This window comes from Tachypleus tridentatus, chromosome 6 (assembly GCF_004210375.1).
Source record: "Tachypleus tridentatus isolate NWPU-2018 chromosome 6, ASM421037v1, whole genome shotgun sequence".
In the NCBI taxonomy this organism is placed as follows: domain Eukaryota; kingdom Metazoa; phylum Arthropoda; class Merostomata; order Xiphosura; family Limulidae; genus Tachypleus; species Tachypleus tridentatus.
Genome location: NC_134830.1, coordinates 64,248,817 through 64,375,255, shown reverse-complemented (window position 1 = coordinate 64,375,255; position 126,439 = coordinate 64,248,817). Strand labels below are relative to the sequence as shown.

General features: G+C 32.2%; 3 protein-coding genes and 2 long non-coding RNA genes across 5 annotated transcripts; all 5 read left to right on the top strand.

The window, feature by feature from the left end:
• The first annotated feature begins 24,355 nt into the window (after nucleotides 1-24,355).
• LOC143251628 (acid-sensing ion channel 4-A-like) lies at nucleotides 24,356-50,576 on the top strand. Its single transcript, XM_076502894.1, has 8 exons — nucleotides 24,356-24,507; nucleotides 25,404-25,525; nucleotides 31,220-31,377; nucleotides 38,682-38,789; nucleotides 42,212-42,332; nucleotides 43,884-43,950; nucleotides 49,621-49,693; nucleotides 50,412-50,576. Exons 1-8 carry the CDS (start codon nucleotides 24,356-24,358, stop codon nucleotides 50,574-50,576), a joined length of 966 nt encoding a protein of 321 aa, XP_076359009.1.
• Nucleotides 50,577-60,654: 10,078 nt separating this feature from the next.
• LOC143251627 (acid-sensing ion channel 1A-like) lies at nucleotides 60,655-71,248 on the top strand. The gene is made up of 5 exons (XM_076502893.1): nucleotides 60,655-61,063; nucleotides 65,558-65,793; nucleotides 67,589-67,698; nucleotides 70,357-70,517; nucleotides 71,114-71,248. Exons 1-5 carry the CDS (start codon nucleotides 60,734-60,736, stop codon nucleotides 71,246-71,248), a joined length of 972 nt encoding a protein of 323 aa, XP_076359008.1. The 5' UTR covers nucleotides 60,655-60,733.
• A 558-nt stretch (nucleotides 71,249-71,806) lies between these two features.
• Nucleotides 71,807-76,647, top strand: LOC143254563 (uncharacterized). Its single transcript, XR_013030255.1, has 3 exons — nucleotides 71,807-71,927; nucleotides 73,483-73,549; nucleotides 76,579-76,647. It is a non-coding gene; the product is annotated as an uncharacterized LOC143254563 (long non-coding RNA).
• A 744-nt stretch (nucleotides 76,648-77,391) lies between these two features.
• Nucleotides 77,392-79,403, top strand: LOC143254561 (uncharacterized). The gene is made up of 3 exons (XR_013030254.1): nucleotides 77,392-77,630; nucleotides 78,723-78,795; nucleotides 79,010-79,403. It is a non-coding gene; the product is annotated as an uncharacterized LOC143254561 (long non-coding RNA).
• A 26,686-nt stretch (nucleotides 79,404-106,089) lies between these two features.
• Nucleotides 106,090-125,967, top strand: LOC143254560 (acid-sensing ion channel 1A-like). The gene is made up of 11 exons (XM_076509720.1): nucleotides 106,090-106,484; nucleotides 109,202-109,437; nucleotides 111,965-112,074; nucleotides 114,782-114,942; nucleotides 115,316-115,420; nucleotides 115,998-116,118; nucleotides 117,934-118,000; nucleotides 119,004-119,070; nucleotides 121,573-121,616; nucleotides 124,915-124,987; nucleotides 125,189-125,967. Exons 1-11 carry the CDS (start codon nucleotides 106,155-106,157, stop codon nucleotides 125,345-125,347), a joined length of 1,473 nt encoding a protein of 490 aa, XP_076365835.1. The 5' UTR covers nucleotides 106,090-106,154; the 3' UTR covers nucleotides 125,348-125,967.
• Nucleotides 125,968-126,439: the final 472 nt, after the last annotated feature.

The window sequence follows — 126,439 nt, the reverse complement described above, 5'->3', positions numbered from 1 at the left end:
TTTAATATATAGGCTATAAAATAGTAATAAGATATTTTTCATTATGATAGTGTGGATCAGGGCAACAAGTGATTCTTGAATCATTACTTGACAAAAAGAAAACAACTCTCTTATAGTTTAGTTGTTAAGAACGTAAATTTAGGGAAAGAATCTACAGTTTGTGAGTCATGCTAGCTCATAATAGAAAAAGTTTGAAATCATTGTTGTAAGAACATTCTAAGAGAACAGAATATTTATAATTATTGTCATATCTTACTGAAGACAAACTTATTGTATTATGGAATGCCACATTGTCACTGTGCTCCTGGAACACATATATTATTGATGTACAGTAAATGAGTAGTCCTGTAATTGTATGTTACTCTCTAGTCTTTGTAAATGATAATAATTTATGAAAACTGGCATATTAAAAAAAATTTCAAGTGGCGAATAATATAGGTAATGTTTTTAGGATATTATATTAGTCAATTATATTTGTAATAAATTTGTCAGGTTTTATTTGCATCAATTGTGAAACGATCTTTAAACTTTTGCCACTTGAATCTATAAATTTATTTATTAAACATGTAAATTGACATTCTATTACAAATGAATTGCTCTAATAGTTATTTTGATTTGGTATCGTAAACGTCCCAATTCGCCATCACCTTAGATGAATGTATAGCATTTTCACTAAGTTTTGCTAAATTATATATTTCTTGGAACTCTTGAGTGAAACTAAAGGAGAATAGTTTATAATATATTAACCATACTACACCTGCTAATCCACTGTCATGAGGTTTTTTGTCCCAAACCAAAACTAATGAGCAACCATGTGTAAAGACATGCATAACATGCTTCTTTTTTTTGAGAAACAGCTTTTGTCCTCCAACATACACTCTCTATGAAATATTTTATTTATTTACTAATGTTTCTTGTAGTAATGTTTATCCGCTTGTGAAGATCTGACGTTCACAGTGTTATATTGTTTTCCAAAATAACTCCTTGTGTTTCCTCACCTTCCATCAACGAGGGCAGAATCATTTTCAGCTTTGCTGCTTAAGTTTTGAATTATAAAACTAGGGTTTCAAAGTTTAATTACAATATTCAAATTATTTTATTTGACTATGATAAATTTTATAAATTACACAGGCGAATGAAATTTATTTATTTCAAGCCTGATCGATTGTATAGAAGAATGTTTGTAAGCTTCATTAACAATGCAATAAGTGCACACCAACTGTAAGCTTCCGTCAGAGTATTAATATACTTTGATATTATCTAGGTGTACTTGTAAAAGAAACGAATTTAATATACTGTTTTAGTGATTATAAGATTTGCCACAAAAAGTGTAAGATATACCAGATTAGTGTCTACTCTTTATTTTGATATGAAATGAAATATTCATAATAAATTTTAAGCAGTACCCTAATTATTCTAATAAAATCACTAATGACAACTTTTCGTCACTTCTTGCATAATATATTTATTTTGAGTAACTTATAAACTTTTTATAATTTTATGTTAATATTTTTAATATATTAGCTACAATACATTGTATCTTTAAAGAATTTACCATTATATGTGTGTTTTAGAACTATCATATGTGTCCACCGTGAGGAATTGAGCTATGAATTTTAACGTTTAAAGTTAAAACGATATGTTTATTGACGTACACTTTAATAAAACACAATTTCGTCTCATTGTTTAATATTTTTAGTGCTTAAAAATACAGGGATTTAATTTGTTATGAATAAACAGTGACAGAAATTTTACAATACCTTCTATATTTACAGGATATTGCATTTGCAACTCAGTAAAAAAAATTCAATACGAAATGATCTATTTTGATACAAACGTTGTAATAACTCAATAAACAATTCAAAGGGTAATTTTTCAGAATTTATTTGAGCTTAATTCTGCTTTTCAGGTAGTTTGGTTTGTTTTGTTTTGAATTTCGCGCAAAGTTACTCGAGGGCTATCTGCGCTAGCCGTCCCTAATTTAGCAGTGTAAGACTAGATGGAAGGCAGCTAGTCATCACCACTCACCGCCAGCTTTTGGGCTACTTTTTTACCAACGAATAGTGGGATTAAGCGTCACATTATAGCGTCCTCAAGGCTGAAAGGGTGAGCATGTTTGATGTGACGGGGATGCGAACCTGCGACCCTCGGATTTCGGGTCGAGTTCCCTAACCACCTGGCCATGCCGGGCTTCCTTTTAGGAAGTCAAAGATAATTTTTTTTTTTAAATATAGACAAAAAACATAGCCTGATAGATTCATAGAAATTCTTGAGAAATATTTATTAATGTTGAGCCACACGAAAATTTTGTTTGTGTGTAGGTAAGCACGAAACAACATAAAAGGTTATCTGTGCCTAAAACTGATTTCAAAACATATTTTTATAGTTATAATACGGACGCCAAACACACTACTGAGTTACTGCGGGGCGGTAGCTCATGCACACGCACCATGAGGGTAGGGTAGTACAGTAAAGCCTCTCTAAGGCAGAATCGCACGGGACCGAGTAAAATTGCCGTCTAAAACAAGTTTTCCGGCTTAGACAGTGTGTTTTCTTATAGCAAAGCCACATCGGGCTATCTGCTGAACCTAACGAGGGGAATCAAACCCTGATTTTAGCGTTGTAAGACCATAGACTTACCGCTGTACTAGCTGTGAGCGCTTAGACAGTGAACATACATTTCCTTAATTATATATAATGTTTGAGCGGAACGTTATACTTGCTTTACTCAAGGGAAGTAAGACGTTTATGAATAAAGTTATTATACTGGTTATGCTATATTTATTAAAATAAGAAAAAAAAATAGACATCCAAAATATGCATAAGTACCCAAAATCTTAATCAAATTTCTTTGAAGAAAGTGTCCAATTTCAATTGTTTCATTTTTTCAATGGGCTTACTCATGCAGTTAAAATAGAATGCAAATTCTACGGCCTTTTCATGAAGTTCGTTTTTATCCCTTCGTTTTTGCATACAATTTGATAGCGTTAATATAACTTAACACATGCGATAAAGTACGAATTTCTATTTCCTCACTATCTGTTCCATTTTGTTCATCTTCTGAATCTCTCACACTGTTACCATCTTGCGATTCTATTATAGATTTTAAATCAATTTCATCAGTTTCTGTTAAAACATTCTTGTCAACGTTCACAAAACTTTTTGTGTTCACAGAATCATCTGCATCAGTCTTCTCAAATAGAGTTTGAATTTCACTAAAATCATCATAACAAATAACTTCTCCACAATCTCTGCCATTATCAAGAATAAATCCACAGTTTTGAAAGCACTTTATTATACATTTGATTGAATGACTTTAAAACGAGAACTAAAGAAGAATCATTAAAAAAAACTTTGTTGTTTTTTCTTCCTGTACAACATTATAACCGATAACCGTTCATTTATTCTTCTTTTAACAGAACCAAGGACTAAATAGTCGTCCTTATTTGTTTGGTTTATGTTGTTACTGGATACTAGGTGATCTCCGAAACAAAGGTATATTACCCAAGTAAAACATTCTTAGAATCAATCTTACTGTTATTCATATAATTGTTTGTATGGTGTAGAGAATAAAATCTTTTCTCGCTGACAAAATAAAGGTATATCACCCAAGTTAAAGCAGTCTTAGAATCGACCATAATATCATCCATACACTTGTTTGTATGGCACAGAGAACAAAATATTTTCTCGCTGACTGGTCAACAGAGATCACCAGAATACCCATTATTTTTTTATTGCATTACTATTATGTTTTCTTCAAAATGCTTTCAGTTGGTGGTTTAAAGTACTCAATATATACTTAATTATGAGACATTTAATAAATTAATATTTTAGAGCAACAAAAACCCATAAGCCTTATGTTTACATGTTATCTTTAATAGCTATTATCAGCAATTGTTCATACTAAAATAAAACGCCTTGTTAACATACCTTCTACTAGATGACAGCATAAAACATCTCTTCGTTTTTACTTTTGAGTATTTATGACATCTATCAGAATGTTATGGATAGCGTGCTACTTACAACATGAAAATTATACCCCATTATTATTATCAATATCTATATAAATATAATAGCACTGTCTCTTCTGTTGTATGTTCATACAACTATTTGGCAGGGTGTGAATGGATCTTCACCATAACTGACGTTCAGGTTCATTAGGTCCATACAGTGTTACATACAAATTTTCAGCTTTGTGTTTTGTGATTTTTATGACTTTTTTGTGGGTTTTTTACCCCCACCTCATCACCTATATATGAAGCTTCATCAAATCTCGTATGGAGGTCCATTGAGTTCACGGGGAGATAATACAAACTTCCAGTTTTGTATTTTGTGTTTTGCGGTTTTTATGGGCGTTTGCTTTGCGTTTTCGCATTTTTTTACCACTACCTTACCTCCTGTAGACGGATTTTCATCAAATTTGCTATGAAGGTTTGGTCCATGCGGAGGTACATGCAAATATGCGATTTCACATTTTTGTGTTTTGGAGTTTCTATGAGCGTTTTTGTATTTCTTACAATTACATATGAGGAAAGCAACTTTTTATGTCCTAAGATAACCAATCTGTCATTTATCATGAATTTATATCACTTCGGTCAAGGAAACGGGTACTCCAGTTAGTTACCAATATGATTAGATTTGTAGTTATACATGAATATATACATATCTGAGAGGTGTTTAACGTTTATGTGGCTTCTATGGCCATGAAATAGGATAACATGGACATGTCTTAAATACATCTTAAAGTTTATTTTACTCTAGCAATAATATTTTCCCTGATAACTACACACAGAGAAAACTACGTCTCGAAAACATTCCGGTATTCATATATACAAACATTGTTGAAATACGCAAACTACGATTTGCTATAAAGTAACAATATAAGTATATCATAGTTGATGAAGAAATTCTGTTTTGATAATCTATTGTCATGCAAGTATTTGAAATAGATTTTAATCTGAACACTTAAGGCATACAAGCACAACAACTCGATTACGAGTTGATGATACGTACATGTTCAGAACTGTATTATGGAAACGAGATGTGAAATCATTGTTCTTCGAAAAGTTCAGTCTCTATGAAGTAGTAATCTTTAAACTTCGAATGCCTATTTTTATTCAATAAGGTCATGTTTTGTCTTAGTTTCAATGCGCAATACAGAAAACAACTTCATTACGATAAAGCGAGGATACACTTGGAGAACCGAGTTTTACTGTTCTACTTAAGTAATTAATACCACACGAACTTTAATATTTCTACAGTTACTCTTCTTAATTAAATACTTTCAATAAAAAAATGTTAGTAAAGCGACTCACAAGCGATTCGATGATACTGCCACATTTTGCCCTTAGAAACCCATGTTACTTAAAATAAAATAGGACATATTTTATTTATTTATTTTCAAACACAAAGTTACATCGTGGATTACATGTGAATTTTAAAACCTCAGATATCAAAACTTAGATTTTAGCATTATACTTTTGAACTAAAGAAAGAAAATGGAGTTGTATTACTCAAAAGGAGATTTCATGATTGGTTAAAGCATCTACTCAATAAGTATTCATGAATTCAAATCCCATTTCGCTTTCAGTTTTCCACTTTGTGAAACAAGTTGCAAAATGTTAATTTTAGAAACTGTTTTGTAGAGGACCACATTGATTACAAAAATATATCAAAGCCTCAAAATGGATAATTAAACAAGTAGGAGCGTTTAAAAGCAGTAATTTACAGTTGAGATCGCGTGCCTTAGAGGAGCCTACATTTCTCTTGGGAAACAATATTACCTTGAAAATTCATTCCCCCAGCAATAAGTTCACAGACTTACAACGCTAAGATCTAGAGTTGTATTTCATATGGCGGAGAGAACACAGAAGGCTATGTGTAGAGCACAGATAACCCATTGTCTAGCTTTGTGCTTAACAATAAGCAGAGAAATAAACGACTAAAAATTCAGAAACAAATAATTAACAAATTGGTAAACTGAATTGGATAAAGTCACATGTTTAATTGTAAAACATAAAAATACAATTTAGAAATATGAACACAACTAATTGTCAAAAACAATATACGATTATATACGTATTAACCACCTTTAAAATTGCTAAAAAATTTAAATTAATCATTTCTATGGTTTAGTATGTTATTAAAACAGTATGTAGTTATATGCTGTACAATATAAATAAAAACTTGTGCGATAAATGACTGAAATACGTTATAATGATTTCACTAAATTCTTTTAGGTGTATCTTTTTCCGTCATGTCTTAAAGTGAGGTTGATAGGAGGTCTGCTGAGAAGCTTGAATGTCTCACATGATTTACAGAAATCCCAAATATACCGACAAAGCACCTCTATTGTACCCAGTTCCTTCTATAACTAATCCAGGTGGAGGGTCATTACTCGAAAGCTGATCTATTAAGGACACACGCCCGTGGTACTTGAACTATGTTTGACTTTACTAACTTGTGAGTGGAAGTATGAACACTGCTTTAAACATGGTGCTCTTGTGATTCACAGAAAGACCAGGAACATATATTTGATGCTAGATTTAGTTCAGCTACCTTAAAAACATATTCCTAGATTTCCATCCTGCCCGAATGATCTTTCTAGAGCATTTTAGTCCTTTGGTACCTATTTTGTAGGATACTATAGCTATTACAAGAGGGTACAAACCACAACACATGAGCATCCGCCCGGATACCTGAGCGTTTTGTACCCATTTTGGTCACGCTGGCTTGTGAGAGAGGATACGAACATATTTTGAAATATGATACTCACGATATCCTAAGTTGGACCAAGAACATAAAATCCAATGGCAAATTCAGTTCCAATTACCACGAAATGTGCTTCCAAACTTCATATTGTCTGAGTGACTTTTCTGACGCGTTTTTCCTCCTTTCCCCATTAGATAAGAAAAGAGTACCCTCCCGCCATCTCGAGTCCGTATGTCAAATTGTATCTCCTAAACTGTGAGATAAATTCTTGAACAAATAAACGAATAAATTCACACACGAATAGAATTAAATAAACATTTGTATTTTTGACATTCGTACGAACTGAAAATATCTCTGTACTTATAAATTTTATTTCCGTACACTACTTAACATCAAGGTTATTTCTCCCAATCTTTTTAACCTTAAAAACCTAGAAGTTAACTTGGTTTTCAAGTTATAAAATTGCATGTTTTATTATTAATTTCACTCAAGGACGTTGTTACACATGTTTTTATCAATGTGCTAATTTCTCAGGTGTGTTATCGATTTAGTGCAAAAACAAGATACAGAACACTGACTATCAGATACACACACATATGTATAATGTAGAACTCATTTAACTCATCAATTGTAATGAAACTTTTAATGAGATGTGTGTAAGCAGATGATAAGTGAAAAGGCAAATGTTGATCTTAATGATAAATAATTACATTACTATGTAATGTTCCTTCAGAACGTTAGTTTAAGCAGGAAAAATTATATAAATATCATCAAAGAACAATGAAGGAAATGGTAAGAAACTTGAAAATTAAAAATATTGGAGGTGTGTTTAGGGGAAACTATTATATTATCCACTCTTCGTGAATGAACGTATTGCAGAGTTCCAACACTTTGTTTCAGTGATGTTTGTCCTCTGAAGCTTTGGAACTAGCGGGCAGCATTGATGTGATTTGCTTGTTTATTTGCACAATGGGCTATTTGTGTTCTACCCGCTGCAGATATCAAGCACCGAATTTAATATCGTAATTTGCAAGCTTATGACCAAGCCACCAGATGGCATGCATTAATTTCATGGTAAAATGTTTCAGATAGATTTCCTCGACCAAGAATATTAAAATATTATGTAACAAACATAATTTAGCAAAATTTCCATTTATAGTTTAGAATCATTAACCTCATAATAGAGTTTGGTTTGTTTATTTTATAAACCATTATCTTTATAAAATTGCAAATATCAGGTATCTTTGCTCTTTTTAATTAAAAACTTTTTTAAAACCACAGTTACTACATTTGTTGGGTCTCCTTGCTGGGATAGCGGTAAGTCTTCCCACTTATAACACTAAAACCAGGAGTACGATTTCTCTCGGTGGACACAACAGAAAGCCCGATATGGCTTTGCTATAAGAAAACACAGACAAATTTTTCTTGGATGAAAATGCGTTAAAATGTAGTTGATATTTTAAAAGTAAGTTATGGTTTTAGTTCATTACATGAATACTGGCTGCTTATAAGTCACTATAATAATTATTAATTAAACAGATTAGACGTTTCATTAATTTTGAGCTTCTCACTGTGCAGAGTCACACTACGAAGTTCTGACTGGAGTAACTTAGACGTTTTATGTAATGCAATAAACGACCATAACATCTATAATAAAGCTATATTTATCACACTCAGCGATTTATTTCTACAGATTGTGTAGGAATGATTTACTACACATACTGTTAGACTTTAACAAAAATACACAGTAGCATCATTACCTAACGTAGGTTTGTAGGTTAAAACTATAAGGAACACGACTTGACCATTGGTGCTTTAAGCGTGACAATTAGTTTGAATCATGATGTCTCTCACCTTGCTCTTTCAATCAGTGAAAACCTCTTAATTATTTGTGAATAAAGCGTGGCAATTAGTCTGAATCGTGATACATTTTGGTTGTTTAACCCAGTGAAAATCATTAGACTATTTGTGTTATAACCGTGGTAAGTCTGAATCTTGATGTCCCTCATCTCGTTATTTAACCCAGTGAAAACCAACTGGCTATTGGTGTTATAAGCGTAGCATTTAATTTGAATCGTGATATCTCTTAACTGGCTGTTTAACTTAGTGAAAACCAATTGGTGTATATTGGTATATTGGTGTTATAAGCATGATAATTAGTCTAAATCGTGATGTCCCTCATCTGGCTGTCTCAAGTGTCACATTAGCTGCCATTCACGTTAAAAATGTCGACAACAATACTCAAAGAAAAAATAAAAATAAAACGTAGAGAAAAATTAATTTGAATACGAATGAATTAAATAAAACGCTGTATATTAATTAGATTATTAACGTCACACATAAAGCTCACATCTGCCATCTTCTTATGAAATTAGCTGTATAAATCATGCCCCTCGGTCTTCGGATTTACTATGCTAAAACCAGGGATTGGATTCTCTTCTGTGAACACAACAGATAGCATGATGTGGTTTTGCTATATGAAACACACACACACACACAGTATAAACCGTTTCAGCAGTCACAGACATAACTATCCATTAGAAGAGCGATAAAAGCCATCTCAACTTCAAATTATTTAAAGATATTTTTATTCAAGTATCTAAGCCATTGTATCAAAAGTGTTAACATACGGTTGAGTCCAAAGCTAATTCATTCTTTCACCATTAAAAACAAGGAAGAAAATTCTACGAGAAAAAGTTAGTTTCCGGAGAGCTAAGCTAGTGAAACGAAGAGTCTTGTTTACTACCTGAAGTTTTTATCATGTTCTAACCATTCCTTTTAGTTCTACAGAAAGGTGTGTACAAATTAATTATTATTATCGGTTCGTAGAAGCAATTCAACATCGCGTGGTACTACACCTTTTTTTATTGAATGTCGCTTCAGGTGTACACGCAGGACTTGTAAAAAATCAGACACACCATTTAACTTCTTTACTAATTGTTCATTTTCTGATATTAGCGCAGAGCTACATAACGGTAGTCTTCGTTAGCCAATTCTGAGCTGAATGACAAGAGGTAAGGCGACTGGTTAATAACGTACACCGCCAACTCTTGGAATACTCTAATTGAATAGAGGGATTTGACCGTCATTCGTAAAAAGTACCCAGCCCTCAGTGCGAGGAGTGTAATTTTGGAGCATCGGGTTTACATTCAAACACACTAACCAATAGGCCACCCTGACCTTCATTTACTGTATGCCACTTTTAAAATCATTTTCCAACGTCATATTCGCATTATTTTATTTTGTAAAAAAAAGACAGACGCGTATGAAAGGAAGTGTAATATTGAAATTAGCAGTGGTTTCTAAGGTAATAGGTTGGAATGCTGTTAAACATAAAGTACATAATGGGTAGTCTGTTCTCTGCTCATTACACGTATAGAAACGCCATTTTTAGCACTGTGACACTTCATACTTACCGCTGGTCCACTGAGGATGGTTTTCTTGGGTAAATCATAAAGAAATAGTTGCGTGGTGCTAAATAAACCTACTATTTGCCTGACTAAAACGTAGCATGGGAATAACGCATAATGAAAGTTTATGAAAGGTGTTTTTTCTGATATATGTCGGTAGTAATATAAAGATTGAAAATACGTAAGATGAGCATTATTTATGTTCACTGAGCTTGGTTATTGAAATAACACTTTATTTTTTTGTTTTGGTATTTTTTGAAATCAAAAAACAGTAAGTAATACGTGAATTACAAATATATCACGTAAGTGTGTTTGACCTTCAAAATAAGTATACACTATATGTGAAAAGAAATCTCTCAAATGATTGATGGGATTTGAAATTAAAATACAATTGTAAAATTAATGTTTCACCAGTTATGAATAGAAATAGTGTTTCTTGTTTTCTGTATGCACACTTTATGTAATGAAGGAGGAAACTAGATAAATCTAATCGGTACTCTAAGTGGCAACCCCCACTGATCTATAGTTTGCCAGTAATGGAGATGCGAAGTCAATGCTTTCTGAAAAGAATATAACTTCTTGACACATCCCAAATAAATTCTAATTGATGAAATCATATTCGAGCTCGGCATGGCCGGGTGGTTAGGGCTCTTGAACCGTAATCTGAGAGTCGCGGGTTCGAATCCCCGTCTCACCAAACATGCTCGCCTTTTTAGCTGTGATGGTGTTACTGTGTGACGGTCAATCCCACTATTCGTTGGTAAAAGAGTAGTCCAAGAGTGTGTGGTGGGTAGCGATGACTAGTTGCCTTCCCTCTAGTCTTATACTGCTGAATTAGGGACAGCTAGCGCAGATAGCCTTCATGTAGCTTTGCGCGAAATTCAAAACAAACAAACCATATTTGGCATGTTCAAATGCAAGAGCCTACTTAGAGAACAAACAAACTTATTTCAAGTTATAATAGGATTTGGTATTGTCCTGTTGTGAGATGGGAATATCAAGAAAAAATAAACTGAAACGCATATTTATTACTGGGAAAAGGTCATGTCTTGACATCAAACTCCTAATTCCACTTATTCCTAACGAGTACTTTTGATAAGACTAAATTATTTTTCTAGGATATTTAAAATACAACCTATGTAGCGTAAAAATAGATTATAGAAATATTAGGTGATATGAATAGACGCAAACAGTCGTTATCACTCACAGAGCTTCTGCATAGAGCTTAGACCTTGATAGTGTTATGGAAAAAGAATGGACAGATTATTTAAATATAACTGATAATTACAGTATTTCATTTTTATTTCCTCGACTCGAATTAAAGCCCTAAATTTCTAGATAAACATATAAACGGTTTGTTAATTGAGCTACATGGTTACAAGGGTTACCATTATTTTAAGCTTTATACTCAACTAAAATTAGAATTACAAACATTCACCTAGAAACTGACGGTTTAAGGGTTTCTTTTATCATTATAGGCTACTTTATATCGTTACTTATTATTGGACTAATGTTACATGTTCCTGCTGTGTTAATTATCTCATTCCAATCGATTATGTTTAACCGTAGGTAATAGTATTTTAGTGTGTTACAAACATAATTTCCGTAACCATGGAAACGATGTAACAATACCTTCAGTTCTGTTTTTGTGAAAGTGAAGGAAGAGGTAATAGACTGAAAAGACACTTTTTTTTCTTATATGAGTATGTATATGTAAATACCTCAGACTACAAAGCAAAATATAGGTACCAAAACTGTGCTATCTTAGTTCTATTGCATTCGGAAAATTTCAAGTGTATCTGCATTAAACTTTTACTTCAATATACGACGATAGTTACATTAGAAAAAATGGTGAACAAATTATAGTAATTTGCAAATATTTAAGTATCGATCACTTCATAACGCATACAACAGTTTTATTGTTGATATAATACACTGAATAATAAGGAACCTGTTGTTCATCCAAAGCTAACCTTAGACACCAATTTTTTGTAAAAGTAAAAAAATATAAAACCGCATTTTATTGTCTAAAAATCATCTATTCCATTCTTAAACTTCTACAAAGTACTGGCATCCACTACGTTCGATGGCATATCATTTCGTAAGTTAATCATAATGTTAGAAAAATGAAACTGTTTCAGTTGGAACTTCCAAATCTTAAGTTTGTGCTCTCACTTATTATTATTTACAGAACATGGCACAAATAAATCAGAATCTTTTATCCAACTGGTTCTCTGAATGAACTTGTAAGTTTCAGTAATGTCACCTACAACCCTTCTTTTCTCAATAAAAGATAAATTAAGCTATCTTAGGCTATTCAATATGGCGAACTTTCCGTTCCCGGAATAAACAACCTAAAATTCTATTAGTTTTGCTGTTTACTAGTTACAGATCTCAGCTTCAATTGCTTGCTTGACTTATCTACAGTTATGACAAATTCTTGTCTTCAGTTTGTTTGTTGTTAAGTATAAATCAACATAATGGGCTATCTATGTTGTATCCTCCACGGGCATTGAAACCCAAATTTTATCCTTATAATCCCTCAGTCTTACTACTTGGTCACTAGGAAGCCCGTTTATCCAGTTAAGCTATTAAGCTAATTCTCATTTATATTACACGTATGATCCAATACATTGCAATGCACTTACTGTAATTAAAAGTTATTTGACAAATATTTGTTTTACTTTATAATGTATTCAAGTCATTTTGTTATATCTAAACCTCTTCCAGTACAGTTAGAAGTACCGAAGAATTTTAATGTCATAAGAAAGCTGCATTATTATACTAGTTATGCCTATATTCATACCATTAATATCAAGAAATAAAGGCCCAAACATTGTACTCTGAAGTCTTTTACCAGTAAAAATGATCTAGTTTGACAGAAGTCCATTAATAACGTTTTTTGCCTGTACCCTTCTAATCCCATTTTATTTTAACATGTAATTTCAAATTACTAATGATAAATCTTGTCTTACAGTGTCAAAATTGTTTTTCTGAAAATTAGGAACTAAAATTTTGTTTATTTTTACTCATTATACACCAAAAAACCAAATATAATTCCAAAATGACCTCTCTTCACCAAATGTAAAACGGTTGGTATAGGTATTAGTACTTTTATTGATCAACAGAGAATAACGTTTCGACCTTCCTAGGTCATCTTCAGGTTAACAAACCTTATAACATTATAACGTCCCCACGGCTGAAAGGGCGAGCATGTTTGACGCGACGGGGATGCAAACCCGCAACCAACATATTACGAGTAGCACGCCTTAACACACTTAACACAACACAAAACTTTGCTTCCCATTCATTTGTATAGTTTGAATTAAAATGTATGTCATAATGACATGATTTTCTTATAGCATATACCCATTATTTACATGCTTATTGTTTTAAGTTAATTTAACTAATTGGATGTAAATTTATCATCAGGTCAGTAATACATTTCTAATACTATCAGAAAAATATATATTAAATTTAATAAAGCTCTTTTTTATATGTATTTTTATATTTATTACTGTATTCATATCACCATGAATAATAGCGGTAAATTTCTTTTGTTTTGCCTGGATCTTTTGTGTTACGTGATTATCCTCGTGTTTTACAACATGAATAATACTCTGAATTGGAAAAAAGAGAAAATTGTAACTAAGAGGCATAAGATTTGGCAAAGAATGATTTGTTTGTTGTTTTTCTAATTTCGCGCAAAGTTACAAGAGGGCTATTTATGCTAGCCGTCTCTAATTTAGCAGTGTAAGACTAGAAAGAAGGCAGCTAGTCACCACCATCCATCGCCAATTCTTAAGCTACTCTTTTACAAACGATTAGTAGGATTGACCATCACAATAAAACGCTTCAGTGGAGACACAAGTGTAGAGGACGACGTTTCAAAAGGCGGAAAACAACAGGCAGTTGCCGTCCATTATCCATAGTTTTATATTTTTACATTGTTATGATACACGTTCAGATCGGGAATTTTGAATTTCCGACATAAAAATATCCGTTGTACAAAAAGACATTGGAATATTTGAAGCAGAAGAGCCATCTGTAAATAAGCAAGCAACAAATCATACCTTAGCCATAAGTAAAGCGTGATGGCTGGTAACACATGTTAATACAAGAACACAAAGGCCAGTGGTAAAGCCTTTCTCGCAACACAACCAAGAAGAATCTCTTTCTGGAAAAGTGAAACAAGTTGTCTCTATGAAGTATCTGTTCAGTTATCTCACACCTTAAACAGTTGGAGAATTAAATAGGTATTCATGCTATTCCATTTAAAAACATATTGGCTATGTCGCCAGGTTCAGTACCTATGGGTTTTTGTGCCAAGTGACTATTGAAATGAGTGCTGAAATATTTTCGTCCTTATATATTTGATGTAGTATTGAAAGCATGAAGGGAGCAGCGATATGCCTTGACATGACAGCCTTTGTAATTTAAACTACCCTAAAATAAGTAGAGTATAATCTAATGTGGTGACATGGCCCGTAACAATATGATGAAGCTCAAAAACCGTTTTTTAACTTAATGTAATTAACAATGTACTGATACACAACTTTGTCTTCGTCACAAAAATAAACCAGTATTTTCAAGTTCCCATCTGGCATATATTTTCCATTTATTACTTTATCGATAAAAGTAGGTTGGGAGTTTACAGTCATGAGACAAGGTCTGTTTTATTAAAGATAATCGATACAACTCTTTATCCCAATATTTATACGGTCTGGCATAGCCTGATGTTTAGGGGCGTCCGAATCGAAATCTGCGGGCTACGGTTCGAATCCTGTAAGTTGTCGGAGAGTTATAAAATAACCATTAATCCACATTTTCGTCGTAAATAGTATCCTGAGTTATCGAGGGGAGGAGTGTTGACTAGCTGTTTTCCCTCTAGTTTTTCACTTCAAATACCGCTAGAAACCAGGTTTTGATACCCGTGGTGGGCAAAGCACAAATCGCCTATTCTGTAGCTTTATGCTTAATTCCAAAAACAAACTCATTTTAAAATTAGTGACGGCTAGCGCAGATAACCCCAGAGGAGCTTTACACGAAATTCAATAAAAAATAAAAACTTATACTGAAGTCATTATATACGCTTCAACAGCAAGACATTATCATCCATAATAACGAATGCATAAATAAATAATAACAATACCCTAGGGAAGTCATACTTACAATAAAGAAATCTCTCGAAAGATACACGAAACATTCGACGAAAAATAAAAGCTTATAAACAGGTGCTAAATTGTTTACGAAATAATTTTAATATATTTCTGTGTTAATAAATGGTAGCTTGCATTTCTAATTAAAAAAAATATTTGTACAGAATTATTAAGGTTTGGTTCTGTTAAGCATATAGCTACACAATGGGCTATTTGTGATCTGCTCACTATAGGTATTGAAATCGGGTTTTTTAAGAATTGTGAAGAATAAAAAAGTTTATAAACACTTTTTGGGAAAATGTGTGTTATATTTATCATAGAAACTTAGTTGTTACAAAGTGTTGTATTTATTTACTTCATTTAGCTGAGACTCAGGCGTGTTATTACAAAAATGCGTTCCACATATTGAGGTCTTAGGTTACTTTAAGATTACAGTGAAATCCCACTAATTGACTACATAAGAGTAGCGCAAAATTTGGAGGGCGCTTTTGACTAGCTGACTTTCTTCTACGTTATTAGTTAAAAAGCAGGAATGGCTGTTCTCCGTCAGCTCAGTGCGAACATTTCGAGTAAACCGATTTACTCAACTCCCCTTAAAACTATGACCTTGATGTTTCTTCTTGATTTGTTTTATAACTTTGCAAAATTTGTGGCAAATAGTTATCTTGTCACACTTATTGTGATTTCAATTAAAATTAATTATATTACACAAATAACATTTTTATTGTAAAGTCCTTCTCAGTAAAAATCAAAATAACACAAACGGGTTTTTTTTGTTTTTGGCTACCACATAGGAGTAAACTTAAGTGACTCAGCGAGATTGAACGTCACATTTTTACGCCCCCACGGATGAAAGGGTGGGCATGTCTGGCGTGAAGGGGACTCGAACCCGCGATCTTCAGATTACGAGTAGAGCGCATTAATCACCTAAGCATGCCGAGCCGCAGTTTAAAGAGAATCACACTCAAATGTTATGTAGTTCAGTGTTTTCAAATTGCAGCGTCATACTTATGTGTTGCAATTAATATTTTTGATTACAACTAAATGAATTTGAATAGCAATTTTAGTGTTACGACCTAGTGTAATTATAGTCTCACACTGCTAAATTAGGGACGGCTAGCGCAAATAGCCCTCGAGTAGCTTTGCGCGAAACTCAAAACAAATAAGCTTTCCCAGCATGTCAAGAACAGGATATGGACAATATATCACCGGACAGTATCTCACCAGGTGTTGGAAAAAAAGGACAAAGTTTCATTCAAGTATTTTTTATATAGTCTATCTTTTTATTTATCTTGAAAACTTGGTTGATTACAATCTTAGGTTTGTTTGTTTCAAAGTGAGAACTTGATATGTCAGGAAAATTATTGTAAAAGAGTCCTTGTTTTCAAGTGAGAACCTAATTAGGTAGATAATTTGGTAATTATAGCTTTTATTTTTCAAGATGAGAAATAACACATTGTCGCAAAACATTCGGCATTTTGTTGTATACAGTTAGCGTCTCATTAGAAAGAAGTGGTTCTATTTTAATAAAACAATTCAGATTCTTTTATATGAATCTGGTTATAACAAATCAATGCGGACTACATAATAACTTGGGAAATAGGGATGGGGGAAGTATTTAGTTCATTTAGTTGAAAACACAAAAATTCTTTTGATAGTTATAGCAAATCAATGCGGACTACATACTAACTTGGGAAGTATTTAGTTCATTTAGTTGAAAACACAAAAATTCTTTTGATAGTTATAGCAAATCAATACGGACTACATATTAACTTGGGAAGTATTTAGTTCATTTAGTTGAAAACACAAAAATTCTTTTGATAGTTATAGCAAATCAATGCGGACTACATACTAACTTGGGAAGTATTTAGTTCATTTAGTTGAAAACACAAAAATTCTTTTGATATTTATAGCAAATCAATGCGGACTACATATTAACTTGGGAAGTATTTAGTTCATTTAGTTGAAAACACAAAAATTCTTTTGATATTTACTGTCAGGGATTAATATTGTAAATGTTGATAAAGAACATTATCTGACCTTTATTACTTCAAAGGCTGTCAATACAGCTTATACTACCGACAACTGTTTTATTAAACATATTAGGTTATAATATAGACTATTAAAACTTGAGTAACATTGGAATTTAAGCCAGAAAAGGGGAGTGACATAAACTGTTTATATTTTTTTTCAATTTCGTGCAAAGCTACACAATTGCTATCTGCGCTAGCCATTCCTAACTTAGCAGTGTAAGACTAGAGGGAAGGCAACTAGTTATCACCACCCACCGCTAATTCTTGAGCTACTCTTTTACCAATGAATAGTGGGATTGACCATCACGTTATAACGCCCCCACGCCTGAAAGAGCGAGCATGTTTGGTGTGACAGGGATTAGAACCCGCAACCTTCGGATTACGAGTCGAGTACCTTAATCACACGACCATGTCGAGCCAGCATTTATTGACACTTAGCAAAAGAGACATCATATAAAATGTTAAATATTAGGATATACAGGCTTACACAATAACATTTTTATGGCATATCTTAAACATGCCATCTTCGAAAGCAGATACGATTTGAATACCCATCTTCTCTCCAGTCCCCATATCTTTTAGAGGAAGGCCGCAGATTGATCTTGATGTAGTGCTTTGGATATCATAGCTAACTACGAATTAAAACATTTCCGAACTTTAAGTTGATCTTTTCGCGTGACTGTTGGCAGGTTGAGTCCTGATGACTGATCAGTCATTCAAAATTAAGGAGAGCAGCTCGAAGCTTTAATAGCTTTGTCATAAACACGAAATTACAACGAAGTATTTATTAGCTTATCAAGAATGATTTAAGGAAATCAGAATCCTAACTAATGGTTTTCACATCTCATTGCAACTTCACAAAATCTATTATTTTGGATGCATAATCGCAATATGCAAATATCTCTCTAAAATAGGTGATGCATAGGGGTTAAGTCTAATTATTGTTCTTTTTTAACTAGAGACATATACACTGAGTTATCTATACTATTTGTTTATTTAGAATTAAGTACAAAGTTACACCATGGATAATCTATGCTCTTTACACAGTGGGTTTGGTTTGTTTTGAATTTCGCGCAAAGCTACTCAAGGGCTATCTGCGCTGGCTGTCCCTAACCCACCGCTGTCTCATCACCACCAACCGCCAACTCTTGGGTTACTTTTTTACCAGCGAATAGTGGGATTGACCGTCATATTATAACGCACCCACGCCTGAAAGGTCGAGCATATTTGGTGTGACGAGCATTCGAACCACGACCCTCAGATTACGAGGCGAGTGCCTTAACCACCTGGCCATGCCGGGTACTTCACCATGGGTATCGAAATCCATGCTGTAGCGGTCTCTAGTCCGCAGATGTACCGCTGTACCAATAAACACTTGAGTAGCACAAATTACAGATTGTTATTATAGTTTTATTGCATCCTTAAGTTTCGAATTCAGGTGGTCAAACTTATTTATAAGAAAAAAATCACAACAAAAAGAAGTTGAGATTTTAAAATTTAAATGCCAAAAAATGGACAGGAATAAACGGTTAAAAATCACGGTTGAAAAAGTAAAAATGCTGAACAAAATAGAGAAATCATCTATTAGTATTGGTATTAACTGTGGCTTGTGAGGGAGAAAAATATTTAAAATACAATACCAGAACTATTTGTTGTATTATATACACTAGCACGTGTATTCAGGGCTTTATCTTTGTACACTTGAAATATTGTAGATAATATTGTAGTTAGATTATCATTTGGTATTCAAATAAAATAGAATATGTCATGGTGAATTGTACTGTTGTCAATTAGATAGTGTTTGAGAAAAAATTAACTTTCGGGTCTAAAGAATGCTTGAATTACCTTAGAACTAAAAAAAAAGATCCTTAAAATATCTTAATATTAGACCATGTTAAAATACGACTTAGATGTTGTTGTTCGAATAAAACATCGGTTTTCATCATGTATATAAATATATATTGCAGAAAACTGAATTTTTCCGCAACTAATTAACTTGTCTGTTTTAACGCAATGGTTCAACAGTGGGGTATCTGCACCATATCCACAACAGAGATCGAATCGTGATTTTTTAGTGTAATAGTGTCAGAAAATTGACTCTGAGTCACATTAAAATACATTTTTTTATCATTTACAGAGGTTTTGTACATAAATATAAACACACACTTACGCAATGAATGTATAAATAATAGCCTTAAACACAAAGATGGTTTGTTTTTTTTTAATTTCGCGCAAAGCTACTCAAGAGCTATCTGCGCTTAGTCGTTCCTAATTTAGCAGTGTAAGACATGAGAGAAGGCAGTTAGTCATCACCACACACCGCCAACCCTTGGGCAACTCTTTTACCAACGAATTGGGATTGAGTGTCACATTATAACGCTCCCACAGCTGAAAAGGCGAGCATGTTTGTTGCGACGGTAGTGCGAACCTGCGATCCTCAGATTACGAGTCACACGCCTTAACCCACCTGGCCATGCCGGGCCCCGTGAGATGGATCTTACATTACATAATGAAGACATTAGAACATCAATATGAGGAAAACAGTATCTACTAATAGTCAATAGCTCTCCGCTAGTACAGCGGCATGTCTTCGGATTTATAATGCAAAATCAGCGGTTCGATTCTCCTCGGTGGGCTCAGCAGATAGCCCAACGTGGCTTTGCTATAAGAAAACACACACACTAATAGTCAGTATCAGGTTGTTTGAATTTATACATATCTATATATATATATTATTTAACCTTTAATCTAAGCAGCCTTGACAACGAAACGAATTGGACACAATTTAGATAAGCGAATAAAAGTTGGACACAGAATGCGAAAAAATTGCAATTAATAGGGATTTCTAAGGGATAAAAGAACTAAATCCAAAAATAAATGATGACAATTTATGGATTGAGTTTCTTTTGAAAATCAAATTAATAAGAATTAGAATGTCAGTATTCGATACAGCAAAAACCGGAGTTATACCTACGTAAGATGTGAAATTAAGTTAAAACCATTTTAGTGAGAGTTTTTCTAAACATTTCATAAGCTCAAATTTCCTTTTAGAAAAAGGGGGACGTATTGAGCATCTGTAAAATAATCAAGAGTATACAAAAATACAAACACCTTGTGCTACTAGTTAAGGATGTGTAACTGACAACATTTTTCATGTTTTTATTAAAGAGTATGTGATATGAAGTATACTGGCTCGATCTCTCTTTGTTAAAACACAATAACTGACTAATAATAGTGTATGAAACTAACAGAATGTGTAACGTCACGGAAAATTTACATTAATGATTTTAGTCTTTAAAGTATCGGAAAAGTGTGTGACATATTACGTATTTATCCATCCAGAAAATTATACTGTGCAACTAGTTTAAACAAAATGCAAGACAAAAGAATGAATGTATTATTTATAATAATATATGAGACCTTTCGTTGTGACAAGAAGATGGCATAAAACCGAAACTATTCAGGAAGCAAGCAGAAGATACGAAGTTATATACGACTCGTGCAAAAGTTATGTGATCCCAATATTGTCGAAGAAGTTGCTTAGGAGTAAAGTTATCATTTAGCATGTATGTGAAAAAAGAACACATCGCCGAATCCAGAATACCAGGGTTTAATTTAATACGTCAGTCAAAAACAACTGCGAGGAAAATATCTTGGGCGGTAATCGTTTTAGTTCTAGTCAGTTTGACTTTAAAAGATCTATATGAAATAATAAGAGACTACCTATCTTATCCTGTCATTGTGACCATTAGTTTATCTTCGACTTTTGAAACAGAATTTCCTTCTGTGACTCTTTGTAATGCAAATCCCATGAGAAAAAATTTTATTTGCTCCCCGGGATCGCATGAATTTCCTGAGTATCTAGCAAAGCTCATATGTTCAAAGGACTCGGAGGTATGTAAGTTGTAGCATTCATAAAATAGTTCTTATATTTTGTCGAATTTCAGAAAATTTAACGATCTATTCTTAGGAACAGCTAAGATAATTGAAAAATAAAAGCCATATGTAATATGGATTTAAACACATTGATTTTATACGGCTTCAAAATAAAATACTTTATTGTATAGTTTGTTTTTCTTTATTAATCACGTTCGATATAAAAAAAATGTTTCCCACCAAATAATAGCTATAACAAATTAGCTTCATTATGCATAAAAATCATACTTACATTTAATTAATGTAAGCAGAGTAATTAATTAATTTTATCCTAAAAATAACCTTCTCCTCTGTAGCATAAAAATATGTCTGCAGACTCATACCGTTAGAAACTGGGTTCCGATACGTGTAATGGGCAAAGCACACATAGCTCATTATGTAGCTTTCTGCTTAATTCTAAACAACCAACCAATCCTAAAAATAGCATAATATATAATTAATAAATTTTACGTATCTTTGAAGTAATGCAGAAACATATTGAAATATAACAGGATAATACTTGTTCTGATGAAAACTTTTATTTTCTTCATATAAACAGTTAAAATAAAAGTATTCATAAGGTTAAGATATCAACAGCGAAATAATATATGTGATGCACTATTAAGTATCCATGATATAAATGTAATAGAAAGTTTGTTTCAGCGCAACGTTATAGAATGAAATATTCGCTGTCTATCCAACAAGAGGAATCGAGATTCGGATTTTGGTGTTGTAATTCTAAGTCAGTAAACTTACCTTTGACCCAAAGGGTTCAAGAGTAGGAAATAAAATGATGAAATCAAAGCATTTTCTTATGTATGCTGTAATGATACAGTACTTAAATATGTTAAATAAATATATGCATTACATATCACTGGCAGTGAACGGTAAATCTGAATTTTAAACCGAATTGGATCATTATTCGCTTCAGTCGACCGTTCTTTTAATGTAAAATGAAAAGTGTACTGAAATTTTAAACGGGTATACTTGAGTCTATCACAGTATAATTTATATATCATAAAGAAATCATTCGTGGACCTAAAACTTTGCTATGCTTTTAATATCACAATAAACTGAAACACAATTTTGAGACACAAAAACATTATAATAGTTGTCTTACAAGTAAATAAAAAGTGAGATTTTTTTACCAAAATCGTTTTTAATTTAATAAAAACTGTTTAGGTAAAAATAATAAATAATACTTATATATTTATATATAACTGTTAAATTAAGGCAGGAATTGTCAGTAACAGAATGACATAATACAACATAGCACAACGCCGGAGCACAAGTATCATGATGTGGAAATATAAAATATACCCTGTTTTTGGAATTGTGTGTTTGTTTGAATTTCGAGCAAAGGTACAAGAGGGTTATCTGCGTTAGCTGTCGATAAATTAGCAGTGTAAGATTAGAGGGAAAGCACTAGTCATCACCATCAACCGCCAACTCTTGGGCTACTTTTTTACCAGTGAATAGTGGAAATGATTGTGGAAGAAGGACCCTCACATCAATGAAAATACATTATCCACTAGATTCATTTTCCCTCTTGACAGCGTCAGAAAAAGAGAAAAGTGAAGATAAAAGTAGTTAGGTGTTACAACCAACAACGTCCTGTATCTTTATCGTTATCACCTTCAGCTGTCTGCAGCCTATTGTGGAAATATAGCTGGATGCTCAAGAAATAAACAGGAACAAAATTACTACTGTATATGAAAAGTAAACATTTATCTCATGATATATATTTCAACTCTTGTTGTGGTATTATAGGTTTCCATTTAGTTAAACAGTTGTAAAAGAACTAATTACTGTAGCTTTTAAAAATGTACTAGTATAGGCGTACTCCTATTCTGCACCCTAACGTCGTACTGTCAACTAATAGAAACTTTATGTTTTATATATAACCTATACCACATACATATATAATTTTAACTAATTATCTGTTTTTTCTTAACAGAGAACCATAAAATTATAAATCTTTATTGTAGAGAGTATTATTATTTAATTTTCAGTCATAATGTTTTTGATATTTTTATGATAAGTGGCTCAGCGGTAAATTTGAAAACTATAAGCACTAAAGATTAAGTTTCAACTTGTACGCAGGAACAATATGCAACTTTATCCTTAACAACAAACAATGCTGATACTTGCATGAAACGTATTTCTACCTACTGAAAAATAACTTGAAATGCTCAATTATAGTTTACTGATTCAAATCGTTAAATGTTATTATTTTTGTGCTAATAAAGTGGCACTAAAAATGAAATTAAAGGACAGTTTATGAGATTCTGCAAAATCTAAATAGATGCGAATTTAAAATATTTCCAATTTATTTTGAAGGAACTTTAATAAAGCCAATATTGCTTTAATTTTAAGATCTAACTAGAGTGTTTTAAACCAAAAAAATTGTAGCATTTTCAATATGTAAATCTACAAGATAAATATCATAGATATAATTAAGGATATTAGGATTGTTTGTAATACTTAAGGCATGTGGCCCGGCATGGCCAAGCGTGTTAAGGCGTGCGACTCGTAATCTCAGGGTCGCGGGTTCGCATCCCCTTCGCGCCAAACATGCTCGCCCTTTCAGTCGTGGGGGCGTTATAATGTGACGGTCAATCCCACTATTCGTTGGTAAAAGAGTAGCCCAAGAGTTGGCTGTGGGTGGTGATGACTAGCTACCTTCCCTCTAGTCTTACACTGCTAAATTAGGGACTGCTAGCACAGACAGCCTTCGAGTAGCTTTGTGCGAAATTCAAAAATAAACAAAACAAACTTAAGGCATGAATATATGTGCATGTTCAATTAAATGGATAATAATTGTAAGGGTTTTCCAGGAATTTATTTACATGAAAATAATGACAAATATTGGTGATACAGGTGGAATTATCTACACCACTTGGATACTTACTACTGTTTTATAAACTTTATTTCTGGAGAAATTTGAGTTTCTATAAATATTAATAATCCAAAATAAGTTGTTTAGCATTAGATTTAATAATATTATTAGAAAAAATGTTTTTATTAAACAGGTCGTACTGGATTCAAGTTTATTCCGTAATTACATGTATGATCTGTTCTATAGCGTCCAAACACTTTGAACGCGACCAACGAAAATGTAAATGGTATGGCCCATAATGTTATCTTAAGAGATAACGTTTCAGTATGGCTAGCTGGTCTTCAAAGACGTGACAAATTTACTGCATTTAGAATTGGTCATCAACTAGAGGATTTTTTGGTTCAGTGCATATTTGAAGGAAAAAGTTGTTCCTCTATAAAGTAAGTTAACTTTCCGTATTATTTTACGACGCAATTTAGTTAAAGCTAATAGAAATAGTATCCGATAATGTTTAAGCCATTTTATAATATACATATAAGTGTTTTTAAAACGATAAAGAAAAGTTTTAATAGTGAAACAAGAGGGAATTTTCAATAGCCGAGGCACAAAAAATTATTTTAGTTTTAGATGTGATTAGAGTAAATTAATCTATGAGACCTCCCCCTTTTTTTACTAGTTATGTTTTGGTACGCCAGCAATATCGATCGTGAGGCGCTCGTATACCCGAATCGATTATATTACTCACCAGGATCACTACCAGATTACCTTTAAGTTGAAATTCCTTTAGGCAGGATTAGAGTAAATTAATGTATGGGATTTTGGGCATGGTAAGATTAATCATTTGAAAGAGTTTGACCCCCGAGTCCAAAACTGTTATCAGATCTCAAATCGATCAAGAGATGACACAGATATGAGATAAACATTTGTACTTGAAAAACTCAGAGCTGTTCTATGAGCCACGACCATAAGCGGAATGTATTTACAAAAGGAATGTCCTATAGAATTAAGCCTAACTTATTACCGAGGACAGTGCTTTTAGTCATCAATGAAAAATTATGTATATTGACTACCGCTCATGTCCTAAAGTTTGATGCACTAAATAAAATAGTAGTAATAGTTTTTCATATTTGGAACAACAGTTAAGGTATATAAGAAATACGTTTTCAACCCGAGGTACAATTTATTCACAGGTCGAAACTAATTGTATTGATAAGCCTATCATATAACAATAAAATAAAACTTGTTTTACTTTAAAGATACAATAAATATCTAAGAACAAGAAATTATATACGTTGATTAATCGAAATGTTTACTGAATATTTATCTTGTTATTCAGGTACTTTGCAAGGAAAGGAAATGCCCTTTACGGCAACTGTTATGTTTTTAATTCTCGTGCTTTTCCAACCAATTATTCAAAAGAAATAAAAAGAATAACTCGCCACAGTGGTCCACGTCATGGTAAAGTATATATATATATATATATGTATATGTGTGTACGTTTGTGTTTTTTTTTGTTTCTCTCTTTTCTTTCATACAAATAAATAAACAAATATAATAGCACTGTCTGTTGTATGTTCATGTAACTATGTACCTATATAAATATAATAGAACTGTGTCTTGACGCCTGGCATGGCCAGGTGGTTTAAGACGTTGGACTCGTAATTTGAGGGTCGCAGGTTCGAATTCCCGTGGCACCAAACATGGTCGCCCTTTCAGCCGTGGGGGCGTTATGATGTAAAGGTTAATCCAACTATTCGTTGGTAAAATTGGTAGCCCAAGAGTTGACGGTGGGTGGTGATGACTAGTTGCCTTCTCTCTAGTCTTATACTGCTAAATTATGGAAGGCTAGCGCAGATAGCCCTCGTATAGCTTTGCGCGAAATTCATGAAACAAACAAACAAAACACCGGGTCTTGTATTGCCAAGTAATACCAAGTTTGGTAAGGAGATTCAACAGGTCCATGCAGACGCGCAAGCAAATGTTCAGTTTTGTATTTTGCGGTTTTTATGGGGTTTTTTTTCCTATTTTGTCCCCTTCAGAGGGATCTTCACCAAATTTGATATGGATGTTTATTGTATTCCTGAGAAATACATGAAAATTACTGTTTTACATTTTATATTTTGCAGTTTTTATGGACGTTTGTTTACAGTTACATATAAGGAAAACAACTTTTCATGTTCTAAGAAACTGTATCAGTGATCAGGAATTTGCACAACTTCTTGTAGGAAAGGGCTACTCCAGTTAGTATATGATGTATACATTAGTCTGCAAAAATAAAGATAAATGTAAAGATAGATGTTTATACAAATATATTCATAACATGTTATGACATCTTGACATTCATTGCCACTGCTTAGTTGTTTTATTTTATAAGCTGTTTAACATACATACATAAATCCTACAATAATTCTAAGTTTTGAGTTCTAATGTTCACAACATCTGAAACATCCATGGCTAAAACATGTTAATACTTTTCGGTAGCTATAGTAACACCAGTTACTGACTAATCAGCCTCTATCTCAGAAGTAGAAATATCGATTAAGGGCCAATGGTGCATTGAATATAAAGAAAGGTTTATAGTAATAGTGAGAAAAGTTTAAGATTGACATCTTTGAATCTGTATGTCAATTTTTTGCTTTACGTAAAGTAATCAAAACATTCATGTATAGACATAACATATTCCCCTCTCTTAAGCAATCTGTGAAATGGAATGGCTTGGAGTTCACAGTTTTTAGACACTAAAATGTATGTAAATACAAATATGACAGTTGAAGCAACTTTCATACACAGGTTAAATGATGACTTTAGTAGTATTTAAAATGTCTGTTTTAAAAACATTTAATCAGCACATGTTTTTACAAACTTACTAGAATTAAAACAAATTATTTGTATAAACTCACATCTTTATAACAATTTAAACTTAATGCTAGTTTGGCAGTAACGGTCTAGCGTGTGTGGAAGTAGGTTTTGAACATTGACAATAAAATACCTCTATATTTTGCGATTGCACATGCTTCGTTTATTAACATCACCGACTCCTCAATGTATTTGTTTTTCTTTTCAACTAAATATAGTGACACCCGAATTTAATGTTTTACTCAAAAGGATCTAGAATATAATTGGATGTGTTGAGTTAGCTGTTGTTTAGCAATGGTTCATAGAATGACTCTGGGTTGTTTTATTTTTATCCAAGTATAAACTTTTAGCTCATAGTTCCATCATCTCTTGACCGATTTCACGCCCAATTATAGTTCTGGACTTAGTAGGTCAAATTCTTGCGTTGATGTATTTGACTACACCCTAGGCATCACAGATTAATTTATTCTAATTGGATTTAAAAATAAATTCAATTTAAAGGTAAGCTGATAGAGATCTTGATTAGTAATAAAATTGAATTGGGCATACCCACGCCCCACTTTTGGTGTTACTGGTACACAAAAATATAGGTAATAAAAAAGAAAAGTCTCATAGATTAATAATTTGACTTTAATACAGCCTAAAAGTGTTGCGGCTATTGAGGGTTCCCTCTTGTTTACTTTGGCGGAAGCTTCATTAGATCGTACACATTGTTAGCTATCAAGTCTTGGCGGAAGCTTCATGAGATCGTACACATTGTTAGCTCTCAACTCTTGGCGGAAGCTTCATTAGCTCGTACACATTGTTAGATAACAAGATTTGTAATAAAGTTCGTTTAATAATTTTCTATCATTATCTGTACGTGTTTAGTTCTAAAAAAATCTTATGTGAAATATTACGTATTGATCCTTTCACTTTGAGATCTCTATCTAATCCGTTTAGAAGATTACTAGCTTTGCACGTACAAGATGGACATGGAACTTCATTAATTAAACAGTTTAACGCTCTAGTTTCCTAAACCACAATATTGTCCGGAAATGGGCTGAGACAAACAGAGATACGTTATTTTGTCATCACTTGTGGATTTTAGTATTAGCCTTATGATGACCTTAATCAATCAATATTGTACCTTTTAATACACTTATGATTAGACTCTTAACATAAAAGTTCTTGCATTTATGTTTTCCCAGCATTAGTAATTTAAGAAAACAATGCTTTGACTACTACAACAGTAATAACATTACAACTTAAGAGACGTGGTCATACTAATAACTCGTACCAGTCTCACCTTATACTTGGAATGAACCGGATGACACACTGTTTGCCAGTCTAATTTATTAGGTCTGATAAAGCTTTTCTGTTCATTTTATTTCTAGTTGTTCTATAAATTAGTATATTATTATGAAATATTCTTAAAAGAAAGACGATATAAGTGCACAAAGCCACGTGTACTTTTGTAGGTCATTCTGAATTAGTCATGAAGTATTACATGGCTGCAATAATTTCTACCGACATTATCAGTTCTTTAACAGATAATATCTGAGTTTCTTCATGTTTTTTCTTAATTAGGATGGAAGTAGCCACGGAATCAGACAGTTCTAAATATATAGGGCAAACATGCACAGTTAACCGCTCTTGCTACACCCATGAATAAAAACTTAAAACGTGTGTAGACTTAGTAAACTTGCAATCGTAAATTATGTTTAAAAATATCGTTTTTATATTTATAGTACACTGTACCACATAAAAACTTTGTAAGTGGGTTAACTGACTGTTCCTTCTGTTAGGAATAAATATTTATTAACAAGACAGTAATATTGGTAGGAGAAGAGAATCATTGTCATTTTCAGGCTGTTGCATATGAAATGTCGGATTTTTAAAGAAAAATGTGAATCAAAAACAGGTTTTTGTTATTTAATTTATTTAATAAAAATAAGCTCCTTTAGGTGTGATACACTACTGACAACGAGTTGTAAGTTTATAAATTAAATTTCCTAGATGCAATGAAGTTTTCGAAGGCATTTTCAATGGACCTTTGGTTTACAAACATTTTTTACTTTTAAAATGTCCAAATATTTTAAAAAAGTGATAATATATAGAATAAATATCAGGTAAATACGATGGATGAAGTAAAGTTTCACACTGAAGTTCGTTTAGTTTTTGGACAGTAACGTGGGAGATATGAGGTCGAGCATTTTCATGAAGCAGTATGGATGGGTTCACTGGATTGGCTACTGCTGGATGTTCTCGTGACAACGTTTGATGCATAATTTAAATTCACAACAATATTTCTTTGGCATAATTGTTTCTCATGGGTTTAATAATGAATAATGGGTCACACTTATCATAAGTTTCTTAGGGTGAAGAACTGGTTTTTGTGCTTTTTCATAGTCAATCCATTGTCCGAATCATCATTGAGTTTCATACAGAATCAATTTTTCATTACAGGTGACAATTCTATGAAGAAACGGGTTGTGTTTGTTGCGATTAAGGAGTGAGAAACAAATTTCCACTCGTCTTGTTTGAGGGTTTTCAGTCAATTCGTGAATTTATCTAGCTTTTTCACCTTATCAATTGTTACAAGATGCTGCAAAACTGTTGAATAATAAATATTAAGTTTCCTTGTAATTTCTCTTACGGTTTGGCGAGTATCTAATTCAATTAAGGCCTTCAATTCTTCCTCATTAATGTCTGTCTGAGGAAGGCCTCAAGGCTCATTTTCAAAGCTTGTGTCACCAGAGCGATATCTCCTAAACCAATATTGTGGTGTGCGCTCCTTATCTGTCGTCACCAAATACGTGATTGACATTACGATCTGCTGTACCCACACTGTGACCAAGCTTGAACTCGTATAAGAAAATTACACGAATATCAGTTTTATTCATGGTAACAAAAATTAATATAAATATGATTTAGTTTCTGAAATAAGGAAAGTAAAGTGAACTTGAAATTAAACATACATTATAATATATTATTATGTCAAATTTACGATAATGCTTTTCTTTCGGCCACTAAAATTCGAATTTCAAATTTCCACATGAAAATTCCAATATTTTATATGCAACAGCCTGATATAAAGATCAGAACAAATTAATGTAAAATCAATAGTTAAACAATGCTTTGTTACTGCTTTTCTTACGGGGTTCAACACCTGAACTAAACAAATAACTAATATGACAAAAACAAATAATCTCGACATTCAAGTAATAAATCAAATATCAAAACGATTAGCATTTCTTTTAATGGCACATGACACCAAAAACAGTTGAAAGCTGTGTATAAGTAATAAGTAATTATATAGAAGCACGAGAAATACGTTACAAGTAAAAAATGTCACACAAAACTAAGCTATAACCATGGCAGTATAATGTTTTGTGAGCAAACTGAAATCTATTTCCGCTTAAACTGTGTCCAAAATCGATATTTTGCTGCGCTCCATTTATTATATTAAAAATAGCTTTAAAATTCAAATAAATAAATCAAGTGCCAACTGCAGGTGATATATAAACCGCTTTGGAATGTCGTGCATCAGTTTATTTTGTTTTTAATTCCGCGCAAAGCTACTCGAGGGCTATCTACGCTAGCCGTCCCTAATTTAGCAGTGTTAGACTAGAGGGAAGGCAGCTAGTCATCTCCACCCACCGCCAACTTTTGGACTACTCTTTTACCAACGAATAGTGGGATTGACCGTCACATTATAACGCCCCCACGACTAAACGGGCGAGCATGTTTGATGCCACGGGAATTCGAACCCGCGACCCTTGGATTACGAGTCAAACGCCTTAACACGCTTAGCCATGCCAGGCCGAGGTGAATCAGAACTATATTTTAACATTGTTTGATGTTTGTAGGTAGTGTAATCCCTTTGAAATTAATCATTTTTTTTTCGAAGGATATGTAAGTTGTTTTTTTGACGCAAAATATTTACATGATAAAAAGGTATTTAGATAAGAAATTTAGAATTTTCTAAACAAGGGTATCTCTTATACCGTATGGAACTAGAAGACACGATCATCCATGAAGTATAACGACATTGTGAGAAAATCGCATTCAACCGTGTGTGTATTTGTGTGTGTATGATCTCTTTTATTGTTTGCAGATGATCATGGAATGACATAGAATGAATTTCAACAAACAGTCCAATATTTTCTATACCACAATGAAACTAAGTGTCTTAATTTTCAAGCATAGTTTTTTTTCTTCCTTAAGTTTGAAATTGACTTTCCGTAATTTCTTTTAAGCTACCTTTGTACTCAAGTTAATACGTCATTTAATATTCGTCATTCTTTATTTTAGGCTTGGAATTAATTCTATACGTTGAACCAAACGAATACATGCCCATAATTAAAGAGCAAGGAGCTTATGTGATGGTCCATTCTCCTGATGCAGAAGGAAGTCACATGAATTCCATGTACGTTAGATCAGGAGAATCTACGTACATAGGACTTAAAACGGTAAAAATTATCAATTTTCTACGTCTATGTGAAAATAATCTTTAGTTACCCGTTATTACTACTGAAGTAAATACATTTTTACCTGCTGACGTAAGCCGTAACACCAAGATTTTAAAACTATAGTTTCCGACGTGATCGCTGGAAAGCTAAGAATACATTCATTTGAAATCACACCACTGTTTAATAATTAGTTGTAATTTAGAATTTTCGCACAAAGCTACACAAAAGCTGTCTGCACATAACGCGTGTGTGTGTGTTTTCTTATAGCAAAGCCACATCGGGCTATCTGCTGAGTCTTACGAGGGGAAATCGAACCCCTGATTTTAGTGTTGTAAATCCGTAAACTAACTGCAGTACCAGTGGGGGCTGCACATAGCAGTTTCCAATTTTGAACTACAAAAAATCAGCTGATTAAAATATTATTGGTACCTCGTACTAACCATTCTTATATATTCGAGTAGTGGATTTGACTATCACTCTAAAAGTGTATCCACGGTGCCATAAAACGGAATGTATTTTGGTGAGAATGAGAGAAGAATCATGTACCTCAGAATTAATAGATCGGGTATTTTAACTACCAGTCACGATCGGCCCCATTTAATAATTAAGAATGAGATTTAGGCAATCCAGAATAAGTACTAGACAAAAACAATTTTAATATTATTAATTTAAACTATATTCTGGAAACGAATTTACAGTTACATTAATTCATTCCAGTATGGTACATTTAGCTGTTTGAATTACTAATATGAAATCCTAAAATAATATACTGATGTAATATAAAGATGTTTATGAGCTAAATAATGAGTCAAATTAAAATACCATGAAGGGCATAACATGTATAAATTGATTGGTTTGATTTCAATTTCGCGCAGAGCTATTCAGGACTACCTTCACTGGACGTCCTTAACTTAACAGAGGTAGACTAGAAGGAAGGCAGCTAGCTAACATCACCTATCATAACTCTTGGGATACTCTTTTAATAACGAATAGTGAGATTGGTCGTCATATTTCAACACCTTTACTTCTGAAAGAACGAGTATGTTCGGCGACAGAGATTCGAATCTGAGACATGTGCATTACGAGTTGAGCACTTAGAATTTGATCTTAGTTACATGTTTTTAAAAATCGAAAGTTCACAGTTAATCAATAAAAATCGTGAAATCCTGCTGTTGGATATCAAACGAACTAATTTCACGCATGAATAAAAATACTAATGAGTCGTTACTTTGTTAAAATTATTTTTCTTTCTTTGTATTTTATTGAGCACAAAGATACAAAACAACTTTCTTTACTGTGCTCACTACATGTATGAAAACTAGAGTTTTAGTGTTATAAGTTTCAGGATTACTGCTGAGCCGCTGGACGACGGAAACAATTTACAAGTTTTATGCAAGAACGTAAAAGCTCAGAATCGACATATATATATATATATATATCAACCATAAAAAAATCTGTGTGTCTGTCTGTTTGTTATTTAATTACTTTTGGGTCGCTTTGCCGATCTCAACCAAACATTGTGAGACGATAGTTTGAAACAAGGGACATATTAATGACTAGTCATTAATTATCCTACCTGCGATTAGTGCTGTTATTGAGCACTTACAATCTTTGATGCACCTTAACTACAACTATAGATTGCTCCACCAAAACGAAAAAACAACATTTATCTTTCAATTTTATATAACATAACGTACACAAAGTGTACTTTGTGTCTCAGAGAAGGCACTAGTAAAGAAAAAAATCGCCGCTACGATTGGAATAATACATAAACTCAGCTGATTTCTTCTTCAATAGCCATCATAAGACTGATTGACAAGCCGTTTCTTGAGTTTTACTCACTTCCTGTTTTAACTCGTTATTTTTCAACTTCGGCCCGTAAATCACTTCTGTGGCCAATGATTCTCAATTAATTAATCACATGAAGTACTGTAAAAGCGTGTTGAAAGCGGATAACAAAAGATACATCTACTACCATTAATTCGGCCGTTACTTCTTCCTACAAAAGTACACGATATATCTGTTCGTTTATTATGAATTTCGCGCAAAGCTACACAAGAGCTATCGCGCTAGCTGTCCCTAATTTATTAGTGTAAGACTAGAGGGAAGGTAGCAAGTCATCACTTCCTACCGCCAGCACTTGTGCTACCATTTTTCAAAATGATAATGGGATTGATCAGAACATTACACGCTCCCACGGCTCAAAGGGCGAGCATGTTTGTCGTGATTGAGATTAGAACCCGCGACCTTCAGATTACACACACATTATATACCATGTTTTACGCATGCACACAATGACTTCATAAAACCTATATGAAACTTCTGGTTGGGTTATAATAAATACTATAGGAATATGTTTTGCAATAAATAAATGCGTGAAAGTTAGGATTTTTATGTTATTCATTATAGCCAATTTTTTAAGTTCATAATTCAAACAAAGGACAGATGTCTTGGTTTATTTCTTATAATTGTGAGTTTTTGAAAGAAAAACAGATGATTTAAAGAGACTCTCTACATCAAAAGCTTAAACAGATGAACATTGATTGAATTAAAATATAAGAAATTTAAAAGAGAGTTATTGTTATGGGAAGACTTGTATCTGATGATTCTGGAATGGGTAGATTATTAAATTATGTTTTTCTTCAGTTTTCACTGATGAAGACTTAAGCAGTATTCCTCATCATGAGCAATTGTTGGATGAAAAGAAAGTTGAACAAGAAAATTGTACATCCACTTACCGCAATTTCTTTTCTTTTTTTTGTAAATCAACAGATTGGAAATTAGCTAATGACACTTATATCTTCAATATGCTCAGTAATTATAGGCCTATTATTCTTACATCTGATGTGGTAAAAGTTTTGGAAAGTTTAATAAAAGATGCTTGGCAAAGTCATTTGGGAAATAAATTTGGGACTTTATCAAATAGTCCACATGGTTTAATTGAGGGAAAATCGTGTCTTACCAAACTTTTGACATGCTTTGAAAATGTTACTGCTTATGTACGTGGGAGTAAGAATGTTGATTTAGTGTGTCCTGATTTCTAGAAAGCATTTGACGAAGTGCCACATGAAACAAGCTTATCTCTATTGGTGTGGAGAATAAGTAAACTACAAGAAAAGAAGAGTAGCTTGATGGAAGAAAGCAGAAGGTTGTTATAAATGGGTTTAGTCAAAATGAAGTAATGTTGCAAGAAGTACCTTATGTCTCAGTCTTAGGACCGTTGTTTTTTATTTATATTAATGACATAGGTGAAGGAATGGTCAATAAATTACTTACATTTGTTGATGATATCAAGGTCTTGGGTGATGCTGGCTGTGAAGAGGATGTTACTACTTTACAAAAAGATTTAGATCATTTAGTGAATTGGGAAAAAATATAGCTGATGGGTTTTAATTATGATAAATACAATGCATTGCATGTAGGTTATGACAATTTAAAGTATAAGTGTAACTTAGATGGAAAATAACCTTAACAGTCATGAAGGAAAGAGACCTTAGTGAAATAGCCGATCATTCTTTAGAGCCATCCAGGCAGTATGCTGTTGCTAGTAGTAGGGCAAATAGGATTTAAGGTTATATCTACAGAAATATTAAATACAAATCTAAACAGCTTAGTAAAGAATTCAGAGAATGGTTACTAAAATGGTGTTTGGGATGGAGTGGTTGTCGCATGAAGAGAGATTAAGATCCTCAAAAGTCATTTCTTTTGAGAAAAGAAGAGTTAACGGGAATCTGTCTGAAGCGCTTAAGATTGTAAAACGAATTGATAATGTTGGTGCATTAACACTTTTCATACTTAACAGCGAGAAGTATAGAACTAGGGAACACAAATATAGATTTTTGGCAATGTAGAAGCCGTCTTCAGCTAAGCCAATGTTATTTCTCTGATAGGGTGGATGTTCTATGAAATGGATTACTAGCGAATGTCGTGGAGGCAATAAATTTGAATAAGATTATGAGAAAACTTCATAGATAAGTGAATAATAACGGCTGACTTAATTTTTTTTTAATATTGTTAGTTTGACTTAGAGGATAGGGCAGCCGAAATGGAACAACAAATTTTTGTTGTCCCTAAACATTATATTATGTTTCTATTGTAATCAGTAAAATGTTTGGTATAAAATGTCATAAAGGTCGAAAATTTATCCTCTAGCTATAATTAAAATGTTCTCTTGTATTCGATATACTAAATAACACTAGTTACTTTTACTTGAGAAATATGGATTTACAGAAAATAATATAATTAGTTCCAAGAGTCATCATGGCTCCCAAAAATGGTCATATTCCATTTCTTAATGTTTCTGTAGTTACAGGTGAATTTACTACTTACCTGGTTTTTCTCAACTGCTTCATTTCATTTTTCTATAAGTGTCGTTCATTAGTCAGTTGCACGAGCTTACATACTTTTCCAATGCCCATGAGAGATGTAATGTTCCCGGTGGTAGAATAGAGTCAGATAAAATCTTTAACTCTGTAACCCTAGGGTGGAGGAAACTAACGCTTCCTATGAGTCCAAGGATTCGACAATTATATGAAGACACGCACGTACGCAGACATTTGTAAAGTAAGATAATTACGTAGAAAAAGTATCCAATTCAATAAGTTTCAAAGTTAAAGGTCTGGAGAAACAAAAACACTTCAAGGTTTCAACCAAAGTACGTTTTACTCCAACGCAACGAGATGATATTAGCCAAAAAATGGAAGTTATATTTATGTTTTCTATTACATCATAATATATAGTTCATATTGTGGTTCTGTACAATGATGAAACTAGCTGTTTACAGAAAGTTTTGTAATTCCAAACACCTATCCAAGTATTTTTGACGGTAGAATTCAGTGTTAAAGAACTTTCCCAAAGTTGTCATAATTCAGATTCGCCATATTAGTTTTGCAGTTTTTTAGTCTTGAAATAAAAAATGGTACTTTAATGACATTCAGTCGAATAATTTAGAGTAATTAACAACTGAAAAGTTTAGTGCTAGTTTTTTTTTTAAATACTTATCATATTTGAATGAATCCTATTTTATAACCGCCTAAATCTATTCTAATAAATCGGAAACTTAGTCTTATATGAATAAATAACTTCTATGACTTATATATTGTTTTCAGTTCGTGATACACAACTGTTTTCAATCGTTCCGTAAATAGCTTTGTTGACCACAATAATATTTATATAAAGATTTTAAAGCTTTACCTTCCAATAGACCTGCCCGAAATTCTGCTTCTACTAAAGTTGCAAAGCTTTAACATTTTTGTACAAATATTGTTGTGGCCAACAAAGTTATTTATGGGGCAATTAAAAAATATAAGTCATTTACTCATATAAGATTAAGCTTCTGATTTGTGAAAAAAATTTTTTCTAAAATTCTGCTTCTACTATACCTTGTATTCTTATATTCATTTAATTTTCGTGTTATTTATTTATCTTTCGGGTCACAAATAACTCTGAGCAACAAACGATTCTCTGTTACTAGAAACTGGAACTGATTTTAACTGACTCTAAGAACCATATTGATAACTACTTATCGCCTCTAGTTTTCGAGATATCATGCGTTTATTCCAAATATCCTTATATATCATGGAAATAACAAAAAGAATCGATGGCATAGTATTCCCCTTGTTGTAAAAGTACAGCGTTTAGATTATCTCTAGATGAGTTGATAAAAAAGCTTCATTCTTGAGAATAATGTTCATTAGAACATCTGTACAGAAACACAAAGTATTTTGTATGCTGTAATGAGAAGTGAGACTTTTATGGAATATTCGGTAAATTGAAAGTCTTGTTACTGTAGCTAAAAAATTATTTACTATAAACAAGAGGTAAGAAATTATCCATACTGTTTTAATAAACAACTATTCTTGTATGACAAGATGAAGTGGTTTATGATGAGGTCTCACGGGAATAGAACTACTAGATGAAGAGGATGAAGATAATTCGTTGTCTTTTTTATATGATAACTTATATTTCCTATGAGATACTGGATTTTATTGCAGATAAACATTTGGATATTTTATGTGTTGTTTAGCTTTGTCTGAGTATCCCAAAACATGAATCTTACAAAAAACAACAGTCAGTTATATGATATTTGGGCTCACTCCATATCATGGGAATTGCAAAGGGCATACTTGATCTCTTATGTTTTCAGCCACTGTGTCAAGTCAAATGTGCAAGTTGTACAACATACATGTGGAGCCAAACGTTTATCTTGGTCCCTAATTTTACACCCCAAAACACTGGTAGTACGCTACCTTTACCTTATGTTTTATGTTTTTTTTTTTCATGAGACTGTAATATATTTTTACAAATGCAGCAGCAATTGTTTGGGTGATCTTTGCACTTTAAAAAAATTACAGAATTTGATTATATCGCATATATGACAGGATGAAAATTAGGTATTCTTTTGACTGTGCGCAGAGAAAGGCGAAATTGCCAACTTAGTCGGTGAGAGGCATCAGTGAGAATGCATCTGAATCTGCCTTTTCATGATCAGTCGAGGGATTTCTCGAATATTTAATGCAAACTGAACATGTAAGGGTTTTGTGATTTCCGAGCGGAGCAGGTGAGCTGGAAATGAAGCAAAAATGGTGCAATTTGTTAGAATTATATCGAGAACAAGTAAAACACATGTGCAACATATTTGAAATTTTACACCGATACAGTACAGTTGATGTTCAAAGCTTTCAAAAATGTACGCGTTTTACACATTAAACTTTGCAAGTAAACTTAATTGCACAGCACCACTCTGTTGCACTGAATTTTGAGTTGATTGTATGATATTTCACACAGTGTTGATAATTACCCAGAATCACTTGAGTTATCTCTAGTAGAAAATTTTGTTGTTATCCAATATAATTTAGTTCATATCTTATGTAAATGTGAATCCAAATGAAAACCACTAAAAATTTGATTAAAACTATCTGCTGGTACTCATTGAAACAAGTAAAAACTTAAATTGCATACTCTCAGATTTTTGATTTTTTATTCATCAAAAACGAAAAAAATGATTCCCTTCATCAACCATTTCCGTTATTTCAATTATTTATTTGTTTTTTAACCCTTAAACGGACGGCGGCCATCATTCCCGCTGTTTAAGGTTAATCATTTTTATGATTTTAAGTGTTGGAAGTAATATGATAATTATTGTATTTTTCTTTACTTCTTGTCGCTGGTCAGTTGTCATTCAAATGTCTTTCATTTTTATTACTTACAACTAAAGATCTGTGAATGACCACAAGACAGCAATAAAATGCTTCAAGTATTTTTTTTTATATTTCAAATTATAACTAAAACTAATATTTCCTTAGACCCATATAGATCGAAAACCTTATCCTTACCCAGACAAATGTCGTAATAATTGGCCAGAATGGTTTGAAGACATGAACTCAAAGAGTACTGTTTCTTATACACGTGAGGTAAGGTTAATTCCATTTTAATGTACATTGTTGCAGTGTTCATATTTTTAAGATATATTTTTGAGCTTGAGTTATCTCTACTGGTAAGAAAGTTTGGAAATTTTATTATTTCTTTAGTTTGTTGTTAGCAAAAATAGAAGTCTAACTTTGAGAGTAATGTAGTTTCCATACAGTTTATCTTGCCTATCAATGCTTTGCCACAGCTTAGCAAGTTAGAAGAAACTTATGTAGTTATGAGAACGTTCTGTTATAGAAAAACAAAATAAGGCAAACATGGTAAATTTTAAGATATCAAATATGGTTTAATGTGCCAATAAGTTTGGATAGCACTGATTTTATACTCTTAATTACTGAATAAATGCTAGAAAACTATGAATAGACAAAGCTTTGTAATTTGATTAATATTTAATTTGCAGGCAAAGAGTATTCACAGAGCCTGAGCTAGAGTTCCAGACTATATAAAGGAATAATTTCTGAAGTATCATTTAGTTAGTTTGCAAATAAAAAATTCGGCGTTTAAGAAAAATATTGCCTTTTGGCTTTACACATGAAAAATGACACAAGTTAGTACAAGATGTTCAGTTAATAACATTGCATCAATAGTAAGCAACAATTTGAATAAGAAAGATTTATTTTCATTACTTCCAGGATGAGCATAGTAATAAAGATAGGTTTATGTATCGAAAGATCTAATATTCAAGACGTTAAGTCGCTGAATAAAATTAGTCATAATCATTATTTTAGCTTAAGAATTGAACAAAGTTTTTCTGATCTTTGACTTGGTAGTTTAACCACAGTGTGTTTAAGATATAATTGAGATTGATGTGTTTAATTCAATTATATCCAATCATTTTTAATTTTAAATCTAACTATATGTAAACTGCCCTTCTAGGGAGAGAGTGAAGACTAAAAATTCGTGCCTTTAATTTCCACACTAAAAGGCCCGGCATGACCAGGTAGTTAAGGCACTCGACTCGAAATCTGAGGGTCGGGGGTTCAAATCTCCGTCACACCAAACATGCTTGTCCCTTCAGCCGTGGAGGCGTCATAATGTGATGGTCAATACAACTATTCGTTGGTGAAAGAGTAGCCCAAGAGTTGGCGGTGGGTGGAGATGACTAGCTGCCTTCCCTCTAGTCTTACAATGCTAAATTAGGGACGGCTAGCGCAGATAGCCCTCGTGTAGTTTTGCGCGAAATTCAAAACAAACAAACACACCAAAACTACACTAAAAAATCAACTGTAGATTATTATTCTGGTAATACGTAATCTGCAAGAAATTTATCTTGGTTTATGTTTGTCGTATTTTTATTTCGCGATACTCGTAATCTACTTGGAAACATGGGCTCTATTTGCAAGTCAGAACTTCTCCGGAAAATTATTACAATAATACTAATAATACAGGACCAAGTGGTAATTGTATAACTAATTTTTGTAAATCAACGTTTTGTCTATGATTTTTATAAATTTTCATCTGTTATCAATCAGACGAGCAATATTCCCAGTTACGCGATATGGAAAAACTTCGAGTTGTGAAACGTTTTTGCAAATATTACCTGTAACAAATTTTTAGATTACATATTTCTATATTAGGCTTCGCTGCTATTGTTTCAAGTGAATGTTAGTGTCTTTTTTTTTGGCTATAGAAATATTTCAAAGACATAACACGCTCACACGGGAAGCTTTGATTGTTTTAAAACTTTCGAAAATTTTCACTCTCTCCTTTTTTCATGTATAAGTGTTTAAGTATTTCAATTTTTTAATTTTTAAAGTATGAATTTACTTTATGTGTTTGATGAAAGCATATATTTATTCTCTTATTACAAGTTACAACTCTTAGAGTAAGGAAGGTGTATTTTATTCAACCATAAATAAATAATCTGCCAATTCAATGGGATTGATATCTACATTCATAAGTAACTATTACCAATTGTAGAATTTAAGTACATTGTTAAATTGCTAAATTTGATTCAAATACTTAAACATTTTTTTACCATTAAACTTGAATACTTGAGAATGATCGTATCACTGATCGAAATATTGTATCTGTCCAAAAAGTACACTTTTTTACTGTATGAGCTGTAACTAGTAATAAAATAATACTTAATCAATAAGTAAACTAAAAGTAAAATTCTTATTGTAATAACTCTATTCGTAAAAACGCACACTTAGCAACAACAACAATGGTGTGATGGGAATTTAGATTAGAGTATATTTCATTCGTCGGAAATGAAACTTAATCAGGAGTGGTCAGAAACTTCACTTTCTCTTCATCCGCATATTTTGTTTATCAAATGTCAGGTTTCATAGGGCTACGATTGTTTACAGTAGGTGTCGGTAACTTTTGGTGATACATTCAACAATAAATTGCAGCAAACAATTTACTTGTTTTAAAATAGAATATCTAAAAGTAAAACATATGTGCAAACAAAATTTGTTACCCTATTGGTTATCACAGTTGTACCTATGTATCTTAAAATAATTTTCTTTTTTGTTTAAAGTCAACACAGTCTGGTTCAATTACTTTAAAACAAACTGATAAGATGAATTCTTCTTCTATATCTTTGTAATCACAATACAAACTGTGAAACATTCACTTAAAAATCGCCCGTTACAGCTAAACTGATAATCACGCAGTCTAACTTCATTTTTCTCACTGTTATTTTTACTAATTTACTTATTTATCTATGTATCTGCACACACTTATAAAACAAAACTATTTTTTATAACTAAAGAGTTATATAAAGATAACGATAAAACCTAGAGGTTTCGAGTAAGATTACGTCTACAATATTACAAAAGCCTTGTATAACATTCACAACATAGAGAGATAGGTATCGAAACTTGTAATAACTATTGCTTTTAAAATAATTAGCTGTTAACACTCTAGTTACGAAAACTAAATAATTATTAAATAAATTAAATAATTACTCTTAAGATGAACAGTTTTGATTATCCAACACCAAGCACCTTTAAATAAAGTTTTATCTTCTCACTTACATTTCCTTGGCCGCTTTTTTTAGGTATTGATAAAGGGACTTCGAATGGCTTATAACAGTTCTGACCATATTAGTGATGCCGAAAAAACCCACTTGTAGAAAAAAATATATATGTAAAAATGACTGTTTTGAGTTGTTCGCTCCTTTACGTAAACATTTTTTCTCAACAAAAACCAGCCGTTTTTACATATATATGATTCTGATCATATCTTCAGAATATAATTACTCTTGCAATGTAAAGTTAAGGGGATGGTAAAGGGTTGAAGCAACATTATTTATTATTTTACTTTAAAGAAGCAGACCTAATGAACCATAATGATCGTTTAATCTTTAAGAGAAATTTATACAAATATGTCATCATAATTGATTCTTAAACTGGAATCAAAATGACTCGTGAATCCTAATGATGGCTTCCTCTTACAGGGATGTTTGCAAAGGTGTAGTCAGAAAAAAATTGTAGAAAATTGTGGTTGTGAACTAGCTTGGATGCCCTCATGTAATCCTGGAAGAAATTATACCATTTGTGATTTTTATGGCAACGATGGTAAGATATCAAGGTTATAAGGAATGCCCAGTAACAATTTGATCGTTCATAAGATATAATCTTTACCAGAATATAATTATAATTTTCCGTGATTATATCTTGGAAAACTTTAACAGGTTTGTTTTTACTTACAAAGCTACACGAATAGTTATCTGTACTCTGCCCACCACGGGGATCAAAATCTAGATTTTAGAGTTTTATGTCCTCAGACATACCGCTGTGTCATAAAGGGCGCAACTTTACCAGGAACAAGACACAAGATTAGTTTAAATATGCTAAACTCAAGTTAGGTCTATCTTGGCTTCCTTCGTCCAGTTTTAGGTCCTTTTGAGATTTTATTTGTAATAACAGCATAGTGTTCAAACCAGAAAAGAGAGAGAGATTGTTTCTGCGTTGTTCATCAGTGAAATGCTTAAGGAAGATAAAGATGAGAATATTTCTGGGTATTTCATAATTCAGAATAAATCAGGTATTAGTAGAAATACATTTGACTTTGTCTAGCCTATAAAGAATGTTGTATTCGGAAACTTTATAATTTTCGTGTTAATTTGTTCCACGTTTTAGAACGTAGTCCTATTTGTAATTGGCTGCTCTTCTGTTTATTAGTACACTATGATTTATTGTTGTTTGAGCTCCATGGGTCTTTCACGAGACATTCAGATTACGTACTCAAAATGTGCTCTGGTTGAAAATTTCAGCCTCGTTTTTACCTCTTCGTTAAATTGTCTCTTTTATTAATGAATAGTTGTGTTCAGCTAATACTTCAATAATTCAGACATTTATTGACATGAAATTATCTCTTTTCAATTTATGAAATGTGGTGCAACACATATAAGTTTGAGAGTCGTAACACATTTAAACACTTTTTTCATGCCATCATTTAATAATTTTAATGTCTGTTTCTGCTTAAATGAAGCACAAAATATTGCTTACGGTTATTATTTCACTTACTATACCGTTTTTGAGAGTACAATAATATATAGTTAAGAAGACCGCGAAAAATATATTTATAACACTGAATTAAACATTTGCCAGAAATGTATAATACATACGTTAACAAACAGAGCAATTTGTGTGCAATACCAAAAGTGACGTCTTGACTCCTTTACTTACTTGTTTCGAACGTTTTAACTCTATTTTTAATGATACTGCTTAATTTTTGTTTCATTGTATTTGGAAAAAAATATCGGTTTTTGAAATTTTTATCCTGTGATCTGATCATAACGAGCATTTTGAACATATTGCACGTGAGGTCATATTACTCTTATGTTTAAACAATAGCTGTTTCTTGTTTAATATTTGCTATATTTTCTAGGGATTTTCTTACCATATTGTTTTTCTTCCGAAAAATATATGTGGAAAAGGTAACTGTTTATAATATGTCTACAATTTTTATTCTGCGTTTAAATTTTCTCAGTAAACGACAGTAATGAAAGATTATTTACGTTATTAAAAAAAACAAAAATATCGAATTTGTAAGTACTGTATTTTTGTTCGAAGTTCTTTTTATTGAATTCTGTGTCTATTGTACTTTGAACTTTTATCTTCTAGAAGTGAATAATTGCATACATCGTACAAAATTTGAAGGTATTGACTGCAGTTGTACACCCCGTTGTCAGTAAGTTCTACCTCATCCTATAATTCTCATCTGTCCTGAAAATCCCGTTTTAACCTTTTTTTGTTTTCTAAATGCTAGTCGTCTCTAACAACAGAATAAATATGTTTACGAAAACATATAGTTAACTTTACGACTTTAAATAAAAAGATGTTTTACAATGCCATTTTAATATACCGTTCTTTCACTCGAATGATCAGAGCAAATTAGGTAACATAAAACGATCACATTCTTGAATTTGAAAACTTCTCTTAGTTCGTTATACAGGCAGAAGGCAATATTATGACACATTTAAGCTAAATATATTATAACATATTGTAGTGGATCAATAATATAAATATTGAACATAAACAAGACATTAAAGATTATATAGCAGTCGGTTTAACATAGCTCAAACGAAAGAATTAATGCCACATTATTACTTTAGAGTTTTTTAAACCAGTTTTGACATCAAAGGCTTTGAGTGACAAGACACCTCTAGCTTTAAAGCCTATGGTAATATACACCATTTATATATAATATGCTTAAATGATATAGATATGCTAGTATAGATATGAGATTGTAGAACTATCCAACTAATTTTACAATACCTTCTATGATCACTCTGTTTTTACAACGTTTAGCAATAACTTAGAAACATGGTTTGAGCACTGAATTCTGGTGTATCATTGAGATCTAATGGCATAACATTCGTGATGAAAAATTCATTACGGTTCTCAAATCAAAGTTGTATAAAAATAGCTTTTAAAATCTATGTTTTGTTTCCCACAAACCACTGTACAGGAGACCCTTTGCTCAAAACTAGAATTTATCAACTGGTCTAGATGATAAAAGCGATTTCGGTGCCCAAACCATTATTTTGACTCCATTCAACTAGAAACTTAGAAACTAACATTCATGGATATTAAGCCTTCAGTGAAACAAGAACATATTTTTATCATGTAGTTTTCTATAGACGTGTATTTTATTTCCCTTGTTTTACACGTCTTATTATATATTTTCTTATCGCAGTGAATCAGTGCTTGAAATGAGTTCTTCTGCAACTAACTGGCCAATAACTAACAAATATTTTCAGGTAAACAATTTTCATACGCTTGTGTACAGAACATTGTAGAAATTTTTAAGTCAAACTTAAAAACACAATAATGTTATACGTTAATTTTTCATAACCTACGTAATGAAAACTCCAAACTATTTCAAAACGTGTATACAAATTAATAAATTCCGTATTCATAAGGAATAATAAACGGTTTACAGTTGGAAGGTATTATATGGAACAAAACCTTTAGTACGTTATATTAAAATGGTTTTGAATATGCCAATCACCAACTTACATGACAACCACAGATTATAGCTTTCTTTACGATCAGACTACTGAAGTAAGCCCAGGGAAACCGTCGTATCTGAGCTGTTGTCGAATTATAGAGCCTTGCAGGGAGGCAGAGTTGTTTCTCAACATGACGGCCTTATGGCAGTGGGTTTTGCAATGGAAAATATCCACTAAGGGGCTATTTTATAGGCTCACGGTTGTTAGATAAAGAATAACCGGACGAGACGACATGAATTGCAACGTTGTGATGTAATTTCATATATGTTTCAATATAATGAATTAAACATTCTGTACAATAAACAGCAAAATTTTGAGCTAAAGCCCTCTTGCATTAAACAATATTTCTTTCCTTGTAATTGTATTTCATTGATCTACTTTGGGAAATCATCAATTAAGTTTGAATTTATTGATTAATAGATTATAGTATTCATTAGATAAATATACACGTTTTACTGTATCAGATTGTTTCTAAATATTAATCAGACTATGATGTTGATCACATTTATTTATAACTGGATTTTTCAGGTAACTGGAGAAGTGGAAGGAGCAAAAAACAGATTTAATGATTCTACGTAAGTAGACTTTCCGTGTTTAGAATACCCCTCGCTAGTACAGCGGTAAGTTTACGGAGTTACAACGCTAAAATCAGGGGTTCGATCCCCTTCGGTGGGCTCAGCAGATAGCCCAATGTGACTTTGGTATAAGAAAACACACACACCCTGTTCAAAAAATAAATTATTCTATCGGTTGTTTCTTTATCAACTGCATTTACTAAGTAATATTTCATGTTTTTAATGAAAACCCTGACACCCCTTAGAAAAATATTACTATCTTGTACGAAACAAAAATACCCTAGTTTTAGTGTCTACAAAATAAAACCATCAATGACTGAGAAATCTGTCCACTGTCCTAAGTTTTAATGAGGTTTTAAATATTTTATATTTTGTAACAAAATTATAAGACCAGTAAATATGAAGTAAAGGTAACAAAGAACTTTCTTGACTACTGGTTTAACTTCTATTTGTACGAAACGAGAAAATATACAGTAGTTGTGATTGTTTTTTGCCATAATGTGCTAAAACTTGCATATTTTACACTTGTCACGTGACTCTTCCTTTTTTGGGAATAATTTTGCTGCCTATACGTTTTAGACATTATACTGGGCTGATGATGCTCCATTACTTTAACTACAACCAATTATAGTGTGAACTATGAAAGTGTGACTGCAATTTTATTATTTCGGATACAGATATTATTTCTATAAAGTCGATCCCAGCATCGCAAAGTGGTTAAGGCGCTCGACTCGTAAACATTGGAATAACAGATTTTCTCTTTCTTTATTAATATTATGTAACAAAATTTTTGCTTTCTCTTGTTCCTGGACAGAAAGTGTTATTTTCCAATTGCTTATGCCTAAAGTAAATGGAAAAGACCTATTTTTCTCTTCAAACTTTGGCGGTGGGTGGTGATGACTAGCTGCCTTCCCTCTAGTCTTACACTGCTAAATTAGGGACGGCTAGCACAGATAGCCCTTGAATAGCTTTGTGCGAAATTCCAAAACAAACAAACAAACAAACAAACTCTTCAAACTTACCCATCTTCCAAAACGTTTCAGGTAGATTCAGTGCTGAGTAGCTGATAGAGAATTTTTCTCTAACTTACAAGAATTTTTAAGAACTTTCTTGAATGATGTAAGACGTACGACAATTTTTAAGAACCTTTTAGAATTTTCTAGAACGTTTCATTGTAGACATAGACCTATCTGATTTTATCAGAGATGGCATCATGAGGCTGCAAGCATTTTTTCAGACGCATTTTGCTATGTATGTGACCAATTTATCAAGACAAGAGCGAAAAAGTACTCTGTGACAGCATCTGCCTTGAAGTGTGATGAATATGCCTGGAAGGTTATCGGAGACTTTAAAATGGTGACATTCCTGATGGGTATCCAAGGAGGTTTGACCAAGTTTCCCTGTTATCTTTGCCTTTGGGACAGCAGGAACTGCAGTGCACTACAACAGGAATCACTGGTCACAACGGACCGAGTTTTCTGTTGAGAGGCACATTGTCAAGTGTGAGCCACTGGTGCACCTCCAGAAGGTGTTGTTCTCACCATTGCAAATAAAACTGGATCTTAAGAAACAGTTTGTCACAGCTCTGCAGCCTTCAAGTACCTTCGAGACTTCTTCCCTAAGCTATCTGAAGCAAAGGTCAAAGCTGGTGTCTTCGTTGGACCACAAATAAAGAAGATCTTGGAGTGCACAGAATTCCCCAAGAAGCTCAGTAGGAACGAAAAAAGCTTGGGACAGTTTTATCACAATCGTTCGAGGCTTCTTGGGCAATTACAAGGTCGAAATTTAAGTGGAACTGGTTGAGGCTCTGGTAAAGAACTAAGGCAAAATGGGCTGCAAGATGTCTCTAAAAGTCCATATCCTTGACGCTTATCTTGATAAATTCAAATAGAACATGGGAGCATACTCAGAGGAGCAAGGCGAGCGCTTCCAACAAGATATATTGGACTTTGAAGGCCGCTACCAAGGATAACTTTGTATAACTTTAGTATAAATACATGAATATTTTGATTCATATGTGCTTTTATTCAGACCTTATGAAAATGTGCAAATTTGCCCGTTTTTACTTAGAAAATATGTTAATATCTAAATTTCATTATCCAGGTGACAAGAGCAAAGTTTGAACGGAATTATGGCCATTTTCTGTACTTTTACAAAATAAGAAATTAAGAAATAACACATAATATCCAGGAACAAAATTTGTGTTACATAATGTATTTTTTTTACTAGTTTCGTGACTTCGAAAGCCATTCTTCAGGATATAATGTAACAAAAACATAAAAATGTTCTTTTTCAAATAATCATAAATTATCTAACTTGAGTACATATACTTTCAAAATGTACAAACACATAATATAGCCTATGTATAAATTAATCACATTACAAATGTTCACAAATAAATAAAATTAATCAATATATTTTTAAAAGATTAAAATGGTATTCTAATTATATTGTTTTTCATATTATTATGATAAAAATAAATTTATTTATCACATAATTTCATACTTGTAATTATTTTTTTCTTTTCTTAAGTCTCAGTAACTGTTTTCATAATTTTTACTTTCTTTAAACAACCAATTACTTCTGCCCTCTTGCTACTACGTATTTAAAGTAACTCTATGATTTAAAGTATGGTTATTACAAATAAATATGAATACTGTCAAGCTGTTAATAATAAAAAGCAGAAAATACATAATACAATGCAAGAAAATAAAGAAAAACTGTATGGAATCCTAGAGGTGTGAATACGTTCGTATTCAACAAAAAATACAAGGACAAAGAAATGAAAGATTTAGACAAAGAATTTTCAATAGGATGGAAGATATAAGGTGTGGAGAAAAAAGAGCGAGATTATATGAAAGACATGAATTTTAGAAAATATGGCAGAGTTCGAAAAACGTTTAGATAAACAGGATCAGAAGTTTTGAAAATAGTTAATTGTTAATTGAACAGTGACTCCGTTATAATTGGTTCTTTATTAAATATATTTTACTATGTACAAATACTTATTTTTTCTCTACTAAAGGTTTACAAGATCTATACGATCGTTTTTGTTTAAAAAAATTCGAACTCTATTTAATCAAAAAACCTTTTGGATTATCATTTTTTGCATTGAAGTTTGGTTTAAATAAATCGGCAATTTTGGAGTTATTTCAATCACAATGTTAGGAAACGCGTAGATTAAAAAAACAATGAACGACAAAAATATGAAACCCTAATACTTGAATTCTTTCCTCATTAGGGGAAACTGAATGATTCGGCGATAAGTCTGAGACCTTATAACACTCAAAACTGAGCTTAAATAGTCAGTAGATAGAGCAATTTGAGTTTGTTTTTGAATTTTGCGCAAAGCTCGACGAGGGTTATCTGCTCTAGCCGTCCCTTATTTAGCAGTGTAAGACTAGAGGGAAGACAACTAGCCATCGCCATCCATCACCAACTCTTGGGCTACTATTTTATTAATAAATGATGATATTGACCTTCATATTATAACGTCCTTACGGCTGGAGGGGCAAGCATGCTTGTTATAACGGAGATTAGAACATTCGACCCTCAGATTACGAGTGAATCGTCCTAGACACCTAGCCATTCCGGGCCTCCACTGTGAGCAATGGTTTAGTCTTTACCATTTCACTTAATATGGAGTTATTTAAATATGTTTGTATAGAGATATGACACAACTTTGAGAATAATGTACTAGAAGTTATAATGTTCTTTAAGTATTCTTATTATTTCTTTATTTACTTTATAATTTTTTTCTGTTTTCTGTAGTGGACTACTTCGAATTGTAGTTTATTATAATACATTTAATTATGAAGAAATAAGGCAGGAACCAAAGTACACGGTAAGTAATCCTTCATCATTGACACCAAACGTGAATTAAGTCAATGGGAGCTGTATTAATAGTCGTTTCTAACATTTTTCTAAAGATATATTTGATATAAAATAAACAGGTAAATGATTGAACCAATATTTTACCAGCTCAGAAAGGTCACGGTATTTTCAATAATCTGTTACTTCGAAATCATATAGTTTATTTAACCTTTGCATTTATCTGCCTTTGAATAATATATCTGTATTTGATTACGTTATTACACATAAAGCAATTTTAAACAAGTGAAATATATAATTAAAGTTTTAATGAATATTCTTTAAATATGCTAATCCGAAAGAATACATAAATACCTAAAAATCGAAATGCAGAAATAATCGTTAACTATTCTGATTTCAAAAATACTTCTTATATTATACATTTTAATAGTTAAAGATTAAACCTTATTTCATGTTTTTAACAGTAGCACGAAATATAAAAATATCATGGTTTTGTTTTTGTCTTACTTCAAAGTTAATTATAGCGTAATTATAGGTCATGTGCATTGGCTACTATTGTACAGTCATTTTACTACGTTGCATCAGTTAACCTATAGTATTTTTGATTCTATTAGATAGTTGTTAATGAAAATCGTGATTGAAACATAACATCTAGAAACTGAAAACAAGAAAATAGTGGTAAAAACTGCGGGCATTTATCAAAATGTTAATTGTTTTATTTTACTTTACAGTTCTCACGTTTGGTAAGTAACATTGGAGGAACCTTGGGACTGTACACAGGATTGTCCTTTCTGGCTGGAATGGAGATCCTGGGACAGATTTTGAAAATCTTTAAAAATTCTCTTCATAAAATAAGAAAGAAGAATATAACTCCAGTTGATCAGTTAGAAGTATGAAAAAGATGACAGGAGATGCGGTCCTACACAGTGTGTAAACGTTTTAATAATGCAAGATTGAAGTTTAAGGCATCACACTAGAGCATGTGAAATCATCCCAGCTGTATAGAAAAAGAGGATAATTTTTTTCTTTGGGAAGTTTGAAGTCCAGTGGGAGAAAAGCAATTTCTTTTTAAATGAATTTCTGGTTTCATACTTAAGCATTTTTCATAAGTAAATTATCCAAGGAAAATATTTTTGCACAAACGTTTAGGCTTAGTATATATATTGTTTATCTATGTCTAAATACCGATTAAGGTCCCGAAACTTTTAAACTGAATGTCATTATCATTTTAGGTTTCATAAAGTTCTGGTTAGTAGCATTTATTAGCATAGAACAAGCCAGAACTAAAAGATCTAGATACTGTCCTTCTGTGCTAGATAAAATACAGGTAGTGCTAACCGAAATAAGTCCATATTGTAATATAACTTAAGGACCTAATGAGTGAGAATTGGTAAAATTAACTCGTATGGCAGAAACCTCCAGTTAATACACTACAAGCTAAAAAACCGTAAGATTTTTGAAACAATAACATGAACTTGATGGCTTTACCGAAATCGAAAATAGCAGTGTATTATTTGGTGAGGATTTCTGTAAATCAAGTAAGTCCAGCCGCATGGGATTTTAGGGGAAATTGATTTATGATCGTAGACGCGTTTCATAAGTTAAGAGTTTTTCAAACGATATCAAATTTTAACCAATTAACCACAACGTTTAAAATACATTATTACTGTTACTGGAATGTTCAAATACACGTTTGTTTATGAACTTTGTTACAACGTATATACACTACTTATTACTTCACTGCTTTCAAATTCAATCGTTCTTTGCTTTCATACCTCATTTTATTAATTTTGCAAAATTACAAATATTCAGTGTTAATACTTTAAAATGAAACATCTTTTTCTAAAAACCCGAAATTGCAACACATGAAAAATATGAGAAGCTTCTTAAGACACACTTGTGAAAAACAAATAACCGAAACGGGTGTAAAGTATTAACATGCATTTTATTCGTATTTGATGAAATGAGACAAAGACAGGAACATAGAGGATAAAGTTAAACTAAGGAATCATATTCTTGTTCGTGGTTATTAGTTGCGAATGCTGATGTAGCCAGGAGTTTAAGTGACGTTAGAGAACAGAGGTTTTCCACTAAGCAAATGATTAGACAAAAACTATATTTTAAAATATCTAATGCAACATACGTATTAAAACACTAATTGGGTATACTCTTTAGCTGCAATGGAAATATAGGTGTTTATAAGTTATAATTGTTGGTTTTGCTTAAAATCAGTATTTTTACAGTTTCATAGTTTTCGAGAGTATTTTTCAAAATGTGCCGAAGTAACATTTTATTTCTTTGGAATTCATCAAAGAGCACTTCAAATTAAAAATGTCTTTTCCCTCCTGGAGACAGAAAACTGTATTTCTTCACAATGATAAAGTGTATTTGGACTTGCTCTTTCATTTTGCGTTTGTTCATATAACAATGACCATATTTATTTCACTATAAGTTAGAATACGCGATTGGAGATGAATTGGAAACAAAAGTGAGTAAAAACATCTACTTAGAAGTATTTTTGTTTGCTACAAGTCAGAGTTACTCTATCACAGGTAAATTTCCAGCTATCCACTACTACCCATTGTACAGTCGGGTAGATTGAAGCAACTGTTTAACTTAAGGACCAAATAACATATCTAGGACAAGCCTCGACCTTTATTAATCAAGGTTTATTAACTTTTTACTCCTGAAAATAAGCAGGAGTTAATACAAAGTCTTATTAAACAATGTTTTACAGTTATTCAATATTGATTGTCTTTCTCTTTTATTGCTGGAGTAAATGTTTAGTTACCAAGCTTTAACTGATTATTATTATGTCACAACTATGTGATCAGCTAATGTATAACTGAAAAAGAACGTTGTTTTATTTGTATTAAGAAAAGAACTCGACGAATATTAAGGTTGCCTTGTATATAAAACGATATATTAAAGTACTTTAAAATATTGATAGAATTATTTGTTTCAGAAGTGTTTCAAAATTTACTCAACTTATATGACTGTAAAGATGTTCTATTTTATCTGCTCTTTTCAGTTATGTTTTCCATACATATTATTTCTACCTATTGTTAGTAAGTTACCTAATTTATTTTTAAGCCACTCTATTTTGTCAGTTCATTATTCTTTGCTGTGTCACTTTCACTCTAGTCGTAACGGAAAGTTATGATGGATTAAAGTTACTTTAACTATATTTGAAGCACAATTTAGTAATGAAATAAAAATGCTGCTTAAAAATAGGTACATGTCTAAATGTACTTCATTCTTCTTGTTTTGCAACTAAAAAGATCTAGCTACATGATGTTTGTTACACATTTACAGTTAGCTTGATTTAAACTGATAAACTCCGTAACTTCTGTCTAGTAGGGTTATTTCCATTTGAGTGGAAGATGTTTTAAGTTTAAGCAGTGAAACACTAAATATAGAATGTTAGTGAATTTTACTGCAAGTTAATAAAACATACACATTTTGATTCCAACTGAGTTTGCACGAGAACCGATTTGCAAATTTATTCACATCGTGTTACTTGTAATGTAGCCTGTTTTATGGAAAAATTAAAACATTCTGGCTACTTCTCATTATGTTTGTGTGTAAAGATTTATTGTTGGAACGTAGAACATTGAACGTAGATTGTTTATTTGAGTAAACAGAAAAAATACATTTATAGATTTTTTAATGTGTACACCCAAAATATAAATCAATGTAATATACAATACATATTCAAACTATACAAGTTACTTTGTTAGACTCTCTTATATTTTCTGTTCACTTAGACGTTTAGTGACAAACAGAAACAGAACTTTTCTTACTTTGGTTTAATATTTTCCTAATCAAAGTTTTTCTTTATATAAAAGTAGAACTAGTTTACTATCAGCTCCTTTAATGTTGATATTAGAGTTGTGAATGAGCGAACTTTCTTTTCTACAATACGTTTTTTGTTCATTCTTGACCCTTGCTATGATCCTAAACAAATTAGACTGGACAACAACTTCACATTATCATAGAATACGTTCAAGTAAACTAGACTTCAGATATAATCTTGTATTAACATGTTTATTCGCATTATCAACCTTTTTAAGTGGAACCGCTATGTCCATGCTGACAGCAAGAACCAGAAATTTATAAACTGTAAATGTTTATAATGCCGAAATTCTAAAACGAATATTATGCAAGCAAGAATTACGTTAGAAAACACATACCACCAGTATTTGTAGATACACCCTTCTAATAATACTGTTTTGTTTGTAAGAAAGTAGCTCCATTACGGAATTTTATCGATGAAACAACTCGACCCTTTAATACATGTATGCTTGAACTTTCAAAACCTGTAAATACCCCACCCCCACTGTAAATAAAAAGTGATTACCCCACCCCAGTAGCTCGTAGATAATTCTGAATGATTATAACGCTAAAAAAATCAGGTTTCGATACCCATTATTAGTAGAGAACAGACAGCCATTGTGTAGCTTTGTGGTAAACAAAAAACAAACAAATTAATTGACAACGGTTATCAAATAACTTGAATGATACAAATCAGCCATGCAGTGTAATAATATAACATGTTTTGTAATTAAAGACAATGACACATTCCTAAAAGACAAACGAAGATGGTAGAATAGCATAATTGTGTTACAGTATGATTCGTTTATATTTTAAATAATTTTAGTCGTAACAACTATTACAACTATTAGAGATACCTGGTGACGTATAAGACTGGTGATATTGTTATTACATCTTTCTTCACCAGTTCTACTACACGTTTTCATTAAGAAGAGTGTAATAATATTTCAACCGACAATTTTCGTGTTGACACTGCTATGATGGAAAGTTTCACCCAATACTATAGCCGTTAAAAACGACTTTGTTACATTATACAAAAGTTCAATCGATACGCTATTTATATCTCTCATTTTGACAGGTATTGTATCTTATGGTTTATAACGACTTATATGGTGAAGTGTTATTTGTTAGGTTAAAACTCTTATTTCCTTACAATAATTAAAGAAATCTCCTTAGGCTTAAGATATGGCCAAACCTTTGGATAAATAATCAATCTTTCTTCTCTGACTTACAGATTTCGTTTAATTCCTCTAATAGTAACCATTTACTTTATTTAACTAACGATTTATCTACTGTTGATCATATATATCTATATTTAGTCCATGTTCTTCAAAAACCAACATAGACTACTTAGACGAACCTCGCATGGTGGTAACTTTTACAGAAATCATAGGTCGAAGCTGTAAATAATTTCAAGATAAATAAATCATCAGTAAACGAAAATTGTGAATAAAAGCTTCACGATAAATCACTAATTCAAAAATGTGGATAGAAGCTTAAAGAAAAATCAGCAGTTCGAAATGGTGGTTATATTTTCGACATGAAACATCTTTCGAAATCGTACATAAGTGTTTTAAGAACAATCATATCTGAAATCGCTCTAACAGATTCAAGACAGTCTAACTCTCAAAGTCGTGAGTAACAGTTTTTAAGATAAATCATCAATTCCAAATCACAGATTACAGCTTCAAGACAAATCATCTCTTGAAATTGTGAATAACCCCACCAAGATAAATCATCGGTTTAAAACTGTTGATATAATAACTTCAAAATAAATTACTAAATTAGAATTATGAATAACATTTCCGAAACGAATCCCATGTACACAATAATGGATTTAGACTTCACGAAAAAATACATATTACTGTATCACATTCAAGTCAGTATTATTAAGTTCAATGAATAATTACAAATTAAAATTGTATGATTGGGTGAAATGTCGTAGAGATATAGGAGAATAACTCAGAATAATAGGAGAATAATACAGAAGTAACACTGTATTAGTTTTACCCAATGCTCAAATTACAAGATATTTGACGTTCAACTAGTTTATTCTTAACTACATCATTAAATGCGAAACGAAAGGCTCAGGAAATATTTTCTTATTTCTTATATCAATTATTCAGCTTTCTCTCTTGTAAAGAAAAAAAAGACGTACCCAAACAATAACTACCTTGATATATATATCCAGTTTTGGAAACAAAATAGAAAAATATAGACGATTTTATACTTGGAATTAGTAAAATATGTTTTCGATCTCGTCATTTTTTCAAAGGAAACATTATTTTTTTAATGTTTCAATTCTAAATAGAATTCTGTTAAACTGCCTAAATGTTAAAGTAGATATATCTTTTCTGAATTTTAAAATACAATTGTCAAAACCACAGATTTATTATTAAGTCTCTAAATAGAGCAGAATTTTGATTTCATTTCTAGATTGTTTTGTATTCAAATACTTGTATATATATTTTTAATTGTAATCTAAACATTAATAATGTTATAATAAGATGGAATACTTTAAACTACTAGCTACTTTAAGTTTACTTAAATTGACAAGTAAATTGAGATTAATTGCGCGTTCTTAAAGAATCTCACTGGTCTTATAGTTAAAAGGTTTTTTAATATTTAATGTTACGTATTGTAATTTATTTCTGATGAATCTTCGAGTTATTATGTTACATGTGCTAATGTATTACTATTACAGATAACCGAGAATTGAAATTTGAATCGAGTGGTTAATTAACTATTACTATTTATCACATTTTTATTATTTGCCAACAAGACTGATACACGCAATTTCTTTTTTAAAACAAATATGTTTCAATATACACTCAAAAAACAATACAATTTATAATAACGGTTATTACTAATAACTAGTACAAATAATAATTTATATACAAGAGAATTATAAAATTACAAACTATACTGAGTTTTATACTCGGTCTACTACTGAATATTTAATCGATGGAGCAGGTCCACAACGACCAAATTAATTTAGAGTTGATATTCTCACGCCTCGCCTTAGCTAACGCTGTATTTCTGTTGGATAGCCTCACACCTTGTAAAAGCTGACTCCTTCCAGCAACTATATTTAATGCCCTCGTATAAACAGGGCAATTCACTGAAGTTCAACGATTTGTAATGTATAAAATCTATAACGTTCATGGTCAAACTCTGTAGTTTTCGTATTAATAAGTGTTAATCACAATCATAACTTTCTAGGCCTATAGTATACTAACTGTTTGTTTTTGAATTTCGTACAAAGCTACACGAGGGCTATCTCCGCGAGCCGTCCTTAATTTAGCAGTGTAAGACTAGAGGGAAGGCAGCTAATCATCACCACTCACCGCCAACTCTTGGGCTACTCTTTTACCAACGAATAATGGGATTGGCCGTCACATTATAACGCCTCCATGACTGAAAGGGGAAGCATGTTTGGTGCGATTGGGATTCGAACCCTCGACCTTCAGATGACGAGTCAAACGCCTTAACCCACTTGACCATGCCGGGCCCATACTGATTGTAGCGGTCCAATAATAGCAATGCTCTATTGGCGCGTCAGTTTTATAAACGAATTACGCGAGTTTCTCAACTTTTCAACAATATTCTAGCACGTTTTCTTAAAACATATATTGTTTATTCTCACTTTAAAGAATTTTCTACAAACTCCAAAAATAGCCGGGACTTGCGCAATACAAAGCCAACAATATACGTCAGAGGCAAAAAAGAAAACTACACTGAAACAAACGTAGGTATTATAATATACGTATAACGATAAATCTGTTACATGTGCTACAGAATAGAAGTAAATACATTATTTTTACTAAACTAGTTGTGGAAAATAAATAATAATCCAATTTTACAACACTTAAGCTATTTTAATGGAACAGCAGCTACTGTTTTTCTTCTATTGTCTCTTACTTTTATCGCCCTCCCCAAAGTAGCATAGTAATATAACTGAGAATTTGCAACGCCACAAACAGTGTTTCAATACTGTTACGAATTTACTGACATTGGTTTATTTTAATACCAAAGTTTGGTTTAGTTAAATATATAATTAGAAATGCACATAACTTATATTGTTAAGTATGTGTACTGCTATAGTCCAGTTTATTTGCCCACCTCTAATACAGCAGTAAGTCTACAGACTTACAATGATATAATCAGGGGTTCGCTTCCCCTCGGTGGGCTCAGCAGATAGCCCGATGTGGCTTTGCTAAAAGACAACACACACACCCAATCTATTCTACAAATTTATAGAAAATTCCTGAGCGTAAGAACCAACAATATACGATATGTGTATTTAAAAGACAACCAACGATATAAGGAGAGACAGTTTTTATTTCGTTGAGTTGGTACAATTAGTATACTATAAACATAGGAAGCTATAACTGTAACAAACGCTTATTAACTAGAAAACTACCGATATTGACAAGGAACGTCTTTAGATTTCGAACATTAAATATAGTTTAACTTCAAAGAATTAACTTCGCACACTCGTTCTTCTACAGGGCATTACATAATTTCAACGGTGAAAATGCCCGTCAAGTGAACTCTACCGATATCAACTGAGAATTAGTTTGCTCATCGTAAGCCATCGATAAAATATTCAGTTCCAGATAATACGTAACAATACCAATTTGGGCAAAGCACAAATAGTCATTTTTTAGTTTTGTGCTTAACTTCAAACAAACTTAGCTTTACCACTCTATACAGCGATACAGTTTTGACTTATCTGACTAGTTTTCAATGTTATAGTAAAACAACAAACTCTAAAATATGATGTTCAATACCTGTGTTGCAAAAAACATAGAAAGGTCGTATTAGAATAAAATAAATAATTCCTTTAGTAATATTGACAATTCAATTACCATTAGTAATTCAAATTTCATGAAGAATCTTTATTTTATTTACTCATATAATTTTCTGATAATTTAGAAGATACTGCTCATTATTTAGAGTCATAAATTATTTTGAAAAAAAAATTGGATTGAAGTATATGATAAAAAAGTGTCCGGCATGGCCGAGCGCGTTAGGCGTGCGACTCGTAATCCGAGGGTCGCGGGTTCGCATCCCAGTCGCGCTAAACAGCTCGCCCTCCCAGCCGTGAGGGCGTTATAATGTTCGGTCAATCCCACTATTCGTTGGTACAAGAGTAGCTCAAGAGTTGGCGGTGGGTGGTGACGACTAGCAGGCTTTCCTCTAGTCTTACACTGCAAAATTAGGGACGGCTCAGGTTTCTCCTCCTTGTTGGGGGTTGCGCAGTAGGCTAACAATCTACTCATTTAAAAAACCAGCCTGTTAATGAATCCGCAAGCGATTGCGGCCCTATGTTCCTTCATGGAATCGAGTGGCATAATAATAATAAAAATAATAATATGATAAAAAACGCGAAATTTCGAACTACTTGTCTCTCCTAATTTAACATTATGAGTCATTATACTTTCGTTTAAGAGTAGGCAATTTCACAGATGAAAGGTCATGCTTCAATAAATAAAAATAGTCGTTGTATTGGAATTTTTTTCCTTTAGTTAATAAATTGATTAACACGTTCTGCTTAATAAATACAGTAGTTAAATCCAAATGTTTTGTTTACACATTTCTCTAAATTTCATTTTGTCATAACATTTTAAATAGCATACCTTTTCCACAGGGCATTTTGAATCATATATATACACCGCTGGTCAAAATCTTAAGGCCGATGAACATAAAGAAAAAAATATACATTTTGCGTTGTTAGACTCAAACACTTATTTGAGTAGAGCTTCGAAAGATGAAAATAAGAAAAGGAAAAATAAAAAATAAAAAACTTATTTAGCATTTAATAGGTAAAATGTGAACACTATGAAATTAACCTAATTACTAGTTGGTCAAAAGTTTAAGACCATATTGAAACGAAGTGTTAACCGGTAAACACTTAACAAAATTTAATCATTTGTGTTCAAGCATTAGCGTTGTCAACATCTCGTCCCTAATTTAGCAGTGTAAAACTAGAGGAAAGGCACCCAGTCATCACCACCCACTGCCAACTCTTGGGCTACACTTTTACCAACGAATAGTGGGATTAAGTGTATCATCATAACGTCCCACGGCTGAAAAGGCGAGCATGTTTGGTGTGATGGGAAGTGGAATCCGCGACCCTCAGATTACGCGTCGTGTGTCTTAACCCTCTGGCCATGCCGGACTAGATCGTACTTGAAGAAGTTTGGTTTTTTAGAATTCAGCACAGAGCTGCACAATGGGCTATCTGTGCTCTGCCCACCACGTGCATAGAAACCCGGATTTTAGCGGTGTGAGTCCGCAGACATGCCGCTGTGCCACTGGAAGCTATTTGAAGACAGCAGACCAATGTTACATAAAAACATGTAATATATTTTTCACCATCAAAAAACTCTTCCTTACGCTTATAAATAATTGTTTGCCTACCTATTATCATATGAACATAAAGTATGAACTTACTCAAATAAACAGATGTTCGAGAAGCAATCAGATTTCGTTTGCGGAATTTTAAACGAGCAATATTAAGGTGTTGTAAATTTTTCATTTTGATAAACATCTGTATTTTGAAAACAGGCTTTCTTCTTAAATAGCAGAAACTTTTTGTCTTCGAAAACTTTGCTTTAATGTTGAATAAGTAATCAGTATTTAAAGTTTGAGGTAGAGAACTTATTTAATTTACGGACATAAAAGAACTATCATTTGTAAATCACTAATGATCGTCAGAATATTAAATAATTGACATATTTCAGACATTATTATTTTTATATTTGTAAATAGCCCTTATACAATATGGTTAGTAATAAACCTAACAAGGTTGTTTATAGAAAGAGAACTTTAAGCTTTTCTATTGATTGCAGCTAAGTGTATGAAGATGTAGATTTAAAAGAGTAGTGTGTTTATTGCTGTAAACACTGCAGATAATTTCGATGAAAGCCTTTTTGGTACAGCATATACTTAGGTATTCTGTGCCAATAAATGTCAACTGAATATAATAGACACACAATAATAGTAGTAGGTGTCTAGAGTGACTAATGATATTACATGACACACATCTATAAACTAATGCCCATGTGCAGCTTGACAACTGATAATATCGTAAGAAACAAAAGGTGTCACTTCTATCGCAAGCCTCACAGAAGAGTAGAACCATCTACCGTCTTTAAAGCAACCAGGTTTACTTTTCTGAAAGTTTTATTTCAATATTACTGGTTTGATTTCCATGATGGAGACACTGAGAAAATCTTTCTCCGAGTCTGCAATACCTGGATTAAACACCATATGCCATGTTGAATCCTATAGCCGTAAAACACTTTGGCTTGTTGTTTTTCTGTCATTAGGAACCAAAGCATTCTTGGATATCTATTCCATAGTTGTGGACTACTGGAAATATCCTGTAACAGTTAGTCTTAAAATGACCACTTTCGACGATCTGTTGTTTCCCGCTGTGACCATATGCAATGCAAATCCAGTAAGAGTAGATAGTATTTGTGAAAAACCCTCAGCTATTAAATTGCCTCAGTATTTGGAAAACGTTTTGTGCTCACACAAGGTAAGAGAAGTTAACATGCTTTGCTGTGTTTGTATATTATTGAATTATTTTTAACTGGAGATACATAATTAAAAATGTATTAAAGAAAATATCCACGTAGACTATCAGAATATATTTTGGTTTGCTGATTCTGATTATTGTGTAATTACATCATTATGCAATTGCTACAAGTCATATTTTGTTTTATTTTTTAAATCACTTATTATTGTAGTACGTTTAGCTTCAAAAAAGGTATCAGGCATTATCAATCTTCCAATACTTCACTGCGTATACAAAAACATTTTCACACTTTTTAAATACATAGTTAGTATTTTTAATGTCGATTAAATTGCTGAGATGAGCTAGTTTTAAAATATTTAAAACTATTTTTTATACCACTTAAAATGTATTATAATTTATGTTTAATTTATATTTTAAACTTCAAGTGTATCATACTTGTTTTTATATGATATTATAACAGAAACACTTAACACATATACTGTTTCATTTGCTAAAGTGGCCCGGCATAGCCAGGTGGGTTAAGGCGTTAGACTCGTAATTTGAGGGTCGCGGGTTAGATTTCCGGTCCCAACAAACATGCTCGTCTTTTCAGCCGTGGGGGCGTTATAATATGACGTTCAATCCCACTATTCGCGGGAAAATAGTAGCCCAAGAGTTGGCGGTGGGTGGTGATGACTAGCTGCTTTCCCTCTAGTCTTACACTTCTAAATTAGGGACGGCTAGCACAGATAGCCCTCGTTTAGCTTTTCGCGAAATTCAAAAAACAAACAAACAAGCATTAGCTAAATGAAATATTGTTTGTGGTAACGTTAACCAAACCCTCATACAGTTATTTATTATGCCAAAATTATTCAAATGATGGCTGTTTCACAAATTAAGTATATTTTGTGACATACAATTCCCATTTTTTTCTACTTCGTTTATTATTATTATTATTATTAGCTTTTTAGTCTATCCTGTGTCTCGCGACACATTGTGCCATCCATTGACGATACTTTCTTCTCTCGAGTGCCATCTTTTTAATTACTTCTCATGTCATAGTTCTTTTGCTGATGTCTATCTCAATACATTTGTCCTACGTGACCTTTGGTCCTCCTATCTTTCTACTTCCGCATCAGCCTTTCAATTCATCATTCGCTTCATAGTTCTTGCGTCTTCCCTTCTAATGATGTCAACAATCCATCTCAATCTTCTGTCTGACTAAACCCTTAGAGCACATTCTTCTGTAGGTTTCAGGATATCTATATTTTATACTTTATTCTTCTACGAAAATTTCAATATTCGACGAACGATGTTAATATGGAATACATATAACTTTGTTTTCGCTTTTACTGCACGTCTGCCACGTTTCACGACCATGCAGCAGGACAAACATAACAAGACAATTATAGAGACTAACCCTCATTTTGATATTCATAATTCTATTGTTGAGCAGTCTAATGAATCTTCCAAATACTGCATTAGCTTTACTAATTCTGATATTCACTCTTTAACGGCTATATTTTTGCTTCCAAGGTAGAAAAAACTCGTAACTTGACCTATTGTCTCTTCACCAAGTATTATATTAGACTTTTCCTTCTCAGTTGAAATTGTATTGCTTGTTTTTCACATTTTGTGGCCTGGCATGGCCAAGCGCGTAAGGCGTGCGACTCGTAATCTGAGGGTCGCGGGTTCGCGCCCGCGTCGCGCTAAACATGCTCGCCCTCCCAGCCGTGGGGGTGTATAATGTGACGGTCAATCCCACTATTCGTTGGTAAAAGAGTAGCCCAAGAGTTGGCGGTGGGTGGTGATGACTAGCTGCCTTCCCTCTAGTCTTACACTGCTAAATTAGGGACGGCTAGCACAGATAGCTCTCGAGTAGCTTTGTGCGAAATTCAAAAACAATCACATTTTGTTTTAAATCCCCCTTCCGGCTTTTCTCTTCAACTTCTACGTGTATTCTTGTAGTTCTTCAGTTTAATTTATAATAGCAATATCGTCGGTAAAGTCCAAATACGATAACTTATTATTTCCCAACTTTATTCTACATTCTTTAGTTTGCACCTTCCTTATAATATGGTGAGTTATAATAATAATTATAAACAAGAATGGTGATAATGTACATTCTTGTCATACACCAGAGCTGATTTTAAAACTGCATGTTAACTGGCTTGAGAGTTACACCGTACATTTTTATTCCCTATAGACTGCTTTCATAACTTTTATTATATTTCCTTAGGATTGCCTATATTAAGTTACGATTAATATTATAATTGATCCTGGACCAGTCTCCAGTTTATTATGTTATGTATTAAAATTTGAAATAGCCTGAAACTGAGTTAAATAGTAATTTGGATTTAAAAGTTAATTAAATGTCGATATATATTAAATTTATGATATTTTCCAATAAGATCAATACACACAGATTTTTTTCTTAACACAAATATATTTTAATACACAAACACAAATATAATTTATAATAATGGTTATTACAAATAATGATTCATATACACAAGTTTTATAAATTTACAAACAATATTGCGTCTTCTATCTCGCCTGAAACTGAATATTTTATCTACGGTTTTCGATAAGCGAATTTATTTCGAGTTGATATCGGTACTGTTCACTTAACAGGTAGCTAGCTAACTTTTTACTAACCATACATAATTTTTTTTGCTGCTGAAGCTATTTAATGTTTTCATAGAAATAATAATGTTTGAAGTTGAACAGTTTTTAATGTTTGAAATCTGTAAACTTTCCTGGTCAAATATCTGAAGTTTCCCGATTAATGAGAGTTTATCGCAGTTATAGCTTACTGTAACTTACTACAGCTTATAGTATACCAACTGTAGCAAACCAGCAATATAAACTGTCTCGCTGAGTGTTGTGATGGCTACCTTTTATAAACATTTGGTGAAATTCTCGAAATATTATTTGGTCCAAAATATATAACTGATTGTTACACTCGAGAATATTGTACAAATTTAGGGAATAGGCAAGAACTTTACAATAAACATTTAACAATATAAGTTACATGCATTTATAGGTATGTATTTAACTAAAACATACATTGATGTGAAAATAAATATATAACAAAATATCTATTACCGCGAAAATAGCGTTTTCACATAATCTACCAGTCCTGAATCACAGCTGTCGTTCTCTCAGTTTCTTATCTGCAACGGTTTTCCTTCGTTCTATTATGATAGAACTAATAACTTTACTTCGTGATAACAACTGACTAGTTTGAACAAATACTTAGATCCAATTTCTTGGGCAGAGACACAACAATAGCCATGTTTCAATCTTTCCTCATTAATTCTTCCTTCGATATTGTATTACGAACTTTTGTCAACCATTTTATTAACTCCTCTCATTCTGGTTTAATAATTAATTTATGGATGTATCTCATCGATTTCAAGGACTTTGTTCTTCTTCAGGTTTTCAATAGGTTTTACTATTTCCTCCTCTGTAATTCAACCACTGTCTATATATATATACAACGTCCTCCGCACTACTGACAACAATGTTTTGTTACTCAATGGAATTATTTTGTTCACGCACTAACTCTTTCAAATATTCAACCCATCCTTGTACGGTTTCTTCATTATTTTATCTTTGATTAGTATATTTCTCCCATTAAGCATTTTGTCAGACAACTAGTTTATTGTACTGAAGGTTATTATTATATCATTTATCCACGATGATTTTTCTGGCTCAACCAGGCTCATTTCTAACCAGTTTTGCCTATCACTTCTACTACTTTTTTCACTTCTTTATCCTATATTCTATATTCGTCTTTTAACCTATTATCTGTACCGCCTTGGATTATTGTTTTTTACATGGATTTTATTCAGTATATTAGTTTCCACGTGTTTTGTGATATCCACTGTTCGTTCAATGTCCCATTTTTCTTCTTTTAACAGAGATTTCAGTACTTCTCTTCACCAATTTTTTTGTTCTTTGAATGTATTCCACTGCTCTTCCACTCCCTAATTTTCTTATTTGTTTGATGAATTTTCAAACCTATGTTAAAGCTCCAATTGTCATTAGGTTCTTACATTTTCGTTTATAAGGTTTCGTACACTAAACGGTTTTATTAGATCGCGCTTTTTATTTAACTTGAATTTCAAAAGTACATTTGTTTTCACAAAGTAATCATCTGAACCAACATTTACTCATGTGTGCACCCTCGTGTTAATCACGGATTGAATGAGCCAAACCGTTTACATAGACAAATTTAATCTATTTCGTTGTTAGTATTTCCATCTGGAGGCTTCCCCTTTTATCCTCTTATGCTTATAAAAAGTGTTCGGTGTTTGAATGTGCTTATATTGACAAAATTCTAGCATTCTGGTTTTATTGTTATTCTTTATCTATATGTATGTATATATATATACACACACATAAAACAGAGATGTTTGCTCGTTTATGCGGTGACAAGACATCACATGTTTTTGTGACCAGCTGACAAAATTTTATTTCGTCTGTACGTAAACATAGCTCATTTTGCAGTTACAGAAAGAAGAGTCATTCGAAACCAACTCTACCGAAGCTTCAGATAATAACAATGGAAGTAACATTGGTATTGAAGACTTACAACATTACAATGAAATAGTAAGACAGAACCTCACAACCTGGCTGGCTGAGCTTGAACTTCGTAATCGAACACTTATGCAGCAACTTGGTCATCAACTGGAAACATTTGTACACCGCTGTATGTTTCTACAAAACAACTGCAAAACACCAGGGTAGGCATGGTGGTTCTATAATATTGTTACAATTAAACAAATAGGGAAATTTATAAATATAACCTTACCTTTAAGCTAATGATAAGTACGTACAAATTAAACAAAATCTATCGAATTTGTACGAAATTACATATAAATAATCTAATAAATAATCAGTATTTTATTGATATAAGCAAAAACACGACAATAGATTAAGTTTTTAGTTAATTATACTTTATCATCCGTCTGAGTAAGGAGAACGTAAATAGAAAATATTTACTAACGAAATGGAATTTAACTTTATATCATACCTACCTATTTTCTTTCCTGCTGGATAGGTACAGAAATGTGGATCTAAGGTTCAGTGACTCGCGCCTGCAATCGCACTTTGAGTCCGAGACTACGTTATAAGAATAACCAGCATATGGCTATTTGATCAGGCGCAAGTAGGTTAAACGTCGATGGTGGTTAGCGTTAATTAGTTGTTTTCCGTTTAGTCCATCACCTTGAAATTATAGAAGGTTAATAATATCCAAGAAAGTTCAGTGAAATAAAGAAAAACAAGCTTTTTCAAAGTATAATTTACTTTTGTATAAATATAAATGTGTTTTCCAGCTCAAAACAAAGTCTATTTTTAACCAAAACTGTTACCAGGTAAATATAATAACCTCATCGATATTATACAACATTACTAGCATAAACGCCAACCGGCAGCTGTTAGCGCTAGTAATTAGTAATCGTGGTATTCATTCTTCGTTGTGAAAAAAGTGAATATTCTCTAAAACGTATTTTTGGCCCGGCATGGCCAGATGGTTAAAGCACTCGTCTCGTAGTCTCAGTGTTGCGGGTTCGAAATCCTCTCATCACAAACTTGCTCGCTCTTTTAGCCATGAGGGGTTATAATTTGACGGTCAATACAACTATTCGTTGGTAAAAGAGTAGCCCAAACGTTGGCGGTGAGTGGAAATGACTAGCTGCCTTCCTTCTAGTCTTACATTGCTAAATTAGGGACAGCTAGTGCAGATAGCCCTCGAGTAGCTTAGCGCAAAATTCAAACCAAACAAAGTATTTTTTCTGGAAAGTCTTGCACGGGAAAACCATTCAGATTGTGCTCTTCTGTCAGAAGTAACTCGCCGCAAAATGGTTCAATGTACAGAGCTCAAGTTTTTATTAAGTTTTCTGATGTAAACTGTTATTTTTATATGTATATTAAAAGTGCTACCCTTTGTTGAAAAATATAATAGTTTTTTGATACAATGTGTAAGTTACATCTTTATCGATGTAATCAAATCCTCACATAAAGTCCTAGCAGTAGTGTTCTTGTTATGAGTAGAGTACGTTTATATAAAAGTGTGTTTTATTATAAAGAAATGGTTGTTGCATATACCATAGTTATTTTTCTAATTCTGATCCTTGAATACTCAAAATGTGAAATAGTTTTATAGATGTATGTTTGTTGTGTTATTCAATAGATGGCGATATGTTCTATATGTTTCAATCACCACTTGTGGCAGAGATTTTGTTGTATTTCAGCAATATTTTTTTACTGTAAATAGAGTGTGATAAGTAAAGAAAATATTTAAGAAGTTGTAAGTTTAGCAGTATATTAAAGAAATGATGCCATTTTGTGACGAAAGTAACTGTATTTCTCTAACATCTCAATCGTCCTAGTGAAAGTGTCGCATGTTCAGTTGATGCAACATATTCATTCGATTAATAAAACTTCACTTGTAAAAGTTTTATTAATCTATTGAACTTTCAATACATGAATTTCTCCTGACACCTTATAATTATTATAATTATTCCTATGATTTAGTGACTTTATAGTGAATCCAACAGCTACACAAGGAAATTGCTATACTATTAATTCGAAAGATGTCAAACGAAATTCGTCGAGACGAGTCACTCAAACTGGCCCGCATTATGGTGAGTAAAGTTTGTAGTTATTTAAGATATATACTAGTGTATTGAATTAGCAAGAATTATGTCTCCACGAGTCTATCAGCCTATACAGTAAATGTAAGTACATATATATATATATTTATATTATCATGTGTCTTATGAGATCAAAATATTCTTTCTGGAGTATTCTGCAAGCTGTAGCAACGTTTTCTTTCATTGAAGCACAGCAGATAAGAGTTTCAAATATGAAGGTGTGGTATTCTCTACAGCCAGTTACAGTAGAATGTTTCCTATCATAACTATGTATTACTGTTGAATATTAATAAGTGCATGGTTATGATCGCCCTATTTTCTATAGAATTAGCTAATACTTGATGTTCTTCATCCAATGATTATCATGGCCAATTGAGCCCACAAAATATATATAACATGACATAATAGTTCTAGAATTGGATGCTAGTTTAAATATCTAATGATCAGTAGATACTGCAAGATGAAATGTGTTTCGTTACATTTGTGCTTTGAGGGAGTGACGTTGGAAATGTTTCACTAGAATCTTGAACTTGAATGAGAAACAGTTCTCTTAAAAATGCACACTACTTGTAAGAGTTATGGCTTTAAACAACAATTATATAAATAAATAACTGCTTATTTACTAATACTAGGTTGATCAGATTTTAGAAGTGTGATTTTACTCATAAAAATTGAGTTGTTGAAAAATAAAAGTACCAGAAGTGACCACTAACATTTTTCATATGATTATTACACAAAAAAATCTTAATATTCAGAGTTCAACAATATCCACAAAGAAAATCACTTAAATTATGTAAACTAGACACTATAACACCATGAAATAATGGTAAAAATGCTTATATAAAATTATTAGGAAATACGTATGAGAGAACCAAAAACCAAGGAAAGAAAGTAGGAATGGGATGCAGGCTGATCATATGGTGCGTGCTCATAAGCAGTTGGGCACCTGCATGTAATATAGAGAAGGTTGTTACTTGGTAATTCACAGAGCATGCTCATAATCATAGAATATTACTACTAGTGTATTGTTAGCTCATTAGTGTGTTACAAATGGTTATTGTTATCACTTGTTTTTACCGAGGTTATAAGTAAAACTAAGGAAAACGATTTAGTTAAGGTAGCGCAATTCAATCATATGCATTTAGATTTGCATAAGGTGAAGGCAGGAAAAAGCTATGCTTTTCCAACAGTACTAGTCAGTCAGTCAGATAGACAAATGTGGAGATTTGTGAAATTTTTGTGTTTACTGTATTAAGTTTCTCAAGTGCATTGGTGGTTTGTTTGACTAAAGTTGGTTTGTTTATTACTCAACAGTGTGTGTGCAAATAAAGTTTTGATTACAAACTGATTGAAATTTTAATTTGTATCGTATACTTTACACACATTCGGATTTTCAAACTTTAAAGTATGGCTTGTATTAATTACAATTAAATAAAACATAAGAAAAGTCACATCTTGCAAATCCAAATTTGATAATTTATTGATTTGTTTGGAATTTTACACAATGTTATACGAAGGCTATCTGCATTAGCCATCTATACTTTAGCAGTGATAGACTAGCAGGAAAGCAGCTGTTCAACACCACCCACCGCCAACTCTTAGGATACTTTTCTTATCAACGATTAGTGGGACTGACCGTCACGTTACAACTCCTTCATTACTGAAAGGGCAAGCGTGTTTAATGTACTTTGAAAAATTATAGTTAACTTTCAAAGCCATTCTGAACTCATCGTAACACAATTTACGAGATGTTGTTAATAAAACATGTAAAGACAAAAACTTATGATCAATGCAAAATATACATATGGGAAGTTTAAAGATATGTGGCGTTAAATCTAAATTGCTCAATTTTCTATGACTGCTAAAGCGATTACTACCTCTATTTGACGAAACAATAATTGTGTTTTTTATTATAGCAAAGCCACATCGGGCTATAGAGTGAACCCACCGAGGGAAATCGAATCGCTGATTTTAGCGTTGTAAATCCGGAGGCATACCGCTGTACTAGCAGGGGGTCTCGAAATAGTTATATTAAATATTTCTTTATAAGAAAAAAATGTGATAGATAATCAAATAATATTAAAATTATGTTATATTAAAGAAGAAATGTTAAAACGTTTGTACTACAATGTATGTTTTCACCTTTTATAGCCTTGGGATTAAGAACTTCTGTTTAATACAATTATTGTTGTGTACTATAACAAAGGTATGTAGTATTATTCATTATATTTATTCAAAGTCTGGAAAAAATAACAGAATGGAAGCCCACTCAGTAAGATTAAAGACCTCTTAAAATAAAAAAAGATCTTAATCATAAATATGTTATTTTTGATGTATTTAAATACATATATGTAAATATTTAGATTCATTAAATCTTTCTTAGTTTTGACCCAAAGAATAAGCCTTCTACTAATGTAGTAGCTTTTAAACGGTTTAATGTTTAGTTGAAAAATGCTATAATAAAATAGAACATAACTGAAATAAAAAACAAAGACAGCTGTACTTTTATAAAATCATCTCAAACTAGTAAGATAGTTTATCTCACCATAGAGTTACTACGAATTATTTAAAATGTCTATAAAAAACTTGCAACAATATGTATATGAAATTGTTAACTAACTTTATTACATTTTTACTGTTGTTTCATAGGATTAGATTTAATTCTGAATATTGAACCAGACCAATATCTGCCATTTATTGAAGAACGCGGTGCTCTCATCCTAATTCATTCTTCTGCAATAACTGGTTCTATATTTAAAGATTCGATCTATTTGAAACCTGGGGAGTCAACATATATTGGTTTACAACAGGTATGATGTCGTTTTAGATGAAGACTTTGCTAAAATAAACATACCTGATGACAAATACACTTCACAGGTGTAATTGACACTGTACGTGGATTATTGGAATCTTTATAGAAAGTTTCATTATGATAGGGTTATATTTATCATTTCTCGTTAGGTTGGTTTCGTTTATATACGCATTTATATATTAAACATAAAGACTAATTATATAATTGCATAGCATACAAGGAATAAGACAAAATTAAGATACATCTTGGTAAAGTTTTTCAACTGAATTGTACAGAAACGAACTTCATAATACTTGCTATCAGATGTAGTGTCTATTAGAAACATTCACACATTGAATCAAGATATTTGTAAAATTAAAAGCAACCACTTGTGATTTGTATAAAATTAGCAATAGAAATAACAAAATAATGTATTAGAGTCAAACCCAATGAAAATTAAATATTAGGCACCTCATGTGTTTTAATTGATGCCCTATGATTTCAACGCTACTTGTCTTCGATTTGTTAAGTGGATATATATATAATGACTTTATTGTATTAAAAATGTAAATATGATCTTACAACTGACATTCCAAGTCAACCTTATTTTTACAGACAAACATAACTCGTCTGCCTTTTCCCTATCCTGATAATTGTCGCAAGGAATGGCCAGATTTTTTGGAAGATCTTCGAAAAAGAAACTTCTCATATTCTGTAACAGTATGTATCAGTATTTGTCGTCTTAATTAAAATAAGTTACTTTTCAACTTTATCAAATCCATTGGAATCTGCTTACATTGTTTCGTCTTGTACCTAATGTTTTATAGAAATTACACAAACTATACTTGGCTACAAAGTATCTATTTTTAAATTTGATATACTTTCAAAACTGTTATATGTTTATGCTTAAACTAAACAATACTAAATTCCTGAAAAAAAAAGTTTTAGCATAACATATGAATAAATAATGTGTGAATTTTATTATAATTACTCTTTTTTACTGATAAGTTTCGCTACACGTTTTATATAGTAATTATTGTACGTTAGTTTTTATTACTGTAAACATTTAAAATGCTATTATTAAAAGAAGATTGCTGTATACCTTTTCATGAAAAATTAAGGACAAACTCGTTTCCCATCAAACATTCTTAAAGACCATTAACTCCACCTACGTTTTATTGGTACGCAGTTAAAAATATTCATCTTATGTTTATCGTGTTGTATAAAATACAAAAAGGAAACATTAGAACATGTACTTGTTGTATAATCTACATAGAAAATAATACAATAATATGTTTCACTAAATAGGATTGTCGAGAACATTGTCTACAGAAACATATAGAAAAACGATGTAACTGCCAAGCTGCATGGTTGCCTAAGTTCTTTACCAATTCACAGATTAATATTTGCAATATACAAGGAAGTATGAGTGAGTAACATCTTCAATTTTATTCTAATTAAATTAAACACAAAACTCAAACTTCATCATCATCAGCCACTCGATTCCTTTAAAGAACATAGGGCCGCAATCACTGCGGTTTCTGTAACAGGCTGGTTTAAGTGAGTAGGTTGTTAGCCCACTGCACCGAGCCGTCCCTAATTTAGTAGTGTAAGACTAGAGGGAAGGCAGCTAGTCATCACCACCCACCGCCAACTCTTGGGCTGCTCTTTTACCAACGAATAGTGGGATTGACCGTTACATTATAACGCCCCCACGGCTGGGAGGGCGAGCATGTTTGGCGCGACGCGGATGCGAACCCGCGACCCTCAAATTACGAGTCGCATGCCTTAACGCGCTCGGCCATGCCGGGCCGTAAACTCAAAGTTAGCCCTTATTAATCAAATATTTGTCAAACTTCCTTGAATTAAATGTATCCATTGCATCTGAAAAAACCTGTTCCAAAAGCTGTTAAAAAATCTGTCTTAGTATTACTGCTATCACCATCAAATACGAAAAACGTATGAACTATCAACACTGGCAGTTCTGTTAATTAATTTTTCTCTTTTTCATTAGAAAAAATTAAATTTTCTAAGCTATTTGCACACTACAGCCTTTCCATCTTTTGAACCATTTCCAACAATTCAATGTCCCTTCTAAGGAAAGGAGTCCTAGACTTAACAACGCATTACTTCAAATGTGGTCTAATCAATGACCTATAGAATGATCCTCACAACGCCTTTAGACTTGTATTCAATAATTTTGTAAATAGGACATAAATATCTTATTTGTATTGCCACTAGCACCACCACGTTGCTTATTTGGGTTAAGAGAGTGATGAACCAGAACACCAAGATCCTTTTCTTCCATAACATTATTAAGGTTCTTCACATTACAATTATAGAAATAATATAAATTATGATATCCTACGCGCATTACCAAGATTTATTATAATTAAAATTCACCTGCCATTTAGTTGTTCTAAATAATCTTATTTTGTACAGTAGAAGCATCCTTCTCACAACAAGCACCACCCAAATCTTTAATGTCATCAACAAACTCAAGTATTTTATTAAGCATTCCTTCATACATCTTACTAATGTAAATCAAATACAGCAAATATCTTTATAATGAGCCCTGTGGTAAACGACTAACGAAATTTATCATTTTTCCAACTCTCTGCTTTCTTCCATTTAGCCAGTTTTCTAACAAAAGGCCAACTTATTTCTCACACCTACAGAGATAACTTTTCAACAGGCATTTTAGATAAAGATTAGAAAGTTGGAAGATAAAATACAATGTTAATTTCGATTGTTTACCATAACGACAACCAAAACATATTATTAGATTTTGTTACAATGTAACAAACTGAATATCAGAATATCACATTTATTGAAATTGAAATCAAAATGGTTGTAAAACTGCTAAACTGAATTGTGCTCACTTTCTGTGTTAACTCTTGTAATAAAATGCTGTTGTAATTTAATTAGAATATCTGTACAAAACTGTGTTGTAATATATATATATAAATATATGTAATTTCTAGGAATAGTCAACTGTGTGAGGAAGATTTTTGGTCAGAAATTAAACTGTCCTTGTGAGCCTCAATGCCAGTAAGTATTCTCATGCAAATTTATCTTTATTATGATGAGATTATCAATGATACGCGTCAGCTTTTGAACAGATGTTAGAAAAACTAAAGGATCGTGATTTATTTAAGAAATCATGCTGCAGAAGCTAACAGTATATTAAGTAGTTCTTATAAAGTGGCGTTCCCATCTTCTAAGGATATGGCTGTTACTTGAAAGAGTCTTAGCAGCAAAATTGTAATTGTATTATAATCTAAAACGTGAATTAATTATATTTTTTTAAGTTATTACATTGTTCTGTTATTTACAATAGACCATAAAGCATACGTTTACTCACAAATATTATGAAATAGATATTTCTGTAGCATATTGTTAATATTAGATCACGCAGTTTTTATTATTATTATATTTTGTAATTGTCAGAGGCACGGTTATAAATCTGTACGCTTAAGATTCTAAACATCTCGTGTTGAAACTCATAATGATATAAGCACAGATAGCCCATTGGGTAGCCGAGTTATTGTTTGTTTTTAGAATTACGCGCAAACCTACACTAGGGGTATCTGTGCTAGCCTCCCTAGCTTAACAGTGTAAGACTAGAGGGAAGGCAGCTAGTCATCACTACCCACAGCGAACTCTTGGGCTACTCTTTTACCAACGAATAGTGGGATTGACCGTCAAATTATAAACGCCCCTACGGCTGAAAGAGCGAGCATGTTTGTTGTGATGGGGATTCGAACCCGCGACCCTCGGATTACGAGTCGAGTGCCTTAACTACCTAGCCATGCCGGGCCAGGCATGTTATTACAACGGCAACTTATTTTAAAATCTTGATTTCGTTTGAATAAGAACAAGTTCAGACTATACATAGATTTAAGATGCCATAAGACAATAAATATAAGGAAGAAAAATAAACGAAGCTCCACAGAAACCAATTATGAATAATAGATGTATACAAGAAAATAAATTAGTTAATTCTTTTAAATTATTATCAAAAATACATATATTACTCAACGAAAATGTTACAAAGAAACCTAAATGACTATTTCAAAAACCATAGATAAACTTTCAACTACATCGTTAGACACATGTATATTGACGACAAAGTACTCATAAAATAAAATACAATGTTGCACTGTGTTATACAATGATATAAATATTTCTCCAACAATTATATGCTCGACTTCCCGTCACACCAACGATGCTGCCCTTTCAACCGTGGAGGCGTTATAATATGACGGTCAATCCAACTATTCGTTGATAAAAAAGTAGCCTAAAAGTTGCTGGTGGGTAGTGATGACTAGATGCTTTCCCTCTAGTCTGACAATACAAAATTAGGAACGGCCCGCTTATACAGCCCTTGTGTAGCGTTGCGCGAAACTCTAAAACAAATGCACAAACGCAATTATATGTGATGATACCCCACAGGGCCCGACATGGCCAAGCGCGTAAGGCGTGCGACTCGTAATCCGAGGGTCGCGGGTTTGCGCCTGCGTCGCGCCAAACATGGTCAAGTGGGTTAAGGCGTTTGACTCGTCATCTGAAGGTCGAGGGTTCGAATCCCAATCGCACCAAACATGCTTCCCTTTTCAGTCATGGAGGCGTTATAATGTGACGGTCAATCCCACTATTTGTTGGTAAAAGAGTAGCCCAAGAGTTGGCGGTGGGTGGTGATGACTAGCTGCCTTCCCTCTAGTCTTACACTGCAAAATTAGAGACGGCTAGCACAGATAGCCCTCGAGTAGCTTTGTGCGAAATTCAAAAAAACAAAAACAAACAAACGACACCCCACAGAATAAAAAAAGAAAGTTGCACAACAACAAGCACACAAGACTTTGTGAGAGAAAAAAACACAACTTGTTACTTGAAAGTTTAAATGCATTTCTCACTTTAAGTTACCTCTTGTTAACATTTGTGATTTTATATTACTATGATGTGAGAATGTTTCTACAGGAAGTGTAAAAGGCAATGCATTATTTTCACCTAATCTGCAAATTCTTCCACAATATTAACTTGAGTAATCATTACAGTTAAACAAGGTTAGAAAGCTGCTGTTACTGCCTGATTTATTAAAACATATTCACGCTTAGGAAAGTCGCGAACATAACTTGCTTCATAAAACTAGAGTAAAATGCTTAAAAATATCAAAATTGACTTACTTTTTAAAGCTTTTAAATAACCATAAAATTTACCTGACTGTGCCGATCAATTTTACTCGAATAATTTTTGTCATTTATCGTTGAAATATCATGAGCACATATATCATAGAAGTGCTAGTATCCCCCTGGTGAGAAGTAAGTGACATAATTTAATTTTTAAGAACAAGTTAAGTGAGTATCATGACATTTTATAGTTTTCTGTGATTGGTCACTTAAAAAGAAACACGTTATTAATTGTTTGTTTTGTTTCTGGCAATACAACAAAGCTATCTCTAACAAACTCTAAGTCTGAGCAACCAACCACCAGGAAGTTAACTGACGGGTAACAACTGCTGCCAACTTTTGAGCTATTCTTTACCAGTGAGAAAAGGGAGTGATCGTCATATTATAATGATCCTATGACTGACACGTTGCACATGGTTTGTCTAGTTTCAATCCCACAGCAAGCAGATTTCGAGTCGAGCGCCCACACCACTAACCCACACAAGACTTTCTTATTAAATTATCGTTAGTAACTTCAGTAACTAATATAACTTGCTTTACGAAAATTTTCGAGCCCTTTGGACTATCACAAGAAGTCGTTAGAAAAGATTAGCAAGTCCAATAGTTACATACGCTGATGTTAATGTTTGTAGTATATTGGTACGAGTTAACATTCCTTCGTGTATTGCTCTATATAATATGAGAAAAATAAAATTTTTTCGAGACTAAAATGAAATATAAGTATAGTGGATATATTCTGTGTGTATAATATAATGTTTTCGTTGCTGTCGTATTAAACAACTTACAATATATTGTTTTTTGTAATAAAAATAGAACGTGGTTACTGTTTTAATAGGTGTCAATTTTTCACAAGACTATCTGTAGTATAGCATTGTAATATTGTTTTTATAGGGAAATAGATTTTCTGAAGACTTATTCTGCTACGAAGTGGTCTTTTATTATTGGGAAGAAAAATAAGGTAATTTGAATAAAACATTTTGTTACGATTTATGTGTGTTTTTTAAGATATATAACTTTTCTCGAATTGGTTAAAGTAATTTTCATTATACTGTAAAACATTTTTTTCCTGTATCCAATAAAAGTACATTTTATACATTTGTTACATAATGTCAGTATTTAGTAGTTTCCAAGTTGTATATTTATATATTTATATTATGTAATGAGCTTTATTTTTTCCCTCTAGGTTAACAAAACATTTGGAGAAAAAACTACGTACGTAACCACGATTTGTTATTGTGATGGCTTTCTAGTTTAAACTAAAGACGTTAGGGAAAATGTACGAATGACAGCAATAAAAAATGAACTTCAAATATATTAAAAATATCAGTAAAGACGAAGCAGAATAACATTTTGTAATATCTCACATGAAATTACTTTATGTCGTACGTAACAATCCTTCCGAATGCAAAATATTCATGTCCTGAGATGTGTTCAGATCCAGAACTTACCATTTTCAAAACGAGAATATTCGTTCTCTTTTGATCTACAGTAAAAATATCCACTCAAATCTTTAATGCTATCAGCAGACTCAAGTATTTTATTGACCATTCATTCATATACGTTATTGATGTAAATCAAAAAGAGCAAAGGTCTTTGCAATGAGCCCTGAGGTACACGACGCGTGATGTCAATCACGTTTGGCTGAGTTCCACTCATAGCAGTTTTATGCTATAAATATCGATCAAGCTAGAGCTTCACGATCATCCAGAATGAGACCATTACGAGTCTTAACCCTACAATGATAAGCAAGGTGTGGCGGCTTGTAACACTTGAAAATCCATTGATAAAAAGGTTAATAATAAATGTCGTTTTAGTGCTCCTGGCAACAGTACGTATAAAAATTGAAAGATTTCCATCACTTATATCCCAGCTGCTTCCACGGCGTAAGGGAAGGTGAGATAAGACAGTCACCTTAATTTTGTCCGCAGTTTTCAGAAATTAAGGTAAGTGTCATGAGAAAACGAATGGGCTGAAAATGAACTCTACTTCATTGTAAATGTCATGTCTCGTTAACACAGAGATTGAAAACAGAGCTAGTTGATTATGAAATAAAGCATTTGTTGTCAGGGTCGTTAAAATATAAGGTTAAATAAAACGGACCCCAAGATGAGGGAAAATGGTCACTTTTCAACTCCAAATAACTGCATTTTAAAATAAATGATGCATTTAAAATGGAAGGTCATGTGCTATGTTCCAGTCGCACATTATCTAGAAAAATAGCACAAGTATACAAGGACATTAACGTGTGATAATGATGTACATTACGGCCAAAGCTTATGACAGAAATATAGATCATCGGCCGAGAAAGACGGAAACATTAACTCTAAGGAACTTATCGTAAAGCAGTCATAGATTATAAAACATCATTGAATTTAAACTGTGTTTCTATTACGGTATATTCGCCTGACTATAATGCTGCATTTTTGAAATCAGTAAAATGTAATTTCATTAAATATCTACTTAGTAACCATAGAAATATTAAGTGTTACCTTCAATCAAGGGTGTTCTGAAACAACAAATTGGAGCTGAGGTCTTGATCATTCACAAGCGTGATTATCCGCCATGCAATGGGACCATCTTATCTTGCTTTCCACGAACACTTCTGCATACTTTAATAATAAAATTGATTTTCATGCTATTCAATACGAATACTTAGTTATTAAGTCGCCAAACACAGCACATATGAATTTCTCTGGAATCTGACTGTTCCAAACGAGACTGAAAAAACGTCGATCTCGTAAATTAGGTGGGTTATATTAAATGGTGAGATTCTTCAATAAAGTTGCGGTGCAGACTTATTGTCAAGACGCACGGTTATCTGATAGAAGATGATAGAACATAGACTGTAACGAAGTGGTGAGGTTCCACAATTATTTTAATATAAAGTGCCTAAACTCTGTTTATAAAAATATATAAAGTAGTTATATCTAGAAATAATAGAAATAAAAGCTAGTGACACGTATGACAATGTATCATATATATATATATATATATATATAAAATGCTGAAGTTTTCTTTGTCCACTTCCCTTTCAGTGGCTTAGCTCGTGTTGTTGTATACTTCCAAACTCTGAACTCTGAAGACTATATTCAGGAGGCCAAGTACACAGTAAGCAAAATATCATTCTTTACAAAGCGTACTAGTTGGCAAACAGTTCTTACACATATATATAAAATATGAAGATATCTTTTATTACATTAATATTTTTAGCATAAGTAAGTGCTTAAAATGTATTAAGATACATTACTCCTTCAGTAAACATAAACGTTTTAAGGAACAAATTGATCTGAAAATGTAATCAGTTTACTTTCATATCTTACAGAATGAAAGCCTATGGAGTAGTTTCGGAGGAGCTCTGGGAATGTATGTCGGATACAACTTGCTTATCGTCTACGAATTTTTTGATATCGTCTTTAGTAGTTTGAAAAAATTGTTACTTACTCGTCGAACGATACAGCCCGCACCTAAAACATTTCCGTAACTTCTTTCATTTCAAAAGCTTTCGGAAACGCATACTTTGTTTGTTTTAAGTTGTCTGATTTTACTACTATTTTGATCACTGACTAAGGACGCTCACACAAAGATGAAGTGTCATGGTACATTATATTATTAGATTTATGTATTCTATTAACCTTTGCTCTGTGGTATACAATTTATAATTCACTATTAATTACATATAATTTCACATGCATTATAGTTACACATTATGTAGTTTATACAGGTGCATTTCTATTTCACTTGGAAACTTTTATTCAAAACATGTATATTTTTAATTTGCAAAATACAAGTAGAAGCGATAATTCAGCTTGTTGTTAATTATGAATTTTTCTTTCCTTGAAAATTTATAAGGGGAAACAGTTACAAATCATTAAAATAAACATTGTATTTATCTTCCAGTAATTTGGCATTCTCGCTTTAACATCTCAATAGTACCTGATAAATCTTTAGGCTTAAAACATTAATGTTTTAAGACGTTAGATACTCTATAGAAAAATTGCTTGAAAACTCCAGTTAGCTGTATGGGTGTTTCTGGGTTGACTTTCTTTAACATATAGTTTTAATACGTTGTTATATTAAATGTTAAAACATTAAACATTGAAATAATATGTTACAAAGAAAGTTTGTTGTTGGAATTTTAGAAAACTAGTCTGTCTTGTAACCATTAATAAACAAATGATCTATGGTGATCATATGTAACTAAAACTAAATTTAATCTCAAACATTATACATTTTGAACATTCCTTGCTTTATTTCTTAAGTAAATAAAAATAGTCTTTGTTTATTGCAATATTAGATAACCTACTCCAGTTTCAGTCTTCTACAAAATACATTTTAACTACTATCATACAAGATGTGTTGATTATATTTGAGTCATAGTTATCCTAAAAGTACCTATATTGAAATTACAGTAATAAGAAATTTAATCAAATGTCCACAAGCAATTGAACTAAAGTAAATGGGGAAGATTGAAATTACTGAAGGTGTGTAAGAGTTATTAACATAAAAATACATTGTTAGGGGTGACCGATGAAAATTAGATGTCAAGTTTACTCTATAAAAAATTATCACAACCGAAATGTTTAAGATTAAAAAGGTAGAAATCTGTTGGTAAGTCTATCTGTTAACATTTCGTTTTTGTTTGTAACTATAGCTGTTATGCACATTATGATATAATGTTTCCGTTGTTTGAATTAAATCAGCTTATATTATCCTGACAAAACCTCCCGTTTTTTCAATCTTTCATTTTTAATTTATACATATATATATATAGCTTTAGGTAACCACATCATTTAAGTTGAAGTTTGAAAACGAATAAAACATATTTGGAAGGTTAAATATTAATAAAATGCTTGTATGATAAATATTAGTATTTTCTTATCTCATACTCAGAACAAATGACTTTCACACATATACATTCATGATATAAAAAGAAATACGTAGGTTCAAGAAGACTTCATACAAAATAATAAACACCCTATAGCTTTCGAAAGGTGGACTTTTCTTCAAGAGTAAAATGGGATCTGGTGGTGTAATCGAACAAGTGATATAAACGGAAGTTGAATGATGTCATGAAGGTCATCTAGTCTTTCAGACAGTCCCCCGCTGGTACAGCGGTAAGTCTGTGGATTTACAACACTAAAATCAGCGGTTCGATTTCCCTCGGTGGACTCAACAGATTGTCTGATGTGGCTTTGCCATAAGAAAAATACACACACACACACTCTTCCAGCAAATGTTTAGTTGCTCTTTTCACGAAAGCGCGTCTCATTTCAGGTAGAATGTGGCCAGACAAGAGCATTATGTAAAGAGTTAGGGTATTTTGCTTTAAAAATGGTAAAAAAAGAAATAAAACTATACTTAAATGTTTAAGTAAAATAAAAGTGACACCTAGAGACTGATTGAAAAAAGAGATGTTAAGCAAATTGATCTAAACAAACAGGTATGAAAAATTATCTTAAATAAATAATAAGTGTTAGAAAAATTAAGGTTCACATTACATGAAATAAATAACAAAGAAATAAAAAAATATTTTTCACAGAGAAACCAATAATAAAAGATCACCTATCTTTAACTTAAGAACGGAATTTTTCAATAAGATGAAAAGGTTGAATTAATAATCTTTGGAGAAAAAATCACAGAAATTAATTTTGTCCTTAATTTTTCTTAAATAATTTTACATGCACAGTCATTTTAGATAGATTATAATAATGTTTTGATTTTCTATGGTATTGTAAGAATAACGCTTATAAGTGCACATATCAGTTCACATCAATTGACAAATTATTTATTTACGGCTAAACAGAAAAAGAACTATAAGTGAATAAATATAAAAAAATTATGGAATATCTATGAAAAATATTTGCATAAGTTTAAAAATATGTGGGAAAGTAACGATCAAAGACATATATATATACATATATATAGATGTGTCTGGGTATTTGTTAACTGTGGAATTATTTGATTAATAAAACTTCTCTGTTTCTTTTTCTTCTGTTAGTGTCAGGCTCATGTTTTTGTACTGTGACATTCATTAAAAAAGTTTGTTTTTGTTCACATGATCACGGACTTGGAGAGAGGATTTTATGGTTTATTTGTTCTGATCCTCAAATTACATCCTGCTTTACATGTATAAAAGTCGGGGCAAATGTTACACTTTATTTTATAAATTTTACTTGGAGCGATGAGTTTGTTACATAATTTTCTAAACATATGTTTATTTTTCATTCTAGGAGAGAAAACGAGTTAAGTCGTTATTATAGGTTATATTTTCTTGTTAGTCTTTTCTATGTAATAATTCAATTAGCCGTTCATGCTTTATGTTGATTTTCTTGTTGGGGTCTTGTAAAATAATTTCTGTAGTAAGTCATGTTGTCTCATGACAAGAGGTTTGAGGGCATAGACTTACGACATCAAAGCTGGACATAACGACGTACAGTCTAAACTATGTGAATGTTGTAGAAGGCGTGGAGTGTTTATTAACTGGATGCTTATTTTGGAAACATAACATTTAAAAATCCAGTTAAAGTATTTACCAACGCTGTAGTTTAGAACTATAAAAATACATAATTGGACATAAGGTTGTTTTTTAAGGACTTTTGGTTTTCTAGGTTGGTTTGTGTGCAAGAAATTATAAAGTTTAAAAGTAATAGGTTTCAATGGTAGCATTAGGCTTAGCTGGCTTTTTTTAAATACGCGACACGGAAATTAAACTATAATTATGATTTGAAAATATTAACGATATTATATCGATTTTCTGCTCCTTACGGGTTTCAGGTAGCTTCTTGAATGTTCTTGTACTTGTGTCGTTTTATCTCCGGTGTTACTTCTTAGTAATGAAGAATCAGGTTAAGCCTATCTTTATACCTAATTACGTAAATCTTAGATAATAGAAAAGTTGAACATTAAGCACAAATAAAATAAAATCTATATCAGTGTTCTTTTAGATATAAGTACGTGATTGCAACAGTTAATTATTTAAAAATACTAGCCACAATTATTCTTACGTCATCCGGGGTTCAGGTCGTCATCATCCTTGAAGGCAAAAATAAAGTACATAAAAGCAGTGGTTAGTGCTATAACAAAACCTGTAGAGGCCTGGCATGGCCAAGCGCGTAAGGCGTGCTACTCGTAATGCGAGGGTCGCGGGTTCACGCCCGCGTCGCGCTAAACATGCTCGCCCTCCCAGCCGTGGGGGCGTATAATGTGACGGTCAATCCCACTTTTCTTTGGTAAAAGAGTAGCCCAAGAGTTGGTGGTGGGTGGTGATGACTAGCTGCCTTCCCTCTAGTCTTACACTGCTAAATTAGGGACGGCTAGCACAGATAGCCCTCGAGTAGCTTTGTGCGAAATTCAAAAAACAAACAAACAAAACCTGTAAAACAAATACTAAAGGCAAAAAATATTTCAAACGTTTTAATTTTTTTCTACACTAGTTACTTAAATTAAGAATTTTTAAAATTCAGTTCATAGTCGTTTTAAGCAAAAATTCTACTATATAATATAATAACATGCTATACTTTAGCATCCGATGCGTTTTTACTTCCAGGTAGTTTACAAATATTTTACTTTACTTTACTGATAGCACTAGCATTCAAGAAGGTGCAACTATAATGTTAAACAATAATGATTATCTCTATGATGAGCCTTATATATAATGCTTCACGACTGTATAGTATGCTACTTATTATATAACACTATGTAATAAAATGTTTACTTTTTCTTGTTCCTGGGCAGAAAGTGTTATTTCCCAATTGTTTATGCCTAAAGTAAATGGAAAAGACCTATTTTTCTCTTCAAACTTTGATTTTGTGACCTGGGAGCGCATAACGAAATCATGATGGGAGACTATATTTGGGGGGCTGATACGTAAAAGTGATTTACATTACAGTTGCAAATCTCGAGAAACTACTCACTTCTAAACATTTTTGTATAACTTTAGTATAAATACATGTAAATCTTGATTCATATGTTGTTTTATTCAGACCTTATGTAAATGAAAATGTACAAATTTTCTTGTTTTTATACAGAAAATAGGTTAATTTCTAAATTTCCTTATCCAGGTCACAAAAGCAAAGTTTGAAGGGAATAATGGCCGTTTTGTGTACTTTTACAACATAAGCAATTAAGAAATAACGCATACTATCCAGGAACAAAATTTATGTTACATAGTGTTATTTATCTCTGTCGAGTCTCGGATTTATTATGTCGGGTATTACGATATCAAATAGCTGAACATTTTAATTTTAATTTAGAAGTTAATTGAATGTCGATATGTAATAAATTTATGATATATGCTAATAATATTGATACACAATTTCCTTTCTTAACATAAAAATACAGACAAAATTACAAATTATAATAATTGTTATTATAAATAATGATTTATATATAAAAGTTTTCAAAACTTATAAATAAACAACACTGAGTTGTCTATCTGGTCTGGAACTGAATATTTTATCGATGATTTACAATAAACGAATTAATTTTCAAATTCGTCAGGTGTTTGCACTTTCCCGATTAATAAGCGTTAATCACAATTGTAGCTTCCAAGCTTATAAGTATACCAACTGTAACAAACCAAAATTAGTAAAACTGACTCTCAGCGTTGCGGTGATCACCTTTTACAAGGTTTAAGGCGAGGTTCTCGAAAGTTCACTTGGCAGTAATACTGACAATCATTAATTATTTCAAATATAGACGTAGTACCTTGTTGGTTCTCAAGCTTGAGAATCGTCTACAAATTTAGAGAATACACACGTCTTTCGCAATACACATTTAACAAAATAAGTTACATGAATTTCTAAATATCTACTGAACTGAAAAACCTGAAAAACAGATATTAAAACAAATATATAATATTAAATCCGTTAAAAGTAACACAGAGATAAGTTCATGTACAAAACAACAACAATAAATAATCAAATGTACTTGGTTAGAGCAGTCACAAGCTACAAAACACGACAACAATATCATTATCAACCACGACTGCAAGTGAAAGATGTAAAAGAAATATCAACTTTTATAGCTAGTTTTTATTTCGACATACTGAGTAAGTATATATATTTTTTAAAATATAAAGATAAGCAACAAAAGTCCAACGTTCTGGGGAATCTAAAATGTCTACTTCAACTGCTTTGTGTTACTTACGTTTTCCGTATTTTTTTGAGTTGTTTATATAAATTCAATTCTGTACGCAACGAAGATAATAGATATTTATCCAAAGTTTAACATATTGTCAGTTACAAGATATGCATGGTGTAATTTCTATCAAATTGACGAATATGGTGTTACATTATTTTAGTTTATTTTGCTACAAGGCCGAAATTTTGTCAACGTTATATAATAACTATTCAACACATTTGTCATTTTGATAGGAATTACACTCAATCATTTTCACCAAATTACATTTTCTTTAGAGATAGCTCATGTGTAAACTAAAGAACATGTCACGAAAATACGTTTTTCGTATTCTCATTTGCATGTGATAACAATACAAATGAACATTTTTAAAACCAATGTTTTCACAAAATTTCTTTCTTGACTTTAACCGTTACTGAAGTGTAAGTTGTTTTCCAAGATACGTTGTTTCAGAGTATGTTAAAAAAATCCCCAAACAACTGCTTATGATAAAAATAAATAACAGTTCAGAATTGGCATAAGAGAAGTAAATTATTTTGTAATTCTGTGTAAAAGTATTTTAGAAGTATAGTTGTATTTTTATAGTGTTATTCTATACCTTAACAATAAAATAACTTCCATAAGGTGCTAACCTATATATTGACAATAAAATAATTCCATTATGTGTTAGCCTGTATAATTACAATGAATAAAAGATTTGACATGTCTATCCTTGTTTCATTTTACAATTTTTGAAAACACAGATATGAACGCAAACTGTTTACTGTCTATGAAATATAAAAATGCCAAAAAATATAACCTCAATTTTCTTTGTACTGAAATGCAATTAAAAAAGTAAGTATCATTTATGATTTAAAAAGCACTTTATGTATATATGAAGTTACACTTAATTTCGCTATGCACATGTTACTTTTATAATACATTTGATTTCTGTTAAGTGATTATCTTACCTGCCGATTTTCAAATCTTATTAAAAGGTTAATAAAATAATAGGATTATTTCTTTTAGAATGTATTGCCGTTCTATTTTTAAATTATGTTCAGTTAATCAGTATAATTCCATTATCAGATATTTCTTAAAACAGAATATCCTGTTTAATAACATTTTAATAAGATGAATATAAACCTGAAATATATAGCATGCTAGTAATTATCTTTGTATTAGAAAATAATGATAATTAAGATCTACCCTTTATCTCTGACTTAGTACTTAGTGACACATGAAATGTCAGCAAATTTTGACACATAAAATATCCTTATCCAGGTATTTAATAAACGACAAAAATGTTTGAAAGACATACAAATTATGCCAGCATTTGTATGTTTAGGAATGCGTTTCGGTAAATATTTATAAACTTTCTTTCTATATATTAATATTTTTGCACAGAGAATTATTTGTGGGCCTATAATTTGTTTTTAATAGACGATAAAGAAAATTTAGAAATTTCTGTTTAGGTTGTTTTTTTTTTTTAAACGTCGCTTTCAAAAGAGAAGAGATACATGTTTTCCAACTTCCATATGGTCATAACAGTATAATATTTTATTTTATCTCCGAAAATAAATGGTTTGTTACTAATTATATTTTTAAAGCAATGTACGTGTACGATTAAAATCTGTGTGTACATCAGGTATCTAAATAACATTAATACTGCTTTTTTTCAGAATTACACCTTATAAATGAAATCATTCTGTTTAAGATATAAACTCAATATTGGACCTAACTGTGATAATAAAAAAGCCTATTTACATAAACAGTTAACCAGTTAACTGGTAATTTGCGAAAGAAAATACGAAGACTGCTTTAACCTGTTCAGTGCCCTAGACGAGATAACTCGTCCAAGCTGATCGGTAACACAGTGTCACGGACGAGTTAATTCTTCAACGCTAGATGTCAGCACATTGCATGCATTTGACCTACTTACGATTTTTTTCACTTTCGATCCAAAATGGCGTCACGAAAAAAGTTACCAAATGAAGAAGCATTAGAGTTGTATTGTAGCAGCTGAAATACTTGGCAGTCAACAGGTTAAAGTAAAACGAATAAATTGTAGCAGATAACAGTGTAATTACAAATAATAAAATACAGTTATGCAGAGTGTTATTAGCTTTCAAATGTAAATCACAAATAGTATTAACTTGGATAATTTCTTCCCCCTATTTCAAAACCTGAACTAAAGAAAACAATGCCCCCATCTTTAGTCGCTGTGGTTGGAATATGATTAGGATGGTCCTGTGTAGGATATTTGCTGCAAACAAGGCGAACACTGCATGGGTATATCTTTTCCTTTACACTCCTTTCAATAAACTTTTGTTGACAGCTGGTTAGCTCTCATCGGAAGCGTACATTTCCAATATTCATTTTGTAACCGTAGGACTAATGAAACAAGATAGGTTTATGTGGATATTTAGAATAATTTTAGCGTGTGTTGTTGACCATTTTCTGGGAAATGATTTCTTAGTTGATTGGTTACATACATTTTTATCACACGTATTTGTAAGAAAAATATGACAATTCGCGATTTATATAGCGTAGATTGGCAATCGAGAAGCGATCAACGTTTGCTATAGTACTATAAGAAACTATACTTTATATATGTAACGTACTGAAGAAATTACTACAGTAGATAAGAAAAGCAGTGTAAATTTGACAAGAATAATATCAGAATTTAATTTGTTTATATTATGCATGAATACTATCTTTTGAAATAATTGAAGATTTTCGATGTCGAAACTTTACATAGGTAATATTACTTTGAAGTTTTAACTTAAGAGTGTGTTTTAAAAATAGAAAAAATAATATTTTTAATTTTATATCATTAACAAAGGATAGAAACTTACATAAACAGGAACATCAAATATTATTACTTTTAAATGTTTGAAACAGCTGTTTATACAAGATGTTTAGCAATGAATCTAATAAGATTGGTTATAGAAAATGAGTTTTTTAACTTTTATAATAATTGAAGCTAAGTGAATGAACACGTAAATATAAATCGACTGTAGGTTTTCTATTGTAAACACCGCAGTTAATTTAGATAGTTAGATGGAAGCTTTGTTTCTGTTTTGTGGTAAATGATTTTTTCTCGATCTATAACAAATTTATGTTTTTGAAGAAAATTATGAAGTTAATATATGTTCCATCTTTACGTATTAAGAAATAAATAATAAATAATTATACGCGTCTCAAATGAGTAATGATATTACCTGAACACTTTTATAAATTAGTGCACATGCGCAATTTGACAAGTATTAACATCGAAACTAAGCAAAAACTATCACATTATAGCAAGCATCGCAGAAAAGAAAACAATTTGTGATCTTCAAACCAACCAGGTTAGCTTTTCTGAAGGTTTTATTTCAATACAACTGAATAACTCCAGTGACGAATACGTTGAAAAAAAAACAACATTTTCTGCCGAATCTGGAATTCCCGGATGAAACAATATATGTCATGTTGAAGTATATAGTCTTAAAACACTTTGGCTTGTTGTTTTATTCTCATTAGAAACTAAAACGTTCTTTAACGTATATGGCTTAGTTTCTGACTACTGGAAAATATCCTGTAATAGTTAGTCTTAAAATGATCACTTTTCACGATCTGTTATTTCCCACTGTGACCATATGCAATATCAACCCAGTAAGGGTAGATCGTCTCTGTGAAAAACACTCAGCTATTGAATTGCCTCAAAATTTGGAAACCTTAAGGAAAGTTAGCATTTTTTACAACATTTGTTCCTTTACTTATAACAAATAAACTGACGGAATTTAATTTTATGACTTTGCGCATGATGTTGTTCTTTTGTTGAATCTAGATTTTTTGTCCAAAACAAGATATTGTATTAATTTGTGCTCAACAAGTATGATAGTTTAGATGTTAGTGTCCAATAATAGACTATTAATTTCTTTCAACTGGAGATGGGTGGCAAATAAATTTATTTATGAAAATAATACAGATGATCTATCACAACATACTGTTCTTGATGACGAGAAACCCACTTGAAATAAAAATATATCTCAGAATGGCTGGTATGGGTATTATCACTTTTGTTGGTAATGAAGATGACCCAGGAAGGTCGAAACGTTGTTCTCTGTTCAACAGAATGTGTCATCCTTAGAGCATTCCAGTGTGTAGAAATTTGTGTTGGACATCTACCGGACGTTAGTTTTGGTAATTAGTGGTTACAATAAATCATACAGAGCTAAGTTTCCTAAATAATAAATAGAGTTTATACCAACAAACCTTTGCAGTTTTGAATTCGTACATTTCTTTTGGCGGACCCTGTATGCTCTTACTTTTGTCAATTTCTCATTCACTTAATAGTTACATTTGTTATTGTTTGAGACGTGTAAATGTGTTCACGTTCGTTAATTACTTTCTCAATACCTTTGTTGCATTGCATTTATTTTATCCTTCAACTTATTTAATAATTTACTAACCTATTTATAGATTTACATATCCAGTAAAATTTAGCTGTTTCTAAAAATAAACAAAGCTTTATCAAATACACTAAGTATTTTTTATTATTTTTAATTAGAGCACAGTTTTATAGCTCTTTATTTTTATAAGATCTACATCTTATCTAGATCTACCTATTGAGCTTTTGTATGGCATTATTTTTGATTGATGGCATGATCACAGAGTTAGGTTTATGATAAACTGTAATTTGCAAATTTTATATATGTCTTTTATTGTCACAGAAACATAAACTACCGGTCGCTTTAACCTTACAAGTAAATTTAATGCAGTAGTCTAAACCCTTTAGATAATTTACAATGTTTGTTAACCTAGTTGCCATATCACAAAGAGATCATGAGATACCAAATACAAATTTCTGGTATCAAATAAACTTATTTAAAGCTTCACTTCCAAATTCCTTTGTATACAAATCACACAATACCAGTGACAATAATAATATCACAGACAATTCTTCGTAACAACAGAAAATCATTTATACTAATAAGATACTTATGTTTGAAAGTATTTATCTCAAGCAATGTACGAAATAGCACTGTAAAATTTTAATTTTTTTTAGGGAAATAATGCTTATAAATTTATACTTTGTTCGTCCTCAGAGACTAAATAAATGAATAGATTAATTAGTTATAAATAATTTACATAGGAGTGTCCTTAGACGATTTCATCAACGTTATTCTTGTCAGATATTTAGTATACAGAATTACAGATCTTATTGTATTTTTCTTCTGTTGAGGTTTAATTTGAAATTTTGTCTTTGATTTAGAAGAGCTTTATAAGAAAAAACATATTTAAAACGTTTCAAGAGTTAATACGTTTATTCATCTACCCATAACAGTTGTCACGTATTTGTTGAACTGTATTGATATTCACGCAAAGATACTCAAGGGTTATATGCATTAGGCGTTCTTAATTTTGATCTGATAGACTAGAGGGGATAGTTAATAGCATCAACACATGGGTTGCTCTTGTTTGACCTATTATTACGATTTGAATATCATCTTTTAACGTACCCACAGCCCCGAAGTTCGGAACACGAAGTTTTATTTATTTTTAGCGGAAACGGGACACGGACATTGGATGTTTGGATCCATATATCGACACGCTACCGTTTGGCAACGCGAGGTTCTGTTGTCTTTATAATAGTTTAAAGAATTAAACTTTTAGTTTCAAAAATGTTGTTCAGCTCTTTGAGAAAACTTGAACAAATTCGTTGTACATCTTTTATGTGTCAAAAATGTCCTTCTTTGGTTCATCGAATAGTCTGAAGGCTTAAAATGGGGTTTTGATATCATAGGTGGTTACAACATAGCCCATTTGTATAGCTTTGCGCTCAGCATCAAAGGAAAATAAACAAGTTTTAAAACATAAATTCTAAAAACTTACCAAAGAAAGGTGTACATTCTTTACGCATGTACTGCGTTCGCTAATGTTTGTGTGTAAAAAGTGACAAGGTATTGGAAAATTCAATTTTCACAGAAACCACAGTATTTCCGTGAAATAAGAATGGAGCAGTGATAAATTAGCAGAATGTATGGAGAAACAATCGAAGGAATGTGAGTTTTTTTTCTTTAAGTACAATTTTGTCCTGAAGATGAAAGTATGTTGGAATGTTGCACATAGGATCATGTGATTGTATCCTTTTGAACTTTGCCAAGATCTGTGTTTGTATAGTTGTCATCGAGCGGTAAGTAAATATTTTTTTTTACAATCGTAGTATTATCTGAGTTTTTGTTATAAACCTGTTCATTTTAATGGGGTAAAACGATTTTATATAACAAAGTCGTATTTGAAGTTACATTGAGACTTTGTTTGTTTGTTTTCTAATTTCGCGCAAAGCTACTCGAGGGCTATCTGCGCTAGCCGTCCCTAATTTAGCAGTGTAAGACTAGAGGGAAGGCAGCTAGTCATCACCACCCACCGCCAATTCTTGGGCTATTCTTTTTACCAATGAATAGTGAGATTGACCGTCACATTATAACGTTCCCACGGCTGGGAGGGCGAGCATGTTTGGTGCGACCGGGATTCAAATCCGCGACCCTCGGATTACGAGTCGAACGTCTTAACACGCTTGGCCCTGCCGGGCCAACATTGAGACAGTGGTCTAATCGTTGCTGAAAACACATAGTATTTAACAAAGAATGTACTTCATCTGACGCAAGTTAACCCATTCCGGTTTTGCTCTGCAAAGATCCGTTTCTCTCCTTCTGTGGGACAGTGATGGTAAGTCTTCGACTTTATAACGCTAAACTCGGGTTCGATCCCTCTCAGTAGACACAGCAGATAGCACGATGCGGCTTTCCTATAACAACATGCCCCCCAGTGGCTCAGCGGTATGTCTGCGGACTTACAACGCTAATAACCGAGTTTCGATACCCGTGGTGGGCAGATCACAGATAGCCCATTGTGTAGCTTTGTGCTTAATTCAAAACCAACAACAACAACTATAACAACACACACCCTCCACCTGTAGACTTCGTTATAGTTTCTGTACTTCTTCCGTTAAAAAAGGGCCAATATCAAGACAAGGAAGACAAAACAATCATAATAGGAAGTTGAACTTGTCATTATTTAACAATCACTCCATCACGTCATAAATAAAATAAACTGTGTGACTGCCGAAAAATAAAAACCAATTGCAATATTAGTAAAAGTAATTATTTTTCGTGCCAACTGATATTTTTCAGTCCTGCCACTTAGTGCGATTGTGCTCTAGCTTTGGAGATCGACTTGAAAGTGTATAAAGTTGAATATGGTTTAATATCATGCAGTTTCAGGATGAACTTTCATTTTTGAAAGGAATGTTAACGAAGTAAGGAACTCTAATTATTTTTCCATAATGTTTAGCAGGAAAAAGGAAAAGAAAGTCCGAACATTTTCTTTGGAAAGTGTGTGTGTGTATGTGTTTTCTTATAGCAAGGCCACATCGAGTTCTCTGCTGAGTTCACCGAGGGGAATCGAATTCCTAATTTTAGCGTTGTAAGTTCATAGACTTACCACTGTACCAAAGGGGGACCTTTGGAGAGCACCTCTTCCTTTCATAAGGTAAAATAATTTTGCTGCTATTATATAAAACAAGTATGTTTCACAGTTAACGCTTGGGAGTTTTTAGTGTGTATATCTATGCTAAAAATAGGTCCTGCGTAGCCAGGTTGTTAGGACGCTTCACTCGCACTCTGTGGGTCGAGGGTTCGAATTCCCGAAACAACAAACAATTTCGCTCTTTCAGCAGTGAGGGCGTTATAGTGTAACGATCAATCATACTTTACGCGAAATTTAAAAACAAATAAAGTATACTAAAAAAAAGGTACTTGTTTTTATGTCGGTAACGACCCTTTTCAGACTTATAACTTTTTCCTTGAGATTAAAAAATCATTTCAGAATAAAATGAAATACTGAAAATATAAAATGGACAAATGTATAATACATTTCTTGGAAAGTACAATTCATGCTAAAGTGAACCCAATGTTTCGTAAAGCTTTCAAATTGAAAGGAATGCTGTTGTGTAGGTACTTTTACTATACGTGAGTGAGGAACTTAATTGTGAAATTATAACAAGTGTTATAATTTCTTTAGCAGGAAGTCGGAGATTTATCTCACAGTGAGGTGACAGTAACGTACGTATTGTTCGTATGCTCGCTGGTGTCGAAGATGGCGCTACTGGTGACTCTATTAATCTTCTGTCATTTCAAGTAAAGTGATTTTTTTTTTACTCGTATCACTTTTTGTACATCCAATCTGTAGATAAATAAAAAATATTTAAACAGGTAAATATACAGCTTTATAATACACTACAAACCAATGCTCTAAATTTGAACTAGCAAAATTAATAATTTGTAAACAATTAAGAATTAAACGAACTTACATGCTAACAAACATTAAATCATATCCCCAACTATTCTTGTATTGTACTAGTTTTTAAACTATTGTAAATTAAAGACCAATAATACCTACTTGTATTCTTAACCATAATCTAACTTGAGACATATTTGAGATAGGGATATTGATATCGAATTAATCAATAGCGTTTTGGCATCCTTAGAATTCCTATATAAAACAGGCTACCATTTTGATAATCCATGATTTTAGTGAATAAATAAAAAATCTCAATCAATAAATTCAACTCCTCAGTTTATAAATTGGCCAAGAGTATCAATATAACAGACAGGCTCTATTGTCCCTTTAAAATTGGAATAAATTGATGAGGAAGAGCGTAATAAGGTGATCTCTATTGTTCCTTTAACCCTAAGACAAATTGACAATTGTAGAGCACCATAAAGCCTTCTCTACTGTCCTTTAAAATTTGGAACAAATTGATGATGGAAAAACTTTATAAATACATCTCTGTTAACTCTCTAAATCATAATTGCAGCTAACGAAACATCTATTATTAGGAACCTTATGCTTCTAACCTTTATTTTGTTCCATAGATTTGTTTGATAATACAACTACCCTCACCCGAAATGCAGAGGAAGTAAAGTAACTGTTGTCATCACCAACCGTGTTAATCAAAAATCTTCTCTATTGGATATTTATGATTGTAAAGCAATTTTAGTTCAGAAAAAGTAACAAAAAACTAAAGCGTGAGTCACCACCTCAAAAACACCAGTATTAAATTATGGTAACGTGTACAAGAAACAACTCATTCATTGAAAGTATATCAAGCAAATTATTAACACAAATTGTTCTTTTAAAACTACACTAACTAGTAGAAAATTAGGTGATTTAAGTTAATTAATTAGCTACTGGACATAATAAAGACAAAGCTCATTTCTCTAATCCCTCCATATGTTCTTTAATGCTACTAAATATGTTCAAATCTTGAAGAGCGTAGATAGTTACAAATGTAATCAACAGATCTCAACATTAAACACAAATATACATGAATAAATTCTTCCTTTCTTACCAATAGCTCGAAACATTAATCGTAAGCATACAGAAATAAATTCTTCTCTTCTTGTCAGCAGATTCCAACATTAGAAGTAAATTTCTTTCTGTTCAGTAGTTTTTTAACAATAAAAATGCCATAATCGATAAAAGTAACTGTTTTTATCTGTTAAACTTATATTAACAATAAAACGAAGTAATTAATTATGGTACTAAATCTCTTTAATTAAGAGACCTTTACGTAATGAACTTAAAAAACTTGGAAAAATATGTTTATATATGTTTAATAAACGTTTCTCATTATCATAAATACTATAGACATATCTGTTAGTAGATCTGTACATTATTGATAAACAGATCCCTCTGTAAAGGACTTTGTAGGTAAATTTAAAAGTAAATATATACGATAATGAAATATAGAACTTAATACGAAAAACAACAACAAAAACAACCACTAAACACGGTTATAACTGAAATATGTATTATACAGATTAACAATGTTTACCATAAGTAAAACTGTAGAAAGTTTTAGTTGCAAATCTCTACGTGATTGACGGACAAGTCCTAGCGTGAGAAACTTTAAATCGATAAAAAAACTGGATCTTCTGTGCTCCATTTGCAACCTGCTATACAACTAAGAACTTGATTAACGTTGTTTCGTATATAGGTCGAAGAGAACCCAGCAAAGAACAACACAGCAGTTCGATGTTAAGTGACGTCACATGATTTCAAATTTCGTCATTTATATTACATATTTCTAGTGATAACTAGATTTTCTTAACCTTGCAGAGGAAGTGTATGAAATAAGACCCTTTGTTCTGACATCTGTAACAGTCCAAAGTATTTTAACAAGAAACTACACTAGAACGTAACTGGGTCTAATAAAACTTGACTCCGTGAAGTTACTCTTGCTGATAGCCTAAATCCTGGCTAATGTCATGTATTGAAGTTAAAACTTCAACTAGTAAAGATTCAACCGTTTTTTTGACTGAATAAACTTGATTTAGATTTTCTATTTCGTTTAAAACATATAGATGCTTTTAAAAAACTCTTTGTGCAGAGTAAAATAATGAACTAAAATGTGTGGCTCATTATTTAGTAAAAACCAGTCATTTTATTTGAGCTATGTATATATGCATATATAAGTGTAGGAACAGAAATTTCTGTTATTAAATTAACCAATGAATTATATTCGTTGCTTTTTTACTTTTAATAACTGTACCTTAAGGTCGCCTACTTGAAAGAAATCAGCTTATAAAGCATGATAAAAATGTCCGTTACCTTTCACGTCTTTTAATGTCCTCGATTACAAGTTCACCAAAATCTCATGGTAGCCTTTATTATTCACTCCATCTTACTTATTATAATCTCGTTCTCGGGAGTTCTGCAAGAACATTTCTTGTCGTATGTGGACATTGTAAGTATATTTCTCATTCAAATTCCTTATTATTTTCATGAGGTTATAAATCATGCTCGTGTTAACAGTTGTTTAATTTATTTGACCATCTCGCTAGATTAATAGTTCTCTATGCGAGACCTTTGGCTCACTGGTGGTTCGAAGTCTTGTCTAAAATTCAAGTCAAATCAAAAACTGCGCCATTCTTCCCATTATTATGAACGCGGGTTGGGCAGAACCAATAGGTAGTTTGTGAACTACTGCACCACACATGTAGAAACAGTGTGTTATTTTAAGTAAATATGACACCTAACACAACACTTAAGCATAATTTAATGATCATTTTGGTCATGTAAATTCAAATATTACGTAAAGGTAATTTTGGTCATATAAATTCTTTACTGTATTTGATATTTTTTAATAACTGAATCTACTTGTAGTTTAGGTTTATATGTGGTTTTAATTATACATTCCAAACGTGTAGTGAAAATTTGGCAAAACGGTGACAGTGCTTAAAGGCAGTAACTAATACGTTTTGTGTTCCGTAGGTCATTACAGTCTCTTTACTGGGCCGGCATAACCAGGTGGTTAAGGCACTCGATTCGTAATCTGATGGTCGCAGGCTCGAATCCCCATCGCATCAAACATGCTTGTCCTTTCAGCCGTAGGGTTTTATAATGTTACTGTCAATCCCACTAGTTGTTAGCAGAAGAGTAGTCCAAGAGTTGGCGATGGGTGGTAATGACTAGCTGCCTTCCCTCTAGTCTTACACTGCTAAATTAGGAACGGCTAGCGCGGATAGCCCTCGTGTAGCTTTGCGCGAAATTAAAAACAAACAAAAGTTTCTTTACTGGTACTCTCGTTAACAGCATTGGTTAACATATCTAATTTTATTACTTTTTAAATATTTATCTGTTAGTAAACTTTGGTTATCGATATTGTTTCGCATTATCAACTTAATATATGTATTTAGGGCTGACCTAAGTCTCTTAAGCTGGTCTAGCCTGGTGAGTTATTATTGAGATTAAGGCCAAAAATTCTGATCTTCATAAAAAAGAAAGAACGTTAGAAAAATATATTTAATCATCTATGCTCATTAAAAGGTTGATTTATTTTTTAGTTTCACTCTAAGTGGATAGCTTGCTTTTATCTTAAGTTAATATTAATGTAATTTGTCCAACAAAGCTATTACATGTATCGATTGATAACTGTTGACTTATATGTACCTCCCTCGATGTACTTGAAGTTAAATGTCAAGTGCGACTCTTTCTTTATCTTATAGCGTCCAACTAATCCCTTACGTTCAGTAGTTTCATTGCTCGTGCGTAAGTTATTTACAATGATTATGCGGACTTTGTGTAATTTATAATAATTTAATCACTCACGTGTATGTTTCAGAACGTATCATATTTGTGTGGTACGTGTGAGTAGTAATCTAAGAATATTTTGAACTTCTGTTTTATTTAAAAGAAACGTGTATTTAGTATAAGGAATGAAAATACTGTCATAATTTGTTTATTATAATTTCAGTAATTACAGAACAATTTATGTAAAGCAGTATTATATCTATTAAATGTATTAATATTAAATGTACGGCGTATTAAATGTACGCCGCCATGGCTAGCATAAACTGGATGTTCATAGAATGTTCAATCCAGGATCACAGTCTCTGTGTTCAGTAAGGACGCCCCAGTTTCATCATCATCATGATTTTCGCCACCGAAGGTAAATAGAGGTTATGTTTTAACTCCTGTGTGGTTGTTTAAAATTTGTCGAAAACAGCTGAGTAGATTGGAGGAATGTTACTATACACTTGGACAATGACCCAACATGGAAATGATTAATTTTTGGAGGGCTAATGTCAAAGGTAGCAATGAGCTCACAAAAAACAACAACTCTATTTGTTGCCATGGGGACCGGTTTTTCACACTACGTTTGCTCTATAACTTATTGAAAAACGAACGGATTTTGATGAGACTTCGTGAACATAGGTAGAATATTTTATCTCGTTGTCAGAACAAAAATGGTTCGTATCCATTCATAAAAACAAACATTCGGACATATTTTCATATTTTTAAGGACCAAATATGATCAAAGCTATTCATATACTGGTATTATTATTATAAAAAAAATTCAACATAGTTTTATTATTTACTGAGTTAAAGGTATTACGTTAAGTAAATTACAAAACCCTACTTTAGAATACACTTAATTACTGATAAATTTAATGCCACTTTTTTGTTTCACTTTAAAACATTCTGCACTTATCAAAGTGACCAGATGACCAGAATCTACCTTGAAGTAAAACTGTATCTCAAGACGACTGGTATGGGTATTAAAACTTTTATTAAAATAAAGTAGAGAACAAGTTTCAACCTTCTTAGGTTATCTTCAGGTTAACAGAGAGTTTGCAACTGACCGTTGACGGGCACACATCTCAGGGACGAGAGTGTAAACGATTATAGGATTGTAGGGGCGCTGCAGTTGGATGTTATGTTATTAATTAGTATGGATATAAAGGTGTTCCTTTGTATTTGTTTAATTTTAGTTTGAATTGTTATATAAGTAGAGGTTATGTTTATTTCCTTACTCAGTATCTGTTTTTATCCTATGGTTATGTTGTGTTTATTTGATTTGCAGTGTTCAAAAACACATGAAGGTGTTTTTTGTGTTCTTTGAATCTTGTTTCCGTTTTTCTGCTTGTTTCTCCAATATAAAAGTAGTGGCAGTTGTTTGTTTATTTTGTTTGTTTTGGAATTTCGCACAAAGCTACTCGAGGGCTATCTGTGCTAGCCGTCCCTAATTTAGCAGTGTAAGACTAGAGGGAAGGCAGCTAGTAATCACCACCCACCGCCAACTCTTGGGCTACTCTTTTACCAACGAAAAGTGGGATTGACCGTCACATTATACATCCCCACGGCTGAGAGGGCGAGCATGTTTAGCGCGACGCGGGCGCGAACCCGCGACCCTCGGATTACGAGTCGCACGCCTTACGCGCTTGGCCATGCCGGGCTCTGTGGCAGTTGTTACATTCTATTATGGCACGGCATGGACAGGTGGGTTAAGGCGTTACGATTCGTAATCCAAGGATCGCAGGATCGAATCCTAGTCGCACCAAACATGCTCGCCCTTTCAGCCGTGGGGGCGTTATAATGTTACGTTCAATCCCACTATTCGTTGGTAAAAGAGTTGCCCAAGAGTTGGCGGTGGGTGGTGATTACTAGCTGCCTTCCCTCTAGTCTTACACTGCTGAATTAGGGACGGCTAGTGCAGATAGCCCTTGAGTAGCTTTGCGCGAAATTCAACGAAACAGCAACTGCATTCTATTTTATAAATAATGTTGGTGTTGTGTTTGTTAGTGTAGTTTTTACATAGTATGGACTTTAGTTTTGTACCTAGTTTTGGAATAAATTTGGTGTTTACTGGAATGTTGTGTTTTGTTATAACTTTTTCCAAATTTCGTTTTTTTTTTGTTATTGATATCGAGAATATATAATATGCGGCAGTGTAGAGTTTTGCAGTTTGTTCTTTCTTGGGATTTATTATTGTTTGTTTGTTGTTGATCTAGTTGTGTGAAAATAATTTTTGTCCACAGTTTTTGAGGAAATTTGTTGATGTTGAAGAAGTGTTGTTTTATTTTGTTGATTTCATCGTTAATTTTATCGGATGAACATAGTTTTGTGGCTGTGTTTATTTGGTTTCTTAGTATATTGAATTTTTGTTTTGTTTCATGTGCTGAGTCCCGGGGAATGTATAGTCCAGCATGGGTGATTTTTCTGTGGATTTTTCTTTTGATTGTGTATCGGTTCATGTGACTTTGAGGTTAAGAAATGAATTTTGGTTAGTTTTTTTCGTGTTTACAGTTGAACTTAATGCCGGGGTATATCGAGTTAACGTGGTTGAAAAAACGAAGTGTGTGTTCTATAGATATGAATCTAGCAATTGTTTCGTCAACATATCTGTACCAGTATAGTGGTGGGTGTAATGTTGAATTGATCGCTTGAGATTCAATCTGTGTCATTGAGATTTTGGTTAGAGGTTCTGACACGGAATTGCCCATATTTAAGCCATTTATTTGTAAGTAGTTTTGGTCATTGAACATAAAGTTAATTTTGGTGGTAGTGAATTCTGTAAGGGTTGCTAATTTGTTACTGGAGATGTGTATCAATGGATTGGGTCTTCGATATAAAATTTTAAAGCTTCGGAAGCTGGAACTTCTATGAAGAGAGAGTTTATATCAAAACTGGTCATTAAGCCTTTATGTTAGCCAACTAAACACATGCCCCTTTGAGATAGCTCTAGACATAATTATAGATAATGAAGGAATTTGATCTATACCCTTGAACCTCTGTGAAACATGAATGGACATTTTAACCTTTTACTGTAAAGCTAATTAATGTTTGTGAAAGTTGATTGATGAAGTTGTATGTGAGTTCCTATAGTTCGTCTTTAATATCATGTTTAAAAGATACACTATTCGTGATCTTAGAAAAATTCTCAGGTTCAAGAAGTCTTGGTACAGAGTGTTGTTTGACTCCTTTGTTAAATATTCAGTAATCTTAAAGAGTATAGTAAGTTTAGTTAGCTAGTCGCATCAGTATGTCACAAGACCATCTGGTGGACAGTCATATTTGAAAGTTCTACTTGTTTTATAAGGGATAAGTTATACTTTGATTTCAATTCGGCAGCTACCGTGAACCTGCGGTGTTCTGAAAATTGGTTCACAACTTCGATGATGTTTTAGTAACTAAAGTTGTCGATCATTGATTTAAATAATGAACAATTAATTAATTTTCTAATGACTAAATAATTTTTGGAGCTTAAAATATATGTGTGTAATTAAATAATGAACAATTAATTTATTTTCTTATGACTAAATAACTTTGGAGCTTTAAATATATGTGTGTAATTAAACGTTGTGTAAAGAATTAAAATACAAGGATTTTATATGACAGTGTGTTTTTGAAACCGTGTAAGATTTCTTTTCCAAAACTAAAGAAAAAATGTTACTATCAACAGTATGTTAAGACCGGTAAATAAGTTATGTTTCTCACTTTTAGCAGTTTTTCAATACAGCAACCTAAAATAAGAACAAGCTCGTTTTCAGTGTAGCTCTGTGCATAATAACAAATATAACAACGTCTTAACATGGAATGAATTTTATCGACCTGGAAAAAACAATATTGTGTGTTACAACAGAGACAATAATCAACAGACTAATTTCGTCCATCATTGATTCAGCGGATATTTTAGCAGCTTACAAGGCTAAATTCAGCGTTCGATCTCCGCGATGACCATAACGTAATGTATCCATATTTTATTTTATTTTTATTTTCATCTTAAAAAGAGTTAGCTGAATTTAACAACAATTTGATTTGATTATCAATAAAGGATAGATTATATTTGTCTCCAAGATATATATTTTGTTATGACAGTGGTAAATATGTTTCTCCCTCACGGCCCGGCATGGCCAAGCGCGTTAAGGCGAGCGACTCGTAATCTGAGGGTCGCGGGTTCGCATCCCCGTCGCGCCAAACATGCTCGCCCTCCCAGCCGTGAGGGTGTTATAATGTTTCGGTCAATCCCACTATTCGTTGTTAAAAGAGTAGCCCAAGAGTTGGCGGTGGGTGGTGATGACTAGCTACCTTCCCTCCAGTCTTACACTGCTAAATTAGGGACTGCTAGCACAGATAGCCCTCGAGTAGCTTTGTGCGAATTTCAAAAACAAACAAACAAACAAACAAAGTTTCTCCCTCTACAGCACTTAAGCCACATATTAGTTTGGAGTTTTCCACCACCAAGAAGAAAGTGTACTCCCCTTCAAACTTCCCGAAGCTCGCCAACTTCTAGTTTCAGGTAAATAATAAAATATTAAAACGTGTCTTTTTATTGTGTTTCTTAAAACATACCTCGTACTGAGAAGGTTGTTGAAAGAGGTACCTTAACTCCTCTGCCAGAAGTATAATATTGCCAAAGCATTGCTCAAAGCAGCTGAATTTGGAATTGAGTTACAACACATCCGAAACTAAAAAAAAAAGTAATTTATATTTAGTTCACACCTGAAGGTAAGTACCTTTCATAATCAAACTTTCAGAGTTCCAGAGAATGGCTTTCTCTTTGTGATCCACATGTCCACTGATAGAGCTCTCTCTTACCACACAGCACAAAATGCTGTCACTCTCCCTCAGGAGCTGGTGTCAAGCACATTGTGACTGCTTCAGCTCAGGAGTGATAGTCAGGCTCAGTTAGTGCATTAAATTGGTAAAATATTTTTCATTCGTCACGTCGTTATTAAGACACTTGAATATGCCATTAAAACCCTTAATAAAAGATATTTTACAATTATAGCATGTATTTAAAACTTACACATTCTCATAAAACTTATTTTCATCATACAGAAAGAAGATCGCTTTTTTTAGTTATTCGTATTAGCAGAACAGTATGTGTAAAAGTCATAATAAAAATCAGGGTCATTAATACTCTTTGCAGACTTTTGTTACTAAAACCAAAATATTTTATATACGTATAGTATATTGTGTATCTGGTACCTAATGGTTGTTTTATTCCTTGCTGCTTAATTTAAAGGACGTTGAATTGCGTATTTTATCTGTGTAATATATGCATATTCAATATATTACTAACGTAGACAATCTCAAACAGTTAGTGCTTCATATATACATTTTTTTCTCAGAGAAATTCATATTCGGTTTTGAATATTATATACCTTGACGGTGACGTCACATATCTTATAAAATTTGGCAAGACTCTTACACTACAAAACTTAATACCACACTACTACCACCTGCTATATATTAATTAAGCCATAATACGTTATGAACTCCGAAAATTCCTCTAGTACCAATACCACCAGTTGTTCTTACTGGTTTTAGGTTTTTCTCAAGACTGTTCAAGAGTAAGTTAAACAACAAGTATTTATTGTGGAGAACTGTAGACCTAATAACTTTCAGCCAAAAGAAAATTTGTCGTTGTTAAGCACGAAGCTTCTTAATGGATTATCTATGTTGTGCTCCGGCAGATATCGAAACTCGATATTTATCTTCTTAAGCCCTCAGCGTTTCCATTCAGCCACCAAAGGGCAATAAAATTGTTATAAGCAAATTTCAGGATAAGTGAATTAACCCGAAGTAGGAATTGTAACAAAATACGTTGTTTGGTGCTGAAATATTAACTGTAACGCATTGATTCGAAATTACATTTTATATTAAGCCTGCACAGTTGTTTGTTATTTGAATATTAGAACTAAATCTTTCATTTGTATTAGAGCATGCTCTCCCATTTCCAAAATGGCGTCTTAACTATAGTATTACAACATCCTTAATAACTGTTCTGTTTTGGTAGCTTACTACATCACATTTTAATTGTCAACTAGTGATATTTTTGGTAACAAAGCTCCTATTCACTTATAAGGTTCCAATTATTAATACTGATGTTTTTTGTTTTGTCTTAGCATGTCAGTGAATAATCTCAATGGTCTTAATTCAGCATGATCGTTGTAGTATTTTACTTTTATATTAAATCATTGATGGTGAGACTTACCATAATATGGTGTAATCTACAGTAGTTTCTGATTATTACCCTGACATGCTTATATTGTTTCAGTTTAAATATTATAAATATTTATAATATTATACATTTATAACGTAAATTTATTTTTAAATATTATAAATTATTGACTTTAATGGTATATGTATGATATAATGAAATATCCATTTAAAATAGTTTAAAGAAAACTCATTCATTCATTTACTTTTGTAATATTATAATGCATTTTATAACTTTTTACTAATTTATCAGAAACTTAAGGAAAGGAAAAGAGATAAGAGTTTTACACCAGTGGCTAAAGAGCTGTTTGTAAAGTTAAATGTAGAGCAACGATGTATTTAAATTGATGAAGCGAAAGACTTGAGAATGTAAAACTGGAGTAAAAAGAAAGAAAACTTAAGTTTAAGGGAAATATCAAAGACGTTAAAATTGTAACTGGAAATGGCACTAGTAGACAATATTCAATAATACCTTAAGTTGATAAATACCATTGAGTGGCCATTGCTCGCTGATACCTCCAAAACAGGTTCAAAATGCAATACCTGCTCTCACACATGAGATAAATGACCATGTACAAAATGACAGAAACGTGTCCAGATCTACAGGATCAAGAAAATCAACAATAATGGAATATTTGGTCGTGTAGCAGTAAAAATATCCTTTACTTTGTTATCCCAAATATTTATTGTCAAGAGACTGAAGAAATTTGCTAAAAAGTACAAAACTGAACTGCTAATGATTTGAAAAAAGCAGACAGTTGTAGGAAGGTGACTGCTCTCCAAAGTAAAGAAGAAGGAGACAAAATTAATTGATATAATAGTAAGAAAAAATAAGGTATTACAATTTGGAGGGTAAGTAAGTTAAAAACATACCTCTTGAAGTTAGTATTCTAGCCTTTATTATGGTAGAAAAGCACTAATTGGTAGCCTATTAAAGAATTATACTAGTATAAAGAATACCATCCAGTTATCTAAACAAACTATTATAGTTCCCAACCACTACCCATTTATTAAGTCCACAGTGACCATCATGTTCTGAACAAGTGTTTATATGGGGCAAGGTGTGAATCTGCACAAAGTAGTGCCAACCTGTTAAATGACCTTATTTGTAACTAATAATAGTTATTAGAAATTTTAAGTGAAATTTCTCTAATTTTTTATTTATTTATATTTATCTAATACATTGTTATATTTGTTGCAGAATAGCTTAATAATAATTTTATTTAAAGTCTCTTTATTAATTTTTATCAGTATTTCAAAAATTGGTATTGAGGCAAAACATGCTTACTTGCATATTCTTATATATCAGTTGGAATTTTGATTGATTATGTGCTACTTAAGCCTTTACTAAGTAAATATAAACAAATATACAGGTATTTATTTCTGCATATATATCTATAGAGATATTACTATGCTAAATTAAAGTATAACCACCACAACTGATATAAAGATATTGTGGAACGAAATGTATCAAAACTAAATTTTTACATTGTTTGAATATATTTAGAAAGTGTGATGTCACGAAACGTTCGTCCGTTTAGTGTAGGTACAACAGTAGTCTTTCACGATGCAAACTATTATCACGTTTAGACCATAAAGATATGTTCGTATCTGATAGGTTTTTGAAGTTAACAATTTCCTCTGTACTTTAGGTTATTAAAAAATAAAGATATAGAAATCCATGTGGAATACCAGAATTATCTAGATAAAAGAACTGCATAAAGTTCTACCTTAGCCATAGTAAGTAAATTAAGCCATCTTGTAATGTCAGTGGAAAAAGAGCCGTCAATGTGTAACAAACGACATAAACTGAAGACAGAACTCTTTTTGGACGCCAGTTATTTCTACGACATACCTATTCAACGTCACACACTTTAAGCAGAAGGAAAACAAATAGAAACCGCCAACTTACCAAACGTAGAACTTAAGAACATTAAAACAATTACTAGAAACCCACATTCTTGTTGAAGTGAATGGTTTTTAGAAAGTATAACAGCTTTACAACTGGGAGTTTTACAATGTTACTATGCTACAAGACTATTGTTAAGATTCACAGTAGTCAAGTATGTGACATTGACTATAAAAACGTGGTGAGGTCCTGAAATAGTTTAAATATGTTTTTCCTTTCTCTCTCTCTGTATATATAACACACATTAGTGATATATTGATGTGATAGAAATAGGAATTAGTAACACTGATTATAATGTCTTAGATATCCCAAAAATATAAACACGAAACTTTATTTGATCTCTTGTCTCTGCAGTGAATTAGTTCGATCTTTGTATACTACTAAGAAAAAGTACTCAGGAGTCCAAATAAACAATAAGTAAAGAGTCATTGTCCACAAAACATAGAATCTAATAAACAATTGTTACACATATTTTAATATCAGGATGTCTTTTTCCACTTTAACATTTTACCATATATGAGTTTTTAGAATTTGTTAAGGTATTTTAGTCCTTTAGTAAACATAACAAGTATTAAACATTATTATTTCCAAAAAACTATTTATGCAACATGCTAGCAATAAATCTAATGGGATTCGCTAAAGAAAGAGAATTTTTTCTTAACTTTTTTAATGTTTTCACTTAATTTAAAGTACTTATAAATCTAAACAAGTTTACTGCTACAATCACTATAACTAATTCCGATAAAAGCCTTTTCCAATTTGAAAAGTCATTTTTTGTCACTTTGTACTGAGATTATTTGTTCGTTCAACAAATATTGATCAAGTCCCTGGAAGTGTATCAACAAAGTATATATTTTGTGGACGTATATCGTATTAGACGTGACGTAATAAGTAATAGTAGGTGTCTAAACTGAGTAACAATACTACATGGCACACACAATTATAAACCAATGCCCATGTACAGCTTGACTGATAATAACACATTAATAAATAAAGCGTCACTACTATCTCAAGTATCGCTGAAAAGAGCCATTTGTGATCTCCAAAATATTCAAGTTAACTTTTCTTAAGGATTTAGTTCAAGAGAAATTACTTAATACCTATGATGAATACATTAAAAGAAACTATCTCTACATCTGGAATTCCTGGATTAAACAATATATGTCGTGTTGATTCCTATATCCGTAAAACACTTTGGCTTGTTGTTTTTCTGTCATTAGGAACCAAAGCGTTCTTGGACATATATGGCTTAGTTTGCGACTACTGGAAATATCCTGTAACAGTTAGTCTTAAAATGACTACTCCAGACGATCTGCTATTTCCCGCTGTGACCATATGCAATATTAACCCAGTAAGGGTAGATCGTCTCTGTGAAAAACCCTCTGATATTGAATTGCCTCAGTATTTGGAAAACGCTTTGTGCTCACACAAGGTAAGGAAAGAGAGTAATTTTTTGTGAAATGTTATTCATATACTAATGACAAGTATACTTGGGCATGACGTCACTGTTTTATTGAATTCCGGATTAATTCAAAACAACATTTGTTTATGTTTAATCAATTTAATAGTTCGATTGTTGGGTTAAATAACATGTATTTAATTTTTAACTGGGGATATATGAATAGCGAATATATATATAATGTACAAATTTGAATAGATAATACTAGAACTATATTTTGAATATGCCAATTAGAATATAAAGTAGCTATGTTAGGGTAAATGAGCTGTTTTTGGATAAAAGTGAATATATGTTATGTACATAAACAAAGTAATAATGCAAACGAAATTGTCAAATATTTTTTCGTAAAATGAGTAGGTAACTTTTGGGCTTCTCAAAATAATCTAACGATGAAACTTCTTGTCTTTTAATTTACACCAGAAGTACGTAAGAGTCAACAAGTCATTTGGTTTATGGTTGCCAACATGTATCCTCGCAGTCAGTTGAGAGTATTAATACATATCAACTTTTACTTATACCACTATAGTATAAATAATTCCAGTTACCATTTATCTCCAAGACATCTCGTTCAATTTCAAATTTAAAGCACTTTGATTTCGATAACGAACATAGAGAAATCATTCTCTGATTCTTAGTTTCATTCTGTTTTCATGTGTCTTGTCAAATGAAACTATATTAATATTTAATTTTCAAGTTTTATACCTTTATCATTAAAATATTGAAAACAAATAGTATGTTTAATATTACCGGTAATCTAAACATCAGTAGAATACAAATGTTCAGAGCATAATTATGTTTTCGAGGATTATAAACAAGTAAGTTACAAAAGTGATCATTTATGCAGTTTTTCTTTTATTGTTGAATTTATGTTACATCTTAAAAGCTTGTGGAAAAAAAACATTTTTCATGTTGTTGTGCTCCTATTACCTATATCTCTTTAAAACGATATAAGAAATTTCAGTTCTTGCTTTACAGTCTATAAAAATATTGATATTTTTCAGTAAAATACAGCAGATGTGTATTTACGGTTAGTGTAATGTGTTTATTCCATATTAGGTTTGTTTGTTTTTTTAATTTCGTGCAAAGCTACTCCAGGGCTATCTGCGCTAGCCGTCCCTAATTTAGCAGGGTAAGATTAGAGGAAGGCAGCTAGTCATCACCACCCACCGCTGACTCTTGGGCTACTCTTTCACCAACGAATAGTAGGATTGACCGTCACATTATAACACCCCCACAAACAGCTGAAAGGGCGAGCATGTTTGGTACGACCGGGATTCGAACGCGCGACCCTGGGATTACGAGTCGAACGCCTTAACACGTTTGGCCATACCAGGCCTCCGTATTCGGTACTTACTTCATCTTTACCCATTTTTTGATAAGGTTTTATACAAAATAATTATGTAAGGCAATATTACATTTACTTGCTTATTTGATGGTATTATAGTTATAGAAATATAGAATACATTATTTGATTTATTTACTTGCTTATTTGTAAACCTCTTATTTAGTTCAATTTTATCTCGAACACTAAATTATGTTTTAAATATCCAGTGCAATATGACTGTTACATCTTTTTGCAATCGAAACTATTTACTGTTATGCAAACCGTTATCTATTTTTGATAATGTTTAACACTTATTATTTATGTCAAAAATTTCTAAGTGATGGCTGCTTCTTAAATAGATTAAATACTTTTTCAAAATTGAATTATTATAATAAGATGATAGTAGACTGGTATTGATCAATATAATATTAATTAGTTCAACTTTATTTAAACATAACTCTTTTTGAAGTTGTCCGGCATAGCCAGGTGGTTAAGGTACTCGACTCTTAATCTGAGAGTTCGGGCTCGAGTCCCCGTCACACCAAATAGATTCGTCCTTTCAGTCGTGGGGGAGTTATATTCTTATGGTCAATCCTACTATTCGTAAGTAAAAGAGCAGCCCAAGAGTTGGCGGTGGATGGTGATGACTTGTTGCCTTCCTTCTAGTCTTACACTGCTAAATTAGGGACGACTACTGCAGATAGCCCTCGGTAGCTTTGAGCGAAATTCAAAACAAACCAAATCTTTTTGAAATTACAGAGAGGACATTCATAGGCAGCTTCAGTACTTGTCTTCACCAATTTTTTTATTCTTTGAATGTATTCCACTGCTCTTCCACTCCCAAGTTTTCTTATTCGTTTGATGATACTTCAAACCTATGTTAAAGCTCCAATTGTCATTAGGTTCTTATATTTTCGTTTATAAGGTTTCGTACACTAAACGGTTTTATTAGATCGCGCTTTTTATTTAACTTGAATTTCAAAAGTACATTTGTTTTTACAAAGTAATCATCTGAACCAACATTCACTCATGTGTGCACCCTCGTGTTAATCACGGATTGAATGAGCCAAATCGTTTACATAGACAAATTTAATCTATTTCGTTGTTAGTATTTCCATCTGGAGGCTTCTCCTTTTATCCTCTTGTGCTTATAAAAGGTGTTCGCTGTTTGAATGTGCTTATATTGACAAAATTCTAGCATTCTGGTTTTATTGTTATTCTTTATCTATATGTATGTATATATATATATACACACACATAAAACAGAGATGTTTGCTCGTTTATGCGGTGACAAGACATCACATGTTTTTGTGACCAGCTGACAAAATTTTATTTCGTCTGTACGTAAACATAGCTCATTTTGCAGTTACAGAAAGAACAGTCATTCGTAACCAATTCTACCGAAGCTTCAGATAATAACAGTGGAAGTAACACTGGTATTGAAGACTTACAACATTACAATGAAATAGTAAGGCAAAACCTCACAACCTGGCTGGCTGAGCTTGAACTTCGTAATCGAACACTTATGCAGCAACTTGGTCATCAACTGGAAACGTTTGTACACCGCTGTATGTTCCTACATAACAGCTGCAAAAGACCCAGGTAGGCATGTTGTCTCCATAATATTGTTATAATTAAACAAATAAATATACAAATGTACTAATTAAATTGGAATTAATGATAAACAAGTGAAAAATGAAAGTTGTTGAATTGATATAAACGTAGATTTATAATTCATTAAATAATTCTCAGTTTGTTATATTTCTTTATCATTCTAATGTTGTTGAACGTAAATAGTAAGCATTTAATTTTATATCCTATATATATATATGTATATATATATACGATTTTCTGCTAGCGGCCTGGCATATCCGGGTGGTTTGGGTGCTCGACTCGTAATCTGAGGGCCACGGGTTCGAATCTCCACCACAACAAACATGTGCGGCCGTGGGGGCGTTATAATTAATGACACATTACAATATTTGTTAGTAAGAGAGTAACCCCACGTTTGGTGGTGGGTGGCGATGACTAGCTGCTTTTCTTCTAGACTTAAACTGCTAAATTAGGGACGGGTGGCGTGGGTTGCCCTTGTGTAGCTTTGCATGACATTAAAAAATAACAACAAACAAACAATTTTTTTTTCCGTGGGTTTAGTGCGGCCAGTGTTTTATATGCTGAAGTTTCGTGTTTGTTCCCATCACGGTACCTTGGGGCCGAACTTATGTTATAGGAGTGAAGGACAATTCGCTCAGTTTATTTTGACACAAGTAGGCTAAAAGTTGACTGTGAATGGTTGTTCATCAGCTGCTTTTCCTGAAGTTCACCTCCTAAAAATTCTGGACGGAGATCATAGATAGGTTGAGTTATAACTAAAACAAATACATATAAACATTAAACTTGCATACTAAACATAAAATTTATTTTTGATTCATATAAACGTCATTCCGTTTCAAAGAAAAAAGTTAACAAACATTCGTCAGCACAATTAACTTCTTCAAGAAAAATACGAAAACTTGATTTATATGGAATTGTACCGCTAGCATATCGGTTTACGTATTTCTTATTTCATGTTCTGCTGTTAGATTATTATTTCTATAATGCTGTCTTATGATCAGTTAATTAGGTGTTTTTGTACGGTACAACATACTGATGGCTTATTTTTTGTGCTTCTCGAAGTTTGATTTGAAGATAATCTTACTGTGTTTAATATATCCAGAAAAGCATACTTTAATAATAAAATAGCATGGGAAGATACAGTATTTTGGAATGGAAAAATAGCTCAACTCTTCGACCACAATAAGAATAATGTAAGTCTCATTGCAGTGATAGGACTGTAACATTCCAGTTTTCATTAATGGCATAGAATAATTGTTGCTTGTTTCATAGCTTCACGAAGTCTGTGTCTGTGTCTGTTTATTTTTTGTCAAATAAAAGGAAGATCTTTTCCCTTATACTCCATTGTATCAGCTTTTGATAGATTCTTTAAAAACTAGTACAGTTATGGTTTTTATTCCATTTTGTTGATCCTGTTTTGTGTTTCTCGTTCATTTTAAAACTTATGAATAATATTTAAATTCATTACATATTCCAGCATGAACATAGAATCTTTAAATTTGCCATAAAATTAACAAATAATCTTTACGTTTACACTATATTTTCCATGATTAACATAGAACCACCAAATTTACCATATATTCCAAAATTAACATAGAATCACCAAATTTACCATTTATTCCAGGATTAACAAGGCATCTTTAAATTTATTATATTTTCCAGAATGAACAAAGAATCTTTAAATTTGCCATATGTACCATGATCAACAAAGTTTAACATCTATTCCAGAATTAACATACAATCTTTTTTTTTAATTTAACATATATTCCAAAATAAGCAAGTCAATTCTCTTAATGTTTTTCTTTAAGAAACAAGAAAACTTTCGTCCAGTTTTAAAGCTAAGAGTAAAATAAAACAAATGTTCGATTGTTTGTAGTTAAACCAAGGCTAGTTACAAAGGTGGATAACTGTACTCTGTCTACCACAGATATCGAAAGGCAGTTTCTAGCAGTATAAGTCGACAGACATACGACTTTGCTACCAGGGACGGATGTAGTAGGAAATATAAAAAATTAAAATAGAGATAAAATAGAATAACGTAGTAATACTTATATTGGTGAAACTAAAGGGAAGTTGAAGTCCAAATTACAGGAACATAAAGGGTACATAAGAAACAATACAATAGAAAACGTAGCTATAGAAGAACAGGTACAGTCAACGCAACACACAATTTTAGGGGGTAAAACTACAGTTGTAACTAACCAAATAATGTTACAGCTTGAAATATTTATACTAAAACATAGTTTTGTCATGAGGGCTAATCAAGGTAGTATTATTAAACATTTATTTTGTACATTTGAAATTGACAGCAAAAAAAAATTGTTCATTTTACTTGACATACTTTTAGTTCATCTTACAATATGATCTTACTGGTGATGAGTCAGGTAAAGAAATGATGTTAAAATGACGCAACGTCAATTTACGCGATTTATAAAGTTTGCTGATATAAATCTTGTTAATCTACTGAATTTCTCTTATATTAATTGTATTCTGACATTGTATGGCTATGGTTTAGTGATTTTATTGTGAAACCAACAACCACACAAGGAAATTGCTTTGTTATCAATTCGAAAGTTCACCAACAAAATTCATTTACCCGAGTCTCTCAGATTGGTCCACATTTTGGTGAGTGATTTTCTTACTATCATTTATAATTGATTTATATCACAATTATATTATCATTTATATTACAATTATATTATCATTTATGAGTTATTAATGATATATTGATCAGATTTTTAACAATATTAGTTTACTCACAAATAAAAGAAGATTCGCTTAATTTCAATCCATCGGAGGAATAAATTTGTCAGTTAAATCTACTAAAATCTTTCACAGTTTCTACTACTATCCATACGATAACTGTTACGTAATATAATTTATTCCGAACAAGTCTCCGATTTATTATGTTATGTATTACCATTTCAAATAGTCGGAATTTAATTTTAATTTCGAAGTTAATTGAATTTCGATATGTATCAAAATTGTGATATTTGCCAACAAAATTGATAAACACAGTTTTCTTTATTAACACAAATAAATCTTAATATACAAACAATGATATAATTTATAATAATGGTTAAAATAAATAGTTATTTCAGCTAATGATTATATACAGAGTTTTAAAAATACACAAACAATATTGCATTTTCTATTTGGTCTGGAACTGGATATTTTATCACCATTCATAATGACCGAATACTTTCCAGTTTATATCAGTAGAGTTCACTTAACGGGTAGTTAATAAATTTTCACTGATCACACGTGAGTGTTTGTTTGTTTTTTACCACTGAAGTTATGTAATGTTTTTGTAGAAATACCAAGGTCTGATGGTAATCCGCTGAAGTTGAACGGTTTGTAAAATTCGAAATCTATAAATATTCCTGGTCAAGTACCTGTAGTTTCCTGATTAATAAGTGCTTATCGTAGTTGTAGCTTCTGAGGTTTATAGCATACTAACTGTAGCAAACCAACAATATAAAACTGTCTCTAGGCATGTCGGCTTACAAGCGTTAAGGCGAGGTTCTAGAAATTTTAATTGACAGCAATGTAAAACATATTTTTTTTATTCTTACATTCGAAAATCTCCTACTAATTTAAGGAATGGGTGGAAATTTCACAACACATATTTAACACTAGAATTTACATGCATTTCTAAATATATATTTTACTAAAACAAACATCGATATTAAAATTAATACATAGTAGTAAGTATATTACAAAATAGTAATGCCAAAATATATTATTTTACTCAGAAATGCAAGAAGAGTCACTCAACTTCAGTCCACTGTCAGTTGAAACAACTAAGATATTCACAGTCTTTACCATTATCCATATGATAATGGTATTCCTAAAAGTTCTTCAACATCCGAAAAATTAAGCGTTTAAGCTTTTCCAAAGCAGGCATTATAATACGTATTATATAATCATCCATAAATATCGATTTTATTTATGTTCTTTAAATGTTAGTCAAGTTATAAATCATACATTCTGATACCAAAAAAATCCGCTTTGTTTCAGTCTTAAGTTTTATTCAAAAGTAAAATATTTTACTTTTCACAAAAACAACTTTTTAATTACGAACGGTACAATGTTTTTCTGTCAACGAACATAAGATAAAATTTCATTAATAGTGAGCTTTATATTATCCCTAACGTATGTTGTAACGGATTCACTATTATGTTTTTATTTTAATATTGATGCTTTTTAAAGTTAAATATATGTTTAGAAATGCATGTAACATATAGTATTAAATATGTGCTGCAAAATTCTCACCTATTCTCTAAATCTGTAAAACATTCTTGAGTGTAAAAATTTAACAATATATGTTTTAGATTACTGACATCTGAAATTTCTTGAACATCGCCTTAACGTTTATAAACCGACACGCCGAGTGATAGTAATTATATTGTTGGTTTGCTACAGTTAGTATACTATAAACCTCGGAAGATGTAACTATGATAAACGTTTCTTAATTGGAAAACTAAAGATGCTTGACCTGGAACCATAATAGATTTCGAACACTGCAAAACGTTGAACTTCACTGAACTAACTTTAGTCGTTAGTATTTTTAAGATGACATTAGATATATTCGTCGGAAAAAGTCAGCTTGAAAACGGCATGAGACCAACTAAAAATAGAGCTAAGTGGTAAGTGAACTGCACTGATATCAACTCTAAACTGATTCGCTTATCGTGACCCGCCAATAAAATATCCAGTTTCATACCAGATAAAAGATGCAATATTATTTGTAAGCTAGAGTAAAATTTTTGTATATAAATCATTATTGGTAATAACAGTTATTATAACTTGTATTGTTTTTTGTATATTAAAATATATTGGTGTTAAAAAGAAAACTGTGTGTATCAATCTTGTTAGCAAATGTTATAAATTTGACACATATCGACATTTAATTAACTTCCAAATTAAGATTAGAATGTTCAGCTATTTGAAATTATAGTAGGTAGCAATGTAAAATTTAAAATATTAGTTACAGAAAAAATGTCTAACCTTTTAACCGTGACTTCATTTGAAAGAATGTTTTCCAACCAAAATTTTAAAAGGGTTATACGAAGTATGCCTTTAACTTTTATGATTTGTTAAGAGAAATTTAACTGTATTCTCTTTTAATATGTTTTGTATGTTTATATATGTGATTAAAATTGTGCATAAGTTTTACTTTATTCGAATTCGTTCGAGACTGTAAGGTGTGCATTATTAAAACTGATTCTGCGCAAAGTGTTTAATAGTTACCCGCAAATTTATAAAATAGTACAACAATATGAAAAATGATTGAATGACTTTATTAGATTTTTTTACGTTTGTATCACAGGATTAGATTTAACTCTGAATATTGAACCGGACCAATATCTGCCATTTATTGAAGAACGCGGTGCTCTCATCCTAATTCATTTTTCGACAGCAGTTGGTTCCATAAATAAAGATTCGATGTATTTGAAACCTGGAGAATCAACATATGTTGGTTTAACGCAGGTAAGATGTTATTTTACCTATACAGTTTACAAAAACAAATTTCCTTTTACACACATATATACAAAGTTTTCCTAGATGTAGCTAGATAACTGAAATGTGTATAAAATTTAGAATAAGATAATATTTATTAATTCTCGTTAGGTAGAATTTGTGTATATGCGATTTATATATTAAACATGCTTAAACATACTTACGTAATTATAGAAAGTACACGAAATAAAGTGCAGCACAATTCCATCTACAAAGCTTAGTAAAATATTTAAAATACAGTTTAATTATATATATATATATAAATATATATATAGAAATTACAACTATAATAACTAAGATACGATCTAATAGCTGACATTTCAAGTCAACTTTATTTTATCAGATTAACATAACTCGTCTGCCTTCCCCTTATCCTGATAAATGTCGAAGTGAATGGCCAGATTTTTTGGAAGATCTTCAAATGAAAAAGATATCGTATTCTGCAATGGTTTGTACGAATAACTGAATGAGTTAAATAACCTGCTTACGTATATTACTTTAGATAATATATTTTTGCACTTGATTGAATTCTATTAGAAGTTACAGAACTGTTTTTGACTACAAAATATATATATTTATATGCAACATTTTCAAAACTATCATATTTGTTAAGTTCCAATGTAATAATGATTGTTAATTTACGAAACACAAATAAAGTTATATATTTATAAATATAACTAAATGATACTTAATTTTTATTGATAAAATAAATAAAACATTTGCTGGAAACTCATCAGTAAAATATATTTTAACAAATATGAAACTAGACAACCACAATTTAATAGTGTTGTAAAAATTAAAAATGTGATTTTTCAATAATCCAAAACTTCATATATATTTACGAAAAGCAAATATTTTTTTTCCTCAACTTTGCAAAGGTTATTAATTCTGTTTATCTACTCTATGAACAGTTCTCTCTTAAATGGATTGTATTTATATAGAACATAAAAAATAATGACGTTAACTAGTCGTGTTATGGTATATGTAGAAAATAACGACAAATATAAATATGTTTGATTCAAAAGGAGTGCCAAGACAACTGCTTACAGAAAGATATAGAAGAACGATGTGGCTGTCAGGTATCCTGGTTGCCTAAGCTCAGAACTAATTCTAAGGTTAATATTTGCAATGAACAAAAAGACACAGGTGAGTAAATTATTCACTTTTATTCTAAAGGTAGTTGCCAGAAAGTTAACAAATACACTAGTGTACAGGTCATAATGTGGGATATAAAATGTATCCTAGGTTTTGGAGGTGACTGCTGAAAAGGACCCACATTGCAGTTTAGATACACCGTCTATCAGTCTTAACTTCTGTTTGCCATGTATTGAAAAATCAGTTTCAGAAAGAAATAAGTTTGATAATGTTAGAAATTCAGCTGTTTGAATATAATGAAACAAATTATGCATTAGTAATAATCGTCAGCTCAATCAAATAATCAAACTTGTCTTATGTGAAAAACAGTGTTTTAGAAGTTTACGATTAAATAAACATTTCAAGGAAGGATTGAAGTCATCAAAACAAAATGTATTTCATTCTCGACGAATTTACTATGAGTGAATGTTATTTTTTACTATTTTAGAACAAATATTAATCTGTTCTAAGCGAATTCGTTAAATTCAGTGGATCCTTTTGCACAATAGTATAAGAATGAAGTTGTGTGAATCGTTAAAAAGGAATTAAAATTCACTTTTATCATTTTATATTTGATTTTCTTCAGTTTCGACCGTTATATGGCGGGCAAAATACAATACTTCAAAAATACGAAGCTTAGTCTTATAACATTTCAATTTTCCAACATTTCATTCATGTTTATTAACATTTGACAATAATAATCTAGTTCAGCGTTTTAATTGCTATTCCATTAGTTATTATCTTATTTGACTTTTTCGTATTTGATTTGACTTTATACAATGATAAAATTCAAAACGTTATTTGTATTAATTATTATTTTTATCGTTATTTTTACAATTATGATAGTTTTATAATGATATGTATATTTACAAGAAGAGAGTTAAAATAATTTTGTCACTACTAATGAAGACTGCTAAAAATGAACGTAATTCAACAAACAAACTGGATTTGTTTGTTTGTTTTTTTAATTTCGCGCAAAACTACACGAGGGCTATCTGCTCCAGCCGTCCTTAATTTGGTAGTGTAAGACTAGAGGAAAGGCAGCTAGTCCTCACCACCCACCGCCAACTCTGAGCTACTCTTTTACCAACGAACAGTAGAATTGACCGTCGCATTATAACGCCCACACGGCTGAAAGAGCAAACATGTTTGGTGTGACGGTGATTCAAACGCGTAACTCTCAGATTACCAGTTGAGCACCTAATCCATCTGGCTATGCTAGACCTACTTCTGGAATTAACTTGAAAATAGATGAGATAGCAGACAATGTATGAAGTCATCTTATTCAAGAAACAGGGTACAGTAAGTTACAAAATTCAACCATACAGTTTTACTACAGTATTTTCCCGCCCCGTTACACTGAACATGCTCGCCCTTTCAGCCGTAGGGGCTTTATAATGCGACGATCAATCCTACTTGTCGCCCAAGAGTTGGCGATGGGTAGTGATGTCGAGTTGTTTTTCCTCTAGTCTTACTAAACTCTTTCTAGTGTTATTCACTTGTTAGCTGTACAGAAGACAATTTCATTACAGTCTTTAGTTGTTCTTGCAATACGAATACTGCTTTGATATAATACTTATAATTTACTTATCATGTTCATTTGCCCCAGTGGTTCAGCAGCATGTCTGCGGACTTACAACGCTAAAATCCCGGTTTCGATACCTGTGGTAGGCAGAGCACAGATAGCCCATTGTGTAGCTTTGTGTATAATTCAAAACAACAAACAACATTATGTTCATTTTTGTTATAAAATGTTTTAACTTTGTTAGAACTTCTGTTGAAAACTGTATTCGGAATAATAATACATGTATATTTCTTTATTTCCAGATCTTTTCAACTGTATAAAGAATACTAATGACATGAAGTTAAACTGTCCGTGTGAGCCTCAGTGTCAGTAAGTGTTAGCGTGTAAATTTTTGGTTCTTCATGTAAATGCAAAAATTTAGCTTTCTCTTAAAATGCAATATAAAAAGATTGTTTTTCATTTAAGAAATAACGTTTTAAAACTTAGCAAAATAATAAAACATATTTTCTACTAACCGTATTACCATTATTTGATCCTCGTTAACATTTGTACTGCACGACAATCTAAGAGTATATGAACTATTTTGACACGAAGGAATAGTTTGGTTTCTTTTGAATTTCGCGCAAAGCTACACGAGGGCTATCTGCGCTAGCCGTCTCTACTTTAGCAGGGAAGGTAGCTATTCATCACCACCCACTGCTAACCCTTGGGCTACTCGTTTACCGACGAATACTGGGATTGATCGTGAAATTATAATGCTCCCGCGTCTGAAAGGGAGGGCATATTTGGTGTGACGGGGATTCGAACCTGCGACGCTTGGATTACGAATCGAGTGCTTTAACCACCTGGCAATGTCGAGCCATAAATAAAAGTTTTCAGTAAAATGTAATATTTAACTTTTGTATGTTTTTTTATAGTCTTAAGAATGTAAATCTTCATTTAGTATAAGTTACTATAGTAGAATTGTCTAAACTCATTAGGTTTTGCAAAACTAGGCCCACCATGGCCAAATGGTTAGGGCGATTGACACCCATTCTGATATTCGCTGACTTTGGAACGGTTAGCGCAGATAGCTCTGATGTGGTTTTGCGCAAAATTCAAAACAAAGCAAAATATTCACAAACATTGTTAAGCCTTTTTCTTAACCACTTCGCTATATTGCAAAAGCGTCTTCAACATATCCAATGAAATATTTTTGTGTCAGATAAAAATTTAAAACCACTTTCGAATTAATTCATATAAAACTCACGTAGCCGTAGCGACAAGAAAAATATCATTGCTAATTCTTCACCACAAAACCGAAACGTTTTTACTGTTTCAGTTATAATTAAACTAAGTACGAAATAACCATGTAATATTTTGATTTTTGTAGAGAAGTTACCTTTCTGAAGACGTATTCGACAACGAAGTGGCCTTATATTATGGAACCAGGAAAGAAGGTAATGTAAATACAATTTTTAGACATTATATATAATATTTGTTTGAACTTTCATAATGTTTTTCTCATGTGTTAAGATAATATTTAGTATTTCGTAGAAATTTCTGTATTTATTTACAATATACAATACAAATTTGCATTGTAACATTACACTACGTGGCCAAAAATATGTGAACACCCAACCATCACGCCCATATGTGCTTGTTGAACATCTCATTCCAAAACCATGGGCATTCATATGGAGTTGGTCCCCCTTTGCTGCTATAATAGCCTCCACTCTTCTGGGAAGGATTTTCACTAGACTTTGGAACATGACTGCGGGAATTCGCTCCCATTCAGCCACAAGAGCATCAGTGAGGTCGGTCACTGATGTTGCGCTAACTTCAACCTCATTGAACACCTTTGGGATGAATTGAAGGTCAGGACTCTGTGCAGGCCAGTCAAGTTCTTCCACATCAATTTTGGCAAACCATATCTTTATGGATCTTGCTTTGTGCACGTGGGCATTGTCATGGTGAAACAAATAAAGGCCTTCCCCAAACTGTTTTCAGAAAGTTGGAAGCACACAATTCTCTAGAATGTCATTGTATGCCCGAGCATTGAGATTTACCTTCACTGAAACTAAAGAGCCTAGCCGAAACCATGAAAAATAGTCCCAGACTACTATTCCTCCTCCACAAAACTTTACAGTTGGCACTATGCATTCAGGTAAGTAACGTTCTCCTGGCATCCACCAAACCCAGATTCGTCCGTCAGACTGCCAGATATTGAACCGTGATTCATCACTCCAGAGAACGCGTTACCACTGCTCCAGAGTCCAATGGTAGTGTGCTTTACACCACTCCAGCCGACGCTTGGCACTGCGCATGGTGATCTTAGGCTTGTGTGCGACTATGAAAACCCATTTCATGAAGCTCCGACGAACAGTTATTGAGCTCACGTTGCTTCCAAAGGCAGTTTGGAACTCGGAAGTAAATGTTGCAGCTGTGAACAGACACATTTTTTTTGTGAATTTGTGTGCTCTACGTGGCTGAGCTGTTGTTGCTCCTAGACGTTTCCACTTTACAATAACAGCACTTACAGTTGACCAGGGCATCTCTAGCAGGGCAGAAATGTGACGAACTGGCTTGTTGTAAAGGTGGCATTCTATGACAGTGCCACGTTGAAAGTCACTGAGCTCTTCAGTACGACCCATTCTTCTGCCAGTGTTTGTCCATGGAGGTTACATGGTTGTATGCTTGATGTTATGCACCTGTTTGCAGTGGGTGTGGCTGAAATAGACGAACTCACTAATTAGAAGGGGTGTACACATGCTTTTTGGCCAGGTAGTGTATATATAAACTGAAACAAAAATATCTAGACAGAGATTCAAGTTACAGTATTAAAAATTATAATACTTATCCAAACAAGTAAAGTAAAATAAGTTGTTTTAAATGTTCCAACACGTAACACACAGGAAATAAGTCAGTCGTTTAGTTTACTTGCTTTAGGATGAAACACCCCTCAAGTGTAGTTATACAAGCAAACTGTATAGATATGTGCATTACTTTGCACTTAATGTAATATAACGTTCGTAACATTTGAACTTTCCACGCAACCATTTTATCTCTGTGAGTTAGATTAGTGCATGTTGCATATATATAATTTGATTTTTTATCGAAATTAGTCCTCTAGTGGATTGTTGCTAAATTATTGTACAAAATAAATATTTAAATATGGAAAACTTCAAGTTAGCATAAGAAACAATAAAACACTATTTTCTGGATTACGTATAATTAGGAAAGCAAGTTAGACCAAATATTAATTTTAAGACTCCGATTATCATCAAAAGGAAATTTATAAATTTGATGACGTTATCACATTTTGAAACATCTTGATATCCGTTGATTTACAGAGGTTACGTAGTCACTTGACCAGAGTAAACAGTTTGCATCCATATTAGACGTAAACATTATTCGTGTAAACATGGCCTCCGATAGATAATCATCTAGCTCCCCGTTAATTTTTCACGAATTTACAAACAAATTACATAATATGTGCAACGGGTTCTCTGGTAAGAAAAAATAAAACAATACATACCTCTAAAAATACGCCCTTTGTGGAACCACCATGTCACGAACTATTCGCCTAACTTTCCGACCTACCAACACGCCACAAGTAACAAACCTTCTACTGCCACCTGGTGAAACTATAACGTCACGTAACATCATTGTCTTAAGTTCCTTCAAAAATTACAGTTTTTATACTTTCCTGCCAAGTATTATAATATTTTTTCTTCTTATTTTTTGTATGAACTGTTGGAACGATAAAATTCTATTTAATTTACTTTAGTAGCTATCAATGTTTTGAATTAGTCGTGAATGACATTTTTAGTTTGAGTTTCATTCTCTTGGTTTTTCTTTCTGCATGAATTTCATTATTGATATATGGTGCTGATTTTTTGTCTATAAAGTCTTCATACAGTTTACCCCTAATATGTGTAATCTTCCTTCTCGTTTTATAGGTTAACCAAAGCTCTGGAGATAAAACTCAAAAAAGTACAACTACGTAAGCATGGCTTGAATGTCCTGATTTTTTAATTGAATGGAAAAACAACTGAGAAGGAGGGAAGTTAGAATTTAAAAATAATAGAAATATAAAATTATGTTTATCGCATAAATATTTAGCGTTTTGCACATACCGTATTGTACGCCTTGTAGGACGCTACATCGTGGAAGACGCACCTTAATTTTGGAAAGACAGTTCTAAAAATATATATTTATATATTTTGATTCAGCAACTAACACGTTGTACAGTCAAATACATCATATTCTTCACAGTACATTGATAATATTAGTTAAATTGAATGTTTTATGCTATTGAAAATACTTGTAATTGGTAAGTAATGAGATTGGAATCAGTATGAGATGTGGTTTTGAATGAACCCTAAGCTAACCTCTTGCCTTAACCTTTCACTTTTGTTTTTGAAGACGCATGGAGATAGTTCAAGGTATTTTTGACCCCGCATAGTCAGATAGTTAAGGCACTCGACTCGTAGTCTGAGGGTCACGGGTTCGAATCTCCATCACACCATACATGTTCGACTTTTCAACCGTGAAGGTGTTAGAATGTGACAGTCAATCCCATTATTCGTTGGTTAAAAATTAGCCCAAGAGCTGGCAGTGGGTGATGATGATTAGTTGCTTTCCCTCTAATCTTACACTGCTAAATTAAGGACGGCTAGCTTAGATAGCCCTCGTGTAGCTTTGCACAAAATTCAAAACAAACCAAACTAATCAAGGTATTTTTAAAGAAGAAAACGCAAGATTACCATATATCAAAGTGGCAAATTTAATAATAAACAAAATATGCCTGGACCTTGTGGTAGAAAACTACATAATATACTGTACTAAAAATGTAGATAATTGAAATTAGTTTAATTATCGTTATAAAATATTTTATTACAAAGAAGTAGCAACTAAAAATTTCATCAAAACCTTTGAAAATGTTCACTTTCAGTCCTTTAACATCATCTTTGAAGGACATAACAAACATGATCAGTTTTACTCAGATAAATAAGAACGTATCAAGTGAGGCCAATGTTGAGTTGGTTGTACAAAAGGTTTTCAACTGAAGTGAATCTTGTTCAAAAGTTATGTATTTCTCATTGTTTATTCAATATTTCAATGTGGAACAAGAATATATTTCAAAACACATTAGTTTATTATTGTCAAATATTAAAAAAAAAATTGTCAATTTCAGATGTCACTCGAAATCAAAGAAATGTCATCATTTGTTTTGTTCGTTTGTTTGTCGTTAAGCGCAAAGATACACAGTCGGCTATCTATTCTATGACAAACACGGATACTGAACCCTGATCTTTACTGTCGTAAGTCTAGAGACTAGCTACTGAGACATTAGGGGAGCATTTCTATTTTGTCATCGAATGTCCTTTTCCGCGAAAGTACAATATCAAGAAGTAAGCTTAAGCTGGTCCAAAATACGTGTGTGAAATTATATCAGGTCATCCCATAAGTAATGTCCGAAAAGTTAATACAGACACTGCATCACCATTTTTCTCTTTGTAGAAGGCTTTAATGGCTAAAATATATAGTAGGACGTGTATAAAAGTGTTTAGATAAATGAAAGAAATTAATTCAACTCCACTTCTTCAAATCATTAATCAAATAAATCATTGTGAAGATGGATGTGTCTGAGGAACACATTAGTCATATAATGCTTTATGAGTTTTAAAAAGGCAATAGTACAGCAGACACTGCACAAAACATTCAAGGTGTTTATGGTGCGGAGTCTCTCAGTGAAAGAAAATGTCGAAGGTGGTTTCAGACGTTCAGATCAGGTGACTACAGCTTAAGTGATGCGCCACGTCTTGATGAAGATTGGGCTGTAACAGTTAAAGAGCTAGCACAGAAGCTTAATTCAACCCATTTAACAGATCACCGCCATCTGCAACAGCTTGGATAGGTGTCAAAACTTGGAAAATGGGTACCTCATGATTTGACAAAAGCCAACATTAGAGCACGAGTGGACATTTGCACTTTTCTGCACCCTTGTGAACGTAAGGCACCTTTTTTTGGAGAGATTATTGACTGGAGATGAAAAAAAAATGGATATTTTATAAAAATGTTAAGTGCCACAGATAATGTCTCTGTGCAGGTACACTGGCTAAAGCACGTTTCAAAATAGACTCCCACCCTAGGAAAGTCTTGTTAAGCGTTCGGTTGGATATTTTTGGTGTAATCCACTTCGAGTTGCTGCCACCCAATGTAACGATTACATCAGACTTCTACTGTCAACAATTAGAGCGCTTGAATGTTGCCCTGAATGAAAAAACACCTGCTTTGGTCAATCATAAAGGTGTTGTGTTACACCACGATAATGCACGGCTCCATACAGCAAGGAACACGTCTGGAAAGATTGAAAAGCTAAACTTGGAATAACTTCAAAATCTTCCTTATTCTCCACACATTGTCTCATATGTTTATCATCTATTTCAAAGTTTGCAGAACTATGTTGATAGAAAAGAGTTTAGAATACATAAAGATGTCAAAACTACCCTCTATACATTCAAGAATTTTATGAAAGTGACATTCAGAAGCTTGTGAATCGTTGGCAGGAAGTATGTTTCATTATTGATTAAATAACATTAAAAGCGTTTGAAATCCTTTATCTTCTTCTGAACCTAAAATCGGACATTACTTACGGGATGAACTGGTAGTTTTATATCAGAAATTGTACCACAAAGCTACTGTAAGGGAGTGAAGCTTCGAGGTGAGACTGTGATAAGTATGATTGAGTGTAAATAGTGTATAAAGAAATTCTCCAAAACAAATGCTTCAAAACGTTTTACCCCAACTGCGAGAAGAAAAACGTGCACTCTTGTCAGAGACGAAAACTCAAAGTCAGTGGCAAAAGCTGTTCACGTGTAACAAGAAACTGCACGCAACAGAAGGATTTCATTTCAGAAGAGCTACATAAGTCTCGTGTACACTTGATACTCTTATATCATATCCGGTCAACAATCGCAAACCTCGAGCAGCTAAAGAATTAAACAACTATCAATATGATGGATATCTGTATGATAGCAATATTGAAAAATCCGTTGGAAATTGTCATTCTTTGAGCATAACATCTTTTATGACAGAATATTTTACAATGTGTAATATGTTGCAAGACTAGATGTCAAGATGTTCATAATAAAAAATAATGATTTAATGAAATGATAGGAATAATAATTATAAACACAAATATTATTTTTTCCTTCCAGCGGTTTAGTTCGTGTCGTTGTATACTTCCAAACTCTGAACTCTGAGGAACATATTCAAATGTTATTTTTTCCTTTCAGAGGTTTAGTTCGTGTCGTTGTATACTTCCAAACTCTGAACTCTGAAGAACATATTCAAGAGCCGAAATACACGGTAAGTAAAGTATCATTACATGCTCAAAAAATAATAGTTGGCAAATAGTTATGACAAATATTTTAATATCGAGATATCTTTCGTTATTGGTTATTTAGGTTCTTGGAATATGTTAAGATATTTGAGTCCTTTTAGTAGACAAAAACACTTTAAGAAACAAGCTGATCAAAAATTATAAAAGTTTTCTTTTATATTTTATAGGATGAAAGCATATGTAGTAGTATCGGTGGAGCTTTGGGTGTGTACATTGGATACTCATGCATGGTTGTGTATGAATTTATTGAAATCATCTTTAATAGTTTAAAAACGTTGTTACTTAATCGTCGTATCATAAGGCCTACTCCTAAAGCATTTCGTTAACTTGTATTATTTGAAAAGCTTTTACAAACTTAGTGTGATTTTTTAACTAGTTTGATCATGGCAAAATATACGAGACAAACATCGTATACCTTTTATGTATTGCATTCAGATTTCTTTCTTCTCTAGTCTGCATTTTGTAATGAACAATTAATAACACTCGTTTTAATATTGATTGCAATTTAATATAACAACGTTTTTGAAATTGGTTTGATATAGCATGTTGATTATCTAATACAATTGCATCTTATGTCTCATAAAAACATTTGTTCCCTAACCAGTGTTACGTATGTTTTTAAATTCTTAAAGGGTAGTTAAGTTTGTTTATTCACGTGTTTGTTAGGTATTGAACTTGTAGTGAATATAAGCTATTGCATTTTCAATAATTTAAAAGTGAAAACAATTACAACTGTTTAATATAAATACGAAAATCTCTTACAACAATAATTCGGTGTACTTGCCTTTAACTTCTCAAAACTACGTGATAAACATTAGGCTCGAAATGTTAATATTTTAGAATGCTGGCTACTGTAAGTAAATATCGCTTGAAAACTCAGTTTAATTATATGGGTATTCCTGTGTTGAATCTCTTTAACATGTAACAACTATTAAAGATTCTAAAAGAAATTACCGCATTAATTTATAGATTGTTGTTTAAATGCTTAATAAACAATAAATAGTATGTTATAATTTACAATTTGTTAGTTATATAAATACCATACCTTATTTAAATGTTGAAAAATTAAACCTTGAAACAATACGTTGCACTGAAAAATAATGACCTGTCTCCTAACTATTAAAAAAAAAATCTTATTAGCTATAACCATACGTTAATGAACTTAACACTATTTTAATATGAAAATATTATATTACGAAAGTTTCTTATGTTTTTTATGACTAAATAAAAAGATATGTTAAGATGCTCTATCATCAGCCGTCTCCAAAATGCATTTAGCTGCCATAATTCAATTATTTATGACTCATAGTTGATCTAAAGGTACATATCCAAAAATTGTATTAATCAAACATTGTATCTAAAGTCTATAAATCTTTCGACAAAAATAAGTATGAAGAATTGATATTATTGGAGGAAAG

Coding starts and splice junctions, on each gene's coding strand:
- LOC143251628 (XM_076502894.1), top strand. CDS start 24,356: ATGGCCCATAATGTTATCTTAAGAGATAACGTTTCAGTATGGCTAGCT. Junction 25,526..31,219: donor CCACAGTGGTCCACGTCATG/GTAAAGTATATA, acceptor TCTTTATTTTAG/GCTTGGAATTAATTCTATAC. Junction 31,378..38,681: donor CGTACATAGGACTTAAAACG/GTAAAAATTATC, acceptor ATATTTCCTTAG/ACCCATATAGATCGAAAACC.
- LOC143251627 (XM_076502893.1), top strand. CDS start 60,734: ATGATGGAGACACTGAGAAAATCTTTCTCCGAGTCTGCAATACCTGGA. Junction 61,064..65,557: donor ACGTTTTGTGCTCACACAAG/GTAAGAGAAGTT, acceptor CTCATTTTGCAG/TTACAGAAAGAAGAGTCATT. Junction 70,518..71,113: donor CATATATTGGTTTACAACAG/GTATGATGTCGT, acceptor TTATTTTTACAG/ACAAACATAACTCGTCTGCC.
- LOC143254560 (XM_076509720.1), top strand. CDS start 106,155: ATGATGAATACATTAAAAGAAACTATCTCTACATCTGGAATTCCTGGA. Junction 114,943..115,315: donor CATATGTTGGTTTAACGCAG/GTAAGATGTTAT, acceptor TTATTTTATCAG/ATTAACATAACTCGTCTGCC. Junction 115,421..115,997: donor AGATATCGTATTCTGCAATG/GTTTGTACGAAT, acceptor TTGATTCAAAAG/GAGTGCCAAGACAACTGCTT.